This window comes from Dendrobates tinctorius, unplaced genomic scaffold, assembly GCF_039654945.1.
Source record: "Dendrobates tinctorius isolate UK_male_01 unplaced genomic scaffold, ASM3965494v1 ptg000502l, whole genome shotgun sequence".
Classification (NCBI taxonomy): Eukaryota; Metazoa; Chordata; class Amphibia; order Anura; family Dendrobatidae; genus Dendrobates; species Dendrobates tinctorius.
The window spans coordinates 370,030-491,925 of NW_027362161.1; the positions used below are offsets into that span (position 1 = coordinate 370,030).

Here is a 121,896-nt window from a genome sequence, read left to right on the forward strand (position 1 = left end):
AGCCAAAAACGAGAGAATAGGGAGTTCATACAGAGGAATGCAGATGTTTTCTCGGAACTTCCTGGCCGGACTCACCTAATTAAACATGACATTGTTACTGATCCACAGGCGCGGGTACGGCTAAAACCATATCGAATTCCGGAGGCTCGGAGACAAGCCATTGCCCGGGAAGTGAAGAAGATGTTAGAGCTCGGGGTCATTGAGGAGTCCCGGAGTGATTGGGCTAGCCCTATCGTACAGGTGCCCAAACCCGATGGGACTACCCGATTTTGTAACGATTTTCGGAAAGTAAACGAAGTATCGAAATTCGATGCCTACCCGATGCCAAGAGTCGATGAACTGATAGAGAGACTGGGTTCGGCCAGGTACATATCCACTATTGACTTAACAAAAGGTTATTGGCAGATTCCCCTCACGGAATCAGCCAAAGAGAAAACTGCCTTTGTGACGCCCCAGGGATTATCCCAGTACCAAGATATGCCATTTGGGTTGCATGGTGCCACAGCCACCTTCCAACGACTAATGGATATTGTCCTAAAACCCCATGGCCAGTATGCGTCCGCATACTTGGACGACATCATTATCTTTAGCGATGACTGGGACACGCATTTGTCAAAAGTACAAGCCGTCTTAGACTCCCTAAAAACAGCTGGGTTGACTGCCAATCCCAAGAAATGTACGTTGGGATTGGAAGAGGCTCGCTATCTGGGATATAGCATAGGGAGAGGAGTCATGAAGCCTCAAGCCAATAAAGTGGACGCTATTCAAAATTGGCCACGACCGGTAACCAGAAAACAGGTTGGAGCTTTTTTAGGGATCGTTGGTTATTATAGGCGGTTCATCAAACATTTTGAGACCATCGCAGCTCCTCTCACAGATCTTACTAAGGGGTCGAAATCTGTCACAATAAAGTGGAACGCAGAAGCAGAGGAGGCCTTTCAACGATTGAAAACAGTCCTCTGTGACCATCCAGTGTTGGTTGCACCAGACTTTAAACGGGAGTTTATTGTCCAAACGGACGCCTCTGGGGTGGGCCTCGGTGCGGTTTTGTCTCAAGAAGTAAATGGCAAGGAACACCCAGTGGCCTATCTAAGCAGAAAGCTTACGAGAGCAGAAAAGAACTACAGTGTAGTTGAGCGGGAAGCCCTGGCTGTGAAATGGGCCCTGTGCACCTTGCGCTATTATTTACTAGGTTGCCAGTTTAGGCTAGTGACGGACCATTCGCCCCTAACGTGGATGTCCTGGGCAAAAGAGGGCAATGCGCGGGTGACATGCTGGTTCTTAGCATTACAAGGGTTTAAATTTTCCGTTGAGCACAGGGCGGGCACAGCGCACAGAAATGCAGATGCCTTGTCTAGAACGCACTGCTTGGTGACTCGTCGTGTCCGACCCCACGGGCTCGAACAGAGGAGGGGGGTGTGTGAGGTGCCAAGGGGAGAGGTACTAGAAAACAGGTATGTTTCTCCCCGTTTCATTTCATATGTCTCCCTGTACTGATGATGAAGCCAGTTAATTTCACTGTAATCCAGTCCTGGTTTCCTTAGTGATCAGCATGGAAAGGACTGGTAGTTCCCCCTCCACTTATTCAATCCAGGTTTTGGTTTCCTGACTGGTCCAGCTGATATAATCAGGAGGAGCTGGGATCTCTCAGTCTATCTCGTCTGCTGAGCTGGGAGCTGACACAGTAAGATAACATGGACTTGTTTGCTGTTATATAGGTTTATTTTGTAGTTAGCCTGCTACTGTTAGTTAGTGGCCAGACGGCCTTAGATGTTTTATTTCATGTTTGGCATGTGTAACATTGAATAACAAGTGTGCACAATAAATATGCCGTGTCCATATCCATGTGGAACTTGCTAGTCTGCTGTAGTGACTCTATAGCCACACGCTTGTGCCAAAGCAAAGATCCCAGCTGAGCTATCTATTCCCCACAAAATATATATATATATATTCTATGTGTCTATATCTATTCTTTCGTTTCTTTATTAAACCTGTCAGTGTGAGATTACTGTATCGCGCACTGAATTGCCGGCTTTTCTAAAAGACACCGGGTGCGTATTTCTCGCAAGTCACATGTGTGTTCCATGTGTAATCCGTATTTTTAGCGCACCCATAGACTTGCATTGGCGTACTACGGGTGTAGTACGCTGACAGTCCCAGCATGCTGCGATTGGCACGGACCGTAGAATACGGATGAGAAATATACGGCTGGTGCGAGGGACCCCATAGAGAATCATTGGTCCGTGTGTAATGCGTGCTTTTAGCGCCTCTCACTTGTCCGTATTCCTCGCCAGTGGGACCCCGGCCTAATTGTGATGGTAAAAAAAAAAGAATTATTAAAAATTTTCTTAAAAATGTCCGTAGTATCATTTCACAAACGTAAATGTTAACCTGGTGTATGTACAAATGGCCACACATGCAATACTGAGTTGGTTGAGGGTTTATTTTTTAAGCAAAAAGTTAATAGAAAATTTTTAAAGGGTTTATTTTTTTTTTTAGTAATTTTTAAAGGGATATTTTAAAATCACATATGTGGTCAATACATTCTCACATGGTGTTTGGGCCTTTCAATTTTAAAGGGTTTTTTTTTTATTTTTTTGTTTGGGTGGGTGGAAAAGTTTTCACAGCTTGCACATACTATTGAAGTAGGTGATCCTGCTCACACTGGTGTGACTTGGGTCTATTTGTTTTTGGGTTTGTTTCTCAAAACTGTTGGTGTTGGCCTGCATGAACATTGCTCACATAATTGGGACAGGGTGGTTATTAAATCCTTCAGAATACCTAGCTTGTGGGGTGGGTCTAACTATAAGTTCTTTTTACTTACAGAGCCACCAGGGACCACCACGACTGCACACGCAGCACCCCACTTTCCAGATGTAAGTTTTGTAGACCCCAAATCTGCCAATTCAATGTGTATAGCAGATTACAAGTGTCTTTTTACTTACAGAGCCGCTAGGGACCACTCTGCAAGAATGTCCTCTTCTGAGCGCCCTCCTCCAGAGCGACAGCGTGTAGCGGTAAGTAAAAAATGTTTCGTTTTTGGTGTCATAGTTAAAATTTCTGTTAATCACTATGTGCATTAATTATGTTTTTTCAGGAAGCTGAAGCAGCCGAGGGCCTCTCAGAAGGGGACAAGACGGGTGTAGAAATACAAGGAGCGGCGCACAGAGTGTAAGTTGTGGTGAAACAGTTGCTTCACACATCGCAGTGCACCCAACACAAAACCGATCATCATACATCACTGTACACATACAACATATGCCTACATCAAAGATCATTCTTTCTTTTGTTTTAGTCTGCTGCACATTCTGGCCAACGCCATGAAGGTCCTCCCAGCCGCTCCCAGAGTCGGCGTCATCATCGCTGCAGCGGTCAGCCAGCAGTGAGGTGTTTTTTTTTCTTTTTTCTCTTGGTAGTTTTGGGTTTCAGTGTACTAATTATGTATTTTTTTTTCTTTTCACAGTCTTCACAGCGTGCTCCCGACTCAGATGTCGAGGACGGCGGCCTTGATGTGGACCGCCTCATCGAGGAGGTCCGCGAGCAGGAGCCGCTGTGGAATATGGCTGACCGCAGGCATACTGATACACATGTGACCCGTCGGCTCTGGGAGGAAGTATGCCAAAATCTTTTGCCGAGGTGGGAGGACCTTCAGCCAAGGCAGCAGACTCAAGAATGTAAGTGTTCACTTTTCAGGAATGTTTAGAGCTGAATGGAATGTATTGTAATTAACCCTTTTTTTAATTTCATTCTTGTCTTCACAGGTGAAAGGGTTAGGAAGCGGTGACGGTCACTCAGGGATCGCTTCAAGAGGGAGTTTAACCAGGAGATGCGGCCCCGAGTGGCTCAGCAGGACGGAGAAGGACTCGGTATGAATACAGCCATGCCCTGTCCTTCCTCAGGGAAACAATGCTGAGTAGAACGTAAGTATTCAACAGCCCATTGAATAAATCACCATCTTTACCTGTCTAACTTTTTTGGTTTCAGTCAGGGCTTTTTCCTATCAGTATATTAATTGTTTTTTTTCCTATTTTACAGCACCGTCTGTAGCCATCGGGCGCCTGCATCTACCTTGGACCCCTCTGGAGCGATCTCTCAGGAGTCCGCCACCGAGGGCCACATCGGTAGACCCCACCCCTCTGACCCCTCGTCTGACCCTTAAGGTACCTCTGCCTCATCCACTTCCGCCAGCACCGGAGCATCATTGCAGCCTTCGTTACTTGAAACTGCTGGTCAAGACTTAGCATTCCCTTTACCACACCCCTCTGATCCTGCCACCTCAAGACCACCATTAGGTTCGTTGCGACAGCGGGGTCCGGAAAGGAGCTATGCTCCTGAGTTCTTGCATCTGAATGCATCCTTCCAAAGCTACACCCCAACCCAGTAGGCTTTCCCCACCTATCGACGTGGTCCAACCTGCCAGCCCCTCTGCTAGTATCTCCACCCCACACTTTACTGACCTATGAAAGTTGTTTTCATTGTTAAGAAAAGATTATTGTTATGTTAAATATTTTTCAAAAAACATAAAAAAAGTAACACAAAAAGTTTTATTCGAAAAAAATATGACAAGGTTTTGAAGAAAAATTTCAAAAAAATTTTAAATTTATATTGGTTTAAACTCTACTATTTGTTTCAGTGCCTTCATTTAGGTAAGCTGCTATGGTAACAAACAAAAGGTAAAAACAAATTACACACCACACGTTAAAAGGTATAACAAATTTGGTTTATTACCAAAAATATCAAACTTTTGGAAACTAATTAATAAATCTTGGTGTCAATAAAAACACTTTGTACACAAACATAAATCACCGAGACATGACATAAAGATCTGACACTATGTTGTCTTGCCAAGGAACCCAGCCTACGGGTGCCACAAAATACTCTGCAAAGTGTCCCTCATTCTGGAAACAGAACCTGCAGAGCGAGCAGAGCTGCTTTGGTAATCCCACAAGGTTGTTTCTGAGCCTTCATCATCCATGGAAACAGGCTCCTTGGAAAGTACATGGTTATGCAGCACCACACAGGCCTTGACAACCTCATCCACTGTTGGTGTGCGCAGTCTTATGGCAGTTAGCAGAACTCGCCACTTTGTGGTTAAAATTCCAAAAGCACACTCCACCACTCGCCTGGCTCGAGTTAAGCGGTAATTGAAGACTCTTTTGGTTCTGGTCAAGTCTCTGCTTGCATACGGTTTTAGTAAGTGTGGTGACAACTGGAATGCCTCATCACCAACACAGACATATGGCATAGATGGTCCAGGTGTTCCCGGGAGGGGTCTGGCTGGTGGAAAATCATACGTATCTCCATACAAACAACGGCCCATCGGAGAAGTTTTGAAGACTTGCGAGTCGTTGGACCGGCCATAGGCTCCAATGTCCACAGCCAGGAATTTACAGTTGGCATCTGCTATGGCCATGAGTACTATAGAAAAGTACTTCTTGTAGTTAAAGTACTCTGAGCCAGATCCTGCCGGTTTAGCAATACGGATGTGTTTGCCATCTACGGCACCCAAGCAATTTGGGAAATGGCACAGTTTCTCAAAAAGTTCTGCACTTGTCAGCCAGATGTCCTTTGTCGGTTGTGGAATGTGCTCCTGATGCAAGGTATCCCATATAGCCAGACAGGTCTCTCACAATTACGGAAATTGTAGATATTCCAAGGCGGAACTGGTAATGTAGTGAAGTTGGGGATTCTCCTGTAGCCAGGAAGCCGTGAAAAACAAAGAAAAATGTTAGTAAAAATTGCAAAGACCAACATAACATTTTTAAGCAATTTACACAAATATTACATTTTTTTTAAAGTTTCAATAAATAGCACTGCGGAAATTTTTGTTCTGTTGGGATCCACATTAAAAACAGCATGGTGGGCACTGTACTGCATAAGGAAAGTGCCCCTGACTGGGGTGCCTTTCCTCCCCTCCCCTTCCCTTAGGGTTAATAGAGCTGGCCCACCCACGTCATGGTCTGGGGTGGGTACTTAATGTTATAGGGCCAATAGGGATAAGGAAGGGGTTAGTACAGCCCCTTCCTGTAGTTATAATGGACCAGATCCAAGGCCGCCCTCCCTCTTTCCTCCTGGCAGCAGATTCTGGAAGTGCTTGTGGAGCACAGTCCATCGGTACTATGGCAGACCCTCTTTTGGAGGCCCTGCGCTTGCGTGTCCTGCAGTAGGGAGAGTCATGGCTACAGAGTTTCCTCGCGGGGATCGATGCTCACCTGGCGTCCCCGCGGGCTGCAGCTTCTCCAGAGGTGCCCGGTCCTGGAGCGGTTTCACCGCAGTCAGGTCTGGCCGCTGCCGCGGTGTCACAACAGCCGGTGGCGGTGGGGGAGGTGGGAGGCAGGCGGTCCGTGCGGCGATCCCGCCCTCCTGTTCGGCTGCGTGATGCCTCGCCGGCGCTGGCCGGAGTTTCTCGGCGGCGCGCGGCTAGGCGGAAGTCGCCGCCCCCAGACTTCCGGTCTGGAGAAGCTGAGCGCGCAGTCGCGCCAACACGTGGAAATAGGGGGCGCCGGTCCAGCGTTAGGCAATCGCGGGGGGTTAGGGAATCTAGAGGCCCCGTTCAAGCACTTAGTGGAGCGGGAGGGGTTGGGAGGGATCTGGGCCGGGCGGTGAGGGGGATTACGAGCAGTGGGATATCCGGTGCCATTATGAGAGGGAGGAATAGTGCAACCTCTTCCGGCTCAGCAGAGGAGCAGGGCACTGAGCAGCCAGGGGTGGGGGCTCAGGGGAGGGGCAGTCTGTCACCGGCTCCTGTTGCGGGGGCGGTCCACACATCATCCCCTGCAGATTTGATTGCGCCGGGTACTATAGTGCCTGCGGCGGCACAGCAGCATGGCGGTACGCAAGGGGTTGGGGGTCAGAGCCAGGCCCCTGCTTCTGCTTTAGCTGGGGGTAGTAGGGAGGCTTCAGTTAGTGCGGCAGTGGTTGATTCCCCCGCGAGGAGGAGGCAAAGTAGGCGTAGACGCCGGGGATCCTCCTCCTTCTCTTCCTCTTACTCATCATCCCCTCAGTCGCGCCGTCACGGGCACCACGCATCACAGCGTCGCCATAAGAGATCAAGGCACTCAGGCCGCAGGGGTTCCTCTAGTGGTCGTCGCCATCCCCGGTCCTCGAGACGTGGCTCTCCATCTTCAGTGTCAGAGGTGTCCAGCGCGTCTGTGAGTCCCGAGCGAGTCCGTGGTCCTCCTTCCGAGCACCGGGAGTCGAGGGCCCGATCAAGGACTTCCAGCCTGGTCGAGGCGAGAGCAACTCCCGAGGCTACAAGTCACGGCGTCATCATTCCGGCGGGTCATCCGGGAGCCGGAGTTCCTCCATCTATGGGAGTCCCTCCTCCGACGGTGAATCCAAGAGAGTGTTCCCTGTTGGGTTCTCCAGGTGTGGATGCTACAGCTATGTTATCTGTGTTGCAAGCGTTGCTCGGGCAATTGCCCCCCGGAGCTAGTACGGCGAAGGAGTGTCAAAAGGGGGTTGCCCCGTTGGCGGGGGTGTATAAGGATACCATGTTTTGTGGGGTTAGTGCACTTGGGTCGCACATTGATGATGATACTAAAAAGAAGATTTGGAGTAACGATTATATAGATATTTGGTCGTTGGTTTCGGTGGACCAACATACAGTGGACAAAGAAAGGAGGCCGGGTGAGAGGTTTTCGGAGAGAGTGCGTCCAAAGGTGGCTAAAACTATGAATAATTGGTTGCAAGCTTTCGCTGTACTGGGTTGCATTATGGGACAGGAGCACCCGAGCCGCTGTTCTGAGTTGTTTATCTACCAGGATATGATCTACAACTCATATAAGGCTCACGGGGGATCAGCTTGGTGGAGGTACGATGAGGAATTTAGGAGGCGGTTAGCCCTTCACCCGGAAATCGGATGGGGGGTGAAGGCGACTGAGGTTTGGTTGCGCCTTATGATGACTCAGAAGCAGTACCCCTTTCCGTCAGCGGCTGCTGGACAAGGATCAACAGGTTCCAGTTCAGTGGTCGTGCGGAGACCCGGTACCTGTTGGTTGTTTAATGAGGGACACTGTCGGTTTTACGGCCTCTGCAAATTCCGACATGAGTGTTCGGCATGTGGAGGTTCTCACCCGGCGTCTAAGTGTTCCCGCCCTGCGGGAAAGCTGCCGGTCAAGCCACAGCAAACTGAGAGGAAAGACACCGGTGAACGTAGTCGCGATGGCACCATGGTTAGACCGTTATCCTAACAAGGAGGCTGCAGGTATGCTGCGTTTTGGTTTTTCGGAAGGTTTTTTCATCCCGTTTAAATTGCACAGGTCCCCCGGTTTTGCGGCAAATTTGAAGTCTGCTCGCGAACACCCGGATGTTCTGGTGGCAAAAGTGCAGAAGGAGGTAGCCCTGGGTAGAATGGCCGGTCCGTTCGTATCCCCGCCTTTTCAGGATTTTAGAGTATCGCCTCTGGGAGAGGTGCCTAAAAAAGATCCTGGTTCCTTTCGATTGATTCACCATTTGTCTCACCCAAGAGGGACTTCAGTGAATGATGGTATTTCCCCTGATGATGCGTCGGTATCTTATGCATCCTTCGACAGGGCTGTGGCTTTGATTAGGACCGCGGGGGAAGGAGCCTGGTTGGCGAAGTCTGATATCGATTCGGCTTTTCGTTTGTTGCCGGTTCATCCGGATTGCTTTCATCTGTTGGGTTGTCAGGTAGAGGGAGAGTTTTATTTTGATATGTGTCTTCCCATGGGATGTTCTATTTCGTGTTATTATTTTGAACTTTTTTAGTTCGTTTTTGGAGTGGGTAGTGAGATGGGAATCGGGCAGTAGATCCGTCACTCACTACCTGGATGATTTTCTTTTTGTCGGCCCGAACGACTCTGAGTTATGTAGTAATTTGCTTTCCACATTTACGTCAATCGCACGGACGATTGGGGTGCCTTTGTCACCAGAGAAGACCATCGGTCCGGTTCACACTTTGTCTTTTTTAGGCATCGAAATTGATACGGTAGCAATGGAGTACCGACTGCCGGGGGACAAGGTTCAGAAGTTGGTCTCGTTGATTGAGGGTTTCATGGCAGTTCGGAAGGTTACTCTCTTGCAGATGCAATCTCTGTTGGGGTTGTTGGTATTTGCGAGTAGAGTAATGCCGGTTGGTAGGGTTTTTTCACGTCGGCTGTCGTTGGCTACGAAAGGGGTCTCCAGCCCACATCACAGGGTGCGGGTTACAAGGGCCATGAAGGCAGATTTGGACGTTTGGCTTTCCTTTTTGAACACATTCAATGGTCACACTTGCTTTATGTTACCGTGCCGGACGGCACAGGATTTGAATTTGTTTACGTCTGGGGATGGTGGCGCTGGTTTTACGTCGGGATTTGGGAATCGCTTGTGTCAGGAGAATTGGCCGGAGTTTTGGGTCAGGTTGGGTTTTTGTGATGACAGGACCATGTGTGCGATTTTTCCTATCGTTGTTTTGATTGAGTTGTGGGGTGATTTGCTGTGCAATCAGGAAATTCATTGGAGGACGGTTAATCCTGGGGTGGCTCGTTGCCTCAATCATTTCTCGTCTAGGTTTCCGCCGGTCTTGTGCCTTCTTCGTAGACTGGCTTTGTGCTGTTTGAAATTCAACATTTGGCTTCGGGCTCAACTGGTACAAGGCCCCGATGTTTTGCTGCTTAACGATACTGATTTTTCTGACTTGCAGGTTTCCAAGGATCCTGGTCCCAATCTCCGTTGGGAAGTTTTCAGTTGCCCGCAGATTCTGTGGGACGTGGTCAGGAACAGTTGATGTCCCTGGTTCGTTCCTCTGTGTCCCAGTCGACTTGGCGAGCATATGGTAAGGCATGGATGGAATGGTGTCAGTTGGCGGGTCACCGGCCTGTTCAGATGTGTGAGTCTTCGAGATTGCAAGTTACGGTGGAGTACGTGTGTCATTTGCATAGTAAGGGTCTATCTGGTACGTCAGCACAGCAGCGCTTGTCCGGCGTTGCTTTCCACTTTCAGTTATTGGGTTGGTCCGATGTTACAAAATGTTTCATTGTTCGGCAGGCTATGAAGGGTTGGAGGAGGGTTCAGCCTAGTACTGAGTGTAGGCGTCCGGTGTCCCTTGCCCTTCTTAGCCAACTCATAGGTATTACTGATAAAGTGTGCAATTCTGCGTTCGAGGCAGCCCTTGTGTCTGCCGCTTTTGGCTTGGCATTTTTTGGGGCATTAAGGGTTGGGGAATTGGTTCCGCTTTCGAAGCTGGATTTGGGGTGTGGTTTGCGGTTTGCGGATGTAGTGTTCTTGGATGAGTCGGTGCGTGTGAGAATACGTAAATCGAAGACTGATCCTTTGGGTAGGGGTTCATGGGTTTTGCTACGGGCGGCCAGATTCCCACTGTGCCCGGTCGCTTTGCTTAAGGAGTATGTGTCTATGCAAACGGGAGGTAGTTTTTTCTTTGCGCATGCTGATCATTTACCTTTAACTAGGTATCAATTTCAGGCTGTGTTCAATAGATGTTTGAAGGGGTTAGGAGTTCCAGCTGGTGAGTATGGCACCCATTCTTTCCGCATTGGGGCAGCTACAGAAGCGGCTAAGGAGGGTCTTCCTGATGCTGAAGTTCAGAGGATTGGGAGGTGGAAATCAGCATACTTTGCTCGTTACATTCGTCCAGATTTGTTATATTAACGATTTCTTTCTCTGCAGATTCCGTCAGACCGACTGTATGGTTGCTGTGACATTCCTACATTTTCTGGGCTGCGCAGCGTGCGGAGTGTCGCCCAGGTGGACGGCACCTTGGATTTCGGGACGTGGCTTTCATGTGGAGAGGCATTAGGGGCCTGCAGTGGCCGCAAGTTTTACCGGAGGTTGTTTCGATCGCAAGAGGAGCTCGGGGGCCGAGCATTTTGGTGTTACATGCGGGGGGAAACGATCTGTGCTCGTACAAGGTGGCGGAGCTGTTAACTATGATGCGGGCTGATATGGAACGGTTTCATAGTTTTTTCCAGGAAATGGTGCTGGTTTGGTCGGAGATTGTTCCGAGGGCGGTGTGGCAAGGGGCTCGTGATAGTATGGAAGTTGAACGTTCAAGGAGGTCTATCAATGCCCGTATCTCTAGGTTCGTGCGGGAGAGGTTCGGTGTGGTTGTTCGCCACAGACAACTTGAAGGAAATAACAGTGCTCTGCTAAGGCCTGATGGGGTACATTTGAACGAGATCGGGCTTGATATCTTTCTATCTGGTCTGCAGGATGGAATAGAGCAAGCTTTGCTATTGATGGGTGGGGGTCGGAGTGCTGTTTAGAAACAGGATCCTCCGTGGCGGTGAAAGAAGCAATGGCACAAAGCTACGGCTTGCTGGCTGACTTGCCTGCGAATACAGAACAGGGCATTTGGCAGCGAGCGCGTGTTAAGAGAAGCTAAGTGCCTCTAAAATGTTTGTTTGAGAAAACATTCAATAAAGCTGTGACCGACTTTCACCCATCATTTGGTTTCAGAGTTTGATTTTGGTTAAGTGGGGTAGAGGAAACGTTATTGGGGTTTTAGCCCTGAGTCACAACAGTCTTTTTACATCTGTGCATTCCTATTATGGAGCATGTGCAAAACACTGGAATGGCCACAAACAATAAAAATATTAACATGCTGCAGAAAATGCTGATGTGGTTTTTTATAGGTTAAAACATGTTTACATGACATGAAATATGAGCAATAAAAAATAAGGCTTACTGCAGTGTCACCATCAGCCGCTCCGCCGGTGCGATGGAAAACCTCATGCGTGTGTCCTGCCTTCGGATGACATCCCCAACTTGTTCCAGCAACAAATCAAAGTGCTCCTGCCTCATCCGAACATAATTAAGAAATTTGTCCGGGTTCTGCCGCAACTCCATGTAGAGAGTTGAATGGACGCCCCGGGTCATCCGCAGTTCATTTACAGGATGCATCCAGAGTCGTCCTCCGTCTTGCTGCTGCCTCCTTCTCCCGAACAATAATATCCAGCCGATTGGTCTCAAAAATCACATCAGTAACCACGTTCGCAATCCTAACAAGCACTCCTTCCATCTCTGCCACTTTCTCTAAACCCTGTCAGAGATGGGGTGTAAAAACAGTCAATATATAGTTTTCCCTATTTTCCAGTAGCCAATCACATTTGGGAGACTCCCATTTTTAGGCATGGAAAACGGATCCGTCATAAAAACGGACGCAACGGATGCAACGGATACAGTATTTCGATGGAACGTCTAGCGGATTTGAGACTGATCCGTCGAAATACTGTATGCGCTGCATCCGTTTTTCACTATTTTTGACGCATCCGTCGAAATGTCGCGCCGACGCATTGTGACGTCTGCCAGAAAACGCTAGTGTGAAAGTAGCCTTAGTGAAACCATCATGAATAGAGGGTCGTAGCATAGTTATATACAGCGGAGACCCGCACACACAGCACAGAAAGGAAGGTCCTAAATCCCCACCTGGCAAGGTGGATCCCCTGAATGCCTCCAGGCGAGCCGGACTCCTTCCATCACCTGTATGTGGTGCTCCGGACTGCAACCTATTACCAGTAAAAGGTAAAGACACTGCACCTCTCTGTGTCCTCCTCTCATTTCTCTGCACCCCAACGTTCACCGCCATTTTGACTAGTTATTTAACATCTTTGCCCTGGGACTACAGCCCTACCTGTGGAGAGCTACAACATCACAGCTGCGCCCAACATCCATCCCAGAGAAGCAACACCGCAGCGCTGGTCACCTCTGACCAGAATACCACAGGTGGCGTCACGTGTTTCACCATCTAATAACTTTATCTTCATTTTTACCACATAAATACCACACAACTTTCCCCTATTTTATTACTGGACGCCTCTGGGCCACGGACCGGGTCGCCGCCACGTGACACCGTCCCCCATGGAAGTCAACGGACCCGGTACAGAGTAACCCCAGGCCCCGCGGAGCGCCCCAACTGATGTCACGAACAGGATTTAGTGAGCCTAGCAAAGTTGGGTACAAGGAGCCTGGCAAAGCTGGGTACTGTGATCCATAGACTTTATTAAATTGAGTGCTAAAGACTTTACTGAGCTTTCAAATAACCGCCATAACTGCGTCACACAGTGCGTGCGAGCAGAGAAGGGCGTGCCAGTGAAGCTGCAGCTGCGCTCTATTGTGAGCAAGTGAAAAACAGGAAGAAAATGCCCAACGCGGGTGAAGATTCAGCGGCGGTCGCAGCCGCAGCCTCCATAATGCCGCTATCAATGCCATATATACCAGGAGCGGCCTGGTGACCACAGTACTCAGGGGAGTCGCACACCCTGAGCGATTTTAAAGAAAGACTCTGTAGTTTGTTCCAAGTGTACCCCCTGTCAGAAAGCCAAAAAGTCAGTATCCTCATGGGCCAGTTAACTGGTGCGGCTCAGAGGGAAGCAAAGTCCTGGCCGGACACTGATAAAGGGACTGTCCAACAAATCTTAGCCAGACTAAAGAACACTTTTGATACCCACTGTTATGCTGTGAGGCTGCAAACCTCCGGAAGCTGAACCCTCAGGACCACGACAACGAACCTCCCTCGGGTGAGCTGACCAGGTGGACCACCCCCTATACAGGGAGTGTTAGGGGCAGACCCAAGGGAGACTATCGCCGTGGAAGCTGATACCCGGGGACAACCGGAGGATGACGTAGGCAGGGGAAGGACTGGAGAACCGATGGGAAATGAAGACAACCACAGGGGAGACTGCTGTTGCCGCGAGGATGGAGGTGACCACCAGGAGGGATGCTGGAACAGGTAGCAGGACAGGAACAGAGCAGACCTGGAAAGGAACACGAGAGGGTAACTAATAGGCAGACTAGCGGGAAGTCAGGAGGAGTGCAAGGCACAGAGACAGACAGAGCGCTAGGAAGCGTGGACCCGATATCAGAGCGCGAAGCACAATTAATAATCAGGCAGGGAACCTAGGGAGAGGCTGCCTGATATAGGGCACGCAGGTGGACTTCCGGGTTAGGGAGAGGCAGAGAGCCGGGTTAGGGAGAGGCGGAGCCTAGGATCCGAGGGATAGGACGCCTGGTCTGGGGGGGCGTGCACCTGCGTACCTGGGGAGGAGCAGAGGAGGCGGGACGAAGTGACCGGAAGTGCTTGGTCAGCGTGGAGCCACGGGGGAGAGCGGAGACCGCTGGCGTCATGGCGACAGGGGACGCAGCAGAGGCGGGCGGCGCGGCCTTGGCAGGAGCAAGGTCAGGACGTGCTGTGGCGGCAGCGGTCCGAGCGGCGGCTACAGAAGCCGCAGGACGCGCCGGAGCCGGGGAGGTGAGCGTGACAGTACCCCCCTCCTTATGCCCCCTCCTCTTAAGGCCAGAAAGGAATCGGGCTAGGATACGAGGAGCCTGAATATTCTCGCGGGGCTCCCAAGATCTCTCCTCGACGGTAATGAAGTCAAGCTAACGGGTGCGACCGTGATGACCTTACTGGGATCCATGATGTGCGATGGTTCCTCTTCATGATCTGAGACCAGAAAGGACCTGGATAAGGCATCTGCTTTGAGATTCTTGTCCCCAGGACGGAAATGCAGTTCAAAGTCGAAGCGGGCAAAGAATAGTGACCACCTGGCTTGCCGTGGATTAAGTCTTTGTGCTGACTGGATGTATGCCAGGTTCTTGTGGTCGGTGTAGATTTTGAACGGATGCACAGCTCTCTCCAAAAGGTACCGCCACTCCTCCAGGGCCAATTTGATGGCAAGCAACTCTCTGTCACCAATGGCGTAGTTTCTCTCCACGGTGGAGAACATCTTCGAGAAAAAACTGCAGGTGAGCAGACGACCGGAGGGAGATCTCTGGGAAAGAACCTCCCCAGCTCCGATGGCTGATGCGTCTACTTCGAGAATAAAAGGTTTGTTGACCTCAGGACGATGGAGGATGGGAGCCGTAGCGAAGGCTCGTCTCAAGGCCTGAAAAGCATCCTCAGCTTCCGAGGACCAGAGGTGAGGATTGGCTCCCTTTCGGGTTAGGGCAGAGATTGGAGCGGTCAAGGTAGAAAAGTGTGGAATAAACTGCCGATAATAATTGGCAAAACCAAGGAAATGTTGGATCGCCTTGATTCCCTGGGGACGCGGCCATTTGAGCACGGCGGATACTTTTCCCGGGTCCATACGTAGGCCTGAGTCCGAAATGATATAACCCGGGAACGGAAGAGAAGATTGCTCAAAGGCGCATTTCTCGAGTTTGGCGTAGAGACGATGCTCTCTTAATCGTAGTAAGACTTGACAGACGTCTTTTCGGTGGACAGCCAGGTCCGGGGAAAATACAAGGATATCGTCCAAATACACCACCACACAAGAGTAGAGAAGGTCTCGAAACACGTCGTTGACGAACTCCTGAAACACTGCGGGAGCATTGCACAGGCCAAAAGGCATATCCAAATACTCGTAGTGGCCGTCTCGGGTATTGAAAGCGGTCTTCCACTCGTCTCCGGAGCGAATGTGGACTAGATTATAGGCCCCTCGGAGATCCAATTTCGTGAAGACTCGTGCTCCCCGTAGACGGTCAAATAGCTCCGGAATGAGAAGCAGCGGGTATTTGTTTTTGATGGTGATATTATTGAGACCCCGATAATCAATGCAGGGACGAAGAGATCCATCCTTTTTCTTGACGAAAAAGAACCCTGCTCCTGCAGGTGACGACTTGCGAATAAAGCCTCTGGCCAAGTTTTCCTGGATATATTCGGTCATGGCCAGTGTCTCGGGAGGGGATAAAGGATAGATCCGACCTCGAGGTGGAGTCGACCAAGGGACCAGATCGATTGGGCAATCGTAGGGTCGATGCGGGGGCAGAACCTCTGCCTCCTTCTTATCGAAGACGTCTGAAAAAGCCCAATAGGCTGATGGAAGATCAGAGGAGGCTACAGTAAGAGGCGTGAAGTTCTTCGGTAGAATGGCAGACAGACATCTATCTTGACAAGACTGTCCCCAGCGCAGGATGTCCCCGGAGCGCCAGTTCAAGGTAGGCTCGTGAGTTCTCAACCAGGGTAGGCCCAAGAGGATGGTATGGGATAGCGCGGGCAGTACATAAAAGACAATCTTCTCCCAGTGTAAGGCTCCAATCTGAAGTTCCACTTCTTCGGTGACCTGAGTAACGGACATCCGCAAGGGTCGGCCATCGACCGAAGCAATCTGCCGAGGAGTCTCCAGGGATCGCACAGGGATCCGAAGTCTCTTAACCGCCTCGAACTGAATAAAGTTGCCCGCTGCGCCTGAATCAAGGTAAGCCCACTCAGAGAAACGTTTGGAGCCTATGTGCAGAAGGACGGAGAGAATCAAAGATAGAGAGGAATCATGATCACCTAGGGAGGCCTGTCTTACCTGTCCTAGGCGGAGGCGTTTCCCGGGCGAATAGGACAGGAACGGAGGAAGTGGGAAGCACTCCCACAATAGAAGCAGAGCCTCTGTTCGATCCTCTCTCTCCGACGCTCATCCACAGGCTTTAGATGATCGACTTGCATGGGCTCCGGTGCAGAAACCGCAGAAGACGACGCAGGACGGGAGCGGGGAGGGCTGCGAGCGACCGGAAGGACGCAAGGTCTTCTCTCTCTAGCGGCCTCGCGGGATCGCTCCTGGAATCGTAGGTCGATGCAGGTGGCCAGGGAGATCAAATCCTCCAGGGAGGCTGGAGTATCACGTCCTGCTAACTCGTCTTTAATTCGGGCAGAGAGTCCCCGCCAAAAGGCTCCCACCAAGGCCTCATTGTTCCACCCCAACTCAGAGGATAGGGTACGGAACCGAATGGCGTACTGACCTACCGAGAGTGCCCCCTGGTGGAGATTAAACAGCGCGTCGGTAGTGGAGACTAAACGACCCGGTTCATCGAACACCTTCCGAAAGGTGTCTAGAAAAATAGACAGCTGGGAGACAATGGGATCATCTCGCTCCCAGAGCGGGTTTACCCAAGCCAGGGCCTCCCCCTCCAAGTGGGACACGACAAAAGCAACCTTGGCCCGGTCAGTGGGATACTGCAGAGGGGACAGCTCAAAGTGTAGCTGACATTGATTTAGGAACCCTCTGCATAATTTGGGATCGCCACTATAGCGTGGGGGCTTTGCTAGACGGGGTGGTGGGTGGAAAGCTGCTGCCTGGGGTGGCGCGGAGGCTGCGGACTGGAGAGCCAGAAGACGGTTATCCACTGAGGCCATGTAGCTTAAAATGTGGGCCTGAGTGTCACGCTGCTGTGCGAGCTCCTGCTGAAGACCCGCCATCTGAGGGGCGCTAGTGGGATCAGAGGTCTGTATGGATGACAGACGGGACTCCATGGACTTGAGGAAGGACATTATCCTCGCCTGGTTTTCTCGTTGGAACAGGAGTTCCTTTTGAGTCGGGGTACCAGCGGGGTCCATGGCCTGATTATACTGTTATGCTGTGAGGCTGCAAACCAGCGGAAGCTGAACCCTCAGGACCACGGCGACGAACCTCCCCTAGGCGAGCTGACCAGGTGGACCACCCCCTATACAGGGAGTGTTAGGGGCAGACCCAAGGGAGACTATTGCCGTGGAAGCTGATACCCGGGGACAACCGGAGGATGACGTAGGCAGGGGAAGGACTGGAGAACTGATGGGAAATGAAGACGACCACAGTTGGAGACTGCTGTTGCCGCGAGGATGGAGGTGACCACCAGGAGGGATGCTGGAACAGGTAGCAGGACAGGAACAGAGCAGACCTGGAAAGGAACACGAGAGGGTAACTAATAGGCAGACTAGTGGGAAGTCAGGAGGAGTGCAAGGCACAGAGACAAACAGAGCGCTAGGAAGCGTGGACCCGATATCAGAGCGCGAAGCACAATTGATAATCAGGCAGGAAACCTAGGGAGAGGCCTGCCTGATATAGGGCACGCAGGTGGACTTCCGGGTTAGGGAGAGGCGGAGAGCCGGGTTAGGGAGAGGCGGAGCCTAGGATCCGAGGGATAGGACCCCTGGTCTGGGGGGGCGTGTGCCTGCGTACCTGGGGAGGAGCAGAGGAGGCGGGACGAGGTGATCGGAAGTGCTTGGTCAGCGTGGAGCCACAGGGGAGAGCGGAGACCGCCGGCGTCATGGCGACAGGGGACGCAGCAGAGGCGGGTGGCGCGGTGGTGGCAGGAGCAACAGAGATAAAAATGAGATTTTTTGGGTGCAAACAGAGAGTGCAGGACAGTATACGGGACTATGCCCTTAACCTTCAGGAGGCACTATGGGCTGTAAAAGCAGGTTGACCCTGAGAGCGTGCAAGGTGAAGATAGATTACTAACAGAGCAGTTCATAGAGGGACACCAGTCTAACAACCAAAGGACACAGCTGCGCATTGTGGCCCTACAAAATCCTGAATTGGACTTTGCACACTTTAAGGATAGAGCCATCAGAGTGCTGCATGAACCGAACTCTAGCAGCACAGAGCCCTCTAAGCATCCTGCAATTACCTACCAGCAGGAGGCAGCATCCTTTCCAAAGACCCCTATTGAGACTGACAAGCCGTCCCAAGATGATGACTCTGCTGTAGACTTACGTCTCCAAGTCAAGGAACTAACTAAAAGTGTGGCTACACTCACAAACTCACAAAAACCGTACAGTCCCTGCAAGTGACTCCAAAGAAGAAGATCCAGCTGGCCTCCAGTCCAGAAGATGTCCCGTGGCGACAGCAGAAGAGGATCCCACCCACCAGAGGAAGAGACAGTGATCGTTACGACGAGGACGGACAGCCCATCTGTCGCCGTTGCAAGGCAGGACACCTAGCAACATCCTGTCATTTAAACAAGCAACCTGTCAGGAACACCGCACTACACTCGCTCACCGAGCCAGTGCGCGTGTCCTGAGTACAGAAACAGTGCCAAAAGATACCTGTGGAGCGGGGCAGCAGAGGTGACAATGCATGCTTCAAACTATCGGTGTCAGGATCCTGTCAGCGCCGGAAAGTAAAGATGCACAGGACCTGAGGACACTGAAGTTAGCAAGCTGGCACAGGACCTATGGTCATGTGACTGCAAGGGGGAGGGACTTAGCGTCCTGCTTTCAGAGATGACAGGACACCATACAACAACTCAGTGTCAGGCAAAACGGAGGTCATACACAGTACGGGCAAACGAGGCACAGGAGGGACAAACAGACCGGTGGTCAGACAAAGCCAAAAGTCATACACAAGAGTGCAACGTGGTACCAAGGGGACGAGCAGAAAGAAGTCGGGTCACAAGCAGAGAGTCATACACGAGAGGTAGCGCAGTACAAGAGGGGCAGGCAGAACTCGTAACAGGGACAGAACCGGATCAAAACCAAACAAGCAAGCAAGATATCGGGCACAAGGCACATGTTCACACAAAGTCAACTAACTCAGCCGAGGGCAGGAGTATAACTGACACTGGACCTAGGTCCAGTGAGCATTAAATAGCCTCCCTCTGCCAGAGAGAGGCGGAACAATTAACCCCCAGTCTGATCAGGACGGGCCAAAGCGAAACCCCTGGATCATGACACAACCTCTGGGGCAAAGGGCCCACCACCAGGAGTAAGACGACCAGGCCCACCAAACTGGCGACACAAGTACGTAGGAGGACGACCAGTCCAGCCTGTTGTGATTGACGGTTTTCCGATGAACGCTTTACTGGACACCGGCTCCCAGGTGACAACGATGCCATATGTTCTTTTTAAGCAGTACTGGGCAGATTCAGACATTACTCATAGCCCAGATAAAGACCTTACCATTTTTGCCAGAAATGGTCAGTCCTTGACTCAGATGGGATATAAAGAGGTGACCATCAAGATTGGCCGAGTAGAATTGCAATCGCAAGGTTTGATAACAGTTGATATTGACAAACGAGAATGCCATCCTATGATCACTTTAGGCACTAATGTAATTGAAAATTGTCTTGGAGAAATTATTGTTTTGTTACAACAGGTAGCCGAGACCGCCAGCTCCAGTCAGCAGCGGATCCTGCAAAAGGAGATCAGAGCCCTGATGCAGAGACAACAGGTAGAGCTGTCTGGTGGAGAAGTCGGCAGTGTCAGAGTAAGTGATCCTTTCCCCATTGCAGTACCTCCCAGGAGCGAAATGTTAATTTGGTGTCAGGCAGCAATAGGCCTAAGGGGTCAAGATTACCAAGCCCTGATAGAGCCCATGTATTCTGATAGTAGGCCCACTATCCTGACAGCCAGAGGGGTAGTTGATGTCCACAAGGGGAGAGTACCAATACGCATTTTAAATTGTGGGGAGAGAGAGGTCCAGTTACCCCGGTATGCCACTCTTGCTAAATTGTTCACCGTCAGCAACAATATAATAGAGGCACTAGAACCCTTGCTTCTGGGTCGCCCTCCCAGGGCTGTGGGGTACTCAGTGCCAGGCCGTTGTCAGTGGGATGTGTCACAGCAGCAGTGACCCGGACCGTGGCCCTGGGCGCCCAAGTAATGGGGAAATGTAATGGTGTAATGGAATAGTTTGTGACGCCACCTGTGGTGTTCGGCAACGGAGATGTTAAGCCGACGCTGCAGACAGATCCGCTGGAACTGATGGTATGGTGCAGCAAAGATGTAGTAGCTCCCCACAGGTGAAGCTATAGTCCCAGGGCAGTGTAGATGTGGTTGGCATGGGGATGTAGCAGTGCCGGAAAGGTAGGAAGCAGACAAGACACAGCGGGGTGCAATTTTTGTACCTTTACTTGATAACAGTTGGTATTGGAGCAGGCTAGCCTGGAGGCAACTCAGGGATTCTCTCTCATAGGCGGGCTGTGCAGTCTCCTTCCTAGTGCCTTGTGATGTGAAGCACTCCAGTACTTAGTTACTCTAGAGTTCCTCCTGTCAGATGTTCCCAAGAACAGATGTTCCTCACTTGCACGGCAGACAGCTGTAGCCTCTCTCGGGGACTCCTCTCTAGTCCTGGCTCTCTATCCAAGCTGCTGTTGTGCCTCAAGTCTTAGATGGGGGTAGGGCATTTACAACCTCATACTACTCTGGTATCTGCTGTAGGACCTTTAGTATCCGTACAGCCATGGAGACCAGGCTCCAGTTCGTGCGCTCTCAAGCTGAGGGAGCTCTCCTTCCTAGCTCAACCTCCAGCTTCGTTCCACACGTCTGCACACTTCACCCTCCGCAGACTATCTGACCACTCCTTCCTCTTGGCCCTCAGAGAGCACCCCTCCCCTTAATCCTGGTTCAGAGTTCCCCCTGCTGGCCTGGAGTGGAACTGTGTTGCATGTATGGATTGACTGCGAGAGAGACCCATCATTGGCTCCAAGCCTGGCATTACCCTCCCCTGGAGGAAGGCAAAGTCACTGTGGCGGCCATACTCCTGGGGGCGCCACACTTCCGTCTGACAAGGTGGAAGAGAATGGCTCTGAAGGGCAGCAGAGATACAACAAGAAAGCACAGAATGACAGATTTGCAGAAATACTCTGCAACAAAAAATGGCAGTAATCAGCAAGTGCTGGATAACAAATACAGGGTATTTAGCTGATACGTTTTTTTTGCGCAAAAAGATGTACACCAAGCTGCTCCACCAGGTCAAGGTAACCCCTATCGAAGCAGTCCCTATCTAATGTATTAAAAACCTGAACATGTGAACAGTGTCCAATATGAACAGGATACAAACAGGCCGCTCCCTATTATGGACTTGTGGTCTGAGACAGCTCTTATGTGCACGTCACACAAGAGAGGGGTGGGGTCTCCCAAACCATGCAAAGCAAGGAAAAAAACAGATTAAAAACACAAATGTGACATGCACAATTGTGAACACGTCGATCAGACAATGCTCATACCACCCACTAACTGAGATACAACAAGAAAACACAGAATGACAGATTTGCAAAAATACTCTGCAACAAAAAATGGCAGTAATCAGCAAGTGCTGGATAACAAATACAGGGTATTTAGTCGATACGTTTTTTTGCGCAAAAAAAATGTACATCAAGCTGCTCCACCACGTCAAGATAACCCCTATCGAAGCAGTCCCTATCTAATGTATTAAATACCTGAACATGTGAACAGTGTCTAATATGAACAGGATTCAGACAGGCCGCTCCCTAGTATGGGCTTGTGGTCTGAGACAGCTCTTATGTGCACGTCATACAAGAGAGGGGTGGGGTCTCCCAAACCATGCAAAGCAAGGAAAAAAAACGGATTAAAAACACAAATGTGACATGCACAATTGTGAACACGTCGATCAGACAATGCTCACACCATCCACTAACTGAGATGCAACAGGGGTTGCCATTTTTTGTTGCAGAGTATTTTTGCAAATCTGTCATTCTGTGTTTTCTTGTTGTATCTCAGTTAGTGGGTGATGTGAGCATTGTCTGATCGACGTGTTCACAATTGTGCATGTCACATTTGTGTTTTTAATCTGTTTTTTTCCTTGCTTTGCATGGTTTGAGAGAACTCGAAGAAATCAAGTTACCAGCCTTCCACCGTCCAATTGCAGCCCAGCGCTCCCAAGGGGTGAAGAATAAGTGCTTTATCGTACGAGAGGTAACGTTGAATCCATTACCCCGTCATGAGTGGTCAGAGACACAAGATAGTGATCCAACTGTTCGCCTAGTAAAGGAGTGGCTGGCACAAGCTGATGCACACCCTGGTCCAGATAATCCACAGGAAGCACAGCAACTATGGAAGGAGAGAGGCAAGCTGTTCATCTACGAGGATAAACTGTGTCGGAGGAACATCAACTCGCGCACACACGAACTGGTCTGGTAGGTGGTAGTCCCGGAGAGGGATGCGCCAATGGTCTTAGAGGCGTACCACAATGGAGCAGGACACTTCGGTTGGAAGAAGTTGGAAATTCTACTTCGTGAAAGATTCTACTGGGTTGGCATGAGGAGTTCCATTGAGAAGTGGTGCCGAGAATGTGGCCCATGCAACCTGCGCAGAAAAGACCGTAACAGCCAGCGAGCCCCATTACAGCCGATCATCACAAAATAGCCGCTTGAATTGGTAGCCTTGGATTACGTGAAATTAACTCCGAGTAGGAATGGCTACACCTATGCTTTGACCATCGTGGACCATTACTCAAGGTTCTTGGTAGTTGTGCATGTTAAAGACCAAACAGCGAAGACAGTAGCCAAGGCATTTCAGCAACACTTTTGTCGACCGCACGGATACCCTGAACAAGTGCTCACCGACCAAGGCCCAGCCTTTGAGGCAGAAGTGTTCCAGGAGTTCTGTAACATGTACGGTTGCAAGAAAATCAGAACGACGCCGTACCATCCACAGACAAATGGCATGTGTGAGAAGATGAACCAGGTGGTCTTTGACTTATTGAAGACCTTACCTCTGGAAGAACGAAACCAGTGGCCAGAGAAGTTGCCAGATCTGGTAGATCTATATAATCATATACCGGTAAACTCCACAAATTGCACTCCGATCTACTTGATAAGAGCAAGACCTGGCAAGTTACCCATTGATTTAGACATGGGAGTCTTAACACCTGAGACAACATCACCAGATGCAAACTGGGATACAGAGCGGCAGCAACAATACCGCAAAGTGCAAGAATGTGTGGAGAAAAGTTTGTCCCAAGCAAGACAGAGGCAGGAAAGGAATTACAACCAACACGCCCCTGCAGTTCCCTTGACACCAGGAGAACAAGTACTTAAAAGAAAGAGACGTGTTCACAAACTAGATGACCAGTGGGCCATACACCGTGATGCCTTCAGACTTTAATAACACCAAAGTATGTATCATCAGCAAAGATGGAGGAGAAACCTTCGAAGCAGTCTCAAGAGATCATATAAAGATGTGCCCTGATCAATTGAAGGACAAGAAAGAAGTCCAAGATGCTCCACAACCCACAGCAGAGGTGGAAGAAAAGAGTGAAACTATACTTGGAGAATTTCCTCGGACGTGGACACAAGTAAATCAGGCTATAGTAGTGCCAGTTCTAACCTTTCATGAGCCTACTGCACCAGATGAAGAAGAGACTCTAAATGAAATGGCTCCAGTAACAGATACCACATCTGTAGAGGAATGTGGAAATCTGTCCCCTGCTAACAGCGAATCTGACAATCTCATGGTGAGTCTAGGAGTAGAGAGAAGGCAGTCTAGAACACCTATCTTACACAAGTCTACTTATAGCGTAGTGACTAATGCACCAACAGTAGACATCAGAGAACAGGTCAGGTCATCAGAGATACCTATACTGCGTAGATCCACTCGAAGTACTAGAGGTCAGATCCCTGCCCGTTACAGAGATTATGTAATGTAAATAAAGTAATAAGAATGTATAGTAGTAGCCGTTAAGCATGAGAGCCTACAGAGACTTACTGTAAGAACCTTTTAAAGTATTCGCAATAACCAGTTAAAGGACAATTGGGCCACAGGATTATGTGTGGTCAGAACTGTATTTGTAAATAGTTACTCCAAAAAGGCCTTTGAAATAAGCCGCCGGTGTTGCCGAAAAACAGGCCCATCTACAGAGCGCCCTGTAGCCACGCTGTTATGAATGGGTCACCGAGGAGGAAAAAACCTAAAACAAGCTATGCCCCAGAAAAACCAGAGAGGTTGGTAACTATGCAGATTGCAGGTCCCTGATCCTAACCACACAAATAGCAGCAGCCGTGGAGCGTACCTACGATGAACCTAGATGCCTGGTCACGGCCGGAGGACTAAATAAGCCTAAAGCAAGAAAATGGGAAAACTAACTGCCCCAGAGCAGACCCAAAAGGAATAGACAGCCCCCACACATGTATTGACGGTGAAACAAGATGAAAACACAAACACAGGCAGGAAAATAGGCTGAGCAAACGATGGGGCCCACACTAACTAGAAAGGAGAGGAAAGGAAAGACACTGTCTGTCATCTGCCCAAAACCCAAGAAAATAATGTCCAACACTTCTGATAACAAAATTAACCCTGAAGTCACTAGACTTCTCCCACTATATCAGCACTCTGAAATATTCTGAGACAGAGCAAAATGAGGCCAATCTAATAAGGGACAAAAAGCAAATTGGCAAATACAGATAAATAAGAATGGAAATTCAGCACAGCCCCAGCTGGGGCTGGCTGATCACACAAAAAAACTGAATAGAACAACAAAATCAAGTGTGAACATTAGCAGAGAACTTAGCTTGAGCTGACTGGAACAGAGCTGAGAACCAAGACCTGACAAGCAGAAGGAATCACTAGCACCAGAGTAGGGCGTCGGCTGTCTTAAATCCAATCTGAGATTCCTGAGGTCCAATCGTCATCCTCATTATCAAGTGGTAGATCTCTACTGATTAAATCAGCCTCACTACCTCCTGTTACCACCAGAGGGAGCCTGGAAGGAGAACTCACAACTGGTACACCAGAAAATGAACTCACAACACACGCCCAGGGATGACACACAAAGTGGGCTTAGGCGGTTCCCACCAACCAAACTCCAGGTACAAGCACAAAGCCAATTCCTGGATAGCAGCTTAAGGACTGGTTGCTGCAGTAACTGTGCATTGTTTTCATTTTCTTGTCTTGTTTTTGATAATTTTTACATTTTTAAGACTTTGTAGATTTTCATTAATTGTTGTTCTTAACAATTCTTGTTATATTTTCCTCAGTTCAGGAGCACTGAACTTAACTGGGGGGAATGTGACATCCCAGAGTCTGGTTGTCACAGTGACATTGCCTCCCTCTAATGGGTAAAGTCATGCTTGGAGGCAGAAAGGGGACCCCCATGCCAGGTAACAGAGATTAAAAATCACAATTCCTGCTGGATGTCAGACAAGGGAGCTGCCTTATAAATTCTGGCCAGCAGAGGGGGTTGGTGAGTCAGCTAGAGGTCAGCTGAGGGAGTTGTCATGGAAACAAAGCAGCTGTGAGAAGAAATGACAAGGCAGTTAAACGTGAGGTAAAAAGATCTTTCTGGAAGATCCTGTGAGTTCAGGAGGGAGCTGATCTGAGAGGAGTTGGGAACGGAGAGCTGATCTGACAAGAAGGAAAAGGACACGAGCAGAGACGGAGAGGCTCTAGGGAAGCTAAAATACTGCATATAGTAGACCCCTGAGCGAAGCGCTAATAGGGAGAAAAGGGACGTCAGAGTCCTAGGCTGACAGGAGCTGTACGTCCTGATCGCCGAATCTGAAAGTACAGGGGATTGTAAATTCCTGTGCACATTGATCACCTGAGGGCACGGCAGTGGATAAGGAGCCCGGGGCCGACGGTGAAGAGAACGGTACCCGTGGAATAGGCTCACGCTGACAGCCGTGCAGGTTAGTGAAACCATCATGAATAGAGGGTCGCAGCATAGTTATATACAGCGGAGACCCACACACAAAGCGCAGAAGGGAAGGTCCTAAATCCTCACCTGGCAAGGTGGATCCCCTGAATGCCTCCAGGTGAGCCGGACTCCTTCCATCACCTGTATGTGGTGCTCCGGACTGCAACCTATTACCAGTAAAAGGTAAAGAAACTGCACCTCTCTGTGTCCTCCTCTCATTTCTCTGCACCCCAACGTTCACCGCCATTTTTACTAGTTATTTAACATCTTTGCCCTGGGACTACAGCCCTACCTGTGGAGAGCTACAACATCACAGCTGGGCCCAACATCCATCCCAGAGAAGCAACACCGCAGCGCTGGTCACCTCTGACCTGAATACCACAGGTGGCGTCACGTATTTCACCATCTAATAACTTTATCTTTATTTTTACCACATAAATACCACACAACTTTCCCCTATTTTATTACTGGACGCCTCTGGGCCACGGACCGGGTCGCTGCCGCAGTGACACCGTCCCCCATGGAAGTCGACGGGCCCGGTACCGAGTACCCCCAGGCCCCGTGGGGCGCTCCAGTTCCCCCTGCAGAATCCTCCTTTTATAGGGTTTGTCTTGCTAATTGCCGACCATTTCTACCTGTAGTCTGCTCCATCTGCACAACAGCAGGAGAAACTCATTCACAATCGGCGTGGCTCCATAACTGGACAGATTTCACTGAAATGATTGACGTGGAGTTACATTGTGTTGTTTAAGCGTTCCCTTTATGTTTTTGAGCAGTGTATATAATCTATGAAATCGGAGGTGTATATACCATACACTAGAAGTTCCCCAGTAACCAGCTTAGTAGTGAAGCAGCCGCCGCCTCATCCATCACTCATCCGACAACTGAGGAATTGTCCAAACGGTTGAACAGCGGAGTTGCGCTCCCTTGACAATGGGAGGCAGCTGTGAGTAGTGCTGGCGGTGGGATCTGTGTGACCCCCGCCCCTCGCTGGCTATTATCCCTGACAGCTGCCAAGCAGTTGTACAGTTTGAGGGCCTGAGGGTGAAAAGCTACACGGCAGACGAGTTACAGTTTTACATCAAGCACTAATTCCCCTCATGAGCGACAATACACAAACCTTCCGGCTGCTTTACGTTCCAGGAATGTAACTCATACTCTGCACAGCCCATGTTCTGAATTTGTGCAACATTTCTTTCACAAATATTCCCACTTGAAGAAGGCGATGGCTATGGAGAAGAAAGTGTAAGCTCATTTCAACCATTCTAATGTTGCAAAGCACACCCTCCTGGCTGTACAAAACTAAACTGCCAGAGCGCTGCTGGAATTTGACATTGCAGGTGTTGGAGCATCTTTATGAGCAGTGTACAGTCGTGATGGACTGGAACATGCAGCAAACAAACCAGAGCGTGCCCCATACTGAAGCCATTCAACGAGGCTACATTTGTTAGCAGCGAGAAGTGTAGAACTAAAGAGGTCATCTTCATATTTATCCAAAAATAAAAACTCACCAGAATGCAAGAGGGGAATGAGGAAGAAAAGCATTTGCGCATTTGCATTGCTGCTCTGTGTTTGTTGAGGACCCTCAAGGTTCATGTTACATGCTGCAGGATTTGCTGCTCTGGTTGAGTAGTAGTGGGTGACTGTACATGGAGAGGAACAGTACTGCAGCCACGCTGGCTGTCCACTGTGCTTTATACTGCTAGACAGCCCTGCTGCAGGGAGACATCTTCTCTACAGGGTTCATAAACATCAAACGGCTAACTTCTTAAAAGACCCGTAGGCAAACCATCACTTCTCCAGTTTGAGAACAACTGAGCTCATCTGCTCCTACTCCATAAATACAAGGATAACTTTTGGACATATTAGTTTTTTGATAATGCTTCTTCATTGTGTGTGTGCTGCCCCCCTGTGGCTGTGTGTGTTCTCTCTGCTGCCCCCTGTGGTTGTGTGTGTTCTCTCTGCTGCCCCTTGTGGCTGTGTGTGCTCCGCTGTGCGGCCCTCCGTGGCCGTGTGTGTGCTCTGCTGTGCTCCTGTGGCTTTGTGTTCTCTCTGCTGCCCCCCGTGGCTGTGTGTGTTCTCTGCTGCCCCCCTGTGGCTGTGTGTGTTCTCCAATACCCCCTGTGGCTATCTGTGTGTCTTCTCTGCTGCCCCCTGTGGATGTGTGTGTGCTCTGCTGCCCCCTTCTGGCTGTGTGTGTTCTCTGCTGCCCCCCTGCGGCTGTGTGTGTTCTCTCTGCTGCCCCCCTGTGGCTGTGTGTCCTCTCTGCTGCCCCCTGTGGCTGTGTGTGTTCTCTCTGATGCCCCCCCGTGGCTGTGTGTGTTCTCTCTGCTGCCCTCCTGTGGCTGTATGTGCTCTCTCTGCTGCCCCCCTGTGGCTGTGTGTGCTCTCTGCTGCCCCCCTGTGGCTGTGTGTGTGTGCTCTCTGCTGCCCCCCTGTGGCTGTGTGTGTTCTCTCTGCTGCCCTCCTGTGGCTGTGCGTGTTCTCCGCTGCCCTCCTGTGGCTGTGCGTGTTCTCCGCTGCCCCCCTGTGGCTGTGTGTGTTCTCTCTGCTGCCCCCTGTGGCTGTGTGTGTTCTCTCTGCTGCCCTCCTGTGGCTGTGCGTGCTCTCTGCTGCCTCCTGTGGCTGTGCGTGTTCTCCGCTGCCCCCTGTGGCTGTGTTTGTTCTCTCTCCTGCCCCCTGTGGCTGTGTTTGTTCTCTCTCCTGCCCCCTGTGGCTGTGTGTGTTCTCTCTGCTGCCCCCTGTGGCTGTGTGTGTTCTCTCTGCTGCCCTCCTGTGGCTGTGTGTGCTCTCCGCTGCCCTCCTGTGGCTGTGCGTGTTCTCCGCTGCCCTCCTGTGGCTGTGCGTATTCTCCGCTGCCCCCCTGTGGCTGTGTTTGTTCTCTCTCCTGCCCCCTGTGGCTGTGTGTGTTCTCTCTGCTGCCCCCCCTGTGGCTGTGTGTGTTCTCTGCTGCCCTCCTGTGGCTGTGCGTGCTCTCCGCTGCCCCTCTGTGGCTGTGTGTGTTCTCTCTGCTGCCTCCTGTGGCTGTGTGTGTTCTCTCTGCTGCCCCCCTGTGGCTGTGTGTGTTCTCCGCTGCCCTCCTGTGGCTGTGCGTGTTCTCCGCTGCCCCCCTGTGGCTGTGTTTGTTCTCTCTCCTGCCCCCTGTGGCTGTGTGTGTTCTCTCTGCTGCCCCCTGTGGCTGTGTGTGTTCTCCGCTGCCCCTGTGACCGTGTGTGCTCTCCGCTGCCCCCTGTGGCTGTGCGTGTTCTCTGCTGCCCCCCTGTGGCTCTGTGTGTTCTCTCCGCTGCCCCCTGTGGCTGTGTGTGTTCTCTCCGCTGCCCCCCTGTGGCTGTGTGTGTTCTCCGCTGCCCTCCTGTGGCTGTCTGTGCTCTCCGCTGCCCCCCCTGTGGCTGTGTGTGTTCTCCGCTGCCCCCCTGTGGCTGTGTGTGTTCTCTCCGCTGCCCACTGTGGCTATGTGTGTTCTCTCCGCTGCCCCTCTGTGGCTGTGCGTGTTCTCCGCTGCCCTCCTGTGGCTGTGCGTGTTCTCCGCTGCCCCCCTGTGGCTGTGTTTGTTCTCTCTCCTGCCCCCTGTGGCTGTGTGTGTTCTCTCTGCTGCCCCCTGTGGCTGTATGTGTTCTCTCTGCTGCCCTCCTGTGGCTGTGTGTGCTCTCCGCTGCCTCCTGTGGCTGTGCGTGTTCTCCGCTGCCCCCCTGTGGCTGTGTTTGTTCTCTCTCCTGCCCCCTGTGGCTGTGTGTGTTCTCTCTGCTGCCCCCTGTGGCTGTGTGTGTTCTCTCTGCTGCCCTCCTGTGGCTGTGTGTGCTCTCTGCTGCCTCCTGTGGCTGTGCGTGTTCTCCGCTGCCCCCCTGTGGCTGTGTTTGTTCTCTCTCCTGCCCCCTGTGGCTGTGTTTGTTCTCTCTCCTGCCCCCTGTGGCTGTGTGTGTTCTCTCTGCTGCCCTCCTGTGGCTGTGCGTGCTCTCCGCTGCCCTCCTGTGGCTGTGCGTGTTCTCCGCTGCCCTCCTGTGGCTGTGCGTGTTCTCCGCTGCCCCCCTGTGGCTGTTTGTTCTCTCTCCTGCCCCCTGTGGCTGTGTGTGTTCTCTCTGCTGCCCCCTGTGGCTGTGTGTGTTCTCTCTGCTGCCCTCCTGTGGCTGTGTGTGCTCTCTGCTGCCTCCTGTGGCTGTGTGTGTTCTCCGCTGCCCCCCTGTAGCTGTGTGTGTTCTCCGCTGCCCCCCTGTGGCTGTGTGTGTTCTCCGCTGCCCCCCTGTAGCTGTGTGTGTTCTCCGCTGCCCCCCTGTGGCTGTGTGTGTTCTCCGCTGCCCTCCTGTGGCTGTGAGTGTTCTCTGCTGCAATCCTGTGGCTGTGAGTGTTCTCCGCTGCCCCCCTGTGGCTGTGTTTGTTCTCTCTCCTGCCCCCTGTGGCTGTGTGTGTTCTCTCTGCTGCCCTCCTGTGGCTGTGTGTGCTCTCTGCTGCCTCCTGTGGCTGTGCGTGTTCTCCGCTGCCCCCCTGTGGCTGTGTTTGTTCTCTCTCCTGCCCCCTGTGGCTGTGTTTGTTCTCTCCGCTGCCCCTCTGTGGCTGTGCGTGTTCTCCGCTGCCCTCCTGTGGCTGTGCGTGTTCTCCGCTGCCCCCTGTGGCTGTGTGTGTTCTCTCTGCTGCCCCCTGTGGCTGTGTGTGTTCTCTCTGCTGCCCTCCTGTGGCTGTGTGTGCTCTCTGCTGCCTCCTGTGGCTGTGCGTGTTCTCCGCTGCCCCCCTGTGGCTGTGTTTGTTCTCTCTCCTGCCCTCCTGTGGCTGTGTGTGTTCTCTCTGCTGCCCACTGTGGCTGTGTGTGTTCTCCGCTGCCCCCCTGTAGCTGTGTGTGTTCTCCGCTGCCCCCCTGTTGCTGTGTGTGTTCTCCGCTGCCCCCCTGTGGCTGTGTGTGTTCTCCGCTGCCCCCCTGTTGCTGTGTGTGTTCTCCGCTGCCCCCCTGTGGCTGTGTGTGTTCTCCGCTGCCCCCCTGTTGCTGTGTGTGTTCTCCGCTGCCCCCCTGTGGCTGTGTGTGTTCTCCGCTGCCCCCCTGTTGCTGTGTGTGTTCTCTCTGCTGCCCCCTGTGGCTGTGTGTGTTCTCCGCTGCCCCCCTGTAGCTGTGTGTGTTCTCCGCTGCCCCCCTGTAGCTGTGTGTGTTCTCCGCTGCCCCCCTGTTGCTGTGTGTGTTCTCCGCTGCCCCCCTGTTGCTGTGTGTGTTCTCCGCTGCCCCCCTGTGGCTGTGTGTGTTCTCCGCTGCCCCCCTGTTGCTGTGTGTGTTCTCCGCTGCCCCCCTGTGGCTGTGTGTGTTCTCCGCTGCCCCCCTGTTGCTGTGTGTGTTCTCCGCTGCCCCCCTGTGGCTGTGTGTGTTCTCCGCTGCCCCCCTGTTGCTGTGTGTGTTCTCTCTGCTGCCCCCTGTGGCTGTGTGTGTTCTCCGCTGCCCCCCTGTAGCTGTGTGTGTTCTCCGCTGCCCCCCTGTAGCTGTGTGTGTTCTCCGCTGCCCCCCTGTAGCTGTGTGTGTTCTCCGCTGCCCCCCTGTTGCTGTGTGTGTTCTCCGCTGCCCCCCTGTGGCTGTGTGTGTTCTCCGCTGCCCCCCTGTTGCTGTGTGTGTTCTCCGCTGCCCCCTGTGGCTGTGTGTGTTCTCCGCTGCCCCCCTGTTGCTGTGTGTGTTCTCTCTGCTGCCCCCTGTGGCTGTGTGTGTTCTCCGCTGCCCCCCTGTAGCTGTGTGTGTTCTCCGCTGCCCCCCTGTAGCTGTGTGTGTTCTCCGCTGCCCCCCTGTTGCTGTGTGTGTTCTCCGCTGCCCCCTGTGGCTGTGTGTGTTCTCCGCTGCCCCCCTGTAGCTGTGTGTGTTCTCCGCTGCCCCCCTGTAGCTGTGTGTGTTCTCCGCTGCCCCCCTGTAGCTGTGTGTGTTCTCCGCTGCCCCCCTGTAGCTGTGTGTGTTCTCCGCTGCCCCCCTGTAGCTGTGTGTGTTCTCCGCTGCCCCCTGTGGCTGTGTGTGTTCTCCGCTGCCCCCCTGTTGCTGTGTGTGTTCTCCGCTGCCCCCCTGTTGCTGTGTGTGTTCTCCGCTGCCCCCTGTGGCTGTGTGTGTTCTCCGCTGCCCCCCTGTAGCTGTGTGTGTTCTCCGCTGCCCCCCTGTAGCTGTGTGTGTTCTCCGCTGCCCCCCTGTGGCTGTGTGTGTTCTCCGCTGCCCCCCTGTTGCTGTGTGTGTTCTCCGCTGCCCCCCTGTGGCTGTGTGTGTTCTCCGCTGCCCCCCTGTGGCTGTGTGTGTTCTCCGCTGCCCCCCTGTAGCTGTGTGTGTTCTCCGCTGCCCCCCTGTAGCTGTGTGTGTTCTCCGCTGCCCCCCTGTAGCTGTGTGTGTTCTCCGCTGCCCCCCTGTTGCTGTGTGTGTTCTCCGCTGCCCCCTGTGGCTGTGTGTGTTCTCTGCTGCCCCCCTGTAGCTGTGTGTGTTCTCCGCTGCCCCCCTGTAGCTGTGTGTGTTCTCCGCTGCCCCCCTGTAGCTGTGTGTGTTCTCCGCTGCCCCCCTGTTGCTGTGTGTGTTCTCCGCTGCCCCCCTGTGGCTGTGTGTGTTCTCCGCTGCCCCCTGTGGCTGTGTGTGTTCTCCGCTGCCCCCCTGTAGCTGTGTGTGTTCTCCGCTGCCCCCCTGTAGCTGTGTGTGTTCTCCGCTGCCCCCCTGTAGCTGTGTGTGTTCTCCGCTGCCCCCCTGTTGCTGTGTGTGTTCTCCGCTGCCCCCTGTGGCTGTGTGTGTTCTCTGCTGCCCCCCTGTAGCTGTGTGTGTTCTCCGCTGCCCCCCTGTAGCTGTGTGTGTTCTCCGCTGCCCCCCTGTAGCTGTGTGTGTTCTCCGCTGCCCCCCTGTAGCTGTGTGTGTTCTCCGCTGCCCCCTGTAGCTGTGTGTGTTCTCCGCTGCCACCCTGTAGCTGTGTGTGTTCTCCGCTGCCCCCCTGTAGCTGTGTGTGTTCTCCGCTGCCCTCCTGTTGCTGTGTGTGTTCTCCGCTGCCCCCCTGTGGCTGTGTGTGTTCTCCGCTGCCCCCTGTGGCTGTGTGTGTTCTCTGCTGCAATCCTGTTGCTGTGTGTGTTCTCCGCTGCCCCCCTGTGGCTGTGTGTGTTCTCCGCTGCCCCCTGTGGCTGTGTGTGTTCTCTGCTGCAATCCTGTTGCTGTGTGTGTTCTCCGCTGCCCCCCTCTGTTGCTGTGTGTGTTCTCCGCTGCCCCCCTGTAGCTGTGTGTGTTCTCCGCTGCCCCCCTGTAGCTGTGTGTGTTCTCCGCTGCCCCCCTCTGTAGCTGTGTGTGTTCTCCGCTGCCACCCTGTAGCTGTGTGTGTTCTCCGCTGCCCTCCTGTTGCTGTGTGTGTTCTCCGCTGCCCCCCTGTGGCTGTGTGTGTTCTCCGCTGCCCCCCTGTGGCTGTGTGTGTTCTCCGCTGCAATCCTGTAGCTGTGTGTGTTCTCCGCTGCCCCCCTGTTGCTGTGTGTGTTCTCCGCTGCCCCCCTCTGTTGCTGTGTGTGTTCTCCGCTGCCCCCCTGTAGCTGTGTGTGTTCTCCGCTGCCCCCCTGTAGCTGTGTGTGTTCTCCGCTGCCCCCCTCTGTTGCTGTGTGTGTTCTCCGCTGCCCCCCTGTAGCTGTGTGTGTTCTCCGCTGCCCCCCTGTAGCTGTGTGTGTTCTCCGCTGCCCCCCTGTAGCTGTGTGTGTTCTCCGCTGCCCCCCTCTGTTGCTGTGTGTGTTCTCCGCTGCCCCCCTCTGTTGCTGTGTGTGTTCTCCGCTGCCCCCCAGTAGCTGTGTGTGTTCTCCGCTGCCCCCCTCTGTTGCTGTGTGTGTTCTCCGCTGCCCCCCTGTGGCTGTGTGTGTTCTCCGCTGCCCCCCTGTTGCTGTGTGTGTTCTCCGCTGCCCCCCTGTAGCTGTGTGTGTTCTCCGCTGCCCCCCTGTAGCTGTGTGTGTTCTCCGCTGCCCCCCTGTAGCTGTGTGTGTTCTCCGCTGCCCCCCTGTAGCTGTGTGTGTTCTCCGCTGCCCCCCTGTAGCTGTGTGTGTTCTCCGCTGCCCCCCTCTGTTGCTGTGTGTGTTCTCCGCTGCCCCCCTGTTGCTGTGTGTGTTCTCCGCTGCCCCCCTGTTGCTGTGTGTGTTCTCCGCTGCCCCCCTGTAGCTGTGTGTGTTCTCCGCTGCCCCCCTGTTGCTGTGTGTGTTCTCCGCTGCCCCCCTGTAGCTGTGTGTGTTCTCCGCTGCCCCCCTGTAGCTGTGTGTGTTCTCCGCTGCCCCCCTGTAGCTGTGTGTGTTCTCCGCTGCCCCCCTGTGGCTGTGTGTGTTCTCCGCTGCCCCCCTGTTGCTGTGTGTGTTCTCCGCTGCCCCCCTGTAGCTGTGTGTGTTCTCCGCTGCCCCCCTGTAGCTGTGTGTGTTCTCCGCTGCCCCCCTGTAGCTGTGTGTGTTCTCCGCTGCCCCCCTGTAGCTGTGTGTGTTCTCCGCTGCCCCCCTCTGTTGCTGTGTGTGTTCTCCGCTGCCCCCCTGTAGCTGTGTGTGTTCTCCGCTGCCCCCCTGTAGCTGTGTGTGTTCTCCGCTGCCCCCCTGTAGCTGTGTGTGTTCTCCGCTGCCCCCCTGTAGCTGTGTGTGTTCTCCGCTGCCCCCCTCTGTTGCTGTGTGTGTTCTCCGCTGCCCCCCTGTAGCTGTGTGTGTTCTCCGCTGCCCCCCTGTAGCTGTGTGTGTTCTCCGCTGCCCCCCTGTAGCTGTGTGTGTTCTCCGCTGCCCCCCTGTGGCTGTGTGTGTTCTCCGCTGCCCCCCTCTGTTGCTGTGTGTGTTCTCCGCTGCCCCCCTGTAGCTGTGTGTGTTCTCCGCTGCCCCCCTCTGTTGCTGTGTGTGTTCTCCGCTGCCCCCCTGTGGCTGTGTGTGTTCTCCGCTGCCCCCCTGTAGCTGTGTGTGTTCTCCGCTGCCCCCCTGTAGCTGTGTGTGTTCTCCGCTGCCCCCCTGTAGCTGTGTGTGTTCTCCGCTGCCCCCCTGTTGCTGTGTGTGTTCTCCGCTGCCCCCCTGTAGCTGTGTGTGTTCTCCGCTGCCCCCCTGTAGCTGTGTGTGTTCTCCGCTGCCCCCCTGTAGCTGTGTGTGTTCTCCGCTGCCCCCCTGTAGCTGTGTGTGTTCTCCGCTGCCCCCCTGTTGCTGTGTGTGTTCTCCGCTGCCCCCCTGTTGCTGTGTGTGTTCTCTGCTGCAATCCTGTGGCTGTGTGTGTTCTCCGCTGCCCCCTGTTGCTGTGTGTGTTCTCCGCTGCCCCCTGTTGCTGTGTGTGTGTTCTGCACTTGCTCCTCACCTCGTACTTCAGATTCTTATCAGTTTGCTCAGTGCTGGGGGCGCACATACCGATCACTCTGGAAATCCCTGACCAAACTCTGCATTATACCAGCAGCGCAGCACTGCCACCATGTGGTCATCACTGGTACTGCACCCACACATTTATCAGTAGCACAGCACCTGCACCCAGCGCTCCGGGGTCAGCACCCTTCCTGTATACCTGCACTCAGTGGTCCGGGGTCTGCACCCTTCCTGTATACCTGCACCCAGCGCTCCGGGGTCAGCACCCTTCCTGTATACCTGCACCCAGCGCTCCGGGGTCTGCACCCTTCCTGTATACCTGCACCCAGTGCTCCGGGGTCTGCACCCTTCCTGTATACCTGCACCCAGCGCTCCGGGGTCTGCACCCTTCCTGTATACCTGCACCCAGTGCTCCGGGGTCTGCACCCTTCCTGTATACCTGCACCCAGCGCTCCGGGGTCTGCACTCTTCCTGTATACCTGCACCCAGCGCTCCGGGGTCTGCACTCTTCCTGTATACCTGCACTCAGCGGTCCGGGGTCTGCACCCTTCCTGTATACCTGCACCCAGCGCTCCGGGGTCTGCACCCTTCCTGTATACCTGCACCCAGCGCTCCGGGGTCTGCACCCTTCCTGTATACCTGCACCCAGCGCTCCGGGGTCTGCACCCTTCCTGTATACCTGCACCCAGCGCTCCGGGGTCTGCACCCTTCCTGTATACCTGCACCCAGCGCTCCGGGGTCTGCACCCTTCCTGTATACCTGCACCCAGCGCTCCGGGGTCTGCACTTATCCTGTATACCTGCACTCAGCGGTCCGGGGTCTGCACCCTTCCTGTATACCTGCACCCAGCGCTCCGGGGTCTGCACCCTTCCTGTATACCTGCACCCAGCGGTCCGGGGTCTGCACCCTTCCTGTATACCAGCACCCAGCGGTCCGGGGTCTGCACCCTTCCTGTATACCTGCACCCAGCGGTATGGGGTCTGCACCCTTCCTGTATACCTGCACCCAGCGGTCCGGGGTCTGCACCCTTCCTGTATACCTGCACCCAGCGGTCCGGGGTCTGCACCCTTCCTGTATACCAGCACCCAGCGGTCCGGGGTCTGCACCCTTCCTGTATACCTGCACCCAGCGGTCCGGGGTCTGCACCCTTCCTGTATACCTGCACCCAGCGGTCTGGGGTCTGCACCGTTCCTGTATACCTGCACCCAGCGGTCTGGGGTCTGCACCGTTCCTGTATACCTGCACCCAGCGGTCCAGGGTATGCTGTAGATATAGTATATCTTGACTTCAGCAAAGCATTTGACAAAGTCTCTCATACAATCCTTATTGAAAAAATGACTAAGTATGGAATGGACAAGGCAACTGTTAGGTGGATTCATAACTGGCTTAGTGATCGGACCCAAAGAGTGGTCATAAATGGCTGCACATCCAGTTGGAAGAATGTCTCAAGTGGGGTACCACAGGGCTCTGTCCTGGGCCCTGTATTGTTCAACATCTTTATCAACGATTTAGATGAAGGAATTGAGGGTAAACTGATTAAATTTGCTGATGACACAAAGCTAGGAGGGATAGCTAATACTAGAGAAGAGAGAGAGAGGATTCAAAAAGATATAAATAAACTGGAGAAGTGGGCAGCAACTAACAGAATGGTTTTTAACAGGAAAAAATGCAAAATACTACATCTGGGCAATAAAAATGAAAAAAACATATATAGAATGGGAGGAATAGGGCTAAGTGACAGCACATGTGAAAAAGACTTGGGTATACTAATAGATCACAGACGGATAATGAGTCAACAGTGTGATGCAGCAGCAAAAAAGGCAAATGCAATTCTAGGATGTATTCACAGAAGCATACAGTCTAGATCATGTGAAGTTATTATTTCCCTCTACTCTTTGGTCAGACCTCATCTGGAATACTGTGTCCAGTTTTGGGCATCACATTTTAAAAAAGACATCAACAAACTGGAGCAAGTTCAGAAAAGAGCGACCAGAATGGTGACCGGTCTGCAAACCCTGTCTTATGAGGAAAGGTTGCAGGATTTGGGAATGTTTAGTTTGCAAAAGAGAAGACTGAGAGGAGACTTAATAGCTGTCTACAAATATCTAAAGGGCTGTCACATTGTACAGTCATGGCCAAAAGTTTAGAGAATGACACAAATATTAATTTTTACAAAGTCTACTGCTTCATTTTTTCTAATGGCAATTTGCATATACTCCCGAATGTTATAAAGAGTGATCAGCTTAACAGCAATTACTTGCAAAGTCAATATTTGCCTAGAAAATTATCTTTAACCCCAAAACACATTTCAACATCATTGCAGCCCTGCCTTAAAAGGACCAGCTAACATCGTTTCAGTGATTGCTCCATTAACACAGGTGTGGGTGTTGATGAGGACAGGGCTGGAGATCAATCTGTCATGATTAAGTAAGAATGACACCACTGGACACTTTAAAAGGAGGCTGGTGCTTGGCATCATTGTTTCTCTTCTGTTAACCATGGTTATCTCTAAAGAAACACGTGCAGTCATCATTGCACTGCACAAAAATGGCCTAACAGGGAAGAGTATCGCAGCTAGAAAGATTGCACCTCACTCAACAATCTATCGCATCATCAAGAACATCAAGGAGAGAGGTTCCCTTGTTGCCAAAAAGGCTCCAGGGCGCCCAAGAAAGACCAGCAAGCGCCAGGATCGTCTCTTAAAAGTGTTTCAGCTGCGGGATCGGGCTACCAGCAGTGCAGAGCTTGCTCAGGAATGGCAGCAGGCAGGTGTGAGTGCATCTGCACGCACTGTGAGGCGGAGACTCTTGGAGCAAGGTCTGGTCTCAAGGAGGGCAGCAAAGAAGCCACTTCTCTCCAGGAAAAACATCATGGACAGACTGATATTCTGCAAGAGGTACAGGGAGTGGACTGCTGAGGACTGGGGTAAAGTCATTTTCTCTGATGAATCCCCTTTTCGATTGTTTGGGACATCTGGAAAACGGCTTATTCGGAGAAGACCAGGTGAGCGCAACCACCAGTCTTGTCTCATGCCAACTGTCAAGCATCCTGAAACCATTCATGTGTGGGGTGGCTTCTCAGCCAAGGGAATGGGCTCTCTCTCAGTCTTGCCTAAAAACACAGCCATGAATAAAGAATGGTACCAGAATGTCCTCCAAGAGCAACTTCTCCCAACCGTCCAAGAGCAGTTTGGCGATCAACAATGCCTTTTTCAACATGATGGAGCACCTTGCCATAAAGCAAAGGTGATAACTAAATGGCTCAGGGAACAAAACATAGAGATTTTGGGACCATGGCCTGGAAACTCCCCAGATCTTAATCCCATTGAGAACTTGTGGTCAATCATCAAGAGACAGGTGGACAAACAAAAACCTTCAAATTCAGACAAAATAAAAGCATTGATTTTGCAAGAATGGACTGCGATCAGTCAGGATTTGATCCAGAAGGTGATTGAGAGCATGCCAGGGAGAATTGCTGAGGTCCTGAAGAAGAAGGGTCAACACTGCAAATATTGACTTGCTGCATTAACTCATTCTAACTGTCAATATAACCTTCTGTTACTCATAATATGATTGCAGTTATATTTCTGTATGTGATAAAAACATCTGACAAACACACATAAAAACCAGAGGGCAGCAGATCATGTGAAAATATAATATTTGTGTCATTCTCAAAACTTTTGGCCATGACTGTAGAAGGATCAACTTTATTCTCATTTGCACAAGGAAAGACTAGAAGCAATGGGATGAAACTGAATGGGAGGAGACACAGATTAGATATTAGAAAAAAACTTTTTGACAGAGTGATCAATGATTGGAACAGGCTGCCACGAGAAGTGGTGAGTTCTCCATCAATGGAAGTCTTCAAACAGAGGCTGGACAGACATCTGACTGGGATGATTTAGCGAATCCTGCTTTGAGCAGGGGGTTGGACCAGATGGCCCAGGAGGTCCCTTCCAACTCTACAATTCTATGATTCTATGGGTCTGCACCCTTCCTGTATACCTGCACCCAGCCGTCCAGGGTCTGCACCCTTCCTGTATACCTGCACCCAGCGCTCTGGGGTCTGCACCCTTCCTGTATACCTGCACCCAGCGGTATGGGGTCTTCACCCTTCCTGTATACCTGCACCCAGCCTTCTGGGGTCTGTACCCTTCCTGTATACCTGCACCCAGCGGTCCGGGGTCTGCACCCTTCATGTATACCTGCACCCAGCGGTCCAGAGTCTGCACCCTTCCTGTATACCTGCACCCAGCGGTCCGGGGTCAGCACCCTTCCTGTATACCTGCACCCAGCGGTCAGGGGTCTGCACCCTTCCTGTATACCTGCACCCAGCGGTCCGGGGTCAGCACCCTTCCTGTATACCTGCACCCAGCGGTCCGGGGTCTGCACCCTTCCTGTATACCTGCACCCAGCGGTCCGGGGTCTGCACCCTTCCTGTATACCTGCACCCAGCGGTCCGGGGTCTGCACCCTTCCTGTATACCTGCACCCAGCGGTCCGGGGTCAGCACCCTTCCTGTATACCTGCACCCAGCGGTACGGGGGTTGTAACGGGGTCTACCCAAGCTGGGGTACCTCTTTCAGAACCACCCCGTGTTTTCGGAGGTCCGCTCTGCGTTGGCTGGAGTCTGAATGAATGACAATGGCTGGAATTCCTTGGTTACATGGGTGCATATAAAATATCACTGCTTCTCCATGTATTTCCAGTCTAACCACACTTTACTCACAGGGCACAGAATATATCACACAGATACAGAGGGCCGGCCAATAGAAAAGCGGCAGGCCAGACATGCATTACAAAAGCCGCAGGTGGCCAGAGCCTGCCGATGTTTACTGTGGGAATTACAAAGGTGGGGGGAGGGCGGACAAAAGGAGAATATCGTGTCCCCTCTGCCCAGGGGTGCAGCCTGTGAACTGATGCATTAGGGACATGCATCTCACATAGAACCTCTTATACATACATATAACTGCACAACATATTCTGGGTGCTGAGTGGCTCTGTAACACGTAACACGGCTCCCCTTTTCAGCGACGCGATCAGCATACAGTCTGATCCTCAACGGATCGGTTTGGGGATGACCGAAGTTTATGGGGTTGGTACAAGTTCCGTTTGTCGACTTAGCCCATCGGCATTACCGTGTTTGCCGGGTCTGTGGTGGATGGTGAAGTCCAGAGGTTGTAGGGCTAAACTCCACCGCAGCAATCTGGCGTTGTCTCCGGAGACCCGATTAAGCCAGACTAGGGGAATATGTTGTGCAGTTATATGTATATATAATAGGTTCTATATGAGATGCATGTCCCTAATGCATCAGCAGTGCCCGCCCTCCCCCCACCTTTGTAATTCCCACATTAAAAATCGGCAGGCTCCGGCCACCTGCTGCTTTTGTAATGCATGTCTGGCCTGCTGCTTGTCTATTGGCCGGCCCTCTGTATCTGTGTGATATATTCTGTGTCCTGTGAGTAAAGTGTTGTTAGACTGGAAATACATGGAGAAGCAGTGATCTTTTATATGCGCCCATGCACTCAGAGGAATTCCAGCCAGCGTCATTCATTCAGACTCCAGCCAACGCAGAGCGGACCTCCGAAAACACGGGGTGGTACTGAAAGAGGTACCCCAGCTTGGTAGACCCCGTTACACTGGTGGCAGACAGCGGGATTTGATACCCCTTCTTCTTTTAAAAGAACTGGTGGAAGCCCGAGGGTTGATCGCCAGCAAAACAAAAGCGGATTTGATAGCAGCCATCATGGAACACGACAGTGCAGCGCCCCCCAATGTGAATGTGGAGGAGACCGAATTCCAGAGGGAGGTTAAGAACAGACTGGCGTTCTATGGCCCAAACCCTGCAGTAGAGATCTTACAAGAGGTGATGGCTGATGTGCGTACTGATATGAAGGAAAAGATGGCCGAGCGGACCAGGATAGAGCTAGCCAAGGTGGAGATGGCAGAGCGGACCAAAGTGGAGCTTGCCAAGATGGAGATGGCAGAGCGGAGAGAGGAGAGTCAGCGAGCAGGGGGAGCTCTGGCCTTCGACCAGGTACCTTCAACAGTAAGCCACAAAAAGATCTAGTATAATGCCTTCTGACAGTTGGGGGAGGCAGAGGAAGACATTGATGGCTTTCTGCAGGACTTTGAGCGGCAGTGTGCCCTTCATCAAGTGAAGCCGGAGGAACGGGTTCAGATTTTGGCCAGCAAGCTGACAGGCTGGGCAGCGGACGCCTATCGCATGGTACCTGATGAGGACTGTATGGACTAGGAGCGGATCAAAGAAGTGATCTTGGCCCGGTATGTGCTGACACCAGAGGCCTACCACCAAAAGTTCCGCGGACTTATAAAACGCGTAACCGATACCCACGCTGAATGGGCCTGTAAATTACAGCGGTCACTGCTAGAGTGGGTACAAGGGAGCCAAGCAACCACTAAGGAGGACGTCCTCCAGCTCTTCCTGTTAGAACGATTCTTTAATGGACTAAACCCCAAGACACAGGAATGGCTTCGGGCCAGGCGGCCAACGACTCTTGAGAAAGCCGCTCGTCTGGCTGATGAACATCATGATGCCAGGAGGCCGCAGTTGTCCGGATCAAAGATGGTCACTAGGGGCCCGCCCATGGACCTGGAGGGCCCCAAACCACCGAAGATTGTAGGGGGACCAGCTAGAAACCCGGCCTACCACAGTGCCCCTGGGGCGCGATGCCACACCTGTCGTCAGCTGGGCCACCTGCAAAGACAATGTCCCAACTGGACTCAGCATACCCAGTGGCCAAAGGCGGGAACAGCTACCTTCAGCCGGGCTGCTGTACACTGCTACCAAGGTGAAGCTGACCCAGCATTGGGGGCTACGACTAACCAAGGGGTGGAAGAGATGGAGGAAGTGCTGCATGAAGTAGACCCCGTGCAGGCAGCCTGGGCAGATAATCGACAACAGCATCGACAGGTCGTGTGGGTTATTGGGAAATGTATGCAGGGACTAAGAGATTCCGGAGCAACTTTGACCCTTGTGAAGCCTCATCTCGTCCGGGACCAAGAGAAGACGGACCGGATAGTGGCAGTCCATGTAGCAGGGGGAGCCATACATCGACTGCCCACTTCCAGGATTCACCTGAACTGCGGAGTCGGGGATGGCCTTGTTGAGGTCGGCTTGATGGAGGATTTGCCTGCAGACGTCTTGCTGGGAAATGACTTGGGGCCCATGTTGTCTGCATTCTCGGTGGCCCCTCTGGCTGAGACCTATCCTGTGACCACCTGGAGACAAGCTCGAGCTGCGGAGGCGGAATCACACAGAGAAGGCCCAGGTAAGACATCCCAGCCCTGCACATATTCCCATAGCCAGACACATTTCTTGGGCCACCCCAGATGAATTTAAGAGGGAGTTCCTTGAGGATCCTTCATTAGAGGGATATCGTGGGAAGGCACAGGAGGGGAGAGGAGTACTGGAAGGGGAACAGTTTGTATGGAAGCAGGGACTCCTCTACCGGATCACAGAGCAGCACCACACAGGGACGAGCCCCACTATAAAACAACAGCTGGTAGTTCCCAAGAAGTATAGGCAGGAGCTACTGCGAATCTCTCATGACATACCCTTAGCCGGGCACTTCGGCGTCAGTCGCACCAGGCATCGTCTGACACAAAACTTCTTTTGGCCGAGGGTAACCTATGATGTTCGTCAGTACTGCCAGACCTGTGACAGTTGTCAGCGCATTGGCAAGAGGGGGGATCGATGCAAGGCCAAATTACGCCCCCTCCCCATTGTGGAGGAACCATTTAGCCGAGTAGCGGTCGATCTGATAGGGCCGTTAGCCAAACCCAGTCCGTCAGGGAAAAAGTATATATTGACAGTGGTAGATTATGCCACATGGTATCCAGAGGCGGTTGCGTTACCTAACATACTGGCAGAGACGGTGGCGGCCGCCCTGCTCCAGGTGCTCTCACGGGTTGGATTTCCCCGGGAGATTATCTCGGACCAGGGCACCCAGTTTACAGCAGAGGTGACCAACCAACTGTGGAAGCTGTGCGGCGTAAAGTCCATTAGAAGCGCCCCGCACCACCCGCAAACCAATGGGTTGTGTGAACGTTTTAACGGGACATTAAAACAGCTCATTGGGACTTTTACCAGGACCTACAGGGACTGGGAGAAATTCTTGCCACACCTCCTGTTTGCCTATCGGGAGGTGCCCCAAGAATCCACAGGGTTCTCCCCGTTCGAGCTGGTATACGGGAGACGGGTAAGGGGACCCCTAAACTTAGTGCTGGAACACTGGGAAGGGGAGGGCCTCATAGAAGGGGTACCTATTGTACTCTATATGCTGGTGTGGCGCCCCCAGGAGTACGGTCGCCACACTGGCTTTGCCTTCCTCCAGGGGAGGGTAATGCCAGGCTTGGAGGCAATGATGGGACTCTCTCACAGTCAATCCATGCATACAACACAGTTTCCCTTCTGACCAGCAGGGGGAGCTCTGACCCACGATTGAGGGGAGGAGTGATCCCTGAGGGCCAGGAGGAAGAGGTTCATTTAGTCTGCGGAGGGTGAAGTGTGCAGATGGAGAATGGGAAGCTGGAGGTTGAGCTGCAGCAGGCGAGCTCCCTCAGCTTGAGAGCGCACAGAACTGGAGTCTGGTCTCCACGGTGGTACGGGTACTAATGGTCCTGCCACAGATACCCGAGGAGTAGGAGGCTGTAGATGCCCTGCTCCCATCGAAGACTTGAGGCACAACAGCAAAACGGATAGAGAGCAGGGGATTCAGAGAGTGAGAGGAGTCCCAGAGAGAGAGGCTACAGCTGTCTGTCATACAAGTAAAGACTAGGAACACCTAGAGAGAGGCATTCCAGGGTAACTAAGTACTCGAGTGCTTCACACCTAAAGGCGCATTGGAGGAATCTTCAGGAAGGTACATGTTGGCGGAGTGTGGAAGGGAGAATCCTATCCTGCTTGGAGGTTGGCTGGAGCCCTGACCTGGAGAACATGGTACAGAGGCAGGCAGTTGTGTGAACTGCAAACAGTGAGTAAAGCTTTGGAACCGCACACTCTGGTGTCCTCCAGTTATTCCAGCACCACTACACCTGGGTACCAGCCTCCATACATTCTGCGCCTCTCCTCATCCATTGCACCTACACTGCCCTGGGACTACAGCTCTACCTGTGTGGAGCTATACCATCTCTGCTGCACCACACCACCAGTCCCAGCGGATCTGCATGCAGCGTTGGCTTACCATCTTACTTGCCCAACACCACGGGTGGCGTCACAAACTATTCATATAAACTCTAACACCATTAACATCACCGCCATTGATATTGGGCGCCCAGGGCCACAGACCGGGTCACCGCTGCTGTGACACATTCCCGCCTTGACACCGGCCCGGTACCGAGTACCCCGCTGCCCTGGGTGTGCGAGGGCGACCCAATTTTGGCGTCACGAACAGGATGACGAGACCCGATGCCATCGGGTTCTGTGTGCCTTGGATTTACAACTTTTGAAAATGTGCAGAAGACCAAATTTAATAGACTGTAAAATGGACATTAGAAATGGCCGCTGGCACGGAGAAGAAGGGCGTGAGGAGATGGGAGGTCCTAAGAAAAGACCGCGAAGAGTCTTGGGCCGTCCCTGCCTGAATTACTATGTGACAGATGCATGGCCCACCCCCCGAGGGGTTCGTATACTGGCTTGGTATGGAGGCGCTGGAAGAAGACGCCGCCCCCGGAAGGAGGGGCAGAGAAAGCCAGTGGCGAGCAGAAGGGCGGAGCAAGAAGAAGAACGCCAGAACGCCATTTTGGAGAGGGAGATGAAGGAGGCTGGGGTTATCAGAGACAGTTGTAGCCCCTGGGCAGCTCCCATTGTGTTTGTAAGAAAAAGGATGGTACCATGAGAATGTGTGTTGATTACAGAAAGATTAATAGTATTACACATAAAGACGCCTACCCATTACCTAGAATTGAGGAATCCTTAGCTGCATTTAAAACTGTTAATTACTTTTCCACTTTGGATCTTACCAGTGGGCATTGGCAGGTTCTCGTGGCAGAGGCAGATAAAGGGAAAACCACATTTACCACTCCAATGGGTCTCTGTGAGTTCAATTATATGCCATTTGGGCTCTGCACTGCTCCAGGGACATTTCAACGGCTCATAGAGTGCTGCCTGGGACACATGAACTTTGAAACGGTCCAGCTGTACATGGATGATGTCATCGTTTTCTCCAAGACCTATGAAGAGCATCTGGAACACCTGGCCGAAGTGTTTGAAGCTTTGTCCAATTTTGGCCTGAAAGTGAAGCCATCAAAATGCCACCTCCTGAAGCTTAAGGTACAGTACCTCGGTCATGTGGTCAGTGCAGAAGGTGTGGCACCAGATCCTGACAAGGTCACGGTCACCCGGGACTGGACGAAGCCCAGCAACCTCCATGAGGTACGCCAATTCCTTGGACTGGTAGGCTACTACCGGAGATTCATCAAAGGCTTTACTGAAATAGCCACCCCGATGCAAAACCTTCTGGTGGTGCAGTCCAAGAAAAGCAAGCAGAAGAATTCCACATTTGAATGGACTGAAGAGTTGGAGAGATCTTTCACCAGACTGAAGATGGCTCTCACAGGTGACGACGTTCTGGCCTACCCAGATTATGACAAACCCTTTGTGCTGTACACGGATGCCAGCAACGTGGGATTAGGAGTACTGTCGCAGGTACAGAATGGAGAGAGTGATCTCCTACGCCAGCAGGAAGCTGCATCCCACTGAGAGGAACCCTGATAATTACAGTTCTTTCAAGCTGGAGTTCCTTGCCATAGTCTGGGCTGTCACTGAAAGGTTCAAGCATTACCTAGCTTTGGCCAAATTTACAATCTTCACGGACAACAACCTGTTGACTCACTTAGACATTGCCAAGCTAGGAGCACTGGAGCAGCGATGGATGGCTCGGTTATCCAATTATGAGTTTACCATCAAGTGCCGGGCAGGGCACAAGAATGCCAATGCTGATGCGCTGTCCAGGATGCCGAACCTACCAGATGGGGGAGAAGACCCTGAGGCTCTGGAGGAGATCGAACTGCCTCCCTTCCACAGGCCACTGGCGGCCCAACGTGCTCAAGGAGTGAGAAACAGGCGGCCTGGCTTGAAGGAAGTCACTCTGAATCCTTTGCCCCATCATGACTGGGCAGAAACACAAGATAGTGACCCAGCAGGCCGCCTGGTGAAAGAGCTGTTGATACGAGCTGACTCACGTCCAGAGTCGGATGCTCCTGAAGAAACCCAGCAGCTGTGGAAGGAGAGAGGCCGGCTGTTTATCTACGAAGGGAAGCTGTGTCGAAGGAGTATCAATGCCCGCACACATGAGCTGGTCTGGCAAGTAATAGTCCAGAAGAGAGAGGCATCAATGGTCCTGGTCCTGGAAGCATACCGCCAAGGAGCTGGACACTTCGGATGGAAGAAGTTGGAAGCATTGCTCCGAGAGAGGTTCTACTGGGCTGGTATGAGGAAAGCCATTGAGAGGTGGTGCTGGGAGTGTGGACGATGTAACCTGCGCAGAAAGGATCGAGACAGCCAGAGAGCTCACCTGCAACCAATCATCACCAAACAGCCCCTCGAGTTGGTAGCCCTGGACCATGTGAAGCTGGTTCCAAGCCGGTCGGGCTACAGCTATGCTCTCACCATTGTGGACCACTACTCAAGATTCCTGGTAGTTGTACCCGTCAAAGATCTCACTGCCAGGACAGCAGCCAGAGCCTTCCAACAGCACTTCTGTAGGCCACATGGGTATCCTGAAAGAGTACTCACAGATCAAGGTCCAGATTTCGAGGCAGAAGTGTTCAATGAGTTCTGCAACTTGTATGGTTGTAAGAAGATCCGGACAACACCTTATCACCCACAGACCAACGGCATGTGCGAGAAGATGAACCAGGTAGTGATTGATTTACTGAAGACATTGCCCTTGGAGGAGAGAAATCTGTGGCCAGAAAAGTTGCCCGATCTGGTGGACCTCTACAACCATATCCCAGTGAACTCTACCAACTGTACTCCAGCGTACCTGATGAGAGCAAGGCCTGGTAAGCTGCCTATTGACTTGGACATGGGAGTCCTGACGCCTGAAGTAACGTCACCAGATGCTGACTGGGACAAGGAGAGACAGCAGCAGTACAGAAGGGTACAGGAGTGTGTGGAGAAGAGTCTGGCCCAGGCAAGGCAGAAGCAGGAGAGACTTTATAACCAAAATGCACCTGCTGTTCCTTTTTCGCCGGGAGAACAAGTTCTCAAGAGAAAAAGAAGACTGAATAAGCTGGATGATCAATGGGAAGAGGAGCCTTACACCATTCTGCCCTCAAACTTTGATAATGCTAAAATATGCCTGGTTAGTAAAGATGGAGGAGGAGACCTCAGCAGCGGTATCCAGGGACCATTTGAAGTTGTGGCCTGATCAGTTAAAAGAGAGAAAAGAAGAATCCGATAACCTCCAACCGATAGAGGCGGAAGAGAAGGTCAGCACAAAACATGGGGAGTTCCCTGCGAATTGGACTAGAATTATTGATGCAATAGTGGTGCAAGTGTTGTTATTCCCTCAAGTGGAAGCACAGGAGGACGTGACTCGAGAAGATCAGGAGAATCAGGTAGCAGAAGCCACACCAGCAGTGGAGTCAGAGAACCCTCGCCCTGCCAGTGGTGAACCTATTGTACCCCTGGGTAGTCCAAGAGTCACTAGACAAACACATACCCCTGTGCCATGAAGAATCCCTAGTAGTGTACCCAGCACCTCACACACTACAGCACCAGTGTTACGTAGATCCGCTCGTACCACACGTGGTGTACTACCAGTTAGGTTCCGCATCTAAACTAAATGTAAATATGTAACTGTTTTCAAGACTTTGTGCCTACAGGTAACCTGTAAGAGTTCCCTTTGATTTTTATGGACACTGAACCACAGGACTTGTGTGTGGTCAAAAACTTTATAAATAACTAGCTGAAGAGCCCGGCGCTGCCCGGGCATAGTAACTAACTGTGGTTAGTTATAACAAATTATAATTATCCTCCATCCCATAGTCCCGTGCCCATATACCCATCATACATATCCGCCATCCCATAGTCCCGTGCCCATATACCCATCATACATATCCGCCATCCCATAGTCCCGTGCCCATATACCCGTCATACATATCCTCCATCCCATAGTCCTGTGCCCATATACCCATCACACATCCTCCATCCCATAGTCCCGTGCCCATATACCCATCATACATATTCTCCATCCCATAGTCCTGTGCCCATATACCCGTCATACATATCCTCCATCCCATAGTCCAGTGCCCATATACCCATCACACATCCTCCATCCCATAGTCCTGTGCCCATATACCCATCATACATATCCTCCATCCCATAGTCCAGTGCCCATATACATATCCTCCATCCCATAGTCCAGTGCCCATATACATATCCTCCAGCCCATAGGCCCGTGCCCATATACCCGTCATACATATCCTCCATCCCATAGTCCAGTGCCCATATACCCATCACACATCCTCCATCCCATAGTCCTGTGCCCATATACCCATCATACATATCCTCCATCCCATAGTCCAGTGCCCATATACATATCCTCCATCCCATAGTCCAGTGCCCATATACATATCCTCCAGCCCATAGGCCCGTGCCCATATACCCGTCATACATATCCTCCATCCCATAGTCCAGTGCCCATATACCCATCACACATCCTCCATCCCATAGTCCTGTGCCCATATACCCATCATACATATCCTCCATCCCATAGTCCAGTGCCCATATACATATCCTCCATCCCATAGTCCAGTGCCCATATACATATCCTCCAGCCCATAGGCCCATGCCCATATACCCGTCATACATATCCTCCATCCCATAGTCCAGTGCCCATATACCCATCACACATCCTCCATCCCATAGTCCCGTGCCCATATACCCGTCATACATATCCTCCATCCCATAGTCCTGTGCCCATATACCCGTCATACATATCCTCCATCCCATAGTCCAGTGCCCATATACATATCCTCCATCCCATAGTCCAGTGCCCATATACATATCCTCCATCCCATAGTCCAGTGCCCATATACATATCCTCCAGCCCATAGGCCCGTGCCCATATACCCGTCATACATATCCTCCATCCCATAGTCCAGTGCCCATATACCCATCACACATCCTCCATCCCATAGTCCTGTGCCCATATACCCGTCATACATATCCTCCATCCCATAGTCCAGTGCCCATATACATATCCTCCATCCCATAGTCCAGTGCCCATATACATATCCTCCATCCCATAGTCCCGTGCCCATATACCCGTCATACATATCCTCCATCCCATAGTCCAGTGCCCATATACCCATCATACATATCCTCCATCCCATAGTCCCGTGCCCATATACCCATCACACATCCTCCATCCCATGGTCAACCATTATGACATCATAATGAGCGGCGGCAGGGCTTGCAACCTATGATGACATCAGCATCGCCATGGCAACCATTGTGACATCAAAATGAAGGGTGGGGCTTGACGCGCACACACTGCTTCCCCAGTATGCAAATAGGGGCATTGTGACATCACAATGAGGGGCGGGGCTTGACATGCACACACTTTTTCCCCCAGTATGTAGATAGGGGCAAAATTGTTTGGTGAATTGGAACGCGCGGGGTTAAAATTTCGCCTCACAACATAGCTTAGGACGCTCTCGGGGTCCAGACGTGTGACTGTGCCAAATTTTGTGGCTGTAGCTGCGACGGTGCGGATGCCTATCCCGGACATACACACATACACACACACATACATACATACACACATACATACATACACACTTTGAGCTTTATATATTAGATTTACCATTTGCCCAGGAATGGACCATTGACATTGATGCTGGCCTTACCATCATAGGGCCATTTTTGGAAACACTTGGTTTTTGTACATTTTTCCTTTTTCAAGTCTTGTACAAATATTATTGTTCAAATGTTTATATGTTGTTTTTCATGTGTTTCTTTTGTTCAGCCCAGGAGTGCTGACTTTCACTAGGGGGGAATGTGCCGCCCCCAGGAGTACGGTCGCCACACTGGCTTTGCCTTCCTCCAGGGGAGGGTAATGCCAGGCTTGGAGGCAATGATGGGACTCTCTCACAGTCAATCCATGCATACAACACAGTTCCCCTCCTGACCAGCAGGGGGAGCTCTGACCCAGGATTGAGGGGAGGAGGGATCCCTGAGGGCCAGGAGGAAGAGGTTCAGTTAGTCTGCGGAGGGTGAAGTGTGCAGACGGAGAATGGGAAGCTGGAGGTTGCGCTGCAGCAGACGAGCTCCCTCAGCTTGAGAGCGCACATAACTGGATTCGGGTCTCCACGGTGGTACGGGCATTAACGGCCCTGCCACAGATACCCGAGGAGTAGGAGGCTGTAGATGCCCTGCTCCCATCGAAGACTTGAGGCACAACAGCAAAAAGGATAGAGAGCCGGGGATTCAGAGAGTGAGAGGAGTCCCAGATAGAGAGGCTACAGCTGTCTGTCATACAAGTAAAGACTAGGAACACCTAGAGAGAGGCATTCCAGGGTAACGTAAGTACTGGAGTGCTTCGCACCTAAAGGCGCATTGGAGGAATCGTTCAGGAAGGTACATGTTGGCGGAGTGTGGAAAGGAGAATACTATCCTGCCTGGAGGTTGGCTGGAGCCCTGACCTGGAGAACATAGTATGGAGGCAGGCAGTGGTGTGAACTGCAAACAGTGAGTAAAGCTTTGGAACTGCATACTCTGGTGTCCTCCAGATATTCCAGCACCACTACTCCTGGGTACCAGCATCTATACCATTCTGCACCCCTCCTCATCCATTGCACCTACACTACCCTGGGACTACAGCTCTACCTGTGGGGAGCTATACCATCTCTGCTGCACCACACCATCAGTCCCAGTGGATCTGCATGCAGCGTTGGCTTACCATCTTACTTGCCAAACACCACGGGTGGCGTCACAAACTATTCATATAAACTCTAACACCATTAACATCACCGCCATTGATATTGGGCGCCCAGGGCCACAGACCGGGTCACCGCTGCTGTGACACACTCCCGCCTTGACACCGGCCCGGTACCGAGTACCCCGCTGCCCTGGGTGTGCGAGGGAGACCCACTGGAATTCCGGGACCGCCTACAGGAGCTGACTCAGGCTGTACATGAGAACATGCAGGCGACACAGCGGCGCCAGCGCGTATGGTACGAACAGAGGGCCAGAGAGCGCACCTTGGAAATACGCCCCCTGAGGAAGGAAGATCATTTCCGAAACGTACGTCGGGGTCAGCTGAGCTTTGGATTCAGTGTCTCTCCCCTCTCCCCTCCTGGTATGTACCTTGCTTTTGTGTCTTTGTAACTTCACCCCTGATTATATGACTGTCCAGCCGGGGATTTTACCCCTTACTGCTTTTCACTGGTCTGCCTGTTATATATTGGGTGTTTACACTTGGACACTTATTTACCTTTACCACCAGGTGTTTACTCACGATAAGGGTCAGAGTGAGGTTTTTGACACTGTATACCCCTTTGCTCTGCTTCTGCTTATGTCACCCTTTGTTTGTCATTGCTTGTGCTTTTCTACCTGTGTTATGTAATAAAGATTTGTGATTTTATCATACCTTGGACATCTATGCACTGATTTCCTTTTGCTGCTACTTTGGAAATAGGACAGAAGGTCCTGGTGTTAGAGCCCACTAAGCAGAATAAGTTCCAAGCTGCATGGCAGGGGCCCTACCAGGTAGTGGGGAAAATAGCCGACACAACCTATAATGTCGCCGATTGTGACGACCCCAGGGTTATCCGCATGTTCCACGTGAAGATGCTGAAGCCCTACCGGGAGCGCCCTGAAGAGGTAGTGGCCATCTGTGCACCTGAAGCAGAGGATTTAGCCGGACTTCCCTTGCCGGATGCCTTAGGGGAAAGGACTCAGTCTAAAACATGGGACCAGGTACACTTGGGTGAAGACCTAGGCCCCCGGGAGAGACAGCAGGCGGAGGCGTTGTTGAGGCTGCGACAGAGGATGTTTTCAGAGAGACCGGGGTACACTCGCCTGGCACAACACAAGGTTGAGACCCAGGATCAGACCCCCCCTGCGACAAAACCCCTTCCGCGTCCCTGAGTCTGTACGAGAGGGAATGCGACAAGAGATACAAGAGATGTTGCATTTAGGGGTCATTGAAGAGTCAGATAGTCCCTGGGCATCCCCCGTAGTGTTGGTGCCCATGAAGGATGGGACTACACGGTTTTGTGTAGACTATCGTAAGCTCAATGAGAAAACAGTGACGGATGCATACCCCATGCCGCGTGTGGATGAGTTGTTAGACCGGCTGGCGGGGGCAAAGTATTTGACCACCATCGATCTATGCAAAGGCTACTGGCAGATTCCCCTTAGTCCTGCTATTCCCAAGTCGGCATTTGTCACCCCGTTCAGCTTATTCCAGTTTCGAGTTATGCCATTCGGGATGAAGAATGCCCCGGCGACCTTCCAAAGGCTGGCTGACCGGCTTCTGGATGTTCTCCAGGACTATGCTTGTGCCTACCTGGACAACATCGCCATCTACAGTGCGACATGGGAGGAGCATCTAAATCACCTAGAGACAGTATTGGACAGGATCCACCAGGCCGGAATCACCCTGAACCCAAACAAGTGTCACGTGGGCAAAGCAGAGGTTCAGTATTTAGGGCATTGGGTGGGAAGTGGGAAACAGCGACCAGAACCAGCCAAGATTGAGGCCATAGCCAAATGGCCCATCCCACGCACTAAAACCCAGGTCATGGCGTTTCTAGGGACAGCGGGGTATTACAGGAAATTCGTTCCCAATTACAGCAGCGTAGCCAAACCCCTCACTGATCTGACCCGTAAGAACCAACCCCGCCAGGTAACCTGGACCTCAGAGTGTGAGGAAGCCTTCCGCCAACTAAAGGACGCCCTCACCAATACCCCTGTATTGGCCGCACCCGATCCAACTAAACGTTTCCTGGTTCACACAGACGCTTCTATGTTTGGATTGGGGGCAGTACTGAGCCAAGTCGGGCCGGACGGCCAAGAACACCAGGTAGCTTACCTGAGTCGGAAACTACTGCCCCGTGAAGTAAGCTATGCGGCCATCGAGGAGTGCCTGTCGGTAGTATGGGCACTCAAGAAGGTGCAACCATATTTGTATGGACGACAGTTTTCCCTCCTAACGGACCATAATCCCCTAGTCTGGCTTAATCGGGTCTCCGGAGACAACGCCAGATTGCTGCGGTGGAGTTTAGCCCTACAACCTCTGGACTTCACCATCCACCACAGACCCGGCAAACAAAACGGTAACACCGATGGACTAAGTCGACAAACGGAACTTGTACCAACCCCATAAACTTCGGTCATCCCCAAACCGATCCGTTGAGGATCAGACTGTGTATGCCGATCGCGTCACTGAAAAGGGGAGCCGTGTTACAGAACCACTCAGCACCCAGAATATGTTGTGCAGTTATATGTATGTATAAGAGGTTCTATGTGAGATGCATGTCCCTAATGCATCAGCCCACAGGCTGCGCCCCTGGGCAGAGGGGACACGATATTCTCCTTTTGTCCGACCTCCCCCCACCTTTGTAATTCCCACAGTAAACATCGGCAGGCTACGGCCATCTGCGGCTTTTGTAATGCATGTCTGACCTGCCGCTTTTCTATTGGCCTGCCCTCTGTATCTGTGTGATATATTCTGTGTCCTGTGAGTAAAGTGTTGTCAGACTGGAAATACATGGAGAAGCAGTGATCTTTTATATGCGCCTATGTAACCAAGGAATTCCAGCCAGCATCATTCATTCAGACTCCAGCCAACCAGAGCGGACCTCCGAAAACACGGGGTGGTACTGAAAGAGGTACCCCAGCTTGGTAGACCCCGTTACACCTGCACCCAGCGGTCCAGGGTCTGCACCCTTCCTGTATACCTGCACCCAGCGGTCCGGGGTCTGCACCCTTCCTGTATACCTGCACCCAGCGGTCCTGGGTCTGCACCCTTCCTGTATACCTGCACCCAGCGGTCCGGGGTCTGCACCCTTCCTGTATACCTGCACCCAGCGGTCCGGGGTCTGCACCCCTCCTAATATCTGACCAGTTTCTGTCCGGCAGATCTGCCAATCACAGGATTGCATGGCGGCTCCGGCTGATTGGTCGGCCCATTAACCCCTTCCCTCCCCAGAGGCAGAGACGTGAGTGTGGGTACAGCTTTATTGTCTGCGGCCGCTCCCTCCTCCGCACACATCGGACCAGTTCCTGCACATACGTAACATTCCTGTCAATGTTCAGTCCACGCTGGGAGTTGTCATCCGCCGGCCGCTCCCACAGTCACAGCAGTGTCCCTCTGATAACACTTCCTGGCTCCTATGATAATACTGCTCTGCCACCTCTTGTTCTGTGGCAAGGTGCACTTTTCCATCCGGGGGTCCACCCCCAGCAGATTCTGTTCTTCCATCCGGGGGTCCACCCCCAGCAGATTCTGTTCTTCCATCCGGGGGTTCACCCCCAGCAGATTCTGTTCTTCCATCCGGGGGTCCACCTCCAGCAGATTCTGTTCTTCAGTCCGCTGGGGTTCCCCATAACGTCGTGACCCCCCCAGAACGAGGCATCCAGCACCCCGGGGTCCTCAATATGGCGACCATTAGGCCCCAAGAGCTGGGGCCGTTGTCTTCATGCCGTTGCCCGTCATCCTCGGGACAGTCACTGGGGATGCAGGGCGCGGCGCAGCACGTAGCGGGACGCGGCCTCGAGGCTCCAATGACACTTCTCCAGGATCCGCCGGCAATCCTCCTTACTGTGGCGGCTCACGTTGTACAGCTGCTCCACCTGCAAGAGAACACGGGGTCACAGCGGGCTGAGCAGAGGTCACAGCAGGCCGAGCAGTGACCGCTGCCCCCAACATGACGGTCCCATGGCCTCCACTCACCTTCAGAGCCTGCACCGCGCGGCCAATGTCACCACCGAAGCTGCGGAGAGCGTCCCGACACTCCTCTGTCGTCACCCCGTGAACTCGATCCTCCACCTGAGCAGAAGAAACAAGATACTCCAGTCACCTCCATAGCTGCACTCGCATCTTATACTCGTCATCTCCAGAGCTGCACTCGCATCTTATACTCCAGTCACCTCCAGAGCTGCACTCACATCTTATACCCCAGTAACCTCCAGTGCTGCACTCACATCTTATACTCCAGTCACCTCCAGAGCTGCACTCGCATCTTATACTCCAGTCACCTCCAGAGCTGCACTCGCATCTTATACCCCAGTCACCTCCAGAGCTGCACTCGCATCTTATACCCCAGTCACCTCCAGAGCTGCACTCGCATCTAATTCCCCAGTCACCTCAAGCTGCACTCACATCTTATACTCCAGGCACCTCCAGAGCTGCACTCGCATCTTATACCCCAGTCACCTCCAGTGCTGCACTCGCATCTTATACCCGTCACCTCCAGAGCTGCACTCGCATCTTATACCCCAGTCACCTCCAGAGCTGCACTCGCATCTTATACCCCAGTCACCTCCAGAGCTGCACTCGCATCTTATACCCCAGTCACCTCCAGTGCTGCACTCGCATCTTATACCGCAGTCACCTCCAGTGCTGCACTCGCATCTTATACCCCAGTCACCTCCAGAGCTGCACTCGCATCTTATACCCTAGTCACCTCCAGTGCTGCACTCGCATCTTATACTCCAGTCACCTCCACAGTTGCACTCACATCTTATACTCCAGTCACCTCCAGAGCTCCACTCACATCTTATACTTGTTACCTCCAGAGCTGCACTCGCATCTTATACTCCAGTCACCTCCAGAGCTGCACTCGCATCTTATACTCGTCATCTCCAGAGCTGCACTCGCATCTTATACTCCAGTCACCTCCAGAGCTGCACTCACATCTTATACCCCAGTAACCTCCAGTGCTGCACTCACATCTTATACTCCAGTCACCTCCAGTGCTGCACTCACATCTTATACTCCAGTCACCTCCACAGCTGCACTCGCATCTTATACTCCTGTCACCTCCACAGCTGCACTCGCATGTTATACTCTAGTCACATCCAGAGCTGCACTCGCATCTTATACTCTAGTCACCTCCAGAGTTGCACTCGCATCTTATACTCTAGTCACCTCCAGAGTTGCACTCGCATCTTATACTCCAGTCACCTCCAGAGCTGAACTCGCATCTTATACTCCAGTCACCTCCACAGCTGCACTAACATCTTATACTCCAATCACCTCCAGAGCTGCACTCACAGCTTATACTCGACACGTCCAGAGCTGCATTCACATCTTATACTCCAGTCACCTCCAGAGCTGTACTCACAGCTTATACTCCAGTCACCCCCAGCGCTGAACTCATCTTATACTCCCGTCACCTCCACAGCTGCACTCGCATCTTATACTTCAGTCACCTCCAGAGCTGCACTCGCATCTTATACTTCAGCCACCTCCAGAGAGCTGCATTCACATCTTATACTCCTGTCACCTCCAGTGCTGCACTGGCATCTTATACCCCAGTCACCTCCAGAGCTGCACTGGCATCTTATACTTCAGTCACCTCCACAGCTGCACTCGCATGTTATACTCTAGTCACGTCCAGAGCTGCACTCATATCTTATACTCTAGTCACCTCCAGAGTTGCACTCGCATCTTATACTCCAGTCACCTCCAGAGCTACACTGGCATCTTATACTTCAGTCACCTCCACAGCTGCACTCGCAGCTTATACTCCGGTCACCTCCAGAGCTACACTGGCATCTTATACTTCAGTCACCTCCACAGCTGCACTCGCAGCTTATACTCCAGTCACCTCCAGAGCTGCACTGGCATCTTATACTTCAGTCACCTCCACAGCTGCACTCGCATCTTATACTCCTGTCACCTCCAGAGTTGCACTCGCATCTTATACTCCAGTCACCTCCAGAGCTGCACTGGCATCTTATACACCAGTCACCTCCAGAGCTGCACCTCCCATCTCCTAAAATGCAGAGTAGCAGGTCCTAGAATGGAGGTCTGCAGCTCTGGAGGTGACTGGAGCCATGCTGGGATGATGAGGGCAGTCACCTCTTTGATCTTCCTCTGGAGGTCGCTCTCCGTTGAGCCTCCTTTCTGTGTCACCACTTTCCCGTCTGACGGCAGCCGGTGGACTCCATCCCCAGCGGATGCTCGTGTGATGGGGGAGGGGTAGTCCGTGTTGGGCAGGGGAAGGAATCTCTCCTTGGGGGCGGAGAGCTTTGGTTTGGGCAGGATTGGTGGGCGGATATTGGCAAGGATTCTCCGCGGGGGCAGGTCACTCATTCGTCTGGGGGATGGGTCTCGGGGTGGGGAGCTCTCCAGGTCTCGAACGCGGTTTCGGGGTCCGGGGACGTTCAGACGAGTGTTCTGTGGGAAGTCCGAGAGGGACTCCAGACTCTTCGAGAGTCCTGAGGTGGAAAAACCAAAAGTGAGATCAAGGGCCATCACCAACTGGAGCAGCCGGTGGCTCGAGGACAGCGGGGCACTCACGCTGCATGTGCAAAAGCTTGACTCCTCCTCCAGCAACTCCTCCTGCTCCTCCTCTCCGTGCAGCATCTTTTCCTCTATTACGCCTCCTACAATGAACACAAAACAATAAGCACAAAAACCGAGACGGGAGCGGGCTGAGCGCAGACGGGGGCAGGCCGAGACCAGGAAAAGGGGAGGGCTGAGTGCAGACGGGGGCAGGCCGAGACCAGGAAAAGGGGGTGGGCCGAGCGCAGACGGGGGCAGGCCGAGACTAGGAAAAGGGGGAGGGCTGAGTGCAGACGGGGGCAGGCCGAGACCAGGAAAAGGGGGTGGGCCGAGCGCAGAGACGGGCAGGCCGAGACCAGGAAAAGGGGGAGGGCTGAGCGAAGACGGGGCGGGCCGCGAAAAGGAAAAGGGGGTGGGCTGAGCGCAGATGGGGGTGGGCCAAGACCAGGAAAAGGGGGTGGGCTGAGCGCAGAGACGGGGCGGGCCGAGACTAGGAAAAGGGGCCGAGCCCAGGGAAGGGGAGCGGGCTGAGCCCAAGGATGGGAGCGGGCCGAGCCCAGGGAAGGGGAGCAGGCTGAACCCAAGGATGGGAGCGGGCCGAGCCCAGGGAAGGGGAGCAGGCTGAACCCAAGGATGGGAGCGGGCCGAGCCCAGGGAAGGGGAGCAGGCTGAACCCAAGGATGGGAGCGGGCCAAGCCCAGGGAAGGGGAGCAGGCTGAACCCAAGGATGGGAGCGGGCCGAGCCCAGGTAAGGGGAGCAGGCTGAACCCAAGGATGGGAGCGGGCCGAGCCCAGGGAAGGGGAGCAGGCTGAACCCAAGAACGGGAGCGGGCCGAGCCCAGGGAAGGGGAACAGGCTAAACCCAAGGATGGGAGCGGGCCGAGCCCAGGGAAGGGGAGCAGGCTGAACCCAAGAACGGGAGCGGGCCGAGCCCAGGGAAGGGGAACAGGCTAAACCCAAGGATGGGAGCGGACCGAGCCCAGGGAAGGGGAGCAGGCTGAACCCAAGGATGGGAGCGGGCCGAGCCCCGGGAAGGGGAGCAGGCTGAACCCAAGAATGGGAGCGGGCCGAGCCCAGGGAAGGGGAGCAGGCTAAACCCAAGGATGGGAGCGGGCCGAGCCCAAGGAAGGGGAGCATGCTGAACCCAAGGATGGGAGCGGGCCGAGCCCAGGGAAGGGGAGCAGGCTAAACCCAAGGATGGGAGCGGGCCGAGCCCAAGGAAGGGGAGCAGGTTGAACCCAAGGATGGGAGCGGGCCGAGCCCAAGGAAGGGGAGCAGGCTGAACCCAAGGATGGGAGCGGGCCGAGCCCAAGGAAGGGGAGCAGGCTGAACCCAAGGATGGGAGCGGGCCGAGCCCAAGGAAGGGGAGCAGGCTAAACCCAAGGATGGGAGCGGGCCGAGCCCAAGGAAGGGGAGCAGGCTGAACCCAAGGATGGGAGCGGGCCGAGCCCAAGGAAGGGGAGCATGCTGAACCCAAGGATGGGAGCGGGCTGAGCCCAAGGAAGGGAAGCAGACTGAACCCAAGGATGGGAGTGGGCCGAGCCCAGGGAAGGAGAGCAGGCTGAACCCAAGGAAGGGGAGCGGGCCAAGTGTAGAGACGGGTATATGGTGACTGCAGGGGCATCTGTCCACTCACTCGTTCTCGGAATCTGCATCCCCCAGGTTCAGCTTCACCAGGCTACTTGTCACCTGTGCGCAGCTCCGCGCCTGAGCCACGTCTTCGGGGCTGACCACTGATGAGGGGAACAGGCCGGTTTTCAGAGTGCGGCGGTTCTGCCCTCTCCACATCTGTGAATCAGACCTATCAACAAGGAACAAGGGGAGAGTTATCATGGGGTGAGAAGATGAGGGGCTCCCAGAGTCACCCACAAATCTCCGCTGCACCCAGACATCTGGAGCGTTCCAGTAGTACCTACCCCCCATCAATGACTGTTACTGTGTCCCCGGAGTCCAAACGCAACAAAGAGGGGTCTGCGATGTCCTGCAGAACTCGGACCTCCGCCAGACGCACCTGCCAAAGACATCCACTGGTCAGTATGAGGACTGGGGGTTCAAGTGAGAATGAGGGTAAACAGAAGAATGGGAGTCTAGGGTATCACAGTTCAGATGTCTCGGAGGTGGGACATGGGGGGCACTCACCTCCTTGATCAGGGTGATCAGGCTGCTGAAGTTGGGGCGATGTTCTGGTTTGTGGGCCCAGCACTTCATCATAATGGAGTAGATGCCCTGTGGACAGTCTTCCGTCTGCTCCAGCCGCTCACCCTCCCGGTCTATCTTAGCCAAGATCTGAGGACACAAAGAAACTTCTAGAGAATATCCAACTGGAGGCCATGGGGGAGCCCAAATCTCAGCTGCCCAGAACCCTGCAGCACAGGAAGGTGCATCTGCCATATAGGAGGCTAAGTTGGGCCCCCATGTTCTCTTGTGAAATAAACATCATATTGTGGGGGCATCACGTTCCCTTGGGAATATGTAGGAGGCTCTGGAGACTCCATCTTCTCATGTGACATACCTATTATATGGGGGGGGGGACTCTGGAGCACACCATGTTCTCTAGGAACATATGATCATGCAGGAAGTCCTCTGGGGGACCCCATGTTCTCAGAGGACATACCGATCATATAAAGGGAGCTCTGGAGACCCCATGTTCTCAGGACATGTTTTCTGAGGACATACCTGTCTTCCACTTAGACCCATCCACGGCTCCTGGCCATAGCTGAACATCTCCCATAGGGTGACCCCGAACATCCAGACATCGGACGGGTGGGAGAAGGTTCCGATCTTCAGACTCTCCGGGGAGCACCTGTAATGTACGGTAGAGTCATTACTGAGGCTCCTTTCACCTTGCTCCTCCTACACCCTGACTGTGCGGTAATGAGGCTCCTTTCACCTCGCTCCCCCTACACCCTGACTGTGCGGGGCCTCACCATGCGAAAGGAATCTTGCGGTGGGCAGACATGATGTAATGGTCGTTGTGCCCATTGAGCGCCCTCATCAGGCCGAAGTCCCCGATCTTCACCACCTCCTCACTGCTCAGCAGGATGTTTCGTGCCGCCAAGTCACGGTGGATGAACTTGCGAGATTCCAGGTAGCTCATCCCTGATGCGATCTGCATGGCGTATGACCACAGGAGCGACAGCGGAAAGGCGCCGAAACGAGAGCGCAGGGTGTCATGGAGGGAGCCCAAGGGGGCCAGCTCTGTCACCTAGCAACCAGAGAAACAATGGATGAGGAGAGTCACCCCCAGACATCCGGACCCCACTGTAATCTACCCCAGGCATGCGGCAGGTCCTCACCATCTTCAGTGGCTGCGCCAGGACAACCCCGTAGAGGCGGATGAGGTGCGGGTGATCCAGGGCGTACATAGAGTTCACCTCCTGCAGGAAGTCAACCAGAGCATCGGGGTCGGTGCCACCGTCTGTGCGGAGCGACTTCACGGCGACATTCAGCTGTAGAGACACACAGAGCCATTATATCAACCATTCCCATGACGCTCCAGCTGACCGGAAGAACTAACACGTACCACTCTCCCGCCTGGTATCCGCCATTCTCCTCTTCTGACCACACCAAAACATCCATCGCCGAGGCGTTCAAATAGGCTCAGGTCCCGCTCATTGATCAGACATTTCAGGGAGTAGTCCGGATCTCCCCGGGGAGCAGCAGAGGATGGCGAGGTGATGGGATCGGGGAAAGGGAGAGAATCCGGGCTGTCAGGACTTCGTGTAGAGAACATCTGTGGCGAAGGGAAAGAAACAGGTGAGTGACAACCAATAGATGAAGCCACCACTACAGAGGTTGTCAGACCCTGGCCCCTACAACATCTCTAATGCCACACAATCTGATGCTTGAAAAAAAAAAAAAAAAAAAAAAAAAATCACATAAATAGTCATGGGAGGGATACGATGGTGGAACGATCCGGAGATCGTGGGAGGGATACGATGGCTGAACGATCCGGAGATCGTGGGAGGGATACGATGGTGGAACGATCCAGAGATCTTGGGAGGGATACGATGGCGGAATGATCCGGAGATCGTAGGAGGGATACGATGGTGGAATAATCCAGAGATCTTGGGAGAGATACGATGGTGGAACAATCCGGAGATCGTGGGAGGATACGATGGTGGAACGAAAAAGAGATCATGGGAGGGATAGGATGACGGAACGATCTGGAGATCATGGCAGGGATATGATGGCGGAACGATCCGGAGATCGTGGGAGGGATACGATGGCGGAACGATCCGGAGATCATGCGAGGGATACAATGGCGGAACGATCCGGAGATCGTGGGAGGGATACGATGGCGGAACGATCTGGAGATCATGCGAGGGATACAATGGCGGAACGATCCGGAGATCGTGGGAGGGATATTATGGCGGTAAAGCATTGAGACAGTAGGGCGCAGGGTGTGATGGCATGATATGGAGATCTTAGGGGACAGTGCAGGGGCAACTGTGACGGGTACAATTCATAAAGCATGTAATGCAGAATGTGATGGTAACACTTGGTGAATGTTTTTCCCAGCAATATGCGCTCCTGAAGGATGATGATGGAACTTGATATTTAGATTCAAGGATGATTTTTATTTTGAATTCAAAATAGAATACAACCGGTTTCGACTGCTTAGAGTCTTCCTCAGGTATAATGTCAAGGTTTCTATTTTTTTAAATATCAAGTTCCATCATCATCCTTCAGGAGCGCATATTGCTGGGAAAAACATTCACCAAGTGTTACTACCTATGAAAGCGCTGTCCAGTGCTCTCACTAGTTCCCAGATCTTTGCAGCAAACTGAATGGAAAGAGGAATGGAGTGATCCAGGGACGGGATCTACATGCAGTATCTCAAGACACCAAATAGGTGAGTGTATTCACACTGAGTATATACCTTTGATAATTAACTACTACACTTAGAAGCTTGCGCTTCCCATTTTTCTCCCTATAATCCCCTCTTGTTTCAGAATGTGATGGTGGTATGATCCGAAGATCATGGGCGGGAGAATCAGGATCTGATGGCTGCATCATCTGAAGATCATAGTGTAGTTGATGGACTTCATGAGGCTTAGGTTTATATACAGCCAGACGCTCCATAGAAAGAAGGGAAGGTCCTCATGAAAAGTTCTACTGGTCACCCGGGCTGAACTGCTGATTTCTCCTCCTCCCCACGTTGCTTAGTCTACATCTCATTAATTTCTAGCAATAATGAGAAAACACCCGGCAGTGAATCACTTCTCCTAAGCCGCACCCGCATGTCTGTGTGAATCACTTGTGTAAATGACACCAGACATAGAGGTCACTACAGCAATAACAACCTGCGGCTGTGTCCTCATAGAGATCACTTATAGGGGAACTACAGCTACATACTTCCTTTCTGATGGGGCTCCGAGAGAGCAAACCCCTTAAAATGGTAAGATTGGAGCCTTCATAGTTAAAACCAACTCTCACCTTGTACATCCAGGATTTAGGCCGCACTTGAGGCTTCCTCCTCTTCAAAGCTTCAAAGAGTCTTCTCTGGGCTGAAACGAAAATTTGTGAAAATGATAAGAGGACACAATTCCCACCAAACTGAAAATCCAAGGAATTAAGATACGGGTCTCCCACAATGAGGTCCAGAAGGACAAGAGATAGTGGAGGATGAACCTAGATGGACAAGAGATGGTGAAGAATATGATGAGATGGACTGGAAATGATGGAGGATAAAACTAGTTGGACAGGATTTGACGGAGGAAGGAACTAGATGGACAGGACATGACAAAACCTACAAAAGACAAAATGAAAAAAACCCTGCTGCAATCAAATAAGTAAAAAGCAAAAGTGCATCTAAATCACACAGAGTGTGAATAAGGGCAGACGTCAACTTTGACACATGATAAGGTTTTTAATATTAGACAGTGTAGGACCGCCCCGACCACAGAGTCACCTTGTCGATGGTGGGACGCCTTTTATGCTATGTTTGATCAAGTACAGTATTACTGGGAACTCTGTGTGATTTAGATGCACTTTTGCTTTTTACTTATTTAATTACAGCAGGGTTTTTTTCATTTTGTCTTTTGTAGGTTTTGTCTGCTTTTTGGCCATGTGAACATGCATTTATATGCTGCATGTGTACCAACTCAAACCAAGCTCAATTTTTGTGTGTTTTTTTTTTTTTTTTTTTATGGACAGGACATGGCAGAGGATGAGACTAGATGGAAAGGATGGTCTGCAGTTCCTCTTTGAAAATTGGGGGATCTGTTAATTTTTATAGTAAGACCAAAGAATGTGTACCACATCTCTGGGCAGGTGGTGAACGAATTCTACTCATTTCAACAGGCAACTGGAGAACGTGGCATACTTGATGGACAGGAGATGATGGAGGATGAGACAAGATGGACAAGAGATGGCAGAGGAGGAGATTGGATCGAAAGGAGATTATGAAGGATGAAACTAGAGGGACTGGTGATTGTGGAGGAATGGACAGGTAGTGGAGTATGGGACTAGGTAGACTATGGATGACAGAGATTAACACTAGTTACACTGAAGATGACAGAGGTTGGGAATAGATGGACAGGAGACAATGGAGGATGAAACTTGATCGACAACAGATGGTTGACAATAAGACTAAATGCATAGGAGATTGTGTTGGATGAAACTAGATAGACAGAAATTGATGGAGGATGGGACTAGATGGACTATAAATGACGAAGGAGGAGACTGGATGCACAGGAGATGACAGAGGATAGGACTAGATGGAGAACAGGTCATGGAGGATGATGCTAGATTGACAAGAGATGGAGGATGACACTAGATGGAATATGGATGATGGAGGACGAGAGACGAGACTAGGTGGACAGGACAAAACGGAGGATAAAACTGGATACGCGAGAGGTGGTGGATAGAACTAGGTGGACAGGAGATAGTAAAGGATGGGACTGAATGGATAGGAGATGGTGGAGGACTGAACGGGATGGATAGAAGGTAGTGGAGGATCGGACTAGATGAATAAAAGATGACAGCATAACACCAGAAGGATGGAGATGGCCGAGGATGAGAGAACACAGACTGGAGATAGTGGAGAATGAGACTAGATGGATAGGAGACAGTAGAGGAAGTGACTTGATGAATAAGAGATGACAGAGGATGAGATTATATGCATGTGAGATGGCAGAGTACGGGACTAGATGGACATGAGATGATGGAGGATGGAAATGAATGGACAGGAGATGGCAGAAGATGAGACTAGAGAGATAGAAGATGACAGAGGATGGAGTAGATGGACTTGAGATGGTGAAGGAATGGACATGAGATGATGGAGTATGGGACTACAAAGACTATGGATGATAATCTAACCCTAGATGCACAGGAGATGACAGAGGTTGGGAACAGATGAGCAGGAGATAATGGAGGATGAAACTTGATCGACAATAGATGGTTGACAAGGATACTAGATGCAAAGGAGATTGTGTTGGATGAGACTAGATGGACAAGAGTTGATGAGAGGATGGGACTAGATGGACTATAGATGATGAAGGATGAGACTGGATGCACAAGGGATGACAAAGGATAGGACTAGATGGATAACAGATCATGGAGGATGAGACTAGATTGACAGGAGATGATGGAGGATAAAACTGGAATCACAGGAAATGATGGAGGATGGGACTAGATGGATAAAAGATGACAGGGCAAGACTAGATGTATGGGGATGGTGAAGGGAGGATGGAGACAGTGGAAAAGGAGACTAGATAGATAGACAGGAGATGGTGGAGGAAGGGACTAGATGGACAAGAGATGACAGCGGATGAGATATGGTGGAGGAAGGGACCACATGGATAGAAGATGACAGAGGATTAAACTAGATGGAAAGGAGATGGCAGAGTATGAGCCTAGATGACAGGAGATGATGCAAGAGGAGACTAAATGGACAGAAGATGACAGATGATGGGAGCAGATGTACACGAGATGGTGGAGGATGAGACTAGATGGATAGGAGATGGTGGAGGATGAGACTAGATGGACAGGAGATGGTAGAGGATGGAACAAGATGGACAGGAGATGGTGGAGGATGGAATAAGATGGACAGGAGATGGTGGAGGATGGAATAAGATGGACAGGAGAAGAGAGAAGATGGATAAAAGATGACAGAGGATGGGATTAGATGGATAAAAGATGACAGAGGATGGGATTAGATGGACAGGAGATGGTGACGGTATTCTTTTTTATCGACTTCTATGGAAAATGTAATCAGCTTTTTAATTCTCCGCAAGCCGCTCCAGGAATGACGGGAGGATGAGAGATCTCCACACCTCATTCACTTCCCATGACTCAGGACACGTGAGAAAGTCTCAGACACGAAGGAGGCAAAACACCAAGAACAACACAACATAGGAAGACTTATGTAATGGACAAAGGAAAGGACACTTTCCTGCCAGACCAAAGCAGAACTACAGCCCCATCATGTGGGATCCAGTCCCATAGAACAGCACTACAGCCCCATCATGTGGGATCCAGTCCTATAGAATAGCACTACAGCCCTCATCATGTGGGATCCAGTGCCATAGAACAGCACTACAGTCCTCATCATGTGGGATCCAGTCCCATAGAACAGCACTACAGCCCTCATCATGTGGGATCCAGTGCCATAGAACAGCACTACAGTCCTCATCATGTGGGATCCAGTCCCATAGAACAGCACTACAGCTCCATCATGTGGGATCCAGTCCCATAGAACAGCACTACATCCCCCATCATGTGGGATCCAATCCTATAGAAAAAAGCACTAGAGCCTCTATCATGTGGGATCCAGTCTCATAAAATAGCACTACAGTCCCTATCATGTGGGATCAAGTATACAGAACAGCACTATAGCCCCCATCATGTGGGATCCAATCCTATAGAAAAAAGCACTAGAGCTTCTATCATGTGGGATCCAGTCCTATAAAACAGCACTATAGCCCCCATCATGTGGGATCCAGTCCCATAGAACAGTACTACAGCCTTCATCATGTGGTATCCAGTCCTAAAGAACAGCACTACAGCCCCCATCATGTGGGATCCAGTCCCATAGAACAGTACTACAGCCCCATCATGTGGGATCCAGTCCCATAGAACAGCACTACAGACCCCATCATGTGGGATCCAGTCCTATTGAACAGCACTACACCACCCATCATGTAGGATCCAGCACCATAGCCCCCCATCATGTGGGATCCAATCCCATAGCAAAGCAATACAGCCCCCATCATGTGGGATCCACATGATGGGGGCTGTAGCTATACTATACTATAGCTCAGAACTACAGCTCCCATCATGTGGGATCCAGTCCCATAGAACAGCACCATAGCCCCCATCATGTGGGATCCAGTACTACAGAACAGCACTATAGCCCCCATCATGTGGGATCCAATCCTATAGAAAAAAAAGCACTAGAGCCTCTGTCATGTGGGATCCAGTATCATAAAATAGCACTACAGCACCCATCATGTGGGATCCAATCCTATAGATAAAAGCACTACAGCCCCCATCTTGTAGGATACAGTCCCATAGAACAGCACTACAGCCCCCATCATGTGGGATCCAGTCCCATAGAACAGCACTACAGCCCCCATCATGTGGGATCCAGTCCCATAGAACAGCACTACAGCCCCCATCATGTGGGATCCAGTCCTACAGAACAGCACTACGGCCCCCATCATGTGGGATCCAGTCCCATAGAACAGCACTACAGCCCCCATCATGTGGGATCCAGTCCTACAGAACAGCACTACGGCCCCCATCATGTAGGATCCAGTCCTACAGAACAGCACTAAGGCCCCCATCATGTGGGATCCAGTCCCATAGAACAGCACTACAGCCCCCATCATGTGGGATCCAGTCCTACAGAACAGCACTACGGCCCCCCATCATGGGGGATCCAGTCCCATAGAACAGCACTACAGCCCCCATCATGTGGGATCCAGTCCCATAGAACAGCACTACAGCCCCCATCATGTGGGATCCAGTCCCATAGAACAGCACTACAGCCCCCATCATGTGGGATCCAGTCCTACAGAACAGCACTATGGCCCCCATCATGTGGGATCCAGTCCCATAGAAGAGCACTACAGCCCCCATCATGTGGGATACAGTCCCATAGAACAGCACTACAGCCCCCATCATGTGGGATCCAGTCCTACAGAACAGCACTACAGCCCCCATCATGTGGGATCCAGTACTACAGAACAGCACTACAGCCTCCATCATGTAGGATCCAGTACCATAGAACAGTGCTGCAGTCCTCATTATGTAGGATCCAGTCCCATAGAACAGCACTACAGCCCCCATCATGTGGGATCCAGTACTATAGCTCAGAACTACAGCCCCCCCATCATGTGGGATCCAGTCCCATAGAACAGCACTACAGCCCCCATCATGTCCGATCCAGTCCCACAGAACAGCACTACAGCCCCATCATGTGGGATCCAGTCCCATAGAACAGCACTACAGCCCCCATCATGTGGGATCCAGTACTATAGCTCAGAACTACAGCCCCCCCATCATGTGGGATCCAGTCCCATAGAACAGCACTACAGCCCCCATCATGTGGGATCCAGTCCTATAGAACAGCACTACAGCCCCCATCATGTCCGATCCAGTCCCACAGAACAGCACTACAGCCCCATCATGTGGGATCCAGTCCTATAGAATAGCACTACAGCCCTCATCATGTGGGATCCAGTGCCATAGAACAGCACTACAGCCCCCATCATGTGGGATCCAATCCTATAGCTCAGAACTACAGCACCCCCATCATGTGGGATCCAGTCCCACAGAACAGCACTACAGCCCCATCATGTGGGATCCAGTCCTACAGAATAGCACTACAGCCCCCATCATGGATCTTACCTGGTCTCCCCATTCCGATCTGATCCAGGTCAAATGGCTTCACAAAGTCGAAGTGTCCCGGGCGCGTCACGTTCAGCTCGTCCCGGATCCTGGCGTAGAACTGTTCCAGCTGGAGCTCCCGCAGGAGCGAAAGGAGCCACTCGGAGCCTTCCTCCGTCACCATCTCCGCACCTGGAGAAGAGAGCGCCGGTCAGGAGTGTGTGCAGCGGTCAGGAGTGTACGCAGCGGTCAGGAGTGTACGCAGCGGTCAGGAGTGTGTGCGTCGGGAACGATCAGCCGGGATTTATGGCTGTGGTGTACACCTCCACCACGCTGTATACACACACAACACGCGTGGAGTGACAAGACACGCCTGCTCTGTGTGCACCACGTCACCCTCACGTGTGGGACATCAGAGACAACATGTATGGACAGGAGAGGAATGAGGAAGACACAGGAGCATCAAAACACTGGGAACCTCTCCTCCCACCATTGACCTGCCTGGTACTACTGCCCCATCATTGTCCTGCCTGGTAATACTGCCTCATCATTGTCCTGCCTGGTAATACTGCCCCATCATTGTCCTGCCTGGTAATACTGCCCCATCATTGTCCTGCCTGGTAATACTGCCCCATCATTGTCCTGCCTGGTAATACTGCCCTAACATTGTCCTGCCTGGTAATACTACCCCATCATTGTCCTGCCTAGTAATACTGCCCTAACATTGTCCTGCCTGGTAATACTACCCCATCATTGTCCTGCCTGGTAATACTACCCCATCATTGTCCTGCCTGGTAATACTGCCCCATCATTGTCCTGCCTGGTAATACTGCCCCATCATTGTCCTGCCTGGTAATACTGCCCAATCATTGTCCTACCTAGTAATACTGCCCCGTCATTGTCCTGCCTAGTAATACTGCCCCGTCATTGCCCTGCCTGGTAATACTGCCTCATCATTGTCCTGCCTGGTAATATTGCCCCATCATTGTCCTGCCTGGTAATACTGCCCCATCATTTTACTGCCTGGTAATAATGCCCCATCATTGTCCTGCCTGGTAATACTGCCTCCATCATTGTCCTGCCTGGTAATACTGCCCCATCACTGTCCTGCCTGGTAATACTGCCCCATCATTTTACTGCCTGGTAATACCGCACCATCATTGTCCTGCCTGGTAATACTGCCCCATCATTGTCCTGCCTGGTAATACTGCCCAATCATTGTCCTGCCTGGTAATACTGCCCAATCATTGTCCTGCCTGGTAATACTGCCCAATCATTGTCCTGCCTGGTAATACTGCCCAATCATTGTCCTGCCTGGTAATACTGCCCAATCATTGTCCTGCCTGGTAATACTGCCCCATCATTGTCCTGCCTGGTAATACTGCCTCATCATTGTCCTGCCTGGTAATACTGCCCAATCATTGTCCTGCCTGGTAATACTGTCCCACCATTGTCCTGCCTGGTAATACTGCCCAATCATTGTCCTGCCTGGTAATACTGCCCAATCATTGTCCTGCCTGGTAATACTGCCCCATCATTGTCCTGCCTGGTAATACCGCCCCATCACTGTCCTGCCTGGTAATACTGCCCCATCATTGTCCTGCCTGGTAATACCGCCCCATCATTGTCCTGCCTGGTAATACTGCCCCATCATTGTCCTGCCTGGTAATACCGCCCCATCATTTTACTGCCTGGTAATACCGCCCCATCATTGTCCTGCCTGGTACTACTGCCCCATCATTGTCCTGCCTGGTAATACTGCCCCATCATTGTCCTGCCTGGTAATACTGCTCCATCATTGTCCTGCCTTGTAATACCGCCCCATCATTGTCCTGCCTTTTGATACTGCCCCATCATTGTCCTGCACCGACGTCCGATACTTGACCTGTAGGGGAGGCTCCTCATGGGGTCTGGCCTCCATGTTGGCCTCTATCGTTTGCATCAGGACAGTTTTGGAGGAAATGTTTCTACCTAAAATGCTGCTGCTGGGCAGGGTTCTGTCAGCGACAGCAGCTGACTGGGCTACACAACCACCTATGAGGTGCTTTTGCTGGGGCTGGCCAGAACATCTGCCCGTGAGAGGTGGTGATTGGATTCTCCTATCCATGTGACCAATGTGACAGTATTTATGGCGGTCTCTGGGGCTGAGGGGCTCGTCAGTCAGGACCCATCTGCTGTGTAGGTGCGCTCTCCCTCTCCGGTTCTCATCACGATTCCTGTCGCTCTGTCTTTATTAGATAGGTAATGTTACCACACTGTAAAGTCTCCATACTGTGGGGACCATTTATCATAGCAGGACTATCCTGAATTTCAGGAGCGGTCTCAGGAGGTCATGATATGTCCCGACTAAGCCAAGTCTCTGTCCTCAGGACCAATGTACAGCTGATATAACGATGGAGCAGGAGCCGACAGCTCGTCCTCCGCCATTCTGTCTATGTGAAGACTGAAGATCCTGACAGGACCTTTATGTCACGTGACTGTCAGAGGAGCAGGACACAGGCCCGAGAGTTGTGTGTGTATGTAGCACAGCTGAGAGTGTGCGCTGAGTTAGCAGGGCAGTGTGTGTACACAGTGGGAGGACGTCATGCTTTGGGATGTTTTGCGAGGGGCAGCATACTGTGTGATGGGGTACTGTGGGGGCATCTTACTGTACACGGAGCACTGTAGGAACCATGAAAGTGGTTCCATACTCTGTGGGGTCACCAATGGGCTCATCTAATATTTCTGGTGTGGGCGTATAGAAAGGACAAGGTTAGGTTACAGGCTTATAAAGTAATAATTATCGTGCACTGCAGTACGCGTCTCTTTTATAAATTTGGAGGGGAATGTCCTCGCTATGGACCTCGAGGTCCTGCTTTGCATGGCACCTATATCCATCATCCACTGGCCATGTGGTAGCATGACGCATCCTGGGGGCTCGATGGTAACAGGAATCCCCCTATTGGCCTACACATCAGACGCCGGCCCTCTACCGTCCTTAGCTGACAAATAATGGGGTCAGGACACGATCGGATCTGGAATACACGAATGTTGTTCCGGATAATTAGTAACTGAGTCATTAGAATTTCGTGCTGGTGACTTCATGTCTCTCGGGGGTGCTGGCCTCACCCTACCCAGATATAAACAGGAGCACAGCACCAAATCTGCCAAATATTATCACTACCTAAGCCGGGGGCGTCCACACCTATGACTGTGCCACAGCGGAGCGGGACCCAAAACATTCACAGCTTTTTATGATGTCGTCCCATCCCATGAACTCATGCAACGCCACACGTGTAACGCCACTTCCCAAAACTTCAGATCACAGTGCAAAATACAGGGGCGAATCCCAAATGTCAGATCTAACCCTAAAAATCAAGAGCCTCAAAACTTGATCTAATGTTCATCTGCAGAACCTTCTACCCGAAACATGGTCTACACCGTACACCCCTCACCCCATCACCGAACACCCTCCAACCCATCGCCATACACCCTGTCTGCAACATCACCAAACACCCTCCACTCCAATCACTGTACCTCCGCACCATCGCCATACACCCTGTATTCCCCAGCACTAAACACCCTGACTACCCCATCATAGCACACCCTCACCCCAGCTCCGCACATCCCGTATGCCCCAGTGCAGCAAACCCTGTACAGCCAAGCCCCGCTCACCCCATCACCGTACACCCTTCACTCCATCACTGTACCTCCTGTCCGCACCATCGCCGTACACCCTGTCCGCCCCAGCATCGCACATTCTGTCCACCTCAGCACCGTACCTCCTGTCCGCCACATCACCACACCCCGTATGCCCCAGCGCCGCACACCCCATACGCCCTAGCGCCGCACACCCCATCACCGTACACCCTCCACTCCATCACTGTACCTCCTGTCCGCCCCATCGCCACACACCCCAACGCCACACACCCACTACGCCCCAGCGCCGCACACCCCATACGCCCCAGCACCGTACCTCCTGTCCGCCCCATCACCACACACCCCGTATGCCCCAGCGCCGCACACCCCATACGCCCCAGCGCCGCACACCCCATCACCGTATACCCTCCACTCCATCACTGTACCTCCTGTCCGCCCCATCGCCACACCCCAACGCCGCACACTCACTACGCCCCAGTGTCGCACACCCCATACGCCCCACACCCACTACGCCCCAGCACCGTACACCCCATACGCCCCAGCGCTGCACACCCCATACGCCCCAGCACCGTACCTCCTGTCTGCCCCATCGCCGCACACCCCCTACGCCCCAGTGCCACACACCCTGTCTACCCTATAGCACCCCTTCTTTCTCCACCTTGTGACACTAGGCTGTAATGACGGGCGTGCACGAGAGCGCTCCATGGCAGGACGGCTTATTAGAAACACTTTCTAAATCCAAATTGTTTATGTAATTTTGGAAACAACCGGTGAGAGTATGAGCACAGCAAAATCAGCAGCCGCACCCTGCTCTGCCGCTCACGTGTGGTGGGTGTGACTGGCACATCGCCCACATCTATGGGGCCACACGTGTCTCTGTCCTTCCCGGGCACCGATGTGTTTTCTGTTCTGCCAGTGTACTGCCCCCATTACATGAGACACAAGTGTGACCTCCGCATGATGAGAGAACAGGAGCCTGGGGCGACGCACACTCCCAAACACTGGGCCACACAGCTAACCATCTATCACCCCCTCACCTGCAGGACGGTGTGCACACACTCCACAGAACACACACAGTGTCACAAGGATACACTCACCCTCCGTCTATAGGTAGTGTGCACTGAGTACACACACTCACACTCAGTCTGTGGCGCCCCGCTACGTTACATGAAGGTGGGGGTCCTGGCTGGGTGTGTGGACTTGTGCTGTGGGGGCTACGCCCGTGCAGGCCGCATGTCACCAATGACTTTGGTGCTGGACAGTTCAGTGAGGGAGACCCCTGTCACAATCAGACTTCTTACTACACGATAACCTGGGGGGATTATAGAGATGGCGGCACTCACACTACACGGACACACACATAGTGTTACACTCACACTACACGGACACACACATAGTGTTACACTCACACTACACGGACACACACATAGTGTTACACTCACACTACACGGACACACACATAGTGTTACACTCACACTACACGGACACACACATAGTGTTACACTCACACTACACGGACACACACTTAGTGTTACACTCACACTACACGGACACACACTTAGTGTTACACTCACACTACACGGACACACACTTAGTGTTACACTCACACTACACGGACACACACTTAGTGTTACACTCACACTACACGGACACACACTTAGTGTTACACTCACACTACACGGACACACACTTAGTGTTACACTCACACTACACGGACACACACTTAGTGTTACACTCACACTACACGGACACACACTTAGTGTTACACTCACACTACACGGACACACACTTAGTGTTACACTCACACTACACGGACACACACTTAGTGTTACACTCACACTACACGGACACACACTTAGTGTTACACTCACACTACACGGACACACACTTAGGCTGGAGTCACACTAACCTGCGCAAAATACGGTCAGTATTTTACATACGTAATACGGATGACAGACCCCTAAACAGTGCTCCGTATGTCATCCGTAATCAAGGTGTGGTCGCATATTTTGCGCATGTCAGCATCCGTATGTAATCCGTATGCTGAGATTTTCTCGCAGGCTTGCAAAATGGACATATAATGGAGCCCTATGACAGGGTTTATAAGAGAAACCAAAGAATAGATATAGACACATAGAATACATATATATGTATAGATAGTGTGTGTATATATATATATATATATATATATATATATATATATATATGTATTCTATGTGTCTATATCTATTCTTTCTTTCTTTATTAAACCTGTCAGTGTGAGTTTACTGTATCGTGCACTGAATTGCTGCCTTTGATAAAAGACACCGGGTGCGTTTTTCTCGCAAGTCACATGTGTGGTCCGTGTGTAATCCGTATTTTTTGCGCACCCATAGACTTGCATTGGCGTATTACGGGCGTAGTACGCTGACAGTCCCAGCATGCTGCGAGTGGCACGGAGCGTAGAATACGGATGAGAAATATACGGCTGGTGCGAGGGACCCCATAGAGAATCATTGGTCCGTGTCTAATGCGTGCTTTTAGCACCTCTCACTCTCCCGTATTCCTCACCAGTGTGACCCCGGCCTTAGTGTTACACTCACACTACATTACACAGACACACACTTAGTGTTACACTCACACTACATTACATGGAAACACACTTAGTGTTACACTCACACTACACAGACAGTGTTACACTCACAATACATTACACGGACACACACTTAGCGTTACACTCACACTACACGGACACACACTTAGTGTTACACTCACACTACATTACACAGACACACACTACACGGACACACACTTAGTGTTACACTCACAATACACGGACACACACTTAGTGTTACACTCACACTACATGGACATACATTTAGTGTTACACTCACTACACGGACACTCACTTACTGTTACACTCACACTACATTACATGGAAACACACTTAGTGTTACACTCACACTACATTACACAGACACATTTAGTGCTACACTCACGCTACACGAACGCACACTTAGTGTTACACTCACACTACATTACATGGACACACACTTAGTGTTACACTCACACTACATTACATGGACACACACTTAGTGTTACACTCACGCTACACGAACGCACACTTAGTGTTACACTCACACTACATTACATGGACACACACTTAGTGTTACACTCACGCTACACGAACGCACACTTAGTGTTACACTCACACTACATTACATGGACACACACTTAGTGTTACACTCACACTACATTACACGGACACACACTTAGTGTTACACTCACGCTACACGAACGCACACTTAGTGTTACACTCACACTACATTACATGGACACACACTTAGTGTTACACTCACACTACACAGACAGTGTTACACTCACACTACATTACACGGACACACACTTAGCGTTACACTCACACTACACGGACACACACTTAGTGTTACACTCATGCTACACGGACACTCACTTAGTGTTACACTCACGCTACACGGACACACACTTAGTGTTACACTCACACTACATGGACACACACTTAGTGTTACACTCACACTACATGGACACACACTTAGTGTTACACTCACGCTACACAGACAGTGTTACACTCACACTACATTACACGGACACATTTAGTGTTACACTCACGCTACATGGACACACACTTAGCGTTACACTCACACTACACAGACACACACTTAGTGTTACACTCACACTACACAGACACACACTTAGTGTTACACTCACACTACACAGACAGTGTTACACTCACATTACATTACACGGACACACACTTAGCGTTACACTCACACTACACGGACACACACTTAGTGTTACACTCATGCTACACGGACACTCACTTAGTGTTACACTCACACTACACGGACACACACTTAGTGTTACACTCATGCTACACAGACACACACTTAGTGTTACACTCACACTACACGGACACACACTTAGTGTTACACTCATGCTACACAGACAGTGTTACACTCACACTACATTACACGGACACATTTAGTGTTACACTCACGCTACATGGACACACACTTAGCGTTACACTCACACTACACAGACACACACTTAGTGTTACACTCACTACACAGACACACACTTAGTGTTACACTCACACTACACAGACAGTGTTACACTCACACTACATTACACGGACACACACTTAGCGTTACACTCACACTACACGGACACTCACACTACATTACACAGACACTCACTTAGTGTTACACTCACACTACACGGACACACACTTAGTGTTACACTCACAATACACGGACACACACTTAGTGTTAGGGTGTGTGCACACGCTGCAGTTTCTGCTGCGGCTCCGCAGCTGTTTTGGCCGCTGCGGACGCGCAGCAGTTTTAGCTGCGGTGTACAGTACTATTCAATTGAATGGGAAACAAAAACTGCTGTGTAGACGGTGCAGATTTTTCCGCGCGGTTTTCCTGTGGTTTTGAAACCGCAGAAAGAATTGACATGTCAATTCTTTCTGCGGAATCCGCAGCGGTTTCCTATCTCCACCATTGTGGAGATGGTGGAACCGCAGTGCAAAACCGCAGATAATCCGCAGGTCTTTTGACCTGCGGTTTTTGCAAAATCCGCGTGGATGAATCCGCAGCGGATTCCGCAGCGTCTGCACACAGCCTTACACTCACACTACAATACAGAGACACTCACTTAGTCTTACACTCACACTACATGGACACTCAGTGTTACACTCACACTACACGGACACTTAGTGTTACACTCACACTACACGGACACTCAGTGTTACACTCACACTACACGGACACTCAGTGTTACACTCACACTACACAGACACTCAGTGTTACACTCACACTACATGGACACTCAGTGTTACACTCACACTACATGGACACTCAGTGTTAGGCTGGAGTCACACTAACCAGCGCAAAATACGGTCAGTATTTTACAGGCGTAATACGGATGACAGACCCCTAAACAGTGCTCCGTATGTCATCCGTAATCAAGGTGCGGTCGCGTATTTTGCGCATGTCAGCATCCGTATGTAATCCGTATGCTGAGATTTTCTCGCAGGCTTGCAAAATGGACATATAATGGAGCCCTATGACAGGGTTTCTAAAAGACACATGTGACTTGCGTATTTCTCGCAAGTCACATGTGTGGTCCGTGTGTAATCCGTATTTCTTGCGCACCCATTGACTTGCATTGGCGTATTACGGGCGTAGTACGCTGACAGTCCCAGCATGCTGCGAGTGGCACGGACCGTAGGATACGGAGGAGAAATATACGGCTGATGGGAGCTGCCCCATAGAAAATCATTGGTCCGTGTGTAATGCGTGCTTTTTGCGCCTCTCACTCTCCCGTATTCCTCACCAGTGTGACCCGGCCTTACACTCACACTACACGGACACACACTTAGTGTTACACTCATGCTACACGGACACACACTTAGTGTTACACTCACACTACATTACATGGACACACACTTAGTGTTACACTCACACTACATGGACACCACTTAGTGTTACACTCACACTACATGGACACCACTTAGTGTTACACTCACACTACACAGTGTTACACTCACACTACATTACATGGACACACACTTAGTGTTACACTCACACTACACAGTGTTACACTCACACTACATTACATGGACACACACTTAGTGTTACACTCACACTACACAGTGTTACACTCACACTACATTACATGGACACACACTTAGTGTTACACTCACACTACACAGACAGTGTTACACTCACACTACATTACACAGACACATTTAGTGTTACACTCACGCTACACGGACACACACTTAGTGTTACACTCACAATACACGGACACACACTTAGTGTTACACTCACACTACATTACATGGACACACACTTAGTGTTACACTCACACTACATGGACACCACTTAGTGTTACACTCACACTACACAGACAGTGTTACACTCACACTACATTACACAGACACATTTAGTGTTACACTCACGCTACATGGACACACACTTAGTGTTACACTCACTACACGGACACTCAGTGTTACACTCACACTACATTACACAGACACTCACTTAGTGTTACATTCACACTACACGGACACACATTTAGTGTTACACTCACACTACACGGACACTCACTTAGTGTTACACTCACTACACGGACACTCAGTGTTACACTCACACTACATTACACAGACACTCACTTAGTGTTACATTCACACTACACGGACACACATTTAGTGTTACACTCACACTACACGGACACTCATTTAGTGTTACACTCACACTACACGGACACTCACTTAGTGTTACACTCACTACACAGACACTCAGTGTTACACTCACACTACATTACACGGACACACACTTAGCGTTACACTCACACTACACGGACACACACGTAGTGTTACACTCACTACACAGACACTCACACTACATTACACAGACACACACTTAGTGTTACACTCACACTACACGGACACTCACACTACACGGACACTCACTTAGTGTTACACACACTACATTACATGGACACACACTCGGCCCCCGGTAATAGCAGGACATGGACGGTTGCCTCTTGCACGTTCACTCTCTCCTTACAATGCAGGCAGAGGTGAGAGGGGCCACTTGTGAGCAGGTGACGACCCCCGGGACCCCACATTCCATCACATGGGGAGCTGAAATACAGGGCCCCGTCATTTTGGGCCCCAATTAATGACAGACATAACATGGATCCCACAGGTCCACTCACCTGCAAGACGAACAAAGAGCAGACGAGCAGTCTGAATCCACACCAGGGTGCCTGTCTCTTGTGGCTTGAGGCCTGCACTCTATGAGACTCTCTGCATACACCCGCCGTCTCTCCAGATTGTGCAGTCTCAATGACTATATACCTGTCATCTCTCCTCCTACTACTTTCTCCTGTCACCACAACCTGTGACTCCTGCCTCTGTCCCCGCCTGTCTCATGGCTCCGGCGGTCTCTTAGCATTTGTCCTCCAGGCCTCTGTCTCTGTGCACGCACTTTGTCAGTCTGTGCAGTCTGTGGATCTCTCCGTATCTGCAGTCTCTTGGTATCTGTATAATCTCTTGTGTCTCTGTGTGAACAGTCTGATCACCTGTACCTGTCCCGCCCTGTAATGTGACCCCGGCCTCCCCCATTAGAGGCCTCCCTCCCCCTCCCCCATTAGAGGTCTCAGTGCAGTAGAGTGTCAGCTCTTGGACTCAGCTGTGTCCCCCCTGTAATGTGACCCCGGCCTCCCCCATTAGAGGCCACAGTGCAGTAGAGTGTCAGCTCTTGGGCTCAGCTGTGTCCTCCCTGTAATGTGACCCCGGCCTCCCCCATTAGAGACCTCCCTCCCCCTCCCCCATTAGAGGTCTCAGTGCAGTAGAGTGTCAGCTCTTGGGCTCAGTTGTGTCCCCCCTGTAATGTGACCCCAGCCTCCCCCATTAGAGGCCTCAGTGCAGTAGAGTGTCAGCTCTTGGACTCAGTTGTGTCCCCCCTGTAATGTGACCCCGGCCTCCCCCATTAGAGGCCACAGTGCAGTAGAGTGTCAGCTCTTGGGCTCAGTTGTGTCCCCCCTGTAATGTGACCCCAGCCTCCCCCATTAGAGGCCTCAGTGCAGTAGAGTGTCAGCTCTTGGACTCAGCTGTGTCCCCCCTGTAATGTGACCCCGGCCTCCCCCATTAGAGGCCACAGTGCAGTAGAGTGTCAGCTCTTGGGCTCAGCTGTGTCCTCCCTGTAATGTGACCCCTGCCTCCCCCATTAGAGGCCTCAGTGCAGTACAGTGTCAGCTCTTGGGCTCAGCTGTGTCCCCCTGTAATGTGACCCCAGCCTCACCCATTACAGGCCTCAGTGCAGTAGAGTGTCAGCTCTTGGACTCAGCTGTGTCCCCCCTGTAATGTGACCCCGGCCTCCCCCATTAGAGGCCACAGTGCAGTAGAGTGTCAGCTCTTGGGCTCAGCTGTGTCCTCCCTGTAATGTGACCCCTGCCTCCCCCATTAGAGGCCTCAGTGCAGTACAGTGTCAGCTCTTGGGCTCAGCTGTGTCCCCCCTGTAATGTGACCCCGGCCTCACCCATTAGAGGCCTCAGTGCAGTAGAGTGTCAGCTCTTGGTCTCAGCTGTGTCCCCCCTGTAATGTGACCCCAGCCTCACCCATTAGAGGCCTCAGTGCAGTACAGTGTCAGCTCTTGGGCTCAGCTGTGTCCCCCCTGTAATGTGACCCCGGCCTCCCCCATTAGAGGCCTCAGTGCAGTAGAGTGTCAGCTCTTGGTCTCAGCTGTGTCCCCCCTGTAATGTGACCCCGGCCTCCCCCATTAGAGGCCACAATGCAGTAGAGTGTCAGCTCTTGGGCTCAGCTGTGTCCTCCCTGTAATGTGACCCCGGCCTCCCCCATTAGAGACCTCCCTCCCCCTCCCCCATTAGAGGTCTCAGTGCAGTAGAGTGTCAGCTCTTGGACTCAGCTGTGTCCCCCCTGTAATGTGACCCCGGCCTCCCCCATTAGAGGCCACAGTGCAGTAGAGTGTCAGCTCTTGGGCTCAGCTGTGTCCTCCCTGTAATGTGACCCCGGCCTCCCCCATTAGAGACCTCCCTCCCCCTCCCCCATTAGAGGTCTCAGTGCAGTAGAGTGTCAGCTCTTGGGCTCAGTTGTGTCCCCCCTGTAATGTGACCCCAGCCTCCCCCATTAGAGGCCACAGTGCAGTAGAGTGTCAGCTCTTGGGCTCAGTTGTGTCCCCCCTGTAATGTGACCCCAGCCTCCCCCATTAGAGGCCTCAGTGCAGTAGAGTGTCAGCTCTTGGACTCAGCTGTGTCCCCCCTGTAATGTGACCCCGGCCTCCCCCATTAGAGGCCACAGTGCAGTAGAGTGTCAGCTCTTGGGCTCAGCTGTGTCCTCCCTGTAATGTGACCCCGGCCTCCCCCATTAGAGACCTCCCTCCCCCTCCCCCATTAGAGGTCTCAGTGCAGTAGAGTGTCAGCTCTTGGGCTCAGTTGTGTCCCCCCTGTAATGTGACCCCAGCCTCCCCCATTAGAGGCCACAGTGCAGTAGAGTGTCAGCTCTTGGGCTCAGTTGTGTCCCCCCTGTAATGTGACCCCAGCCTCCCCCATTAGAGGCCTCAGTGCAGTAGAGTGTCAGCTCTTGGACTCAGCTGTGTCCCCCCTGTAATGTGACCCCGGCCTCCCCCATTAGAGGCCACAGTGCAGTAGAGTGTCAGCTCTTGGGCTCAGCTGTGTCCTCCCTGTAATGTGACCCCTGCCTCCCCCATTAGAGGCCTCAGTGCAGTACAGTGTCAGCTCTTGGGCTCAGCTGTGTCCCCCTGTAATGTGACCCCAGCCTCACCCATTACAGGCCTCAGTGCAGTAGAGTGTCAGCTCTTGGACTCAGCTGTGTCCCCCCTGTAATGTGACCCCGGCCTCCCCCATTAGAGGCCACAGTGCAGTAGAGTGTCAGCTCTTGGGCTCAGCTGTGTCCTCCCTGTAATGTGACCCCTGCCTCCCCCATTAGAGGCCTCAGTGCAGTACAGTGTCAGCTCTTGGGCTCAGCTGTGTCCCCCCTGTAATGTGACCCCGGCCTCACCCATTAGAGGCCTCAGTGCAGTAGAGTGTCAGCTCTTGGTCTCAGCTGTGTCCCCCCTGTAATGTGACCCCAGCCTCACCCATTAGAGGCCTCAGTGCAGTACAGTGTCAGCTCTTGGGCTCAGCTGTGTCCCCCCTGTAATGTGACCCCGGCCTCCCCCATTAGAGGCCTCAGTGCAGTAGAGTGTCAGCTCTTGGTCTCAGCTGTGTCCCCCCTGTAATGTGACCCCGGCCTCCCCCATTAGAGGCCACAATGCAGTAGAGTGTCAGCTCTTGGGCTCAGCTGTGTCCCCCCTGTAATGTGACCCCAGCCTCCCCCATTAGAGGCCTCAGTGCAGTAGAGTGTCAGCTCTTGGGCTCAGCTGTGTCCCCCTGTAATGTGACCCCGGCCTCACCCATTAGAGGCCTCAGTGCAGTAGAGTGTCAGCTCTTGGTCTCAGCTGTGTCCCCCCTGTAATGTGACCCCGGCCTCCCCCATTAGAGGCCACAATGCAGTAGAGTGTCAGCTCTTGGGCTCAGCTGTGTACCCCCTGTAATGTGACCCCAGCCTCCCCCATTAGAGGCCTCAGTGCAGTAGAGTGTCAGCTCTTGGGCTCAGCTGTGTCCCCCTGTAATGTGACCCCGGCCTCCCCCATTAGAGGCCTCAGTGCAGTAGAGTGTCAGCTCTTGGTCTCAGCTGTGTCCCCCCTGTAATGTGACCCCGGCCTCCCCCATTAGAGGCCACAATGCAGTAGAGTGTCAGCTCTTGGGCTCAGCTGTGTACCCCCTGTAATGTGACCCCAGCCTCCCCCATTAGAGGCCTCAGTGCAGTAGAGTGTCAGCTCTTGGACTCAGCTGTGTCCCCCCTGTAATGTGACCCCGGCCTCCCCCATTAGAGGCCTCAGTGCAGTGGAGGGTCAGCTCTTGGGCTCAGCTGTGTCCCCCCTGCAATGTGACCCCGGCCTCCCCCATTAGAGGCCTCCGTGCAGTGGAGTGTCAGCTCTTGGTCTCAGCTGTGTCCCCCCTGTAATGTGACCCCGGCCTCACCCATTAGAGGCCACAATGCAGTAGAGTGTCAGCTCTTGGGCTCAGCTGTGTACCCCCTGTAATGTGACCCCAGCCTCCCCCATTAGAGGCCTCAGTGCAGTAGAGTGTCAGCTCTTGGACTCAGCTGTGTCCCCCCTGTAATGTGACCCCGGCCTCCCCCATTAGAGGCCTCAGTGCAGTGGAGGGTCAGCTCTTGGGCTCAGCTGTGTCCCCCCTGCAATGTGACCCCGGCCTCCCCCATTAGAGGCCTCCGTGCAGTGGAGTGTCAGCTCTTGGTATCAGCTGTGTCCTCCCTGTAATGTGACCCCGGCCTCACCCATTAGAGGCCTCCGTGCAGTGGAGTGTCAGCTCTTGGGCTCAGCTGTGTCCTCCCTGTAATGTGACCATGGCCTCCTCCATTAGAGGCCTCAGTGCAGTAGAGTGTCAGCTCTTGGACTCAGCTGTGTCCTCCCTGTAATGTGACCCCAGCCTCCTCCATTAGAGGCCTCAGTGCAGTGGAGTGTCAGCTCTTGGGCTCAGCTGTGTCCCCCCTGTAATGCGACCCCGGCCTCCCCCCATTAGAGGCCTCAGTGCAAGTTGAGTGTCAGCTCTAGGGCTCAGCTGTGTCCTCCCTATAATGTGACCCCAGCCTCCTCCATTAGAGGTCTCAGTACAGTAGAGTGTCAGCTCTTGGACTCAGCTGTGTCCCCCCTGTAATGTGACCCCGGCCTCCACCCATTAGAGGCCTCAGTGCAGTAGAGTGTCAGCTCTTGGGCTCAGCTGTGTCCCCCCTGTAATGTGACGCCGGCCTACCCCACTAGAGGCCTCAGTGCAGTGGAGGGTCAGCTCTTGGGCTCAGCTGTGTCCCCCCTGCAATGTGACCCCGGCCTCCCCCATTAGAGGCCTCAGTGCAGTGGAGTGTCAGCTCTTGGTCTCAGTTGTGTCCTCCCTGTAATGTGACCCCGGCCTCCTCCATTAGAGGCCTCAGTGCAGTGGAGTGTCAGCTCTTGGGCTCAGCTGTGTCCTCCCTGTAATGTGACCCCGGCCTCCCCCATTAGAGGTCTCAGTGCAGTAGAGTGTCAGCTCTTGGGCTCAGCTGTGTCCCCCCTGTAATGTGACCCCGGCCTCCCCCATTAGAGGCCTCAGTGCAGTGGAGTGTCAGCTCTTGGGCTCAGCTGTGTCCTCCCTGTAATGTGACCCCGGCCTCCTCCATTAGAGGCCTCAGTGCAGTAGAGTGTCAGCTCTTGGACTCAGCTGTGTCCTCCCTGTAATGTGACCCCAGCCTCCTCCATTAGAGGCCTCAGTGCAGTGGAGTGTCAGCTGTTGGGCTCAGCTGTGTCCCCCCTGTAATGCGACCCTGGCCTCCCCCCATTAGAGGCCTCAGTGAAAGTGGAGTGTAAGCTCTTGGGCTCAGCTGTGTACTCCCTGTAATGTGACCCCGGCCACCCCCAATAGAGGTCTCAGTGCAGTAGAGTGTCAGCTCTTGGACTCAGCTGTGTCCCCCCTGTAATGTGACCCCGGCCTCCCCCCATTAGAGGCCTCAGTGCAGTAGAGTGTCAGCTCTTGGGCTCAGCTGTGTCCCCCCTGTAATGTGACCCCAGCCTCCCCCATTAGAGGCCTCAGTGCAGTACAGTGTCAGCTCTTGGACTCAGCTGTGCCCCCCCTATAATGTGACCCCGGCCTCCCCCATTAGAGGCCTCAGTGCATTAGAGTGTCAGCTCTTGGGCTCAGCTGTGTCCCCCCTGTAATGTGTCCCCGGCCTCCTCCATTAGAGGCCACAGTGCAGTACAGTGTCAGCTCTTGGGCTCAGCTGTGTCCCCCTGTAATGTGACCCTGGCCTCACCCATTAGAGGCCACAGTGCAGTAGAGTGTCAGCTCTTGGGCTCAGCTGTGTACCCCCTGTAATGTGACCCCAGCCTCCCCCATTAGAGGCCTCAGTGAAGTAGAGTGTCAGCACTTGGACTCAGCTGTGTCCTCCCTGTAATGTGACCCCGACCTCCCCCATTAGAGGCCTCAGTGCAGTAGAGTGTCAGCTCTTGGGCTCAGCTGTGTTTCCCCTGTAATGTGACCCCGGCCTCCACCATTAGAGGCCTCAGTGCAAGTGGAGTGTCAGCTCTTGGGCTCAGCTGTGTCTTCCCTGTAATGTGACCCCGGCCTCCCCCATTAGAGGTCTCAGTGCAGTAGAGTGTCAGCTCTTGGACTCAGCTGTGTCCCCCCTGTAATGTGACCCCGGTCTCCCCCCATTAGAGGCCTCAGTGCAGTAGAGTGTCAGCTCTTGGGCTCAGCTGTGTCCCCCCCTGTAATGTGACCCCGGCCTCCCCACTAGAGGCCTCAGTGCAGTGGAGGGTCAGCTCTTGGGCTCAGCTGTGTCCACCCTGCAATGTGACCCCGGCCTCCCCCATTAGAGACGTCAGTGCAGTGGAGTGTCAGCTCTTGGTCTCAGCTGTGTCCTCCCTGTAATGTGAACCCGGCCTCCTCCATTAGAGGCCTCAGTGCAGTGGAGTGTCAGCTCTTGGGCTCAGCTGTGTCCTCCCTGTAATGTGACCCCGGCCTCCTCCATTAGAGGCCTCAGTGCAGTAGAGTGTCAGCTCTTGGACTCAGCTGTGTCCTCCCTGTAATGTGACCCCAGCCTCCTCCATTAGAGGCCTCAGTGCAGTGGAGTGTCAGCTCTTGGGCTCAGCTGTGTCCCCCCTGTAATGCGACCCTGGCCTCCCCCCATTAGAGGCCTCAGTGCAAGTGGAGTGTCAGCTCTTGGGCTCAGCTGTGTCCTCCCTGTAATGTGACACCGGCCACCCCCATTAGAGGTCTCAGTGCAGTAGAGTGTCAGCTCTTGGACTCAGCTGTGTCCCCCCTGTAATGTGAACCCGGCCTCCCCCCATTAGAGGCCTCAGTATAGTAGAGTGTCAGCTCTTGGGCTCAGCTGTGTCCCCCCTGTAATGTGACCCCAGTCTCCCCCATTAGAGGCCTCAGTGCAGTAGAGTGTCAGCTCTTGGACTCAGCTGTGCCCCCCCTATAATGTGACCCCGGCCTCCCCCATTAGAGGCCTCAGTGCAGTAGAGTGTCAGCTCTTGGGCTCAGCTGTGTCCCCCCTGTAATGTGTCCCCGGCCTCCTCCATAAGAGGCCACAGTGCAGTAGTGTCAGCTCTTGGGCTCAGCTGTGTTCCCCCTGTAATGTGACCCTGGCCTCACCCATTAGAGGCCACAGTGCAGTAGAGTGTCAGCTCTTGGGCTCAGCTGTGTACCCCCTGTAATGTGACCCAAGCCTCCCCCATTAGAGGCCTCAGTGCAGTAGAGTGTCAGCTCTTGGACTCAGCTGTGTCCTCCCTGTAATGTGACCCCGGCCTCCCCCACTAGAGGCCTCAATGCAGTAGAGTGTCAGCTCTTGGACTCAGCTGTGTCCTCCCTGTAATGTGACCCCAGCCTCCTCCATTAGAGGCCTCAGTGCAGTGGAGTGTCAGCTCTTGGGCTCAGCTGTGTCCCCCCTGTAATGCGACCCTGGCCTCCCCCATTAGAGGCTTCAGTGCAAGTGGAGTGTCAGCTCTTGGGCTCAGCTGTGTCCTCCCTGTAATGTGATCCCGGCCACCCCCATTAGAGGCCTCAGTGCAGTAGAGTGTCAGCTCTTGGGCTCAGCTGTGTCCCCCCTGTAATGTGACCCCAGCCTCCCCCGTTAGAGGCCTCAGTGCAGTAGAGTGTCAGCTCTTGGACTCAGCTGTGCCCCCCCTATAATGTGACCCCGGCCTCCCCCATTAGAGGCCTCAGTGCAGTAGAGTGTCAGCTCTTGGGCTCAGCTGTGTCCCCCCTGTAATGTGACCCCGGCCTCCACCATTAGAGGCCTCAGTGCAGTAGAGTGTCAGCTCTTGGGCTCACATGTGTCCCCCCTGTAATGTGACCCCGGCCTCCCCCATTATAGGCCTCAGTGCAGTAGAGTGTCAGCTCTTGGGCTCAGCTGTGTCCCCCCTGTAATATGACCCCGGCCTCCCCCATTATAGGCCTCAGTGCAGTAGTGTCAGCTCTTGGGCTCAGCTGTGCCCCCCCTGTAATGTGACCCCGGCCTCCCCCATTAGAGGCCTCAGTGCAGTAGAGTGTCAGCTCTTGGGCTCAGCTGTGTCCCCTCTGTAATGTGTCCCCGGCCTCCTCCATTAGAGGCCACAGTGCAGTACAGTGTCAGCTCTTGGGCTCAGCTGTGTCCCCCCCTGTAATGTGACCCCGGCCTCCCCCATTAGAGGCCTCAGTGCAGTAGAGTGTCAGTTCTTGGACTCAGCTGTGTCCTCCCGGTAATTTGACCCCGGCCTCCCCCATTAGAGGCCTCAGTGCAGTAGAGTGTCAGCTCTTGGGCTCAGCTGTGTCCCCCCTGTAATGTGACCCCGGCCTCCCCCATTAGAGGCCTCAGTGCAGTAGAGTGTCAGCTCTTGGACTCAGCTGTGTCCTACCTGTAATTTGACCCCGGCCTCCCCCATTAGAGGCCTCAGTGCAGTAGAGTGTCAGCTCTTGGGCTGAGGTGTCCCCCCTGTAATGTGACCCTGGCCTCCCCCAATAGAGGCCTCAGTGCAGTAGAGTGTCAGCTCTTGGGCTCAGCTGTGTCCTTCCTGTAATGTGACCCCGGCCTCCTCCATTAGAGGCCTCAGTGCAGTAGAGTGTCAGCTCTTGGGCTCAGCTGTGTCCCCCCTGTAATGTGACCCCGGCCTCCCCCATTAGAGGCCTCAGTGCAGTAGAGTGTCAGCTCTTGGGCTCAGCTGTGTCCTCCCTGTAATGTGACCCCGGCCTCCCCCATTAGAGGTCTCAGTGCAGTAGAGTGTCAGCTCTTGGACTCAGCTGTGTCCCCCCTGTAATGTGACCCCGGCCTCCCCCCATTAGAGGCCTCAGTGCAGTAAAGTGTCAGCTCTTGGGCTCAGCTGTGTCCCCCCCTGTAATGTGACCCCGGCCTCCCCCACTAGAGGCCTCAGTGCAGTGGAGGGTCAGCTCTTGGACTCAGCTGTGTCCTCCCTGTAATGTGACCCTTGGCCTCCCCCATTAGAGGCCTCAGTGCAGTAGAGTGTCAGCTCTTGGGCTCAGCTGTGTCCTCCCTGTAATGTGACCCCTGGCCTCCCCTATTAGAGGCCTCAGTGCAGTAGAGTGTCAGCTCTTGGGCTCAGCTGTGTCCCCCCTGTAATGTGACCTTGGCCTCCCCCATTAGAGGCCTCAGTGCAGTAGAGTGTCAGCTCTTGGACTCAGCTGTGTCCTCCCTGTAATGTGACCCCTGGCCTCCCCCATTAGAGGCCTCAGTGCAGTAGAGTGTCAGCTTTTGGGCTCAGCTGTGTCCCCCCTGTAATGTGACCCCAGCCTCCCCCATTAGAGGCCTCAGTGCAGTAGAGTGTCAGCTCTTGGACTCAGCTGTGTCCTCCCTGTAATGTGACCCAGACCTCCCCCCATTAGAGGCCTCAGTGCAGTAGAGGGTCAGCTCTTGGGCTCAGCTGTGTCCCCCCTGTAATGTGACCCCGGCCTCCACCATTAGAGGCCTCAGTGCAGTAGAGTGTCAGTTCTTGGGCTCAGCTGTGTCCCCCCTGTAATGTGACCCCGGCCTCCCCCATTAGAGGCCTCAGTGCAGTAGAGTGTCAGCTCTTGGACTCAGCTGTGTCCTCCCTGTAATGTGACCCCTGGCCTCCCCCATTAGAGGCCTCAGTGCAGTAGAGTGTCAGCTCTTTGGCTCAGCTGTGTCCCCTCTGTAATGTGACCCCGGCCTCCCCCATTAGAGGCCTCAGTGCAGTAGAGTGTAAGCTCTTGGGCTCAGCTGTGTCCCCCCTGTAATGTGACCCCGGCCTCCCCCATTAGAGGCCTCAGTGCAGTAGAGTGTCAGCTCTTGGGCTCAGCTGTGTCCCCCCTGTAATGTGACCCCGGCCTCCTCCATTAGAGGCCTCAGTGCAGTACAGTGTCAGTTCTTAGGCTCAGCTGTGTCCTCCCTGTAATGTGACCCCGGCCTCCTCCATTAGAGGCCTCAGTGCAGTACAGTGTCAGCTCTTGGACTCAGCTGTGTCCCCCCTGTAATGTGACCCTGGCGTCCACCATTAGAGGCCTCAGTGCAGTAGAGTGTCAGCTCTTGGGCTCACATGTGTCCCCCCTGTAATGTGACCCCGGCCTCCCCCATTAGAGGCCTCAGTGCAGTACAGTGTCAGCTCTTGGGCTCAGCTGTGCCCCACCTGTAATGTGACCCCGGCCTCCCCCATTAGAGGCCTCAGTGCAGTAGAGTGTCAGCTCTTGGACTCAGCTGTGTCCCCACTGTAATGTGACCCCGGCCTCCCCCCATTAGAGGCCTCAGTGCAGTAGAGTGTCAGCTCTTGGGCTCAGCTGTGTCCCTCCCTGTAATGTGACCCCGGCCTCCCCCACTAGAGGCCTCAGTGCAGTGGAGGGTCAGCTCTTGGACTCAGCTGTGTCCTCCCTGTAATGTGACCCCAGCCTCCCCCATTAGAGGCCTAAGTGCAGTAGAGTGTCAGTTCTTGGGCTCAGCTGTGTCCTCCCTGTAATGTGACCCCTGGCCTCCCCCATTAGAGGCCTCAGTGCAGTAGAGTGTCAGCTCTTGGGCTCAGCTGTGGCCCCCTGTAATGTGACCCTGGCCTCCCCCATTAGAGGCCTCAGTGCAGTAGAGTGTCAGCTCTTTGGCTCAGCTGTGTCCCCCTGTAATGTGACCCCGGCCTCCCCCATTAGAGGCCTCAGTGCAGTAGAGTGTCAGCTCTTGGGCTCAGCTGTGTCCCCCCCTGTAATGTGACCCCGGCCTCCCCCATTAGAGGCCTCAGTGCAGTAGAGTGTCAGCTCTTTGGCTCAGTTGTGTCCCCCCTGTAATGTGACCCCGGCCTCCCCCATTAGAGGCCTCAGTGCAGTAGAGTGTCAGCTCTTGGGCTCAGCTGTGTCCTCCCTGTAATGTGACCCCTGCCTCCTCCATTAGAGGCCACAGTGCAGTAGAGTGTCAGCTCTTGGACTCAGCTGTGTCCCCCCTGTAATGTGACCCCTGCCTCCTCCATTAGAGGCCTCAGTGCAGTAGAGTGTCAGCTCTTGGTCTCAGCTGTGTCCTCCCTGTAATGTGACCCCTGCCTCCTCCATTAGAGGCCTCAGTGCAGTAGAGTGTCAGCTCTTGGACTCAGCTGTGTCCCCCCTGTAATGTGACCCCTGCCTCCTCCATTAGAGGCCTCAGTGCAGTGGAGTGTCAGCTCTTGGTCTCAGCTGTGTCCCCCTGTAATGTGACCCCGGCCTCCCCCATTAGAGGCCACAGTGCAGTAGAGTGTCAGCTCTTGGGCTCAGCTGTGTCCCCCCTGTAATGTGACCCCGGCCTCCCCCATTAGAGGCCTCAGTGCAGTAGAGTGTCAGCTCTTGGACTCAGCTGTGTCCCCCCTGTAATGTGACCCCAGCCACCTCCATTAGAGGCCTCAGTGCAGTAGTGTCAGCTCTTGGACTCAGCTGTGTCCTCCCTGTAATGTGACCCCTGCCTCCTCCATTAGAGGCCTCAGTGCAGTAGAGTGTCAGCTCTTGGACTCAGCTGTGTCCTCCCTGTAATGTGACCCTGGCCTCACCCATTAGAGGCCACAGTGCAGTAGAGTGTCAGCTCTTGGGCTCAGCTGTGTACCCCCTGTAATGTGACCCAAGCCTCCATTAGAGGCCTCAGTGCAGTAGAGTGTCAGCTCTTGGACTCAGCTGTGTCCTCCCTGTAATGTGACCCCGGCCTCCCCCACTAGAGGCCTCACTGCAGTAGAGTGTCAGCTCTTGGACTCAGCTGTGTCCTTCCTGTAATGTGACCCCAGCCTCCTCCATTAGAGGCCTCAGTGCAGTGGAGTGTCAGCTCTTGGGCTCAGCTGTGTCCCCCCTGTAATGTGACCCTGGCCTCCCCCATTAGAGGCTTCAGTGCAAGTGGAGTGTCAGCTCTTGGGCTCAGCTGTGTCCTCCCTGTAATGTGATCCCGGCCACCCCCATTAGAGGCCTCAGTGCAGTAGAGTGTCAGCTCTTGGGCTCAGCTGTGTCCCCCCTGTAATGTGACCCCAGCCTCCCCCATTAGAGGCCTCAGTGCAGTAGAGTGTCAGCTCTTGGACTCAGCTGTGCCCCCCCTATAATGTGACCCCGGCCTCCCCCATTAGAGGCCTCAGTGCAGTAGAGTGTCAGCTCTTGGGCTCAGCTGTGTCCCCCCTGTAATGTGACCCCGGCCTCCACCATTAGAGGCCTCAGTGCAGTAGAGTGTCAGCTCTTGGGCTCACATGTGTCCCCCCTGTAATGTGACCCCGGCCTCCCCCATTATAGGCCTCAGTGCAGTAGAGTGTCAGCTCTTGGGCTCAGCTGTGTCCCCCCTGTAATATGACCCCGGCCTCCCCCATTATAGGCCTCAGTGCAGTAGTGTCAGCTCTTGGGCTCAGCTGTGCCCCCCCTGTAATGTGACCCCGGCCTCCCCCATTAGAGGCCTCAGTGCAGTAGAGTGTCAGCTCTTGGGCTCAGCTGTGTCCCCTCTGTAATGTGTCCCTGGCCTCCTCCATTAGAGGCCACAGTGCAGTACAGTGTCAGCTCTTGGGCTCAGCTGTGTCCCCCCCTGTAATGTGACCCCGGCCTCCCCCATTAGAGGCCTCAGTGCAGTAGAGTGTCAGCTCTTGGACTCAGCTGTGTCCTCCCGGTAATTTGACCCCGGCCTCCCCCATTAGAGGCCTCAGTGCAGTAGAGTGTCAGCTCTTGGGCTCAGCTGTGTCCCCCCTGTAATGTGACCCCGGCCTCCCCCATTAGAGGCCTCAGTGCAGTAGAGTGTCAGCTCTTGGACTCAGCTGTGTCCTACCTGTAATTTGACCCCGGCCTCCCCCATTAGAGGCCTCAGTGCAGTAGAGTGTCAGCTCTTGGGCTGAGGTGTCCCCCCTGTAATGTGACCCCGGCCTCCCCCATTAGAGGCCTTAGTGCAGTAGAGTGTCAGCTCTTGGGCTCAGCTGTGTCCCCCCTGTAATGTGACCCTGGCCTCCCCCAATAGAGGCCTCAGTGCAGTAGAGTGTCAGCTCTTGGGCTCAGCTGTGTCCTCCCTGTAATGTGACCCCGGCCTCCTCCATTAGAGGCCTCAGTGCAGTAGAGTGTCAGCTCTTGGGCTCAGCTGTGTCCCCCCTGTAATGTGACCCCGGCCTCCCCCATTAGAGGCCTCAGTGCAGTAGAGTGTCAGCTCTTGGGCTCAGCTGTGTCCTCCCTGTAATGTGACCCCGGCCTCCCCCATTAGAGGTCTCAGTGCAGTAGAGTGTCAGCTCTTGGACTCAGCTGTGTCCCCCCTGTAATGTGACCCCGGCCTCCCCCCATTAGAGGCCTCAGTGCAGTAAAGTGTCAGCTCTTGGGCTCAGCTGTGTCCCCCCCTGTAATGTGACCCCGGCCTCCCCCACTAGAGGCCTCAGTGCAGTGGAGGGTCAGCTCTTGGACTCAGCTGTGTCCTCCCTGTAATGTGACCCTTGGCCTCCCCCATTAGAGGCCTCAGTGCAGTAGAGTGTCAGCTCTTGGGCTCAGCTGTGTCCTCCCTGTAATGTGACCCCTGGCCTCCCCCATTAGAGGCCTCAGTGCAGTAGAGTGTCAGCTCTTGGGCTCAGCTGTGTCCCCCCTGTAATGTGACCTTGGCCTCCCCCATTAGAGGCCTCAGTGCAGTAGAGTGTCAGCTCTTGGACTCAGCTGTGTCCTCCCTGTAATGTGACCCCTGGCCTCCCCCATTAGAGGCCTCAGTGCAGTAGAGTGTCAGCTCTTGGACTCAGCTGTGTCCCCCCTGTAATGTGACCCCGGCCTCCCCCCATTAGAGGCCTCAGTGCAGTAGAGTGTCAGCTCTTGGGCTCAGCTGTGTCCCCCCTGTAATGTGACCCCAGCCTCCCCCATTAGAGGCCTCAGTGCAGTAGAGTGTCAGCTCTTGGACTCAGCTGTGTCCTCCCTGTAATGTGACCCCGGCCTCCTTCATTAGAGGCCTCAGTGCCGTAGAGTGTCAGCTCTTGGGCTCAGCTGTGTCCTCCCTGTAATATGACCCCGGCCTCCCCCATTAGAGGCCTCAGTGCAGTAGAGTGTCAGCTCTTGGACTCAGCTGTGTCCTCCCTGTAATGTGACCCCGACCTCCCTCCATTGGAGGCCTCAGTGCAGTAGAGTGTCAGCTTTTGGGCTCAGCTGTGTCCCCCCTGTAATGTGACCCCAGCCTCCCCCATTAGAGGCCTCAGTGCAGTAGAGTGTCAGCTCTTGGACTCAGCTGTGTCCTCCCTGTAATGTGACCCAGACCTCCCCCCATTAGAGGCCTCAGTGCAGTAGAGGGTCAGCTCTTGGGCTCAGCTGTGTCCCCCCTGTAATGTGACCCCGGCCTCCACCATTAGAGGCCTCAGTGCAGTAGAGTGTCAGTTCTTGGGCTCAGCTGTGTCCCCCCTGTAATGTGACCCCGGCCTCCCCCATTAGAGGCCTCAGTGCAGTAGAGTGTCAGCTCTTGGACTCAGCTGTATCCTCCCTGTAATGTGACCCCTGGCCTCCCCCATTAGAGGCCTCAGTGCAGTAGAGTGTCAGCTCTTTGGCTCAGCTGTGTCCCCTCTGTAATGTGACCCCGGCCTCCCCCATTAGAGGCCTCAGTGCAGTAGAGTGTCAGCTCTTGGGCTCAGCTGTGTCCCCCCTGTAATGTGACCCCGGCCTCCCCCATTAGAGGCCTCAGTGCAGTAGAGTGTCAGCTCTTGGGCTCAGCTGTGTCCCCCCTGTAATGTGACCCCGGCCTCCTCCATTAGAGGCCTCAGTGCAGTACAGTGTCAGTTCTTAGGCTCAGCTGTGTCCTCCCTGTAATGTGACCCCGGCCTCCTCCATTAGAGGCCTCAGTGCAGTACAGTGTCAGCTCTTGGACTCAGCTGTGTCCCCCCTGTAATGTGACCCTGGCGTCCACCATTAGAGGCCTCAGTGCAGTAGAGTGTCAGCTCTTGGGCTCACATGTGTCCCCCCTGTAATGTGACCCCGGCCTCCCCCATTAGAGGCCTCAGTGCAGTACAGTGTCAGCTCTTGGGCTCAGCTGTGCCCCACCTGTAATGTGACCCCGGCCTCCCCCATTAGAGGCCTCAGTGCAGTAGAGTGTCAGCTCTTGGACTCAGCTGTGTCCCCACTGTAATGTGACCCCGGCCTCCCCCCATTAGAGGCCTCAGTGCAGTAGAGTGTCAGCTCTTGGGCTCAGCTGTGTCCCTCCCTGTAATGTGACCCCGGCCTCCCCCACTAGAGGCCTCAGTGCAGTGGAGGGTCAGCTCTTGGACTCAGCTGTGTCCTCCCTGTAATGTGACCCCAGCCTCCCCCATTAGAGGCCTAAGTGCAGTAGAGTGTCAGTTCTTGGGCTCAGCTGTGTCCTCCCTGTAATGTGACCCCTGGCCTCCCCCATTAGAGGCCTCAGTGCAGTAGAGTGTCAGCTCTTGGGCTCAGCTGTGGCCCCCTGTAATGTGACCCTGGCCTCCCCCATTAGAGGCCTCAGTGCAGTAGAGTGTCAGCTCTTGGGCTCAGCTGTGTCCCCCTGTAATGTGACCCCGGCCTCCCCCATTAGAGGCCTCAGTGCAGTAGAGTGTCAGCTCTTGGGCTCAGCTGTGTCCTCCCTGTAATGTGACCCCTGCCTCCTCCATTAGAGGCCACAGTGCAGTAGAGTGTCAGCTCTTGGACTCAGCTGTGTCCCCCCTGTAATGTGACCCCTGCCTCCTCCATTAGAGGCCTCAGTGCAGTAGAGTGTCAGCTCTTGGTCTCAGCTGTGTCCTCCCTGTAATGTGACCCCTGCCTCCTCCATTAGAGGCCTCAGTGCAGTAGAGTGTCAGCTCTTGGACTCAGCTGTGTCCCCCCTGTAATGTGACCCCGGCCTCCCCCATTAGAGGCCACAGTGCAGTAGAGTGTCAGCTCTTGGTCTCAGCTGTGTCCTCCCTGTAATGTGACCCCTGCCTCCTCCATTAGAGGCCTCAGTGCAGTAGAGTGTCAGCTCTTGGTCTCAGCTGTGTCCTCCCTGTAATGTGACCCCGGCCTCCTCCATTAGAGGCCACAGTGCAGTAGAGTGTCAGCTCTTGGACTCAGCTGTGTCCCCCCTGTAATGTGACCCCTGGCTCCTCCATTAGAGGCCTCAGTGCAGTAGAGTGTCAGCTCTTGGTCTCAGCTGTGTCCTCCCTGTAATGTGACCCCTGCCTCCTCCATTAGAGGCCTCAGTGCAGTGGAGTGTCAGCTCTTGGTCTCAGCTGTGTCCCCCTGTAATGTGACCCCGGCCTCCCCCATTAGAGGCCACAGTGCAGTAGAGTATCAGCTCTTGGGCTCAGCTGTGTCCCCCCTGTAATGTGACCCCGGCCTCCCCCATTAGAGGCCTCAGTGCAGTAGAGTGTCAGCTCTTGGACTCAGCTGTGTCCCCCCTGTAATGTGACCCCAGCCACCTCCATTAGAGGCCTCAGTGCAGTAGTGTCAGCTCTTGGACTCAGCTGTGTCCTCCCTGTAATGTGACCCCTGCCTCCTCCATTAGAGGCCTCAGTGCAGTAGAGTGTCAGCTCTTGGACTCAGCTGTGTCCCCCCTGTAATGTGACCCCTGCCTCCTCCATTAGAGGCCTCAGTGCAGTGGAGTGTCAGCTCTTGGTCTCAGCTGTGTCCCCCTGTAATGTGACCCCGGCCTCCCCCATTAGAGGCCACAGTGCAGTAGAGTGTCAGCTCTTGGGCTCAGCTGTGTCCCCCTGTAATGTGACCCCTGCCTCCTCCATTAGAGGCCTCAGTGCAGTAGAGTGTCAGCTCTTGGACTCAGCTGTGTCCCCCCTGTAATGTGACCCCTGCCTCCTCCATTAGAGGCCTCAGTGCAGTGGAGTGTCAGCTCTTGGTCTCAGCTGTGTCCCCCTGTAATGTGACCCCGGCCTCCCCCATTAGAGGCCACAGTGCAGTAGAGTGTCAGCTCTTGGGCTCAGCTGTGTACCCCCTGTAATGTGACCCCGGCCTCCCCCATTAGAGGCCACAGTGCAGTAGAGTGTCAGCTCTTGGGCTCAGCTGTGTCCCCCCTGTAATGTGACCCCGTCCACGTCCATTAGAGGCCTCAGTGCAGTAGAGTGTCAGCTCTTGGGCTCAGCTGTCCCCCCCTGTAATGTGACCCCGGCCTCCCCCATTAGAGGCCTCAGTGCAGTAGAGTGTCAGCTCTTGGGCTCAGCTGTCCCCCCCTGTAATGTGACCCCTGCCTCCTCCATTAGAGGCCTCAGTGCAGTAGAGTGTCAGCTCTTGGACTCAGCTGTGTCCCCCCTGTAATGTGACCCCTGCCTCCTCCATTAGAGGCCTCAGTGCAGTAGAGTGTCAGCTCTTGGACTCAGCTGTGTCCCCCCTGTAATGTGACCCCTGCCTCCTCCATTAGAGGCCTCAGTGCAGTGGAGTGTCAGCTCTTGGTCTCAGCTGTGTCCCCCTGTAATGTGACCCCGGCCTCCCCCATTAGAGGCCACAGTGCAGTAGAGTGTCAGCTCTTGGTCTCAGCTGTGTACCCCCTGTAATGTGACCCCGGCCTCCCCCATTAGAGGCCTCAGTGCAGTAGAGTGTCAGCTGTTGGACTCAGCTGTGTCCCCCCTGTAATGTGACCCCGTCCACGTCCATTAGAGGCCTCAGTGCAGTAGAGTGTCAGCTCTTGGGCTCAGCTGTCCCCCCCTGTAATGTGACCCCGGCCTCCCCCATTAGAGGCCTCAGTGCAGTAGAGTGTCAGCTCTTGGGCTCAGCTGTCCCCCCCTGTAATGTGACCCCGGCCTCCCCCATTAGAGGCCTCAGTGCAGTAGAGTGTCAGCTCTTGGGCTCAGCTGTCCCCCCCCTGTAATGTGACCCCGGCCTCCCCCATTAGAGGCCTCAGTGCAGTGGAGTGTCAGCTCTTGGGCTCAGTTCTTTCCCTGGACTGGATGAAGAGAGAATCAGCAGCAGCTCAGGCAGAAGTTTATTTATCTGTAGAGATCAGCGGTAACGGGAGGACGCTCATCCCCGAAGCGAGGCCGTCCGCCTGCAGTACCTGCCGCCAGAGGAGAGGGCGAGAGATCAGGAGACGAGGGATAAGAATAAAACTAATAATATATCTAATAACAATATTGATGATGATATCTAAGGGTGACAATAAATATAACAATACACGTCTAATACTCCTGACAGTGAAGGGAATCAGCAGACTCTCCAGCAGCGTCCGGTAATAATGAAGCCGCTGAATCAACATTACAGAGACCTGTGCAGCGCTCACTAATAACGCCATGATGTAACCTGTACAGCGAGGAGGAACGTGCCACCGCCATGCCGTGTACGGCAGAGGATGTACAGATGTGACCGCGATCACAAACGTGCAGAACATGAGGAAGTGAACAATGTCCTGAGGACATCACAGCATGTTACCCTGACAGGAAACAGGTCACGGGGTGAAGGAGGTCATCTGGTGGGGGCCAAACTGATGAGGGGGTGAGGTCGTGTGAAGAGGGGCTGAGGTTGTGTGATGAGGGGCTGAGGTCGTGTGACGAGGGGCTGAGATCGGGTGACGAGGGGCTGAAGTCGTGTGATGAGGGGCTGAGGTCGCGTGATGAGGGGCTGAGGTTGTGTGATGAGGGGCTTAGGTCGTGTGATGAGGGGCTGAGGTCGTGTGATGAGGGGTTGAGATCGTGTGATGAGGGGTTGAGATCGTGTGAAGAGGGGCTGAGGTCGTGTGATGAGGGGCTGAGGTCGTGTGATGAGGGGCTGAGGTCGTGTGATGAGGGGTTGAGATCGTGTGAAGAGGGGCTGAGGTCGTGTGATGAGGGGTTGAGATCGTGTGATGAGGGGCTGAGGTCGTGTGATGAGGGGCTGAGGTCGTGTGATGAGGGGCTGAGGTCGTGTGATGAGGGGTTGAGATCGTGTGAAGAGGGGCTGAGGTCGTGTGATGAGGGGTTGAGATCGTGTGATGAGGGGCTGAGGTAGGGTGATGAGGGGCTGAGGTCGTGTGATGAGGGGCTGAGGTCGTCTGATGAGGGGCTGAGGTCGTGTGATGAGGGGTTGAGGACGTGTGATGAGGGGCTGAGGTCGTGTGATGAGAGGCAGAGGTCGTGTGATGAGGGGCTGAGGTCGTGTGATGAGGGGCTGAGGTTGTGTGATGAGGGGCTGAGGTCGTGTGATGAGGGGCTGAGGTCGTGTGATGAGGGGCTGAAGTCATGTGATGAGGGGCTGAAGTCGTGTGTTGAGGGGGTGAGATCATGTGAAGAGGGGCTGAGGTCGAGTGATGAGGGGCTGAGGTCGTGTGATGAGGGGCTGAGGTCGTGTGATGAGGGGCTGAGGTCGTGTGATGAGGGGCTGAGGTCGTGTGATGAGGGGCTGACGTCGTGTGATGAGGGGCTGAGGTCGTGTGATGAGGGGCTGAGGTCGTGTGATGAGGGGCTGAGGTCGTGTGATGAGGGGCTGAGGTCGTCTGATGAGGGGCTGAGGTCGAGTGATGAGGGGCTGAGGTCGTGTGATGAGGGGCTGAGGTCGTGTGATGAGGGGCTGAGGTCGTGTGATGAGGGGCTGAGGTCGTGTGATGAGGGGCTGAGGTCGTGTGATGAGGGGGTGAGGTCGTGTGATGAGGGGCTGAGGTCGTGTGATGAGGGGCTGAGGTCGTCTGATGAGGGGCTGAGGTCGGGTGATGAGGGGCTGAGGTCGAGTGATGAGGGGCTGAGGTCGTGTGATGAGGGGCTGAGGTCGTGTGATGAGGGGCTGAGGTCGTGTGATGAGGGGCTGAGGTCGTGTGACGAGGGGCTGACGTTGTGTGATGAGGGGCTGACGTCGTGTGACGAGAGGCTGAGGTCGGGTGATGAGGGGCTGAGGTCGTGTGATGAGGGGCTGAGGTCGTGTGATGAGGGGCTGAGGTTGTGTGATGAGGGGTTGAGGTCGTTTGATGAGGGGCTGAGGTCGTGTGATGAGGGGCTGAGGTCGTGTGATGAGGGGCTGAGGTCGTGTGATGAGGGGCTGAGGTCGTGTGATGAGGGGCTGAGGTCGTGTGATGAGGGGTTGAGGTCGTGTGATGAGGGGTTGAGGTCATGTGATGAGGGGCTGAGGTCGTGTGATGAGGGGCTGAGGTCGTGTGATGAGAGGCAGAGGTCGTGTGATGAGGGGCTGAGGTCGTGTGATGAGGGGGTGAGATCGTGTGAAGAGGGGCTGAGGTCGGGTGATGAGGGGCTGAGGTCGTGTGATGAGGGGCTGAGGTCGTGTGATGAGTGGCTGAGGTCGTGTGATGAGGGGCTGAGGTCGTCTGATGAGGGGCTGAGGTCGTGTGATGAGGGGTTGAGGTCGTGTGATGAGGGGCTGAGGTCGTGTGATGAGAGGCAGAGGTCGTGTGATGAGGGGCTGAGGTCGTGTGATGAGTGGCTGAAGTCGTGTGATGAGGGGGTGAAATCATGTGAAGAGGGGCTGAGGTCGGGTGATGAAAGGCTGAGGTCGTGTGATGAGGGGCAGAGGTCGTGTGATGAGGGGCTGAGGTCGTGTGATGTTGGGCTGAGGTCGTGTGATGAGGGGCTGAGGTCGTGTGACGAGGGGCTGAGGTCGTGTGACGAGGGGCTGACGTCGTGTGATGAGAGGCTGAGGTCGGGTGATGAGGGGCTGAGGTCGTGTGATGAGGGGCTGAGGTCGTCTGATGAGGGGCTGAGGTCGGGTGATGAGGAGCTGAGGTCGAGTGATGAGGGGCTGAGGTCGTGTGATGAGGGGCTGAGGTCGTGTGATGAGGGGCTGAGGTCGTGTGATGAGAGGCTGAGGTCGTGTGATGAGGGGCTGACGTCGTGTGACGAGGGGCTGACGTCGTGTGACGAGAGGCTGAGGTCGGGTGATGAGGGGCTGAGGTCGTGTGATGAGGGGCTGAGGTCGTGTGATGAGAGGCTGAGGTCGTGTGATGAGGGGCTGACGTCGTGTGACGAGGGGCTGACGTCGTGTGACGAGAGGCTGAGGTCGGGTGATGAGGGGCTGAGGTCGTGTGATGAGGGGCTGAGGTTGTGTGATGAGGGGTTGAGGTCGTTTGATGAGGGGCTGAGGTCGTGTGATGAGGGGCTGAGGTCGTGTGATGAGGGGCTGAGGTCGTGTGATGAGGGGCTGAGGTCGTGTGATGAGGGGCTGAGGTCGTGTGATGAGGGGTTGAGGTCGTGTGATGAGGGGTTGAGGTCATGTGATGAGGGGTTGAGGTCGTGTGATGAGGGGCTGAGGTCGTGTGATGAGAGGCAGAGGTCGTGTGATGAGAGGCTGAGGTCGTGTGATGAGGGGCTGAGGTCGAGTGATGAGGGGGTGAGATCGTGTGAAGAGGGGCTGAGGTCGGATGATGAGGGGCTGAGGTCGTGTGATGAGGGGCTGAGGTCGTGTGATGTGTGGCTGAGGTCGTGTGATGAGGGGCTGAGGTCGTCAGATGAGGGGCTGAGGTCGTGTGATGAGGGGTTGAGGTCGTGTGATGAGGGGCTGAGGTCGTGTGATGAGAGGCAGAGGTCGTGTGATGAGGGGCTGAGGTCGTGTGATGAGGGGCTGAGGTCGTGTGATGAGGGGCTGAGGTCGTGTGATGAGTGGCTGAAGTCGTGTGATGAGGGGGTGAGATCATGTGAAGAGGGGCTGAGGTCGGGTGATGAAAGGCTGAGGTCGTGTGATGAGGGGCTGAGGTCGTGTGATGAGGGGCTGAGGTCGTGTGATGTTGGGCTGAGGTCGTGTGATGAGGGGCTGAGTTCGTGTGACGAGGGGCAGACGTCGTGTGACGAGGGGCTGACGTCATGTGATGAGAGGCTGAGGTCGAGTGATGAGGGGCTGAGGTCGTGTGATGAGGGGCTGAGGTCGTGTGATGAGGGGTTGAGGTCGTGTGATGAGGGGTTGAGGTCGTGTGATGAGGGGCTGAGGTCGTGTGATGTGGGGCTGAGGTCGTGTGATGAGGGGCTGAGGTCGTGTGATGAGGGGTTGAGGTCGTGTGATGAGGGGTTGAGGTCAGGTGATGAGGGGATGAGGTAGTGTGATGAGGGGCTGAGGTCGTGTGATGAGGGGCTGAGGTCGTGTGATGAGGGGGTGAGGTCGTGTGATGAGGGGCTGAGGTCGTGTGATGAGAAGCTGAGGTCATGTGATGAGGGGCTGAGGTCGTGTGATGAGGGGCTGAGGTCGTGTGATGAGGGGCTGAGGTCGTGTGATGAGGGGCTGAGGTCGTGTGATGAGAGGCTGAGGTCGTGTGATGCGTGTGATGAGGGGCTGAGGTCGTTTGATGAGAGGCTGAGGTCGTGTGATGAGGGGCTGAGGTCGTGTGATGAGTGGCTGAGGTCGTGTGATGAGGGGCTGAGGTCGTGTGATGAGAACCTGAGGTCGTGTGATGCGTGTGATGAGGGGCTGAGGTCGTGTGATGAGGGGCTGAGGTGTGATGAGGGGCTGAGGTCATGTGATGAGTGGCTGAGGTCGTGTGATGAGGGGCTGAGGTAGTGTGATGAGAAGCTGAGGTCGTGTGATGCGTGTGATGAGGGGCTGAGGTCGTGTGATGAGGGGCTGAGGTCGTGTGATGAGGGGCTGAGGTCTGGTGACGAGGGGCTGAGGTCTGGTGACGAGGGGCTGAGGTCGTGTGATCAGGGGCTGAGGTCTGGTGATGAGGGGCTGAGGTCTGGTGACGAGGGTCTGAGGTCGTGTGACGAGGGGCTGAGGTCGTGTGATCAGGGGCTGAGGTCGTGTGATGAGGGACTGAGGTCGTGTGATGAGGGGGTGAGGTCGTGTGATGAGGGGCTGAGGTCGTGTGATGAGAGGCTGAGGTCGTGTGATGAGGGGCTCAGGTTGGGTGATGAGGGGCTGAGGTCATGTGATGAGGGGCTGAGGTCAGGTGATGAGGGGCTCAGGTCGGGTGATGAGGGGCTGAGGTCGTGTGATGAGGGGCTGAGGTCATGTGTTGAGGGGCTGAGGATGTGTGATGATGGACTGAAGTCGTGTGAGGAGACACATTTTTTGAAGTTATTGGTACATTTCCTCGTGTTCTGCACGTTTATATGTGATCTTCGTCACACCTGTATGTCCTCTCCTGTGCACTACATGGCTTCTGTATTTTATGCACCGCAGAACATTCCTCCTCACTGTACCCAAGGCAGTTACATAACTGAGGAAGACAAACCTGTCTGACTAGGAAACCAACGTTGTGTCAGCACATACCATCACCATACAACATTACCCGGAAACCAAAGCTCACCTTCACCACACCATCATCACTGCCTGGAAACCAGAGCTTACGTAACTTCATCACTCCATCATCGCTGCCCGAACACCAGAGATTACCTTCATCACTCCCACATCATTGACTGGTAACCAGAATTGACCTTCATTTCTACAAAATTGATTCTCAGAACTCAGAGGTCAGCTCATTTCCCAGACATCAGTGCCCTGAACCTAGAGCTGACTTACATCACCACCCCTAGATTATATTTGTTACGTGCTACAGAGCCACTCAGCACCCAGAATATGTTGTGCAGTTATATGTATGTATAATAGGTTCCATGTGAGATGCATGTCCCTAAGGCATCAGTTCACAGGCTGCGCCCCTGGGCAGAGGGGACACGATATTCTCCTTTTGTCCGCCCTCCCCCCACCTTTGTAATTCCCACAGTAAACATCGGCAGGCTCCGGCCACCTGCGGCTTTTGTAATGCATGTCTGGCCTGCCGCTTTTCTATTGGCCTGCCCTCTGTATCTGTGTGATATATTCTGTGTCCTGTGAGTAAAGTGTTGTCAGACTGGAAATACGTGGAGAAGCAGTGATCTTTTATATGCGCCCATGTAACCAAGGAATTCCAGCCAGTGTCATTCATTCAGACTCGAGCCAACGCAAAGCGGACCTCCGAAAACACGGGGTGGTACTGAAAGAGGTACTCCAGCTTGGTAGACCCTGTTACAATATTCATTACACCAACGTCCCTGCCTACAACCCAGAGTTGACAGCTGTCACGCCAACCCAGAGCTGTCCTTCCACACCTCAACATCATGACCTGGAACCCAGAGCTAATGTATGGAGATAGACCGGACCGCGGGTACCTGTTTGCCGGGACCGGAACTAGGAGGACTGCATCCTCTGTTCCCGGGGGGAAGCCTGAGTGGGGTGGACCTTCCCCTGCTCTCCAGGGGGAAGCCCGAGTGAGGAGAACCTTCATGAGGACAGGAGGGGGCGGGGAGAGCCAGACAAAGGCGCGCAGCAGCAGAGGCATAAAAGGAAAAAGCGCGCAAAGCGCGGTAGTCTGGCACCGGCGGGGAGCAGCGCAGAGCGGTGAGCAGCGCGCTCTGCTTCCCCCACCAGAGAATATCGGTGTGGCGACGGGCCATATAGAATCATAGAATCATAGAGTTGGAAGGGACCTCCTGGGCCATCTGGTCCAACCCCCTGCTCAAAGCAGGATTCACTAAATTATCTCACACAGATGTCTGTCCAGCCTCTGTTTGAAGACTTCTATTGAAGGAGAACTCACCACTTCTCGTGGCAGCCTGTTCCACTCATCGATCACTCTGTCAAAAAGTTTTTTCTAATATCTAATCTGTGTCTCCTCCCATTCAGTTTCATCCCATTGCTTCTAGTCTTTCCTTGTGCAAATGAGAATAAAGATGATCCTTCTACAATGTGACAGCCCTTGAGATATTTGTAGACAGCTATTAAGTCTCCTCTCAGTCTTCTCTTCTGCAAGCTAAACATTCCCAAATCCTGCAACCTTTCCTCATAAGACAGGGTTTGCAGACCGGTCACCTGTTGTGAACTCATTTTCTGGTCTGCCTCTGGTTTCTGGTGAGGGAGCTGGTTGTGCTGACAGAGGAGTTGTGAGGTCTCTTTCCGGGCTCCCTCTGGTGGTGGCAGGAGGTAGTGAAGCTGATCTAATTAACAGAGACCTGCCACCTAATAATGAGGAAGAGGAGTGAACATCTTGAGTCTCAGACTGGATTTAAGACAGCTGACTCCCTATTCCCATGCTGGTGTTTTTTCCTGCCTCCTGAGGTCGTAGTTTCCAGCTCAGTTCCTGCCTTCTCAAGCTAAGTTATCTTTGCTTATGTTCACATTTGATTTGGTTTGGTCTATTCAGTTTTTTGTGTGGTCAGCCAGCCCCAGCTGGGACTGTGCTGAATTCCCACTCTTATGTTACTGTATGTGCCAGTTTGCATTTTGTCCCTTATTAGATTGCCCTCTTTTTGCTCTGTTCTCAGAATATACCAGAGTGCTGATATAGTGGGAGAAGTCTAGTGACTTCAGGATATTTTTTACTATCAGAAGTGTTGGGACATTTTTGCAGGGTTTTTTTGGCGTGATTGCAGAGAGTATCTTTCCTTTCCTGTCCTTTCTAGTTAGTGTGGACCCCATTGTTTGATCAGCCTATTTTCCTACCTGTGTTCGTGTTTTCATCTTGTCTCACCGTCAATACATGTGTGGGGGCTATCTATTCCTTTGGGGTCTGCTCTGGGGCAGTTAGATTTCCCCTTTTCTTGCTTTAGGCTTATTTAGCCCTCCGGCTGTGTCGAGGCGTCTAGACTCATCGTAGGCACGCTCCACGGCTGCTGTTAGTTGTGTGGTTAGGATCAGGGGTCTGCAATCTGCATAGTTACCAACCTCTCTGGTTTTCTGTGACTTAGCTTGGCTTTGTTTTCCTCCTCGGTGACCCATTCATAACAGAATCACCAGCCTAAACAGCACATTCTAGGGTACTCAAAGGCAGGATAGAATTGTTAAAAAAAAAAAAAAAATTGTCAGATTTTTTTTAATGTATTTTTTCCTCTTTTTCTCTGGGGCCGTAGGAGGATTTTTTCTCTAATGGAGATTAAGCAATTGTCTGATCGTGTGGAGCAGCTCGCTGCTGAAGTGCGGGGAATTTCTGCCTATCTCGCTCAATCATCTGCTGTTGAACCAAAAATCCCTACTCCTGATGTGTTTTCTGGGGATCGGACTAAATTTTTCAATTTTAAGAATAATTGTAAACTATTTCTTGCCTTGAAGCCTAACTCATCGGCAGCTCTGTGCAGCAGGTTAAAATTGTCATCTCCTTGCTGCGCGGCGATCCCCAGGATTGGGCTTTTTCTCTGACACCCGGAGATCCTATTCTGACTAATGTGGACGTATTTTTTCAAGCCTTGGGGTTGTTGTATGATGAACCTAATGCTATTGATCAAGCTGAGAGAACCTTGTTGGCATTGAACCAGGGTCAGGATTCTGCAGAGTTATACTGTCAAAAATTCCAAAAGTGGGCGGTCCTTACTACCTGTAATGATAGTGCCTTGGCAGCTCTCTTTCGGAAGGGTTTATCAGAGACCGTAAAAGATGTTATGGTGGGATTTCCTGTTCCCTCTGGTCTTGACGATTCAATGTCATTAGCCATTCAAATTGATCGGCGTTTACGTGAACGTAAAACTACACGGGAGGCGCTGCCACCTTTTGGACAAATGTCTGAACCTATGCAATGTGATGGGGTTTTGTCTAGGGCGCAAAGTCAGGAGTTTAGAAGGCGTAATAAGCTGTGTTTTTTCTGTGGAGACGCCTCTCATACTATTTCTGTCTGCCCTAAACGAGAGAAACGTTTTGCACACACATTTGCTGTGGGCAGTGTACAACCTAAGTTCATTTTGGCAATTCATCTGATCTGCTCCTTATCCACATTTTCCACTAAGGCTTTTGTGGATTCAGGAGCAGCGTTGAATCTGATGGATTTGGACTTTGCTAAACGTTGTGGTTTTCCCATGATACCCCTGCGGCCTCCTATCCCTTTGAAGGGTATTGATGCTACTCCTTTGGCGGAGAATAAACCCCAGTTTTGGATCCAGGTGATAATGCTGGTCGCCCCGGACCACCAAGAGAATTGTAAATTTTTGGTGTTGCATAATTTGCATGATACTATTGTTCTGGGTTTTCCTTGGTTGTAAACTCATAATCCTGTTTTGGATTGGAAATCTGTGTCGGTGGTGAGTTGGGGCTGTCAGTGTGCTCTTGTTTTCTCCACCTCTCCTCAGTCTCATGATATTCCTGATTAATTGGCCGATTTTTCTGATGTATTTAGTGAGAGTAAGTCTGAGTCTTTGTCTCCACATAGGAGTTATGACTGTGCAATTTAGTTGAAGCCTGGGTGTAAATTTCCCAAGGGTCGGCTTTTCAACTTATCAGTACCCGAATATGATGCTATGCGATCCTATATTAAGGAGTCATTGGAGAAGGGTCATATTAGACCATCCTCTTCACCCTTAGGTGCTGGTTTTTTTTGTGGCCAAGAAAGATGGTTCATTAAGACCGTGTATTGATTATCGTTCCCGTAACAAGATGACGGTTAAATATCAGTACCCGTTACCCCTGATGTCTGATTTATTCTCCAGAGTTAAAAGTGCCTACTGGTTTACTAAGCTTGACCTCAGGGGGGCGTATAATCTTATTCGCATCAAGCACGGGGATGAATGGAAGACGGCGTTTAATACTCCGGAGGGACATTTTGAGTACCTGGTGATGCCTTTTGGGCTCACTAATGCCCCTTCAGTCTTCCAATCCTTTATGAATTATATTTTTCGGGACTTTGTGGATAAGTTTTTGATCATCTATCTGGATGATATTTTGATCTTTTCCAGTGATTGGGATTCTCATGTGGAACACGTCCAGACTGTGTTCCGGATTTTGAGGGAGAATTCCCTGTTTGTTAAGGGATCGAAATGCCTCTTTGGTGTACAGAGGATTTCATTTTGAGGATTTATTTTGTCTCCGTCGACTATTGAAATGGACCCGGCCAAGGTACAGGCCATTTATGATTGGGTTCAGCCCACTTTTTTGAAGGCTCTCCAGAAGTTTTTGGGTTTTGCTAATTTCTATTGTAAATTTATTGGTAATTTTTCTGGTATTGTCAAACCACTGACTGATCTGACCAAGAAGGGCGCTGATGTGCTGAATTGGTCTCCTGAGGCTGTCTCGGCATTTCAGGAGCTTAAGCGGAGATTCACTTCTGCTCCGGCTTTACGGCAACCTGATGTCTCACTTCCATTTCAGGTGGAGGTGGATGCTTCTGAGATTGGTGCGGGAACTGTTTTGTCCCAAAAAGATCCAGTGACTTCTAAAATGAATACCTGTGCCTTCTTTTCTCGAAAGTTCTCCCCATCTGAACGCAACTATGACATGGGGAATCGGGAATAGTTGGCCATGAAATGGGCATTTGAAGAGTGGAGACATTGGTTGGAGGGAGCTAGACATCAAGTTGTGGTCCTCACTGACCACAGGAATTTGATTTATCTGGAGTCGGCCAAACGCTTGAATCCTAGACAGGCTAGGTGGGCCTTGTTTTTCACGCGTTTTAATTTTGTGGTCTCTTTTCTTCCTGGCACTAAGAATGTTAAGGCAGACACCCTTTCTGGAGTTTCTTTGCTGATTCTCTTATTGTGACCGAGCTTACTACCATCCTAGGTGAGGGGGTAGTTCTTTCTGCCATTTCGCCCGATTTGAGACGCGCCCTGGAGGAATTTCAGGAGGATAAACCTGAGCGTTGCCCTATGGGAAGATTGTATGTTCCTGACCAGTGGAGGAAGAGAGTGATGTCTGAAGTTCATTGCTCCGCAGAGTTGGTGCCCTTGTTTTTACAACAGGTGGTTCAGTTGCATGGGATTCCTGAGAACATTGTGTCGGACAGTGGAGTCCAGTTTGTTTCCAGATTCTGGAAAGCCTTTTGTTCCAATCTGGGAATTCAGTTATCTTTCTCCTCCGCGTTTCATCCCCAGACCAATGGACAGACTGAGAGAACAAACCAGACCTTGGAGTCTTATTTGAGATGTTTTATATCTGCTGATCAGGATGATTGGGTCTCATTTTTGCCCGTGGCCGAATTCGCACTGAACAATAGATGTCACCCTTTTTCTGTAATTTTGGGTTTCATCCTCGATTCTCTTCAGGGCAAGTGGAATCTTCGTCCAGCCCAAGTGTGGACACTGTGGTTAAGAGAATGCAGCAGATATGGGACCAAGTGGTGGATAAGTTGTCACTCTCTCAGGAAAAGGCCCAGCGATTTTCCAACCGGCATAGGACCATTGATCCCCGGTTTAAAGTGGGTGATATGGTTTGGTTGTTGTCTAAGAATATTCCTATGAAGGTTGCATCTCCTAAATTTAAGCCAAGATTTATTGGTCCTTAGAAGATTTTGGAAATTCTTAATCCTGTTTCGTTTCGATTGGCTCTTCCAGATATGTTCAAGTTCCATAACGTATTTCACAAATCTCTGTTGAAGAGGTTTGTTGAGCCAGTGGTTCCTATGGCAGAACCTCCTGACCCTGTGTTGGTCGAAGGCAATGTGGAATATGAGGTAGAGAAAATATTGGAATCTCGTTTGGTTAGCCGGAGACTCCAGTATTTGGTCAAATGGAAGGGTTATGGTCAGGAGGATAATTCTTGGGTCTCTGCCTCCGATATTCATGCCAATAGATTTGTTCGTGCTTTTCACCGGGCCCATCCTGATCGGCCTGGTGGCGTGGATGAGGGTTCGGTGACCCCTCCTCAAGGGGGGGGTACTGTTGTGAGTTCATTCTCTGGTTCACCAGTTGTGAGTTCCCCTTCTGGACTCCCTCTGGTGGTGACGGGAGGTGGTGCGGCTGGTTTGATCGGTGGAGATCTGCCACCTGAGAATGAGGATGACGTTTGGATCTCAGGATTCTCAGATTGGATTTAAGACAGCCGACGCCCTATTCAGTTGCTGGTGATTCCTTCTGGCTTGTCAGCTCTTGGTTTTCAGCTCTGTTCCAGTCATCTAAAGCTAAGTTTTTCTGCTAATGTTCACACTTGATTTTGTTGGTCTATTCAGTTTTTTGTGTGGTCTGCCAGCCCCAGCTGGGGGTTGAGCTGCATTTCCACTCTTATTTATCAGTATTTTGCCAATTGGCTTTTTGTCCCTTACTAGTTCGGTCTCTTTTTGCTGTCTCAGAATATTTCAGAGTGCTGATATAGTGGGAGAAGTCTAGTGACTTCAGGGTTAATTTTGCTATCAGAAGTGTTGGACATTACTTTTGTAGGGTTTTTTGCAGGTTGCAGACAGTGTCTTCTCTTTCCTTTCCTGTCTAGTTAGTTTGGGCCCCATCATTTGCTCATCCTATTTTCCTGCCTGTGTTTGTGCCTTCATCTTGTTTCACCGTCAATACATGTGTGGGGGCTATCTATTCCTTTGGGGTCTGCTCTGGGGCAGATAGTTTTCCCTTTTCTTGCTTCAGGCTTATGTAGTCCTCCGGCCGTGACGAAGCGTCTAGGAACATCGTAGGTACGCTCCACGGCTGCTGCTAGTTGAGTGGTAGGATCAGGGATCTGCAATCTGCATAGTTACCAACCACTCTGGTTTTCTGTGGCTTAGCTTTTTTTGCTTTTTCCTCCTCAGTGACCCATTCATAACAGGGTCTGCTCAGGTGCAGTTTTAGATTTCCCCTTTTCTTGCTTTAGGCTTATTTAGTCCTCCGGCTGTGACGAGGTATCTAGAATCATCGTAGGTACTCTCCATGGCTGCTGTTAGTTGTGTGGTTAGGATCAGGGGTCTGCAATCCGCGTAGTTACCAACCTCTATAGTTTTCTGTGACTTGGCTTGGTCTTGTTTTCCTCCTCGGTGACCCATTCATAACAGTCACCATTCTGGTCGCTCTTTTCTGTTTGTTGATGTCTTTTTTAAAATGTGGCGCCCAAAACTGGACACAGTATTCCAGATGAGGTCTGACCAAAGAGGAGTAGAGGGCAATAATATCTTCACGTGATCTAGACTGTATGCTTCTGTTAATACATCCTAGAATTGCATTTGCCTTTTTTGCTGCTGCATCACACTGTTGACTCATGTTCAGTATGTGATCTATTAGTATACCCAAATCTTTTTCACATGTCCTGTTGCTTAGGCCTATTCCTCCCTCTGTATATGCTTTTTTTATTTTTATTGCCCAGATGTAGTACTTTGTATTTTACCCTGTTAAAACCATTCTGTTAGTTGCTGCCCATTGCTTCAGTTTATTTATATATTTTTGAATCCTCTCTCTCTTCTCTAGTATTAGCTATCCCTCCTAGCTTTGTGTTGTCAGCAAATTTAATCAGTTTGCCCTCAATTCCTTCATCTAAATCGTTGATAAAGATGTTGAACAATACAGGGCCCAGGACAGAGCCCTGTGGTACCCCACTTGAGACATTCTTCCAACTGGATGTGCAGCCATTTACGACCACTCTTTGGGTCCGATCACTAAGCCAGTTATGAATCCACCTAACAGTTGCCTTGTCCATTCCATATTGAGTCATTTTTTCAATAAGGATGGTGTGAGATACTTTGTCAAATGCTTTGCTGAAGTCAAGATATACTATATCTACAGCATTTCCCTGATCCACCCAATCAGTGATTCCGTCATAGAAGGAAATTAAGTTAGCCTGACATGACTTATTAGGTACAAACCCATACTGACTCTATTTAATCACTTCATTCTTATCCAGGTACTGACATACATGTTGTTTAATAATTTGTTCAAAGATCTTTCCTGGTATAGAAGTCAGACTCACCGGCCTATAGTTCCCTGGGTCCACCTTCTTCCCCTTTTTGAAGATAGGGACAACATTTGCTCTTCTCCAGTCTTCTGGAACTTCTCCTGTTCTCCAAGAATTTTCAGATATTATGGAGAGGGGTTCAACAATTTCTTCTGCTATCTCCTTCAGTACTCTGGGGTGTAATTCATCTGGACCTGGAGACTTGAATTCATTTAGGTTAGCTAAGTGTTTCCTCACTATTATTCTGTTTATAGATATCCTGGATTCTTCTATTCCCTTAATAGGACAGTGAAGAACAGTTGATGTTACATTTCCTTTCTGAGAGAAAAGAGATGCAAAATAGGAGTTTAAAAGTTCGGCCATCTCGACATCCTGTCTTACCATTTCATCATTTTCATACTGTAAAAATCCTATAGCATCTTTGACTTTTCTTTTACTTTTGACATATCCCCAAAATCCTTTATTATTGCTTTTGACATCTCTTGCAAGCCTCAATTCATTGTCAGCTTTAGATAATCTGATTTGTGCCCTGCAGGTTCTGCAGACAGCATTTTATTCTTCTTTAGATATGCCTCCCTCTTTCCATTTTATAAACATTTCTTTCTTCCTTTTTAGCATGTGCTTAAGTTCTGTGTTCATCCATCCTGGTTTCCTTAAATGCTTCCTTTTCTTCCCTCTTTTCGGAATTGTTAACAATTGTGCTTTGAAAATTTCATTTTTCAAGATTTCCCATCTTTCCTGGACTTTTTTGTCCTTAACGATATCCAGCCATTGGATCCCTCCAATTCTCTTTCTGAATCCCTTAAAATCTTCCTTTCTGAAATCTAACCTTGACGTCTGAGTCTTCACAGGTCTTCCTCCTCTAGTTATCCAAAATTCTAAAATAGCATGGTCGCTACCTCCTAGGGTCCCAGCCACTTTTACCTCCTCAACCATTTCCTCCCTGTTTATAAGGATTAGATCCAAGGTAGCAGATCCCCTTGTTTTCTCCCCTACCTTTTGGAAGATTAAGTTGTCAGCAAGAGAGGATAAGAATTTCCTTGACCTGTTAGTTTTGCCTGAGAGAGATTCCCAACAAATGTCTGGATAGTTGAAATCTCCCATGACAACTATGTCATATTTTTTGGAGAACTTGGCCATTTGATGCATAAAGAGTTCATCCATATCTTCAGCATGCACAGGCGGCCTGTAGTAAATGCCTACAATGGTGTCCTTTCCATTGTTCTGTCCTTGTATTCTTACCCAAACAGTTTCCACAGAGCTCCCAGTCTCTGAAGCTTGGATCTCTGTGCAGATATATGCGTTTCTAACATACAATGTGACACCTCCTCCTCGATTATCATGTCTGTTTCTTGCAGATAAGTTGTATCCTTCTAGTCTTGTATTCCAATCATGTGTATCGTCCCACCAAGTTTCAGTGATTCCAATGACGTCATATTTCTTTTCCTGTGTTAGTAGTTCCAATTCTCCTTGTGTGTTGCCCATGCTTTGTGCATTAGTATAGAAACATTTTAGTTTGTGATTGGTTTCTCTTTCTCCAATATTTTATTATTTAGATTCTTTTGTCTTTGTTCTTCCTTTCCACTTCTAATAGCAGAGTTCTCAATAGCATTTGTCAGGTGTATGGCTTTTTCTGGCCTTTTGCTTCCCTTCCCACATTGTTCTAGTTTAAAACTCTACTGATGAGTGTAGCAAGGCGACTTCCAAATACATGTTTTCCAGTCTTCGTAAGGTGCACCCCATCTCTAGCAAGTAGTCCATCATATAGGTAATTCACTCCGTGATCCAGAAATCCAAATCCTTGCTGATGGCACCAGAAGGATCCCCTGTCGCCTGCAGAGAGCCATGCAGAGCAGAGCCGTGCACACAGAGCATAGCCGTGCACACAGAGCAGAGCTGAGCCCGGTGTTGCAGCAAGAGAGAGGAGTGCTCCATCCGAGGAGAACTAGCCCCACACAGACCAGCGACCGCTGTTGCCCGCCGCCAATCGCTGGGACCAGAGAGAGAGAGACGGGCAGTGTGTGCCCGGTGACCGACATAAAGCAAGGAGCCAGACACTCCAGGATCATGAGTGCCGTGCGTGTGCCGCCTGAAAGGGACCGGTAGCATAACCGTAACCTCCACCCTGACTGTGCTAGTAAATCTCGGCCCCAGACACTTGTGACTTGACTTGGCCTCCGTATACTTGCAGAGCCACTCTGGGCTCGTACAGGACTGTGGCCCTTACCATTGTTCAGCCACTACAGTATATGGACTAGGGGCAGTGGAAGGTACCGGAGACCGACCACTGTCTCCAGAAGACGGGGTATTGTCATTTTCTTGGCCCCACTGGAAAGGACATTGAGCCAGCCGCTGTCGGCGCCATTGAGAATGCAGCCGGAGCTGCAGATTTAGGACTTCCTGACACGCTTGCTACTGAACTGCCATTAACTGTGCCGTTGTACCTCACCTTGCAAAATCCTTTGTCATTTATATTGTTTAACCTTTTACCTCCCAGCGTGGAGCATTCCCCTGTAAATAAAGCTGCTAACCCCTGATCTGCCTGCATCCCACGTTCCTGCTAGAATCTTACACTGACTTTAATATCACTGCATTAAACCTAGAGATGAATTAAACCTCCCCAACATTTCTGCCAAGATCCCAGAGCTGACCTACTTCACCCCAATATCACCACTGAGAAACCCGAGCTCACCTTCATTCTCCAAATATCATTGCCCCTGCCAGGAAAATATGGGTTACTGCCTAAATAACCCAAGCATCCGTCCAGAGCTGCCTGCTGCATCTCCTAGGTTTGTGAATGACATGCTGCCTCACCCCCATTAGGTTTTTGCAGTGTAAACACGGAGCCCATGTGCAGGCCCGTAGCCGCAGCTTCCAGCCCCCCTCCCTCGTTCTCCCTGATGGAATGTCACCGCTGCCTTCAGGTAGACAAGCTTTGTGTAATGTGAGCTCCTGACCAGTTAAATCCGGTTGTTTCCAGCACATGCTTCTTTGTCCATGCAAACGCTAATTTAATAACCCACCATAATCAGAGAGACAGGACAAATATATTTCCGGAATCGGCATCATTAAAGCTATGTACAGAAGCGTTTAGCAGTCCGTGCATCCACCAGAAACCGAGAAAAGGGTATGTCTCCCAGTAATACACAGACATATGATGTTTGGTATCTAAAGAAAGATAAAGTCGTAAGCGAACATATAATACCCCTGTTGTCACTCTGCGAGCTCCCCAGCATACGAAAGATAGAATTTTCTAAGAACTTTTTAGGGGCGTATATCCTCTAGCTCAGCCCCCCAGTGAGGTCAGCAAGGGAAAGGGATAAAGCTCAGATGCTGAATCAGGGGGGTGTCACTTGCCTGGAGAATCAGCTACAAGGAGTTGTGCAGATGTACCCTTTGTTCTGGGACGATTCTCCTCCCCTCATCAACACGTCATACCAGGGACTGAGATGTAGTAAGTTCTTATTTTAATCCTCTTATTTGTAACTGTTTGTATATATCGTATTTTGTCTCCTTTTGTATTATCTTCTGTATTTTTGTAAACACTGCCTATATTTCCTGGAGTAAACCTATAAAATTTACTAGTTTCGTTTTCCTTGCTCTATGAATTAGCCACCACGTCCTCTGCACTAAACTACGCTACCCTGTGGATGGGATCCTGACCCGATATTGGTTTTGCTGGTGGCAGCAAAGTGTTCTGGGAGATTTGGGAGACTCTGGCAGTGACGGAACGGAGGTTTATGTGTGTACTACCCACTCTGAGACTGGGCACATACATACCACCCTCATTGCAGAGTGCCCAATAGCCATTGCGCGACAACGCAGCCTTTCTGACGACTACTTATCCTAGGTGTAGTTCCCTGACTGACTTGAAGGTAAGGGGGGGCGCCAGAGAGCTGCAAGTTCCTAACCGGAACTGAAAATGGAAACAAAAGTTGTGTGGGTTTACATATCCTAAGATCATATATATAAAATAAGTAAATTCTTAACCTTTGGGGGCAACCTTCCCCCTAACCTTAACATATTTGTGTCAGTAGTGGGATAGACAAATAAATCCCAGACAGACCCCATGACAGAGCTTACTTTCATTATCCCAACACCACTTTTCCACACCAGAGCTGACATTTTTCATCCCAAGGTCACTGCCTCAAACCCAGAGCTAACCTTCACCAGCCCAACATCACTGCCCAGAGCCTAATGTTGACCTTCACGGCCCAACATCACTGCCCAGAGCCTAATGTTGACCTTCACGGCCCTACATCACTGCCTCAACATCACTGCCCAGAGCCTAATGTTGACCTTCATGGCCCTACATCACTACCTCAACATCACTGCCCAGAGCCTAATGTTGACCTTCATGGCCCTACATCACTGCCTCAACATCACTGCCCAGAGCGTAATGTTGACCTTCACGGCCCTACATCACTGCCTCAACATCACTGCCCAGAGCCTAATGTTGACCTTCATGGCCCTACATCACTGCCTCAACATCACTGCCCAGAGCGTAATGTTGACCTTCACGGCCCTACAGCACTGCCTCAACATCACTGCCCAGAGCGTAATGTTGACCTTCACAGCCCTACATCACTGCCTCAACATCACTGCCCAGAGCCTAATGTTGACCTTCATGGCCCTACATCACTGCCTCAACATCACTGCCCAGAGCCTAATGTTGACCTTCATGGCCCTACATCACTGCATCAACATCACTGCCCAGAGCCTAATGTTGACCTTCACGACCCAACATCACTGCCCAGAGCCTAATGTTGACCTTCACGGCCCCACATCACTGCCTCAACATCACTGCCCGGAGCCTAATGTTGATCTTCACGGCCCTACATCACTGCCTCAACATCACTGCCCAGAGCCGAATGTTGACCTTCACGGCCCTACATCACTGCCCAGAGCCTAATGTTGACCTTCATGGCCCTACATCACTGCCTATAGCCTAATGTTGACCTTCATGGCCCAACATCACTGCCTCAACATCACTGCCCAGAGCCTAATGTTGACCTTCACGACCCAACATCACTGCCTCAACATCACTGCCCAGAGCCTATTGTTGACCTTCACGGCCCTACGTCACTGCCTCAACATCACTGCCCAGAGCCGAATGTTGACCTTCACGGCCCTACATCACTGCCTCAACATCACTGCCCAGAGCCTAATGTTGACCTTCACGGCCCTACATCACTGCCTCAACATCACTGCCCAGAGCGTAATGTTGACCTTCACGGCCCTACATCACTGCCTCAACATCACTGCCCAGAGCCGAATGTTGACTTTCACGGCCCTACTTCACTGCCTCAACATCACTGCTCAGAGCCTAATGTTGACCTTCACGGCCCTACATCACTGCCTAGAGCGTAATGTTGACCTTCACGGCCCTACATCACTGCCTCAACATCACTACCCAGAGCCGAATGTTGACCTTCACGGCCCTACATCACTGCCCAGAGCCTAATGTTGACCTTCACTGCCCTACATCACTGCTTCAACATCACTGCCCAGAGCCTAATGTTGACCTTCATGGCCCAACATCACTGCCTAGAGCCTAATGTTGACCTTCATGGCCCAACATCACTGCCTAGAGCCTAATGTTGACCTTCATGGCCCTACATCACTGCCTCAACATCACTGCCCAGAGCCTAATGCTGACCTTCACGGCCCAACATCACTGCCTAGAGCCTAATGTTGACCTTCATGGCCCAACATCACTGCCTAGAGCCTAATGTTGACCTTCATGGCCCTACATCACTGCCTCAACATCACTGCCCAGAGCCTAATGCTGACCTTCACGGCCCAACATCACTGCCTAGAGCCTAATGTTGACCTTCATGGCCCAACATCACTGCCTCAACATCACTGCCCAGAGCCTAATGCTGACCTTCACGGCCCAACATCACTGCCTAGAGCCTAATGTTGACCTTCATGGCCCTACATCACTGCCTAGAGCCTAATGTTGACCTTCATGGCCCAACATCACTGCCTAGAGCCTAATGTTGACCTTCATGGCCCAACATCACTGCCTCAACATCACTGCCCAGAGCCTAATGCTGACCTTCACGGCCCAACATCACTGCCTAGAGCCTAATGTTGACCTTCATGGCCCAACATCACTGCCTCAACATCACTGCCCAGAGCCTAATGCTGACCTTCACGGCCCAACATCACTGCCTAGAGCCTAATGTTGACCTTCATGGCCCTACATCACTGCCTAGAGCCTAATGTTGACCTTCATGGCCCAACATCACTGCCTCAACATCACTGCCCAGAGCCTAATGCTGACCTTCACGGCCCAACATCACTGCCTAGAGCCTAATGTTGACCTTCACGGCCCAACATCACTGCCTAGAGCCTAATGTTGACCTTCATGGCCCAACATCACTGCCTCAATATCACTGCACGGATGCTCAGCTTATACTAAAAACATGCAGTAAACGTATTAAGAGAAACCAATGTGGGAGGTCTATGGTAGAGTTGTGGAGAGGAGGAGGATACATGCAATAGTGGTGTAGGAGAAGATGGTACTGGAAAGCAGTGTACGGGCAGCCTGTGTATTTCAGGCAGGGTGCATTTGTGGCTTGGTTCCACTAGTAGCTCTAACTATGGTGGTTTAGGCTGAGGCCCTGGATCCTTCCTTTACTTGTCTCAATTGAGTTCTTGTGGGGATAAATCCTTTTGGTCTGCTGGGAGCTGAGACTCATGGCTACACCCACACACTACATCTGGAAATCTCTGATGGGTATGGTGTGAGCGCACCAGACGTGTGGCAGCCAGTGAGACTGGAAACTAGCCTTCCTTCCCAGCTGGATGGCCGAGATTGGGTAAGAAACATTGATGGAGGCTGTGGTGATCACTCTATGCAGCGGTCAGACATGGTGCATCTGTTCACAAGTTCAGGTGGGCCCTATAACACTACAATATTAGGGAGGGCCAGCTGGGGAGGCCAACAATGAGTCGTGGAAAAACCCCATGTCTGAAGGCCAGGGCAGCATGGTGCATGGACAAAGACAAGTGCTCCTGTGACGGTGTTATCACAAAGGACAAATGTATAGAAACCCCTACATAATAGTGAACTTGGAAGAGGTAGGGCATGAGGTGAAATGCTGTAGATGGCTCCTGGGCAAATCTACTGATCTGTGTAGGAGTAACAAATGTGCTAATAGTATCGCTACAAGCCTCCTAATATAGAGGAACAGGTAGAGGAGGAATCATAGAATTCTAGAATGGTAGAGTTGGAAGGAACCCACTGGGTCATTGTGTCCAACCCCCTGCTCAAAGCAGGAGTCACTAAATCCTCTCAGACAGATGTCTGTCCAGCCTCTGTTTGAAGACTTCTATTGAAGGAGATGAAGAACTCACCACTTCTCGTGGCAGCCTGTTCCACTCATTGATCACTCTGTCAAAATGTTTTTTCTAATATCTAATCTGTGTCTCCTCCCATTCAGTTTCATCCCATTGCTTCTAGTCTTTCCTTGTGCAAATGAGAATAAAGTTGATCCTTCTACAATGTGACAGCCCTTGAGATATTTGTAGACAGCTATTAAGTCTCCTCTTAGCTTTCTTCTTTGAAAACTAAACATTTCCAGATCCTTTAACTGTTCCTTGTAGGACATACTTTGCAGTCTGGTCACCATCCTGGTAGCTCTTCTCTGAACTTGCTCCAATGTTTCAATATCTTTTTTAAAATATGGTGCCCAGAACTGGACACAATATTCCAGATGAGGCCTGACCAAGAAGGAGTAGAGGGGGCTAATGACTTCACGTGATCTAGACTCTATGTTTCTCTAAATACATCCTAAAACTGTGGTTGCCTTTTTTTGCTGCTGCATCACAGTGTTAACTCATGTACAGTCTGTGATCTATTAGTATACCCTAGTCTTTTTCACATGTGCTGTTGCTTAGTTCTATTCCTCCCATTCTATTGATATAATTTTTGTTTTTCTTGCTCAGATGTAGAATCTTGCATTTCTCTCTGTTAAATACCATTCTATTAGTCGCTGCCCATTGTTCAAGCTACGCTAATCCTTCTGAATCCTTTCTATGTCTTGTTTAGTATTAGCTATTGTCATGCTGCAGATCTGCAGGTAACTGCAACCTCCACTAGATGGCAACAGATTGGAAGGATAGTAACAAGTCTGCAAGAGCAGACCTGCAGTGCTGCAGCGAAGCCTCCACCAGGTGACACCAGAATAGTCAAACAAGCCGAGTCAAAACCTAGACCATCACGCAGTACCAAGGGAAAAAGCAAGCACAGAGTCAGTGGAAAGCCAAAGGGTCAATACCAGACAAAAGGCAGAAGCACCAGGGACAAGAGGCAGAGGCAAAACCGAGTCAAACACCGGTAAATCCAAAAGCAATCAGGAAACACTAAGACGGGAAGGACAGAGAGGGAGGAACAGACACGGGCAAGGTGAGAAAGCGCAGGAGACAAATCAGGGTACTACCAGTGTCAGATACTCACGCCGTAGGCAGAAAATATAACTGACATGGCCTGCAGGATGCAGCAGGAAGAAATAGCAGACCTGAACCCAAAACGAGGCCAGGCAAAGTTATCCCTTGACATGATCAGTCCGGGAAAGGGGCAGAAAGGACTCAAAACCCAGACTGGATCATGACAGCTATCACTTCTAGCTTTGCAACGTCTGGAAATTTGATTAGTTTAACTTCACTACCCTTATCTTGATCATTCATAAAAAAAAAAAATGTTGAACAACACTGGAGCCAGGACAGAACCTTGTGGTCCCCCACTTGAAACACTCTTCCAATTGGATGTGCAACCATTTATGACTACTCTTTGAGTATGATCACTGAGCCAGTTATGGATCCATCTAACCGTGGCCTTGTCAATCCCATACTTGGTAATTTTTTGAATAAGAATAGTATGAGATATTTTATCAAGCGCTTTGCTGCAGTCGAGATATACTATACCGCATTTCCCTGATCCACCCAGTCAGTAATTCCATCATAAAAGGAAATTAGATTAGTCTGGCATGACTTGTTTTCTACAAACCCATGCTGACTATGGTTAATTACTGTATTCATATCCAAGTACTTACATACATGCTGTTTTATAATTTGTTCACAGATGACTGTGGTGAGCACCAGGCCGATTCACAAAGCCAAGCACCACGTGTCCAGGCAGAGGAGCAAGTAATTGTGGACAATCTGCGCTGGCAGATAAATCCATTATGGACTCCTCCAAACCAGAATGGTGGGAGCGGTCAAATGGATGTAGAAACTGGAGCCAGGCCTGGATTTTGTCATTAGAAGTCTGATCGCTGAGTAGACGCATTACTGGTCAGATCTTACACCTCACTCTTCAATTATGTGAACATTATGGGATGTCGGGTGTCAAACATCAAGAGTTTGTTGTGCCATTTTTGCACTGATGTTACTATAAACTCGCTCCCATGATGGATGCAAGAGACCTTCTATGTCCTGCACGAGCCGGACGTGGCAAATAGTGGACAATGTCCTTTGGTAGAAGTGACTTCTGATGATCCTGTGAGGCGTAGGAACAGTCTGTGGATGATCACTCACAGCAGCCGAACACAACAATGAAGTGACACGGGAGATTCTGAGTGATCTGGAGAAGGTCCAAACAGTAAAGCAGATGGTACCCTCAGAAACCGGATCGGCCATCGTAGAAAAGGGAAAGAAAATATGCACAATAGTGGCCTCCGGTGGTCAGGAGTGAGAATGCAGCGCAGTTTCTCCACATGTACAGCAGCAGCCTCTGGTGGTCAGTCAGAAGATGACAGCAGGATCCTGAGAAGAGATGGCGCCGCTCCTGGCCTAGGTCTAGGGGAATATGGAGGAGGCAGAGATAACAAGGACAGGAGTGACGACATCTTGGGTCATTGAGGAGCAGATGGTGGCAAGGAGGTGATCATGGATATACAGAGGGAAGGAATACAGAGGTTGTCAGAGTGTCACATGTGCTTGCGATGGCGGGGAGGAGGCTATAAAAACTGAGGTGGCCGGGTCCATCAGAGTATTGTGACACCCGAAATGGAAGAAGAGAAAGTGGTCTCTGCAGAATAGGCTACTACTGGTATGGTGGTGCCCTCACATGCCTGACAACCCCACGTCTAAGAACATATAACCACTGTGCTTCTGTGCTGCTAGCCACTGAGCCACCGTAATAATCACTGATCCACCATAGCAACCACTGAGCCACCACACTAACGACTAAGCCACTGTACTAATCACTGAGCCACACCGTACTAACTACTGAGCCACAAAAATAATCACTGAGCCACCACACTAACGACAAAGCCACTGTACTAATCACTGAGCCACACCGTACTAACTACTGAGCCACGAAAATAATCACTGAGCCACCATAGTAACCACTGAGTCACCGTACTAATGACTGAGCCACCATAGTAACCACTGAGCCACCGTACTAATGACTGAGCCACCATCACTGTGCTACCATACAAATCACTGAGCAACTGTACTTATGACAGTAACCACAGAGCCAACATGCTGCTAACTACTGAGCCACTGAGGGCATGAATCCCTTTTTCATGCTAGTTGGCCATGGATTGAGGGGCTGATGACGTTATGGCAGATGTGGGCTAATCAAGGCCGCCGTCCCTTCCATGTCTGCCCCACAGGGCCACATAGCAGGAGGGTGCTCAGTATCACTGCACCACTGACCGCAGGGTCTTGTCCCCGTAGATTAGTACAAAATGGAAAACAATTAAAAATATTTTGGAAAATTAAAAAATAAAATGTATAAAAACAACAATATCATTGGGTCTCAGCGCCGGCGAGACAGAAAGAAATCGTCCTATCAGAATCACTGATTTCTGGTCACATGATCTCCCCAAAATAATAGATGATACGTACTCGAAGCAGCAGATGAGGAGGCCGAGAAGAAGTGACGCCACAGAGCAGTAGAGCAGCAGCTGCACACTCTCATACATGGTCCTAGTGCCTGCAAGATACAAGAGGGAGCGGAACATCATACACCACTCGGGCAGGCGGACGATGGTGGTGGTAGTTGTGGTGATACCGGGGAGGATGGTGGTGGTAGTTGTGATACCAGGGAGCATGGCGGTGGTAGTTGTGGCAGTACCAGGGATGATGGTGGTGGTAGTTGTGGTAGTACCAGGGAGGATGGTGGTGGTAGATGTGGTGATACCGGGGAGGAAGGTGGTAGTAGTTGTGGTGGTACCAGGGAGAATGGTGGTGGTAGTTGTGGTGATACTGGGGAGGATGGTGGTGGTAGTTGTGATTGTACAGGGATGATGGTGGTGGTAGTTGTGGTGGTACCGGGAAGCATGGTGGTGGTAGTTGTGGTAGTACCAGGGAGAATGGTGCTAGTAGTTGTGGTGGTACCGGGGAGGATGGTGGTGGTAGTTGTGATGGTACAGGGGAGGATGGTGGTGGTAGTTGTGGTGATACCCAGGAAGATGGCGGTAGTTGGGGTAGTACAGGGATGATGGTGGTGGTAGTTGTGGTGGTACCGGGAAGCATGGTGGTGGTAGCTGTGGTAGTACCAGGGAGGATGGTGCTAGTAGTTGTGGTGGTACCGAGGAGGATGGTGGTGGTAGTTGTAGTGATACTGGGGAGGATGGTGCTAGTAGTTGTGCTGGTACCGAGGAGGTTGGTGGTGGTAGTTGTGATG

At 52.2% G+C, this 121,896-nt stretch overlaps 1 protein-coding gene across 2 annotated transcripts; it reads right to left on the reverse strand.

The window, feature by feature from the left end:
• Positions 1 to 54,530: 54,530 nt before the first annotated feature.
• On the reverse strand, positions 54,531 to 121,201 carry TNK1 (tyrosine kinase non receptor 1). Of its 2 annotated transcripts, none has more exons than XM_073564935.1 (14): positions 121,116 to 121,201; positions 68,676 to 68,846; positions 63,258 to 63,328; positions 61,342 to 61,551; positions 61,115 to 61,267; positions 60,746 to 61,023; positions 60,495 to 60,621; positions 59,958 to 60,104; positions 59,735 to 59,829; positions 59,455 to 59,619; positions 57,834 to 57,919; positions 57,393 to 57,751; positions 55,260 to 55,355; positions 54,531 to 55,159 (listed from the first exon to the last, which is right to left on the reverse strand). In XM_073564935.1, exons 1-14 carry the CDS (start codon positions 121,186 to 121,188, stop codon positions 55,034 to 55,036), a joined length of 2,157 nt encoding a protein of 718 aa, XP_073421036.1. In that variant the 5' UTR covers positions 121,189 to 121,201; the 3' UTR covers positions 54,531 to 55,033. The 2 variants fall into 2 exon arrangements, with proteins under 2 accessions (XP_073421036.1, XP_073421037.1); XM_073564936.1 differs by lacking the exon at positions 121,116 to 121,201 and adding an exon at positions 79,041 to 79,456.
• Between the last annotated feature and the right edge of the window lie 695 nt (positions 121,202 to 121,896).

Bases quoted from the DNA above. Each gene is read 5' to 3' on its own strand.
- TNK1 (XM_073564935.1), bottom strand. From the start codon at position 121,188: ATGAGAGTGTGCAGCTGCTGCTCTACTGCTCTGTGGCGTCACTTCTTC. The intron at 59,830-59,957 runs GTGAGTGCCCCC...TGTCTTTGGCAG, and splicing joins TGATCACCCTGATCAAGGAG to GTGCGTCTGGCGGAGGTCCG. The intron at 57,752-57,833 runs GTGAGTGCCCCG...TTTCCACCTCAG, and splicing joins CAAGCTTTTGCACATGCAGC to GACTCTCGAAGAGTCTGGAG.